Here is a 135,746-nt window from a genome sequence, read left to right on the forward strand (position 1 = left end):
TAGTAATTTAATTTAATACTTGTTTGATGTGTATGAAATGCATGAAGTATACTGGATGTCTGAAATGTATGAAATATTTGATGTTTGAGTATGCATGAACGAGCATGGTTGTACTGGATGTATATGAATGGTAATGTTTGAACTGCATGTTGAGGTTGAAACGTATGATTTGGAATATGATTGAATTTCTGTATGGTCTGGGATGATAATATGAATTTTGTAATGTATGAGATTTATGGTGGAGAGAAATTATGAGTTATGAATCGTATGAAAACTGTAAAGTTATTGAAAATGAAAAATCTGGAAAATATCATGTTCTCTGCTTGATAAGGTACGCTCGTCATCGAACGGTCTTATACCGTTCGGTTTCCCTGGAAAATAACTTAGAATAAGAATTCTTTCATTTGGAAAGGATCCTGATTTAGAACGAGCGTCTGTTGTGTAAATGGTTAGGTCTGAGCGTTCGGCTCAGCTTAGCGGGTCCAACGATTGAAAATAAATTGAAGTGTATTTAGAACGCTCGGTTTTGTTTACCAGCGTTCGTCATAGGTAGCGCTTAGTATTACACTGAGCGTTCGTCCAAATGAACTCTCGATCTTAGGTTGAGCGTTCGTCCTGATTAGCGTTCGGTTTGATACCGAACGTTCGTTCTAAATGAGCGTTCGTTCGATTTAGTGCTCGGTCATTTACCTAGCGTTCGTCCTAAGCAGTGTTCGGCTTTATAACTGAACGCTCGTCCGTATCATGGATTTCTGAGCGAACGTATATAGCGTTCGTCCAAATTATGAGTTAACGTTCGGTCATTGACTAGCGGTGTTGTCCTCTGAATTAATTATACTTTGGTTATTTATCTAAGTTATTTGGTAAGGTATTTATCCTTTGGATTCAACCTAAATTCATTGTACTCAAATTTTTCTAAGTATTATTCAGATCTTCTAAAATCAGTCCATTCAAATTATCTAAGTGTTGAACGTCCGTCAGTGGATAATGGTTCGTTTCTTTTGTTCAGAAACGAGTATGAGGTGTACTGTAATACGTTCGTCCCTATCTATCAAGTGATAAACGTTCGTTAATTTAAGAGAGTGGAACACAAAATGAGAATGTGAATAATAGAGCTGGTTAATGTATGTGAATGGGAGTTTGAATGAATTATTGAAAGTGGAATTTGAACGAGCGTTTCAAGGAGGAACGTCTCTATGATTTGAATATGAAAGATGTATAGTATGACCATGGTAAAATCGCTGATGGCTGTTCATCCTGATATTCCGTGAGTGCTCATCCTCATGTAGAGGGGAGTAGGTCATGAGTGGGAATGGCAGGAGACTCTAGTCCTATTGAGTACTTTGGACTGATAGGGTTAACCTCGGGTGGCAGCTGATGGATGGTTCCAGTTACTACACCACCCGGGTGCACGAACGCCTGCGATTACATGGATTCATACAGTCCGGACGGTCGTCAATTATGAGAGTGAACGGGTTATTATATGCTTGGAGATATATATATTATTGTATGAATTGTATGATTTATTGCATATGTTAAATGATGTTGATTGTATGAATTAAATTACCTAAGCTTACCCTTGCAATTCCTTGTGTTGTCTACTGTTATGTATGTCCGTCTTGTCAATGCAATGATCATCCGTTGTGGATGTGAGCAGATGGAGAGGCGCCACTTGAAGATATGCTGGAAGAAGAAAATTTGGAGGATGCCAATCTGGTTGAGGTCGAGGTCAAAGCTGAGCAGTAGAGCGCTCGCTCCTGAGTAGTAGTTAGTGTTTAAGATTATATTTTTGGGACGTTCGGTTGTGTAGTTTTGTAAAACCGTTCGTCCAGAACTTGATGTTATGTAGATAGAATTCTGAACCCTGCAAGCTGTTGTTGCGTTCGGTTTTTATTTGCTGTTGTACTTTAAGACTGCACTGCAATTTCTGTAAATGTGATTAGTTCTAATTAATGGTTATTACTATTTATTGGGATGTTACAAAAATAGGGACATGTTGAGACATTAAACCTTATTTTTATTACTTATTTTTTTGCTCGACCGAGAAGCGCAACCTAGAAGCCCAAAGAAATCGGGAGAGAAGATTGGGGGTCGAGAGCACGCTTCCAGGCTCCTTCTTCCCTTTTACTCTGTATTCTCTTCTCTTCTTCCTCCTTTGTTTTCTTTTTCTTTTTCTTATCCGAAACCCTAGGGCGAGAGGGGAAATAGCGGCGAGTGAGAGAGAGGACATTAAACGCCCAGAGAGAAACATAACTAGGGTTAAGGCTCGGTTTCAAGGTGAGTAATGGAAAAAGGGGAATCCAAGGTGGGTGTTAGGGTTCGAGTTGAGTGAGAGAAAGAGGTCGCGAGAAGAGGAGCGCGGGATTTTAAGCTCGGTAGAAGAAGTTGTGCAGTGCGGAAGATTAATTTTTCAGGTATGGAGAGCTAAATTGATTTTGATTTTGATTTTGTATAGTATTGTTCTGTGATTATGTTGGGGTTTTTGGATTCTCGTTTTTGTATTATGCTGTTGTACGATATGTTCATGAATACTTATGATTAAATTTGGATGAGACTGTAAATATTATGGGTGCAATGATGTGAGTACGATGCGGTGGGAGCTGGGGAAAAATAAATTCCAATAGTTGGGGTGAGTTAGAGGCTGTTTGTGCGTCCTATATATATATATTAGTTATTCGGGCTTTGTTGGTTGCTTGTATGTGATGAGATTGTGTGTTTGGGCAAGGAAATTAGGGTATGATTATTTGAGCTTGAATGATATAAAACTTGATATGCGTGGGGTTAATATTAATTTCTGGAAATTTAAATGTAGTTATATTAATGCTTGGATGAATGTGTACTGTTAGATGAGAAGTTTGTTAGGATATTTATCCTATTTTATCATCATTATAGTGTGTCAAGGGTTACCCTATTTATCATGATTATATTATGTCTAGGATTACCCTATTTATCATGATTATATTGTGTCTAGGGTTACCCTATTTATCATGTATTTGTGTATCAATTTATTCTTATAAATAGAAGATTGTGAGAGGGATCAATCAAGCCCTCTAGAATTATTTTACAGTTTCAATCTTAAGTTGGTATCAGAGCGGGTCGATCCCGCTCTGGTTTCTGTCTCGTAATATATATTTGTCCGGCGCCACAGTTCTTTGTCGCCCGCCGCTGCCCGCCGCCGGCCACTGTCAACCGTCGGCCACCGTCGGCCGTCGCCGGCCACCGTCCGGCCACCGTCTCCGGCCACCGTCACCGCCGGCCACCGCCCGCCATTGCCGGCCACCGTCGTCCATCACTGTCAAAGTTTCCTTCGTCTAAACCCTTAGGGTTTTCTTGTTCTTCGTTAGTACTATTCGTCTTCTTCAGAAATGGCGTCTGGCAGTACTCTTTCCTTCTCTGGAAGTCCATCAATTACCTCCGAGAAGCTAAATGGAAAAAATTATCTATCATGGTCTGCTGCCGTTGAAATGTGGTTCCTTGGCCAAGGGCATTATGACCACCTTGAGCGAGATGGAAGCCATGTGCCTACTGAAAAAGCTGATCAGTGGAAACAAGCAGATTTCCAGTTGTGTGCCCTGTTATGGCAATCAGTGGAACCCAAACTTTTTGTATCTTTGAGGGCTTTCAAAACTTGTCACTCCTTTTGGAAGAAAGCCCAAAGCATTTATGCCAACGATATTCAACGTCTCTATGACACTACGAATAAACTTGCATCTCTTAAAATGGCAGACCATGATATGGTGTCCTTCATGACTGAAGCCCAATCTGCTGTCGAAGAACTTAGGATGTTTTTGGAAGTAGATCCATTAGAGGATATAAAAAAGAAACTAGACAAATTCTACATGGTGTTGATCCTTCGTGCCCTACATCCCGATTTTGATCATCTCAGAGATCAACTTCTAACTAGTCATGAGGTCCCCTCTATGGAAACATTGACCACTCGCCTTCTGCGTGTCCCGGTATCTCAAACTCAAGAAGCGCATGAACTAGTGGAACCATCTGTCATGGTTGCCACACGAGGAAGAGGAGGACGTGGCACTAGAGGAGGAGGTCGGGGACGTACTCAATGCACATATTGTAAAAGGATGGGTCATACTCAAGAGAATTGCTACTCCTTACATGGTTTCCCTTCCAAAACCGCCAATATTTCGAAGACTGAAACTTCCACTTTGAAAACTGAAACCTCTACTTCTATGTTTTTTGAGGATGAATATCAAGAGTATTTAAGGTTAAAGTCTAACAGCTTGGCACAACCATCTCAATCTCCCAATACATCAACAGCCTGCGTTTCTCAATCTATGGAATGTCAAAATTCATGGGTAATTGACTCAGGTGCTTCTGATCACATTTCTGGTAATACCTCTTTGTTCTCATCTATTTCCTTTCGAGAAAAACCTCATTTCATAACCCTTGCAAATGGATCTAAAACTTCTTCCAAAGGAGTCGGTCATGTTTCTTTGTCTCCCTCCCTCAATCTCAACTCAGTCCTTTTTGTCCCTAATTGTCCTTTTAATTTAATTTCCTTAAGCCAGTTGACTAAAATGTTAAATTGTTCAATAACCTTTGATCATAAATCTTTTGTTATACAGGAGCGTGGTTCGGGGAGACAGATTGGAGAAGGATATGAAGCTGGCGGATTATACCATTTTGGATCTCGTCCAAGGGTGTCTTGTGTTGCTGCTCTTAATCCTAAAGTGCTACATGATCGACTTGGCCATCCTCATTTGTCCAAATTAAAAAAGATGTGTCCTGAACTTAGTGGTCTCCAAACCTTAGAATGTGAGTCATGTCAATTAAGAAAACATGTTAGGTCTTCCTTTCCTAAAAGGTCTCAATCAATATGTAATTCTAGTTTTTCCATCATCCATTCTGATATATGGGGACCTAGTCGTATCTCCTCCTTTGGTTATAGATATTTTGTTACCTTTATTGATGAATATTCAAGATGTACTTGGGTTTATCTTATGAAAAATCGTTCTGAATTGTTAGCTATCTTTACATCCTTTTTGAATGAAATCAAGAATCAATTTGGTCAAGTAATCAAAATATTAAGAAGTGATAATGCCAAAGAGTATTTTTCATCCTCCTTTTCTGCCATCTTGAGTTCCCATGGTATCTTACATCAGTCTACTTGTCCTCATACACCACAGCAAAATGGTATAGCAGAACGAAAAAATAGACACTTGGTTGAAACTGCTCGTACCCTTTTGCTTGGTGCCCATATTCCTGTCCATCACTGGGGGGATGCCATCTTAACTGCATGTTATCTTATTAATAGGATGCCCTCCTCCTCTCTTGATAATAAAGTCCCTTTCTCCATTTTGTTTCCTAATGATCCTCTCTTTCATACATCTCCCCGAGTGTTTGGCTGTGTATGTTTTGTTCATGACATGTCTCCAGGTCTAGACAAACTCTCCGCTCGCGCTCTCAAATGTGTCTTCTTAGGCTATTCTCGACTTCAAAAAGGATATCGGTGTTACTCTCCTGAAACTAAGAAGTATTACATGTCTGCCAATGTCACATTCTTTGAACAGACTCCTTACTTCTCTCCATCTGTTCAGGATGTTTCTATCCTCCAGCAGGTCCTTCCTATTCGAATGGTTGAGTCAAATAGCTCCACTGTCTCTGTCATTCCCAGTCATGATCACAATCCTTCTACACCTGTTTCTCCACATACTAAGATCATCCCACACAGGGCCCCAATGGATAGTCCACCTCCCCAAGACAATGGTGAATCTCCTACTTCAGATTCTTCTCCCTCGTCACCTCCTCCCACGCCTCCTGGTGCAAATGATTCAGCATGGCCTATTGCCCTCAGAAAAGGTACTCGTTCCACTCGGAACCCTCATCCCATTTATAATTTTCTAAGCTATCATCGATTGTCGCCCTCCTATTTTTCTCTTTTATCCTCAGTGTCCTCTGTTGTTATACCCAAGAATGTGAAAGAAGCACTTGATCATCCTGGATGGCGACAAGCTATGATTGCAGAAATGCAGGCTCTTGACCACAGTAATACTTGGGAGCTGGTGCCCCTTCCCCCAGGAAAAAAGGTGGTTGGTTGTCGATGGGTGTATGCAGTTAAAGTTGGCCCTGATGGTGAAATTGATCGGCTCAAAGCTCGGCTTGTTGCAAAAGGTTACACTCAGGTTTATGGTCTTGATTATTGTGACACTTTCTCTCCTGTAGCCAAGATGACTACTATTCGTCTCTTCTTTGCCATGGCAGCCATTCGTCACTGGCCACTTCATCAATTGGATATCAAGAATGCCTTCCTACATGGTGATCTTGAGGAAGAAGTTTATATGGAGCAACCTCCAGGGTTTGTTGCTCAGGGGGAGTCTGGTATGGTATGCAAATTGCATCGATCTCTATATGGCCTCAAGCAATCCCCACGTGCTTGGTTTGGAAAGTTTAGCTCCATTGTTCAAAAATTTGGGCTAAAACGCAGTGAAGCAGACCATTCAGTTTTTTATTGTCATTCTTCTCTCGGGAAATGTGTTTACTTAATAGTATATGTTGATGATATTGTCATTACAGGAAATGATGCTGTTGGAATATCTCAACTAAAAGAGTACTTGTGTAGACATTTTCAAACCAAGGATCTTGGAAGTCTCAAATATTTCTTAGGCATTGAAGTAGCGCAATCAAAAGATGGAGTTGTAATCTCCCAAAGGAAGTATGCTCTTGATATATTACAAGAAACAGGCATGATTGATTGTAGACCGGTAGACAGTCCCATGGACCCAAACCAGAAATTAAGGACAGAAGAAGGTGAATTATTCTCCGATCCAGAGAGGTATAGGAGGCTGGTTGGCAAACTGATTTATCTCACTATTACAAGGCCAGATCTATCCTTTGCAGTTGGAGTGGTTAGTCAGTTCATGAAGGCTCCATGTATTGACCATTGGAATGCTCTCATTCGCATTCTAAGGTATGTAAAGAAGGCTCCCGGGCAAGGATTGTTATATGAAGATAAAGGAAGCATTCATGTCTCTGGGTATTGTGATGCAGATTGGGCAGGTTCACCTATTGATAGACGGTCTACAACAGGATATTGTGTTTTTCTGGGAGGAAACATTATTTCATGGAAAAGTAAGAAACAGAATGTAGTAGCTCGATCAACCGCGGAAGCCGAGTATAGGGCAATGGCATCACTAACATGTGAACTTATATGGGTGAAACAATTCCTTCAAGAGGTTAAATTTTGTGACATCCATACTATGAAGATGTATTGCGACAATCAAGCTGCTCTCCACATTGCATCAAATCCAGTGTTTCACGAGAGGACTAAACATATAGAAATTGATTGTCATTTTGTTCGTGAAAAGTTGTTGACCAAAGAAATATGTACTGAGTTTATTGGGTCAAACGATCAACTCGCAGATGTATTGACCAAGTCATTAAGGGGTCCTCGGATTGAGTTTATTTGTTCCAAGCTTGGTACATACAATTTGTATGCTCCAGCTTGAGGGGGAGTGTTAGGATATTTATCCTATTTTATCATCATTATAGTGTGTCAAGGGTTACCCTATTTATCATGATTATATTATGTCTAGGATTACCCTATTTATCATGATTATATTGTGTCTAGGGTTATCCTATTTATCATGTATTTGTGTATCAATTTATTCTTATAAATAGAAGATTGTGAGAGGGATCAATCAAGCCCTCTAGAATTATTTTACAGTTTCAATCTTAAGTAAGTCTAACTTATTTAATATGTCATGGTGTGAATTAGTTTTGGAATGAAAACTGGTGATATAACTAGGTGTATAAAGGAGTTTAAAAGAAATCTAGATGTTTGATGATGTTTTTTATCTTGGCCGAGAAATTATGAATATTTGGGGTTTGTGTTTGGAGCTAAAACAACAAATATAAGTTTGGGTACGTTTTTAACACTTGTTAAAATCTGATAAAGGAAAATAGGAATATGGTTTAAATTCTGTTTTGAATATTTAAGAACAGTGAATGAATTCTAGTATGCTTAATATTTGATGAACGTTGATTTTCTTTGTATGTAATTTGATATAGTATGGTTGGGATTTCTGGTCTGGAGCGTGTGGGTTTGCTGACATTAAATGTGATAATTATGTTTTGATAAAAGTGAGTAGAATAAGGTATTCTTTTCGGTGGGATATTAGATTGTAAGAAGTAATTGAGCTGGAAAGTAAAGGTATGGTATGATAATTGTTGTGCATGTTGGTATTTGTTTGGAATCAAGACCTAAACTCAGAGGAGGGATAAAAAAATAAAAAAATTAAAGAAATTAAAGATATGTTATTCTGTGAGATTAATATATGAAATTGTAGTGAGTTACCTTCAATTATCGTGCAAATCGGAATTTGTTGAATTACTGAGTTTGGTATGTTACGAATGGTTACTTCAAAGAATATGCATGTGATCAAGTTAAACTAAATAATATGAACTGGTAGTGGAATGCTTGAACTCTGATAACTTGTTAAAGCTGAGAATGTAATAGTTCATGAGAGTGAGTTGGTTTTCTGCATAATAAGGGCTAAGAGCATTATAATGAACCTAATCTCTTGGAAATTGGAATGTTTCTATCTAAAAGAATGTTGTATTGAGTAAGCTGATATGCTTTACAATTTCCCAGAGGAGATTAATCAGGTGCACAACGAAAATATTTACCGAAACAGTGGGAGATTGAAGGTGACTGAGCAGTTCAGGCTAAAGAAAAGCAAGCGATTGGAGGAAGGCTAGCTGTTCAAACACGTCATGAGGTTAGTCTCTCGGTCCCAAAAATATTTACTCAAACAGGTTATTTTATTCAGACATTTATTTGTGTATCTAAAATTTGTAAGAGGATAAAAAAACTACAGAATTTTAAAAAGGTAATTTAAATAATTAAAATATTAGAATTTGAAATTTGTTAAGAAAATAAAGAATTTGAAAATCTCTTCTTTCTCTGGTGACAACCCTCGCTCACGCTCTCATACTAGCTCGCTCTCACACTAGCTCGCTCTCACTTCCCCCTCGCTCTCTCTCTATTACGCTGTCTAACCAAGTGGTTCATACCAGGTTCGTTCCTCATCTCTGCAGTCTAGGTTTAGTTTTTGATACGTTATTTTGTCTTTAGGTGTTTATTTCGTTATCTGATTTCATTGATTTCATGGATCTAGGGTTTCATTTTGTCATTTCATTTTCGTTTCAAGTTGCAATTTCGATTTATTTCTTGTTAACACTGTGCTGCCATGGGAGGCAATACTGTATTCTTTTCACTTTCTTAACTTTTTGCCCTTCATTCCTTCATTCGTTCTTCAGCCAGTCCCAACACAAACAGAGACAGAACCCACGCGATACAGAGAAGAACGCTTCTTCCCTCCCTCAGCGGCTTCTCCGGTGACACTCCTCGGAGGCGACTCCGGCGACTCTCCTCAGTGGCAAACACACCCACGGCGGCGTTTGCAACACAGGTTCGTCTTTTCTTCGATTAATCTTCGATTTCATTAGCAAAAATCTTCAAATTAGCTTATGCCCTAGTTGATGGTTACTAAGGTTCATTCCACTGCAACAGTCCACAACGAAAGGGAGTATATGGGTCCAGCTATGTATATGGGTTTAGAAATATCATTTCTTTCGCCTCTAACTTGCCAATTTATATTGTAACTTAATTTTTACATTTTTTGTATTTGAAGTTATGTTGCGGGGTATATAATAAAGGGAAGCTTCAAGACATAGTCAAACATAGATTAGGATAAAAGCAAAGCACCAATAATTGAATGTACTTTTTTCCTTTTGTCCGTTGGAAGAATTTGATCCATGTATGAGCTATAATATATGCTTTTAATAAGTTCTGCTACTAGCTACCATTAATGCGACTTGTTTGAGCATCTCTAAGTGTTTTTGTTCTCCGACTCATGATGAATAAAAACTTTGTTCAGTGTGCATGGCTATCATCCATCATGATAGCATATATTGGAAGAGAGACAGTGCTGAATAGAAAATGGAAAAGTAATGAAAAAAATTATAGTGTGTGATTGTAAATAGAAAAAACAGTTGTACACTAAAAGGATTATGTGTTGCCTTTATGAATGTTACAGATTCTAGATTGCATAACCTGTCAAGGACATATTATACTCAGATTATATTGCCTGTAGTTGAAGCAAAGATGAGGATTATGATAAAGGGCGGTGTTTGGAAAAACACCGAAGATGAAATCCTGAAAGCGGCTGTTATGAAATATGGTAAGAATCAGTGGGCTCGAATCTCTTCGCTCCTTGTTCGCAAATCTGCCAAGCAATGCAAAGCTCGCTGGTACGAGTGGCTTGATCCCTCCATAAAGAAGGTACCTCTCATCTCAATTTCCTACTTCTTTTTGTATATTATATCCAAAGATTAGGAGAAGTTTAATTGAAGTTTATCCTTTTTTGTTACTCTGTAAAAAATGGGTAGTGGTTGTAATATTTTGCTTAGTGGTATTACTCTCACACTTTTAAGCTTTCTTATATGATGTGAAACCTACATCCTTCTAATTTTCCATTATGTTAGTTACAAGCTATTTTTAATTGATTTTTTCCATCTACAGCTTTTGTCTTCCACTTTTTAGTTTTTACTATCCGGCTTTTCGCTAATAAGGAGTGATTTTTGCAATTTGATGCTTTGTGTGTAGACTGAGTGGACTAGAGAAGAGGATGAGAAGTTACTTCATCTTGCTAAGCTCATGCCCACTCAGTGGAGAACAATTGCTCCAATTGTAGGTCGTACACCTTCTCAGTGTCTTGAGCGGTATGAGAAGCTCCTTGATGCAGCCTGTATAAAAGATGAGAACTATGAGCCTGGTGATGATCCTCGAAAATTGCGTCCTGGGGAGATTGATCCAAACCCCGAGTCAAAACCTGCACGGCCTGATCCTGTTGATATGGATGAGGATGAAAAGGAGATGCTTTCTGAAGCACGAGCCCGATTAGCCAACACAAAGGGAAAGAAAGCAAAAAGGAAAGCTAGGGAGAAACAGCTTGAGGAAGCAAGGAGGCTTGCTTCCCTACAAAAGAAGAGGGAATTGAAGGCGGCTGGAATTGATATCCGGCAGCGAAAGAGAAAAAGGAAAGGAATAGACTACAATGCGGAAATTCCATTTGAGAAAAGGCCTCCTCCAGGATTTTTCAATGTTGCAGATGAAGATAGACCAGTGGAACAGCCCAAGTTCCCTACTACAATTGAAGAACTTGAGGGGAAAAGGAGGGTTGATATTGAGGCACAATTAAGAAAGCAAGACATTGCTAAAAATAAAATTGCACAAAGGCAAGATGCCCCATCTGCCATATTGCATGCCAACAAATTGAATGATCCAGAAACAGTAAGAAAGAGGTCAAAATTGATGCTTCCACCACCCCAGATATCTGATCAAGAATTGGATGAAATTGCTAAGTTGGGTTATGCTAGTGACCTTGCAGGGAGTCAGGAACTTACTGAAGGTAGTGGTGCTACACATGCTCTTCTGGCTAATTATGCACAGACACCCGGTCAAGGAGTGACTCCTTTGCGAACCCCTCAGAGAACACCATCTGGTAAAGGAGATGCTATTATGATGGAAGCGGAAAATCTTGCCAGGTTGAGGGAGTCTCAAACACCATTGTTGGGAGGAGAGAATCCGGAGTTGCATCCTTCAGATTTTTCTGGTGTCACTCCTAAGAAAAAAGACATTCAGACTCCAAATCCAATGCTGACCCCATCTGCAACTCCTGGAGGTGCAGGCCTCACTCCAAGAATTGGTATGACACCAACAAGAGATGGTTTTTCTTTTAGCACGACACCAAAGGGGACTCCTTTGAGGGATGAACTACGTATTAATGAGGACATGAATATGCATGAAAGCACTAAACGTGTGCTGCAGAGACAGGCTGATATGAGAAGAAGTCTGCGTTCTGGTTTAGGAAGCCTTCCTCAGCCCAAGAATGAGTACCAAATAGTGATGGAACCAGTCACAGAAGATACCGAAGAGCCTGAGGAGAAGATTGAAGAGGATATGTCTGACAGGATAGCTAGAGAAAAAGCAGAAGAAGAGGCAAGACAGCAGGCAGTACTTAGAAAACGATCAAAGGTCCTTCAACGGGAACTTCCTAGGCCCCCTGCTGCTTCATTGGAGCTTATAAGAAATTCCTTAATTAGATCTGATGGGGACAAGAGTTCCTTTGTTCCACCAACCTCTATTGAGCAGGCTGATGAGATGATTAGAAAGGAGCTTCTAACTTTACTGGAGCATGACAATGCTAAGTATCCGCTTGATGATAAAGTGAATAAGGAGAAAAAGAAAGGAGTCAAGCGATCTGCAGATTTGTCTGCGGTCCCTGTGATAGAAGATTTTGAGGAAGATGAAATGAAAGATGTATGTCCTGACTTGTTTCTTTTTCCTTTCCCTTTTTGATGACATCTCATTTTCTTCTGTTGATAGGAAGTAACTTGCTCAACTTACACTCTTTATTACGCACAAGATTTGACTTCTGTGTTGAAAATTACCTCTTTTTTTATTAAGATTCAGTCACTATAATGACTTTATATTTTTATTACTCAATTTTTTAATTATGTTTCCCCTTCCATCATAAACCTCCCAAAATATTACACTGACTAATGAAATAGAAATAATTTAGATCTGTCAATGTTCCATCACTTTTCTAATTTTCCATTTTGATCAATTCATATGTCTTAATTCTTCTTATTATGATAGTTATTACTGAGTTGATAATTATTTAGAGGAAGGTATAGTAATTGAAAACATAATACTATGAAATCCCAGTGAATATTTTGAAACAAACAATTCCACACGATTGTTGTATATATCATATTCACAAAACTGTGTAAATGTATTCTTTTTTTATTCTTTAATGTCATTGTATAAGAAAAGAGCTTGAGAATTGGATCTTAAATGTTCACATTTTTGTTACAATCCTTCCTTTAATTAAGTTGGATTTAGTGCGTTTTTATCTGAATTTTTGTTCATCTTTTCAGATATTGTCAGATCAGATTCATTGAGTCATATGTAATTGTCCAAGTTCTGCCCTTGCATTTTACCTCAATTGGCACTGCAATTAATTTATTATGTAATGCATATTGTGTTTTATTTTGATAAAGCATTGGCTATGTCTAATGAGCTGTGAATTTTTCTGCTCCTATATAATTATGATTATGATATCATTGGAGAAAGTATTTATTTGTCTTTCTGTTTATTTATGGTAGGCTGATAAGTTGATAAAGGAAGAAGTCCAATATCTTTGTGCCGCAATGGGACATGAAAATGAGCCCCTTGAAGAATTTATTGAAGCACATCAAACCTGCCTCAATGATCTTATGTACTTTCCTACCCGTAATGCATATGGTCTCTCCAGTGTTGCTGGGAACATGGAAAAACTAGCTGCTTTGCAAAATGAATTTGAGAATGTGAGAAAGAAATTGGATGATGATAAGGAGAAGATGGTACGGCTTGAGAAGAAGGTGACTGTTATCACACAAGGCTACGAGGTATGTGATGCTACATTTCTGTTTCTTGCTGAGCTGCTACATTAAAATATGCAGTCTCGTGTTTTGCTTTCAAAGCTTGTATTAATTGTATCACTAATTTTTTAGAATCTTATTGGTTTTATTACCTCTGGAAAGTTAGTTTTTAAATTTCTCATTTGTGTTTTGCCCATAAATAAGCCAAACTGAAAAGTGTTTCATAACGATAGTGGGAAATCAACTCGTTAGTGGAATACTCCTACGTTTCACAATGGTGGGAATTGAGAGAGAACACGAAGAAAGCAGGATTCTGTGCTTTGGTTTTTGCTATTGGACAAAATAAATGTTTTTTTATATGTAATTTTAGATACACGTTACCTGAGTGTTTGCATATTCAATCTTGTATATATTTTAATTTGGCTATTGCATTTTCAGATGAGAGCAAAGAAAAGTATCTGGCAGCAAATTGAGGCCACTTTCAAGCAGATGGATATAGCTGCAACCGAGTTAGAATGCTTTAAAGCTTTGCAAAATCAGGAGCAGTTAGCAGCATCCCACAGGATAAACAATTTGTGGAGTGAAGTACAGAAGCAAAAGGAACTTGAAAAAACTTTGCAAAACAGGTACGGGAGTCTAATTGAAGAGCTGGAGAAGATGCAAAATATCATGAACCAATCCAGATTAAAGGCAGAGCAGCAAAAAGAAATTGAAGCAAACAATGCTCATGCTGAGACCAAAGTCAATGAAACTGATGTGCAGGATACCGGGAGTATTGTACCTCACTCAGCAGAGGATGGAAATGCTCAAGCAATAACAGTCGAGTCATCACATGATGGAACTTCTGACCAGCAAGTTGAGATTATGCAAGACAAGTCGACTTCTAGCCCCAGCCATGACATGAATGTGGATTCTGATAACATGCATACAATACATGACAGTGATGGTAAATTAGCAAATGCTTCACCAGCTGATGAGAATGTTGTTGAAGAAGTGGAAGGTAGTAGCCCTACTGGTGGTTATACTGACAATGAGGAGAACGTGTCAGAAATGGGTGCTTCAATGGAAATAAATAGCCCCAATCAAGATGTAGTTGCGAATGCTGTAACCACAGGGGAGAGCAGCATGGAAGAAACCAATGCTGTTACGGAGGAGACAAATTAGGCTGGACACTTTGTAGCTGTTCTGAAAGTTTAAAGGGAGAGATATTAGGACGGGTAGTTTCTCAGTTCAGATTTCAGTGGATGTTTAACTGAATAGATTGCATGGAGAGTGAGTCTTGCTACTTTTTTTTGAAGGCATATGAAGATATCCATTCCTAGTTGAAGTTTGGAACATGTTATGATTCTGACATTAAGCTATGAGCATTGAGATATTTGCTCTCCCTTTTTTTTTGTTCTTTCAATAGTCGTCCCCTTTTTAGTGGATGTCGGCACTTTTATAAGAATGTTAAAGGATTTTATTTCAATGAATTAGACCTTAGAGCTAGTTACTATTGGAAGCTGTGTACTGTTAAATTATTCATATTCATGGGTATCTGTAGGCAATAATAATCATATATAATGTTTAAAATGTGAATTGAAATGTATATGGTATAAGCACTAAAATGATATTAGGAACCTATAGATCCTACATGCTCTTTTCCTTTCTGCCTATCAAAGGTAAATTTATCAGTTCCACTAGCCCTTTCCTTTCCCTGTATTTCCTCCCCTTTTTACTAACAACATTGATATCCTTTACCAAACACCATTTTCCATTGATACAACGTCTTCTTGATAGTACAATTCCTCCCAGATTGTTTTTTTCTTTGAATATAACATGAGTAGTATAGATTTACAGTTACCATAGTGTTTGCAACTTTTCCATGTAGCCATTATTTCTACAATGATGTGCAACCAAACACCACTATTTCTTCCAAGCATGTAACATATATTCCTTTCCACACCTTCTAATCTAGTTTCTTATATGCAAAAAATCAATATTCTCACCTCCCTCCTCTTGGTTCTCCTTTCTAACCCTATAATATTATAGTCTAGAGGTTAAAAGTAGTAAATTTTCAATTTTAAAAGATTAGAAAATTGCAAAATTAAAACAAAGCTAATTTATTTTATATATGATTCTTAAGATGATTATCACATTAAACACAACATATGTGATAAAAATATGGACATAGGCTTACATAATAATATAGTCCGTGTATTTGTTGTTTTTATTTAGTTAGTTTTTTTTAAATTAAGTTCTATTTTATGTTAAATTGATTTAATTGGGTCCTTTGCATGATATTTATATAAAAGACGTTAACAAAATCATTTCAAATGTCATTGTAGTTTTTTTTTAATCTTTTTTGTACTTTTTTTTAACAATAAGATTTTTTTCTTCATTCTTGAATTCTATTAGAGATGATTCTTGTAACATCTCAAAATACAGTAATTACCATAAATCAGAATTAATTACATTTAACAGTAGAACAATGCAGTCTTTACACTAATAACAGGGTTCAAAAGCCGAACGGCTTAAAGTACAGAGTTAAACGCAATTACAGCCGTATCGAAGGTCAGAACTACAAGAAACTAGGACGATCGACTTTACAAAATTAACTAGCCGAACGTCAGAACATAAAACTAACATCTAGCGATAAAGGAACGAGCGTCCTAAGGCTCGGATTTAACTTCCACTTTGATCAGGTTCTCTTCTTTAATCACAACCTCCAAGGTGGCCTCACCTTCTGCTCACATCAACACGGATGATCATTGCAAAGACAGGACGAACGTACATAGACAATAGACAACACAAGGAAAACGAAAGGGTAAACTTATATAATTTAATTCATACATCAACATATACATTTAACATTTCAATTCACACAACATGTAACTTAGCATATAACATCATAAGAAATATATATATATATATATATATATATATATATATATATATATATATATATATATAGTACTAGACAGACCGTCCGGACTGTATGAATCTATGTAGCTACAGGCGTCCTTGCACCCGAGTGATGTAGTAACTGGGATACACTCAACAGCTGCCACTCGAGGTTAGTCCCCAAAGTACCCCTAAGGACTAGGACCTCCTGTCGTTCCCACACATGACCTACCCCCTTGATGAGAGGGTCGCACCTCCCAACAAAAGTTGTGCATAAAAGAATGCAGTATAGACTAGGAAGTGACTCTTAGGTCGTCTCTCAAGGACCAAATTGTGGTTCAGTCTCAGATCAAACACGTAGTGGGGAGGGTTTTGAAAATGTTTTTGTGATTCGAAAATGATGTAAATTAAGACTGGAAATTAAATACAACCAAACATAATTGAAAACAGTGAAATGAATTAACAAAGCGTGAATACCGAACGGTTTCTAAAATAAGTGAGGAAATTGGAAATGCAAGAAGATAAAGAAACTGAACAGAACAAACAACATGATAACAGTAAATTAAACATTCCTAAAGCCAAAACTAATTTAAATGTATTAGAGAAATAAGAGAAAGGAATTCAAAACTATTAAAATGCAATGATGAGCTAAAAAAATTAAATGCACTTTGTAATCATCTAGATGAAGTACATCCATCATTGAAACGACATCAAAAACAATGCATGAACAGTAAAGGAATCAAACGTGGCAAATGAAATAAACTAAACAAGTAAACTACTCCAAGCTGGAATAAAAAATTGAAAACACCTAACGCAAAATGAATCAGCGTTTCTCTCAAATAACCGTGCAGCTGTGTGCTTCACTTCTTCCAACTCCATTCTGCAAAGTATTAACTCAAAAAAAAAAACCTTTCTCCATGTTTGCTTCCAGCCGTACCAAGCAATTCCATTTCACCTAACCTACTTCTTCATTATATGAAAGCAAAAGAAATGCGCACGCTCCTTCCAGTAGCCGTGACACCTACTCCAATCTAATTCCTATCTTCATTTTTTTTATCCACCACCGTATGTGCCATTCTTCTAGACATCCTTTTTCCTTACCTTTATCCACCTTCCCGTGCACCATTATCTACTCCCAGCCGTAGCCCTCCATGTGTACCATCATTCTCAATGCAGCACAAATGAAACAAAAGAGTAATAAATGAAATCAGCGTTCACTTCTTTGCTTCCAGCTGTAACCGTATGCACTGCTCCAACAAAATTAAAATGCACCTTTCATTCAATTAAAATTTAAACAAACATTCCTAATAAATCCAGCACTTGCAGAATGAAAGTAGCATAATGAGTGCCTATTTTATCTAAACTGAAAATCAAACTAAAAGGGTGCTCTAGAATTCTCCACCAAGACCGTGTGTCTTCAAGCTAGCCGTAATCCATCTCTCCCTGCTCTACGTGCTACCACCCTCCTTCAAAGCAAAGATAACCAAACTAATAGGTGGCGGCTGGACCTCCAAGTGTGCACTGGAAAAAAAAAACCTTTCTCCCCTCCAACCGAGAGCTCTCGCTTCTTCCTCTCCTCTTCCTGGACCGTGAATCATTTTTTTCTTCCAGCACCACATTTTCACTTCTCTGCTGGACCGTGAGTGCTGCAGGCCGTGTGCACCCCTCCAATAACAAGCCAAAATCAATTCTTCATTTTCTCACTTCGTGACGGCTGGAACAGCTCCCTCTCCATCCCATGAGTTTTTACTTACTCCGTGCAGCCCACCATTTCTCTGGACCGTGTGCTTATTTCTGCTTCCAGCCGTGGGCTCCTTCTTTGCTGGACGCTGGACCAGGCTCCTGCTGCCAATTTCTCTCCCAGCACCCCCTCAAATCCAAGTTGATGTTGTTGGACCTGGAACCAAGCTGCCGGATGCGTCTTAATGTGGTGCAGTGCTGGACGTGGACCTCCAAGCCGCTGCTGGATTTGCTGGACGGCCAAGTGGCAGCTGGACCGCTTCTACTTTCTCCAATGCTGGACATCATCCGTGTGAAAGCAGGTCGTGGGCCGCATGCGTGGAGTGTGAAGGCTGGATGTTGATGCTTCTCCACGTGTGCAGGCTGCTGGACAGCGCACCAAAGTTGTTTCCCGGACTCTCCACGCTAGGCCCAAAAACCCTTCAACTTAGTTGGCAGCTGCACCCCCTTCTACCAGCGTGCAGCCTCCTCCTTTTTTTTTTCTTTGGGCCGTGTGTGTTAAAATTGTTTAGCTAATTCCAAAATAATGTGCCGTGAGATGCACTTGTAAGGTGGTCCCCATTGGCCTTTTTGTTTAATTTGTTTCATCTAACAAGTCTTGGGACATGCAAAAGTGTGGGGTCCGCGTGTGCTATTTTCACTTCAACAAATTCAGCACACTTGCATTTGGGAGTTGGACGTGAATTGCTTCTTTCCAGCATGTATCTCTTTCAATTTTTCTTCAATTTGATACAAGCAAAAACTATGTGTCTGTATGCTTTAGTAGATTCACACTTCCAGGACGTAGCATCCTTCCTCTCATGACCACCAAATGCCAAAATGAAGGTCACTTGATTTATCTTTAAGTCCCAACACATTTCCAAAATTTTTCCTACAATCAATGATGAAAATAATTAGCTCAAATAATTCAAATTAATTAAAATAAGAATTTTTGGTCAAATTAAGCACAATTAGCAAAAACGGAAAAATATCGGACATTTAAGCACAATTTCCTGATTAATTCTAGCACACTAAACTAAGTGAAGTGAATAAAATATTGACTCATCAAAATAGACCACACTTAGTCTTTTGCACTCCTGGGCAAAATCAAGACGTAAATCAAGAAATAGTTCAAGGGACATCAAGGGTACGACACAAACTCAACACACAAAAAAGAAAGACTCACAAGGACCGAAACAAACAGAATTACATAGTCCTCAGTAAATCTGGACAAAGAAAAGAAGTAGACAATATCCAACACAAAATCGAAGAAAACAGATATTCATGAAATTATCCAAGCACTTCAAGACATGGCAAAATGATCAATCAGCTCAAGAGGTGAATCAAAAGCAACAAAACCTCACAGATGCACTATCACTGTATCTCTCAAGTGTCTCAGGTAAAGAATTTCAACTCAATGCACTCAAGAAAGCAAGCAACAATAGACTTGGCAAGCCTCTAATATCAACACTCAAAACATATGCATGTTCAAATCAAAAGGTCTTTTATGGGTGAAATGGGGCCAAGGACAAGGGAGGATAAATATGGATGAGAAGCTACAAACCAAAAGAAATAGAGGAGCAATGGGGAACAAGTGTAAACACAGTTAACTCATACCCAAAACCTCTAATTCAATCCTCTTCTTGACTTCATTATTCACAAAAAAAATTTTTCTCATTTTTCTCTACTTTTTTTTTCCATCCTGTCTCTTTTCTTTTCTCTCTGTTTAGGACACAACTATAAGAGACAAGATACACAACATATTTACACACATAAAACAAGAAGAGGAACCAACCAGCCAATTCATCAGAAACCCCAAGGAGACCACACTTGTTCCCAAAACACTTCCAAAGCTCCAAAATTCCCTAAGGTTAAGGTAATCATGGTTTTTCACTTAGGGCTAGCGTATGAGCTTCAAAACAAAGAAATGAGGAAAGTATAGGCTCAAAAAGGGTTTTCAAAGAATCAGAGCAAGGTAAGCTTATTTGGCTAGAGAGGCTCAAAAACAAAATTGCCTTTATCACTTCCAAACATGCATATCAATCAAGAATTATCAACAAGAGTCAAGCCAAGGCATATGTGCAAGCAATCAAGAGACATATCACACACAAGAAAGAACATCAAGTGGCTCAAATCTCACACAGGGTAATTTTGTCACAATCAATTCAACTCTCGCAAATCATAATCATCTTCCAAGCAGAGAAAAGCAAGGATTTCCAACCAATCAGAGTATCAATGAAGTGAAAGACATATTTACAACCTAAACAAAGTCCAGAAATCAAGAGAAACATGTAAAACTGTATACAAGACACGACAAAAATAACCTAGAAAAGAAAAAATTTAACCAAGAAAACAAAAACTAACAAAGAAAAATAAAAATCTCCCCCAATAGACAACACTTAAACTACACAGTGTCCTCAATGTATCATAAGCATAAGATCAGAAATCATAACAGTCAACAGATCATGGACAAGTGTAATAAAAGTAGGGAAAGGGGGAGAAGAGAGAAAGAAAACTCCCCTGATCATGGTGGCAGTTGCCAATTTTGGACTTTCAGGGAGATGTCTTCCACCACAGTATCCAGCAAGAAGGTTTTGAGGAAGAATTGCTTCATCCTCCAGATTTGATCTAGCAGGGAGATATCATCCACAGCTGGATCTAAGAAGAAGTGATTGTTGATGAGCAGGTTCAGCTGGTGCCTATTGATCTTGAAGCTTTTGTCAGTGTGAGCACCTTTGTTGTCCATTGTGGGTGTTTGTTGATCAAATTCATTTGTACCTCCTGCAATAGGGTTAGTGCAATGTGGCTCTACAGAAATTTCATGCAGGGGTATAACACCCAATCCCAGTGTAACAGGCTGAACCTCAGATACATCCTCAGAACATGAATCAATCCCCAAATTAAAAGTAATATCAATAACATACTCAGATTCATATGCAGTGCATTGAGAATAAATATTCGGATGTGATATCAAAAAGTGGTTCTCATCATGCACAGAGGGAGAATTAAAAACATGCTCAGCAACAATATGATCATCAACGTAACTCTCAACAGCATAATCATGAACAACATAATCAAGAACATAATCATCACAGACATAATCATACTGAGGTATGCTTACCTCCTCTTCCTTGAAGATTGGTAAAGTGTGGGAAGATGAAGGTGGTCTACCTGGTTCAGGATTACTGCTTATTTCTGCCTGCTCCTCAAAATAATCATCAGTCTCCTCAGGTGCAAGGGTAGGGACATAGGATGATGGGAAAGTAGATGGCACAGTAGTAAGCTCATGACTCTTCTCCCCATCTTCTATGTTGATGCCACTATCATCATCATCTGGAATCTGAACAGTCTGAAATGGTAACTCTGAATCTTGAGAATGTTCCTCAGTGAGTTGAGTGGCCATCTGCCCTATCTGATCAGTCATACTCTGAATGGCAGCTCCTATTTCTTGCTGGAACTGCATGTTCTCTTGCTGGAACTGAAAGTTCTGCATGGTCATCTGCTCCAACAACTCCTTCAATGTAGGCTCAGAAGTAAAAGGCTGAGGAGTTATTTCGGCAGGAGCACTATACTGCTGACTCTCGTATTGCTGAACTGGTGGAGGCATAAAAGTACTCTGGAATGGTGGTTCTTGATATTGATGCTGTGGAGCATCATACCATCCCAGGGTAGGGTCATTCCATCCAAGACCGTTGCTGTAAGCATATTGCACAGGGGAAAATTTGTTCAGAAACTGATGCTCAAGATATCCCCAATCGGTAACGGATCTCAGAGGAAGAGAGTCTTTCCAATCCTTAGCTGCTCCTTGTAATGAATGCGGAAATGCACTCAAGAAAATGTAATCAAGAGGGACATCTGGAGGCTTCATTGAAGAGCACATGATGTGGAGCTCCTCCAAATGTCTGTGTGGGCATTCTCCTGCAAAACCATGAAACTTAGGCAGCAAATGTATCAGTCCAGGGGTGAGATCGCAATGTAAATCATCCTCCTTAAGTGAAACCGGCTCACAAAGAGCACTCTCAGAAATTAGAGGATGAGTCATATTGTTCTCAACATAGAAATCAGCAGAATATGAATTACAATCAGAGTAACATGCAGAAGGAGAATCATAATCAGAGGCACTAGCAAAACAAGCAGTATTCATGAAATCAAAATAGGTAGACATGGAAAAAGAAGAATACTAAAAATCACGAAACAAATAAAACACAACACATTTATACATGCAACACGCACACACAAAACAGAACATTACATCACATCACATCACATCACATCACAAGACAAGACAAAACACAACACACACAAACACAACAAAAGACCTAAGACCGAACCGTTGGTCCCCGGCAACGGCGCCATTTTGATGAGAGGGTATTCTCATTTAGGCCCTGTTTGTTTAAGTAACTTACATCGTTTATGTTAATTTTAATATGTAGCGTTTAGCACTCTTTACATTTATCCTAGATGGTTTAATCTTTGTTAGATCTATTTAGATTAGACCCTTTGTTAGAGTTCCTTATAGCGTTTAGGATATTTAAGTTATAACGTTTAATGCTTTTTATCTTACACGATTCAAATTATTAGACGCTATTTCATTTAGAAATTGTGTTAATCTTTAAAACAAGGTTTACTTAGATGATCTTGTCTTAACTTTAGTCCTCGCTTTTATAGCAAAATCATAAATCAGTCCCTTCATTTTATTTTATTTTTTTGTCTTATTTTGGTCCCTAATGTAGAAAGTTTGATGCAATACGGCCCTTACCGTAAAATTAGCCAAATGGTGTTAAATAATCAATGACGAGGCATTCTGTCATGGATTTTTAAAATGACATGACTTAATAAAAGTTTATGATATGGAAGCACGGTCTACATAGTGGGGAGCTCGGTTTGAATGCTATGGAGCTCGATCTAGACACTATGGAGCTCGGTGTGCATGTTGTGGAGCTCGGTCTACACTTTGGGAAGCTCGATTTGGGCACTGCAGAGCTTAGTGGGCACATTACAAAGCTCAATCTACACTCTACAAAGCTCAGTCTGCATGCTGCGAAGCATGGTCTGCTTTTGCCTCTTAATCAAGTAAAAGTATTTATTTTTACATTGTAGCAAGTTAGCATAGTGTTAAATATACATAACAGATCAATCATATGAGTCTAAGGGTTTTTAATTTTAATTGAGAATTTACTTTGATTAAAGTTAGAAACTTTCATATGATTGGATGGGTTTTTGCCACTAATTGAGAATGCAATTTGATTAAAAGTGAAAACTTTAACAAGAATTAATCAAGAAGATACTTTAGTTAATTAGATTTCTACTGGATATAAGAGATAAAAGAATATACATGTTTAAGCACAGAAATATTTAAATGAAAATGTATTGTGGTTAAATTTGCTATGATTAATCTATAAAGTTATTGTTTTTAATTGAGAATGTGTTTTGGTTAATAGTGAGAACTCTAACAATAATTAAACAATAATCTTAAGCTAACCAATGATGAATCCTATTTTAAAAAAGTAATGGAATCAATATATTTTCTTTATTAATATTTTTATCTCTTTTATCTTTTTCTAATTTTATTTATTTCTTTATTTAAATTTTGTTATCTAATCTCTTATTTATTTTTTTTATATTTATCTTTTTTATTACATTTATTAAGTTGCAACAACCAATGGACCATTCTACAGGGAAACTATGTTATTAATGGATGGAATGAGAGAGACACTAGAAGTCATAGATGAAAGGTTGTAAGTTGATCAACGATGAAAAATTATTGAACATGAGCAGTATAAAAACAATAAAATATTATAAACATGATGGAGGATTCAAGTAACAACAACTTTGTAGAATTGAATTCTAATTATTAATTCCATCATCTGATTCCATGTGAGATTTCTTGAAACTACAGAGTTTAGAACACTTCATCATGACATAGAAGATATGCTTCTAAAGTTGGCTATTAAAGCAAAACAAATGTTTCATGATTTAAGTCAGCTAATGAATGATAAAGCTAGGGAGGCTTTAAGGCCAGTAGTCTTCTCATTCAGATGATTCGCCTCCACCTAAAGAGTCTCAATACTCGCCTCAGCCTTCTTCACTTTGGCTACAAGGTTCTCCTTCTCATTCTTCAACCACCCAAGCTCAGACCATCCTAACCTCACCTAAACAATGCAACACTCAGGCTCGCTAGCCAATTTGTGGTCAAGATCTTGAGGTCATTGACAAACAAATTTGAGAATATTATGTTCCAATCAAGATTCCAAAGACTTATCAACGCTCTTGGTTAAAGAGCTTGTTTGGTCCCTTGAAACACATGAGAATTGGAGAAGGAATAAATATGAGCCATTTGATCAAGCACTTCAAGCAAAGGCAAAAATAAAGAGAGAAGCTCATATCACTCAAGGTAGAGGTCTTGGTGGTTGAATTCGTGGACAGGAAGAAGAGAAAGAATTGTTCGGTCAACAAAGTTAGCATGGCCGAGGACAAGGTCAATGAAGTGGAGGTCGGTCAAGCAACTTAGATGAACAAGGTCAACGGAGTAGAGCTTGGTCAACCAACTCAAGTGTAGAGTACTCCAAGTGTAGCAAGTATGGTCATTATGCAAAAAGACTGTTAGGGAAGACATAATTTTGACATAGTCTGATGTGGCATTTCATAAATGAATTTAGGCTTAATACCTCTTTTGGTCCCTCGAAAAAGGAGGAATGTTCAAAATTGTCCTACCTTTTTCAAAATGTGCAAAACGGTCCCAAATTTTGAAAAACTGGTCAACTTAATCCTTTTTTGTTATGGCGTCAAATTTTTAACGGTGCAACTGCCACCCTAAACAAAAGTTAATGACGTGTATAATTTCTCTGACTGCGTGGCAACTGTAGGCCGCCGTAAGCTACCATGCCATCTTGCCGCAACCTCGCCTCACGTTTCAGGCTCCCTAAAGTCGTGATTTAGAAACCACAGTTGCGCGAACAGGATTACCATTTTGTTTATGGAATCTCTGTCTGGATTTCTTTTCTTGTAGGTGCTCGCGGTTTGCGAAGGTGGAGAAACCATGGTGTGCAGGTTGCGATCTGGAGGTGCGGCGTGATGGTTCTACCGTGCAAAGAAGATGATGAACATTGGCCATGGTGGGTTTCTATCGCAGTGGGAGATGGCGCGATTTAGGTCTGGTGGAGGCGCTGATGGATAGCTCAATGTTGGGCGAAACTCATGAGGAGATGAATTGAAGAGTTGTGGCGGTGATTTAGGTTTCGAAAGATTTTTGGAATTGGGGATTTCTCTGTTTGGGTTTCTACAGGTGTGTGCGAGAGAGTGCTCTTACAATGGTCATGGTGCATGGCGGTCCTTGCAGCTCTACGACGACCTGAAAAGTGTCTCATAGTGGAGATGGAAGTCGAGGAAGATGCTGAAGATGATGATGGAGGACTCGCGACTTTGGCGTTCGCGTTCTGTATTGGTAACGGTGGTGGCTACCGACGACGACGCTGGTGTTGGGTGATGGCGAGGTTGCGACAAGACGGCAGGGTGGCTGATGGCGGCCTACGGTTGCCCACGGTGCTGGTGACACAAGGAAGCTAGGGTTTGGGAATTAGGATTGCCGCGCAGTCAAATAAACTAGACACGTCATTAACTTTTGTCCAGGGTGGCAACTGTATCGTTAGAAATTTAACGCTGTAACAAAAAAGGATTAAGTTGACCAATTTTTTTAAAAGTTGGGATCGTTTTGAACATTTTAAAAAAGGTAGGATGATTATGAACATTCTCCCTCTTTCGAGGAACCAAAAGAGGTATTAAGCCATCAATTTATAACTTTTTTAAGTAGCTAACATTGAACAGATTTATCAATGTGGAACCAATAAATATGAAAAACAAAAATTGAAGAACTTGAATGTCGTGAGGTAGAGCTCGATGAAGCATGTGAAAAGCTCTGTGAAGATAGCTCAGTTGGAGTATAAGGTTAACTCGATGTAGCATGTGGAAAGCTAGGTGGAGCATGAGTTGCCTTCGATCTTCAATTTCAGGTATTCTTTGTCACCAGTGCTTGTTGGTCCCAACAGGATTCTTCATCATGAACATGAACATACACAACACACTCATTTTGGAACTTACTTGGGTTTAAGCAATGTGTGACACCAAACTATTTCCACAACTTCGAGAAAACACCATAATATGACAAGCAATGTGTAACACCAAGCTATCTCCACAACTTCGAGGAAGCATTCAAAATGTTCCACCGAGCTACTAACTTGGAATCTCCAAAACAAAAATTGAAGAAATTGAATGGCACGAGGCATTTGGAAAGCTTCGTGGAACATGAGGTTCATTTGGAAAGGCTGATTCGGAATTCTCTTTCATTCCAAGGCATCACCTGTATCCAGGCGATTCATATTCGACTGGAGTTCGCTCCCAGAAATATAACCCCCCCGCCCTTCGTGCAATCCCACGAGCCTCTTATCCATTCTCCATTATTATATTATTCGATCAATTCTTATTCGATCACAGCATCCAAATAGAAAAACTTATATTGGGTTTAAGGATAATCAGGCTCGAACTGATAACTTCCACCACGTCAAGGTGACACTCTACCGCTGAGTTATATCCCTTCCCTTGTCTCCATCGAGAAATAGAACTGACTAATCCTAAGGCAAAGGGTCAAGAAACTCAACGCCACTATTCTTAAACAATTTCTTGGAGTTAGGCTTTCTTTTCACACTATTACGGATACGAAAATTCAAGTGGAACATGAGGCTAGCTTGGTGAATTATGCCGAAAGCTCGGTGAAACTTGAGATTAACTCAATGAAACATGTGGAAAGTTCAGTTAACATGTGGAAAATTTGACAGAGCAAGAGATTAACTCAATGAAACATGTGGAAGACTTGAACATTTACCTATTCAAGGACCAATAAGCAATGGTGCAAAGGATACCTCAGAACACAAAAGGAAATTATTGCGCTGCCAAACTTTCCATGTTTCACCAAACTAACCTCATGCTCCACCGAACTTTTTACATACTTCACCAAGCTATCCACATGCTCCAGTGAGTTTTCCACTTGTTTCATTGAGTTAAACTCATGCTCCAATCAAGCTATTTCCTGAGCTTTTTACATGTTCTACCAACCTTTCTACATGTTCCATCTCGTCCAGTCAAGTTCTCCAATTTTCTTCTTTCAAATTTAGGATTCTACCGTGACTAAATGTGCTTAAAAAAATTATAAATTCATTTTTGAAATTCCACATGAGATTGTGTCAAAATAAGTGTTAAAATATTATTTCACATAAAACCAATTAATCGATTCATTCCTTCACTATTATTACGTCACTATTATTCAAAAATTATATTTAAATTAAATAATTTTCTACTATGCATTGTTTCCAATAATTCCATCTTTAAAAAAACTTGAAAAATCATGACTCTTATAAACGAGAAAGAATGAAGTCGTCATTTTGAAATAAATGGATTGCAAGAAAAAATCTTGAGGTACGAAAGCAGCAGTCAAGTATCTAAACATCTAACGCGGGTCAATTACTGCGAATATTTTATGTACGTAAGCTATACAGAGTCGCAACCAAAACAGATTGTGTCAATTGGAAAAAGTAGAAGACTGCCTGAAGGTTAATCTAGGTCGAATGATGTAATTAATCATGCAAATCACAACACAGCCATACTCTGGAGCCAAGTATTTGAAAGATAACCGCCATCTTCGGAGTAACAAATTAGAGGCACAAAATCCTTACCGAATGAACATCTTTCTAAATTCTTCATTGGATTTTGGCTTTTCGTCCCCGTCTTCCGCTATTGGTTTATTTGCAGTAAAACCAAGTGGTCTGACATTTCTAGGCACAGCAAAAGTATTCTTCCCTCTAAGCTGGATGTTATCGTTTTCTTGTTTTCTAGAAGAGAACTTTGCATCCTTTACATCTCCCTTGTAAGCATCATCAGTTTCTTTGGAAACGGCACTTTTTTTACCAGAATGATTAAAGGTGTCTGCTGAAAAATCAAGTTCAATTGATAGAGAAAGCGAGAAACAATGTTAAATGATACTGACATTAAAAAAGCCAACGGTAACTGCATCAGCAAGAAAAGAAAAGGAAAGGAAAGGAAACACGTGAAACAGTTTTGCTATAGTCATCTTTGAATTCAAGTTATACCCTAACTTGGTTAATTGGATTATGTAACAAAAAACAAGAACACCAAAAATGGACGAGGACAACACACACATATAGTCTCATTAAAAAATAATTCGAGTAACATAACATACAAAATATCTAATTAATAAATATTTACATTTTCTTGCAAACTCACCTTTTTGTGATGATAAGACTCACAAGAATATACTAAAATCTATTACTGTGATAACTTGGTTTCTTTACAAAAAAAAAATCCCTAAATAAGAAAATTTTATATCCCTTAAGAAAGGTATATTTACCTTCTTAAACTAACTACTTTTTTTCTGTCATATTAGTTTCAAGGGAAAAAGGTAAAAGATATTATGAGAAGTGTCTGACACGTGTTAGGTAGGTGTCAATGTTGGAACTGAGCCCAACCCTGTAATACAACAACAGGAGAGTTTCCATGCTCCACATGGAATTATTATCCATTAAATAAACAGCAACTTTCTATTTATAAAGTATACATCGATATCCAAGCCAGGGAGTATTGCATGAGCAAATATATTCATGCATGTACTTGCGTCAGTAAAAAACCATTCAAAATTCACTGTACATACCATGTTCTGTCAATGTTTTGGGATTAGAAGATTCCCGTCCACCTCGCCTTGGGTCAGACCGAGCAATACTTAACTTCTTTCCGATTAACTTTTGCTTGTTCTTAGCTAATGCAGCAGCAAGGTGTTCATCATCCAAAAAGTCCACATATGCTAATCCCTTCATCAATATCAAGATAAAAATTTGTAACTAGTGGTACAGTCAGTGAATAGGCATATATAGTACTCATTTGCGGTGATGCAACAAGACCTTCTCACCAGTTTGGTAAGCTGGTAAGAAAAAGAAGTACAAGATAACGGTTTCACCTAAACCAGTAATTAATGTTTGTATTACTTCCTACTGTTTTTTTCTCCCCCTGAACTATGTATTTTATTCCAAATAAATGATAACAAAAATGTAAGGCAAAGTACATAAAATACAGAAAAAAGAGCAACAATCCAGCCCATAAATCCAACTAGGGAAACTTTGCTATATTGAAATCCACTGCAAGTTTTATGGTCACCAGGCAGTTAAATTTCTAATGTGTTTGGCAGGGAAGAAAGGAAGTAAGTTGAGGGACTGAAAGTGGTGAGCAATTGATAGAAATAGAGGTAGCTTTTTGGAAAGAAATAGGAGAAATAAAATGAAAATGGAGATTTTACTATTGAAAAAAAAAAGTAAAGAAATAAAATAAAACTGCAAATAAAAGGATGCCATAATCGGTTATGGGGCTCTAATTTCAAACATAATATCTCTTTGCACCATAATCAAATATGTCGCATTTTCAGCAAAATAAACATGGTTTTCTCCTTTTTCATGTGGAAATATAATCCTATGGGCCCTAGCCTCCTGAAATAAAGAGACTGTCTTCTCCTTTCCATTCCTCCAAACCAATATATTCCATCTCTTGCACTCTCTTTCTTCCTCGCTCTCCCTCCTCTTTCCACAAAACTAAACTAACCATAAAAAAACTGGGAGAATCAAACCTTAGAAGTGACAGACTATCCAATGCACAGGAAAGAGGATTGAATCCTTGTTTGATCAAATGCTTATTTCCAGGCCAAAAGTTTTACCTAGTAATCAAGGCACACCTCTTTATACTTAAAAGCATAACAGTCCAAGTATCATGGTGACTTAACCTACTTGATTTCCTTCACGGGACGATTGATGCTATGCAAGAATCCAAACTCAGATACCACAACAGATTTGAGACTTTTAAGAGAAAATTCTTGATCTGTCTCATTGTCCTTCAAGAAAAAAAGGTAATTTTAAAGTGTGCTGACTCGTATATTTATAGAGTCATGCTAACTAAGCTCCCAAGCAGACATGTTAAGATCCTACTATAACTCAATTACACAAATAGAAAGGAAATTATGCAATACAACGCATGCATGTTGGGTGCTAATACAGCCAATTAAAATCTAATAAGAGCAAATAAAATAAATAAAAAAGATAAAGAAAAAGTAATTTGATACCCTTGACTTTCCAGTAAATTTGTCATGTAGGATGCGGATTGCAACAATTCCACCAACATCACTGAAGAAATTACGAATATGCTCATAATTTGCCTGCAATAACACAACATATCAGTCACAGTAACATGCACAGAGAAAAAGATAGAGACTAAAAGCACTATCTACCGTGGGATGAAGATTTGATATAAAAGCGGTGCACTTGTCAGAGTATGCCCTGTTCTTTTCGTGGTTGAACTGTTGCCCACTTGGGTTATTCCAATTGACCCCTTCCACTTTTGACACCTGAGAAGTATTCTGCTGCTGGTATTTGTTCTCTTCGGGTGCTTTCTTTGTATTTCCAATATCTTTAAGTCGCTTTGATGGAGTCGGTTCTTCAGTTATATCTGACCCCAGCTTTCTCTTTTCACGAGCATTTCTCTTAAGATTCTTTTCATTTTCCTCTGCAGACTTGGATTCCTGATGTATCCTAAATAACTGTAGTTCTTCCAGTCGAGGGGTTACCTAAGGAAAGGCAGTTTATGGAGTAAGGTTGACCATGTCATTAACAGTTAAATAACACATGCTGATACGACAATCTGTATATGAACATTTCGATCTTAATAAAACCAATGTGGCCAAGATGAGGGCACAATGGTAAATGTATTGCCTTGTGACAAGAGGGTAGGTACCTAGTTGTCCCTTTTAAAGGTGGGCAACAAGGAAATCTAATTGCCAGGGATTAAGTCAGCCGAATGCATACAGGGCATTCCTTGTACTCCAGATAACTGATACAAACCTTCAGACAAGCATACCCAAACGCTAGACACTAATGTTGGGTGTTAAATGTATGGAAATACGTAGTGTTTTAATTGCTAAAAGTCAGGTATTGATTTATTCTTCGTATCCTTAATTGCTTCCTATCTTCATTATAAATAAACATCATGTGTGTGGGTGTAACACATTCACGGTAGTTGAATAGGGATACAACTCATGAATCAAAAAGCCAATTTTTAGAATAATGAGCCAAATTGTATATTTAATAGTAAGATTAATGATCAATAAAAAAACATAGCATACATACGCACACGCACTCATGAGTGTAAGACAAAAGATTACAAACATAAGTATAGAGAACACAAAGAAACAGCTAACAAATGAGAACATACATACATAAATATATTATTTAGCTTAAAATATTATACATTTTGTTTAATTTAATTTTTTCTTATGCAATGATTTAAATAATTTTTTATATAAATTTTTTTAATGTTACTATTGTTATTGTTACTACTAATAACACTTGAAGAGTTGAGAGAAGATGAAAAGTCTTATATTTTTCACTTAGAGAGCCTAATACAACTTACTACTATATTTATAGGAGACAGTAGTTCTGAAAAGTAAACGGGGAAGCCCCTAACAAAACCCTAACATAAAATATTAATAATAATAAAGACATTATACTTCAACAACAAGTTTTTTCTTATGCAATAACTTAGCCTGCGCCTTACCTATTCACTTATTACAGGCTATTTTTTTAAGTCTTGGTCTAACCTGCTTAAAGTTTGTCCTGGCCAGCTCTATAAAAGGCATGCAGACATTCTTTATCACCTAAATTATTTCAATTTTTGTTAAGACTAATATTAACATAAAAATAAATGAACAACAAGTGGGAAGTGGTCCTCTACAAAAACTAAATAATTAAAATTTATTAAGAGATCATTGCCATCAAATATCTAAAGACTCACAAGCACTATTAATTAGAAATAGAAATATAAACAGACATTGCCCATCAAATGAGGTAACCAAACTATTCATAATAAGTCAATACTCATCCACAGAATACTAGAGAACACATCCATAAGGGACAGAAGTCCACAAAATAAATGGACTGGCCTAGTAGACTTTTCTATGGCCTCTTTAAATACGTTTTTCAAAAAGATTTAGCCTGACCTTAGTAAACAAGACAGGTCAGACCCTATGCCTCCCTTGCAATACAATAGTTGCACACAATCTCTTCTAAAAGCTTGGGCTGTTAGGTAGAGGTTACTCTTATATCTAATAGATATTTTAAGAGAACAAATCTAATGGAGAGTTCAGAAATAATGAAAACGAATTTAAAAAGAAATGTGTACCTTGAGAGATGCATGATCAAAATCTTCCAACGTGCCGAATTCCCTCTCAAAGCGTAACCATGAATGGCATATGTCCTGAATTATTCTGTTATTTAGGAACAGAAAGTATAATCTAATTCAAAAAGTATTGCGTGACAAGTAAATCACCCATACATGTTGCATAACACATTAAGAACACCCTTTTATATAATTGTCTCAATGAAAAAATATAAAATGGAAGCACTCTTGGAAGCTTGAGCACGACATGATCATTTCATCAATAGTTTTCTTCCTATTTTAATTGACTATACTACTGCATTTTCAATCAAACTATCTACCATTATTTGAGCATGAGCCTTGGTAATATGGCTGCTGCTTGTGACCATGTCATCATGGGTTTCAGTTGCAAAAACAACCTCCTTGTCTACGAGGGAAATATTATGTACATATTCCCTAGAAAGATTGACAAAATAGATTCAATGTAGGCTAAGAAGGGGCAATAGACATTCCACTGTGCCTCTCATGTGATGCAATGATGCGATAGTGGCTGTGACAAACACTATTGATAACTAAGGTAATAAAGAAAATAGCATCAAACAGGCAATAAAATAATAAGAAAATATATGCTAGGGAGCATTAGTTTAACATAATTTTGGATTCTCAATATTCATATTCCCCAGTATTGAATATAGGGAAGAAGATTAGGAGAAATTTCCCTAATGTGTTTAGCATACACATAGGGTAGTTTATTTATAATGTAGGATAAGGGTTAAACCCTAAATACAGAATGGACTAAGCCCAATTAACAGAAACACACAACTTAACATCTAACACCCAGAATATTATACCCAAGAATGATCTTCTCATAAACATTTTTGGTTAGTATTTAGTAATTTTATAGAAAATGTTAGAGAACTAATTGAGACATTTTATTCATTCATGTTTTCCTTACAAGGTTATGGTATTCTATATATATATAGAATACCATGACAGAATACAACCCACCTCTTATGTTGGGTACACACTCACAAAATAACATAAACTTAATACATTTCAACACTCCCCCTCAAGTCATATGCACCAAGCTTGGAACATATAAACTGAATCCTAGGCCCTCTTAAAGACTTGGTCAAAATATCTGCAAATTGTTCATTAGTGTGAGAAACAGAGAAAATTGGGAGAAAATATCCCCTTGTGCGTTTAGCATACACATAGGGTAATTTATTTAAATTGTAAGATATGGACCAATGCCCTCAATACAGAATAGGCTAAGCCCAAATAATAGAAACACACATCTTAACATCTAACACTCCCCCTCAAGCTAGAGCATATAAATCATATGTTCCAAGCTTGTTACAAAGATAATCAATTCTAGGTTCTCGTAAGGACTTAGTAAATATGTCTGCCAACTGGTTGCTTGAGTTAACAAAGTGACAATCAACTTCAATGTGCTTGGTTCTCTCATGGAAGACAGGGTTAAAGCTAATATGGAGAGTAGCTTGATTATCACATCTAAGTGTCATGTGAGTGACATCTCCAAATTTCAATTCACTAAGCAATTGTTTAAGCCACACAAGCTCGCAAGTAGCTGATGCCATAGTTCTATATTCTGCTTCTGCACTGGACCTTGGCACAACACTTTGCTTCTTACTTTTCCAAGATATCAGGTTGCCACCAATAGAGACACAATATCCAAAAGTAGACCTCCTATCAGAAGGGGAACCAGCCCAATCAGCATCTGAATAGCAAACGATTTTTGTATCGTTGTTAGGGCCATATAGCAAACATTTTCCAGGTGATCCTTTAATATACTTCAGTATGCGAACAACTGCATCCCAATGGTCTTCACATGGAGAGTTTAGAAATTGACTCACCACACTAACTGCGAAGGAAATGTCAGGACACGTAACAGTAAGATAGTTTAATTTACCAACTAATCTTCTGTACCGCTCAGGATCTGAGAAAGGCTCCCCCTGATTTGGTAGGAGTTTCATGTTAGGGTCCATAGGTGTCTCAACAGATTTACAGTTCATTAACCTTGTTTCCTTCAAGATGTCTAACGCATACTTCCTCTGAGATATGACAATACCATCATTGGATTGTGCTACTTCAATACCCAAAAAGTATCTGAGTTTGCCAAGATCTTTGGTTTGAAAATGATGACAAAGGTGTTGTTTCATCTGAGAGATGCCAAGATAGTCGCTTCCTGTGAGAACAATATCATCGACATATACTATTAAGTAGATACATTCAGCACTTGAGTGGCAATAGAACACTGAATGATCCGCTTCACTGCGAGACATACCAAATTGTTGAACAACACAGTTGAATTTACCAAACCAGGCCCGAGGAGACTATTTTAGGCCATATAAGGATTTGCGAAGACGACATACCAATCCAGATGACTCCCCCTGAGCAACAAAGCCAGGCGGTTGCTCCATATAAATTTCTTCATGCAAATCACCATTTAGGAAAGCATTTTTGACATCAAGTTGGTAAAGAGGCCATTGTCGAAGAGCGGCCATGGCAATGAATAGGCGAACAGAGGGGTGAATAAGACCAACAAAGGGTGTACCTATACGTGCAACAGATGCAGATGTAGTGGAACCAGAGTACTGATGATCCTCATACCATCTGAGAAATTCGTTGAAGAGTGCAGGTTTGTCTACGGTATTAGATGAAGTAGGATGGTCTGCAGACGGTGATCGGGAAGGTGGATCAGAATTTGCCATTGCTACAGGTCGAGGAGGACGTCCATGGAGAGCATAACATCTATCAATCTTGTGGCCTAACTTGCCACAATGGTCACATTTTGGACGTCCTTTACTTGGCTTGCGAGACCGACTGCGATCATCACGTTGAGCAGCCATAACAGAGGAATCATCAGTATGAGGGGATGTCTCAGTGACGAGTTTGCTCGGTATACGCAAAAGAGCAGAACAAGTAGAAGTAAAGTTGGGTATGACAGGAGAACCCAAAATCTGATCACGAACATGAGAAACATCATCAGAGAGTTCGTATAATGCCAACAACATGAAGAACTTTGATCGTTGTTCCAATTCTTCAGCAAGAGTGGAAGCAGGAGGTAATATATCATTAAAGTCATGAAGAAGGGCATGAATTTTACCCAAATAATCTGCCATGGGACCAGGATTGCGCGGACCAATAACAGTTAATAGGTCCTGACAAACACCATAAAAACGCTGAGTGTCATTGGTGTATAACAACTTCGCTTGTGCCCATACTTCTGAACATGTTTCATAGGATCGAAACATTTGTTTCAGTGAGGAGTGAATGGTGGACTTTATAACAATGCATAACTGAGCATCAATTTTCATCCAGCGGGAAGTGTCATCTATGGGAGCAGTAGTCACATTTTGAGTAAGATGATCTAAGTACCCCTGACTCTTCAACCAAAGTTTGATGTCGGACACCCATGTTGCATAATTTGTGCCATCTAACTTGTCAATGGACAAGTGTACATTCACATAATTGGTATATATTGAGGGATCAGAAGATGAGCCACCAATAGAGGTGTTTGTAGACGAGGAAGACGCCATAGAGAGGGAGAAACCCTAAAAATTCAAAGTGCTCCGATTGACGCAACGACCACAGATCCAGAAAGAGGGCGAGGAGGCGATCACAGCGGTGTTGATCGGCGGCGGAAAGCTCCGGCGACGCACCAGCACGCGCGGTGGCAGCGGCGACTCTTGCGGCGGCGCGTGGAGGCGCGTGGATGGTCCGTTCGCCGCGATCTTCGTACGACAGTGGTTGCCCGGCCGAGACGATTCCGATGGTGTGGTCGCCGGTCGATTCTGAAACTCCGGCGGCGGCGGTGGCAGCAGCGACGACTGCGACAACGGCGGCAGTGATAGGTGCCGGAGACTGTGGAGTTAACTGGAACTATTCCTGTGTTCTAGATACCATATGAGAAATAGAGAAGATTGGGAGAAAATATCCCTTGTGTGTTTAGCATACACATAGGGTAGTTTATTTATATTGTAAGATATGGGCCAATGCCCTTAATACAGAATAGACTAAGCCCAAATAACAAAAACACACATCTTAACATCTAACAATGATAAATAGGGTAACCCTTGACACACTGTAATGATGATAAAATAGGATAAATATCCTAACAATTATTAATACTCTAACAAGACTGTTGACTATGGCATTTAGTAACTTCTTTTAAAGTGGCAGCACCAGACCAAACATAGAATTGGAACTTCAACGGCTCAGTGAGATAGCCAACATAAGTAAATGCCGTGGAAAAAATCAACTGTAAAGAGGTGCAAGTCGGGTTTTCCTTTATCTCTACCTTATTTCATTATAAGATAGTCCTTCCCACCCAACAAAACTTTTAAGCAAGGCAACTACCTAATCAAATCTAACTACAAGAACTAAAATAGTTTCAAAATTTTCATCAAATAACATAAAGCTTATTGTACCTCTGAACCAGTCCCAGAAAGTCTTTTACTGTAGCATCGCTTGTAAATGGACCTTGCTTCATTTATGTGACCTAATTCCACTTCCATTGCTATATAACCAGTCCATGACTGCAACATTGAACCACTACCAAAGACAAAAGTAGTTTATATTTAATTTAATGAAAAAGATCAAAACAAGTATTTGATTTAAAATGAATCAAATAAAAGTCATCAAACCATATCTTAAGACAATTCTCCCACACTCCCCGAGCTGCAGTTACATCTTTCCCAAGTTTTGTTTCTAAACGAGCCCAATACATGTATAAATGTAGTAAACCCTCGGTGTTCTTCAAGTGTGGTGACAGATAATCTGACGCACGCTAAAATAGTAAAGCGTTAGGATATAACACAGCAGTGGTGAGTTGATTAGTTGGTGCAAACTGGTCTAGCAACACATTACACACTTAATTTTATGCTGGAGAAAAGACAAAGGGGCATTTCATAGGAGATAATTTTTTCATATTTGGGAATCATGAATCCTAGAATTATGACTATATCCTGGAATTAGTCAAAATAATCCTGGAAATATTAATATAAGTTTTCTGGAAAGGAAAGAAAGGTAATATATTACTTTTATGAAAAATTTTAATTTATTGTTATATTAAATGCTTTAATAAGAGCAAGATAGCGCTTTGTCATTACAATTTTGAATTTCAAGTTAGGAAAACTAGATTCCACAATCCCTCATGGGAATATTTTCGTGAGAAACTTGTCAAAAAATAATTTGTTTCCTGGAAATGTTTTATTTTCAAAGGTAAACCAAACAAGGCAAATCCCTGTCTATCAAACGCAACTCCAACATAGCTTTACTGGAAATAAATGTAACCAACCTCAAAGGTCTCCCTAATTATTTTATATTCCAAATCCTCTTTACTGCTGGATGTCATTCTTCGCCTTAAGCCATCTACTCGGGTAAGAAACAAATCAAGATACTGAAATAAAAATATAAAAAAGAAAAGTTTGTAAATATGCAATATGTTTAAAGTTAAGGGAAGTGGGAGATGGAATTAGAAAACAATAACATTACAAGCACTGTAGAAAAAGATGAAAAAAATCTAAATTGAGTATTAGAAATACCTCTTCAACAGTAGAAAAGGTACATTGCAGGGACTTCTCAAAGATCTGAAAGCATTGGCAAAATTTCCTAAATGACTCAAGCAAATATAAAAAACACTCTACCATACTTTTTCTATAATCAAAGAATTTATTGAGGAAAGTACAAATGCAAAAGGAAAAGATATTCAGAAGAAATAAAAAATAAGATCAGGAATAAAAGGGGAAAAAAAACAACAAGCAAAGCACTACAAAGCATGGCAACCTTTGATAATCAATCCAAAAGTACCACCCCCTCCAAGATAGCAGAACACCACAGAATATAGGTAAATTCCTTGATCTCAAGTGAATTAGAGAACCAAACCAACAACAGACTCTGGCATTCGTGACCAACCAATACACCAAAGAACCATAAGCTGCAACAGTGTTATATCCTTTTATTTAGCATCTCTACCAGTACCTTATCTAACATGAAGACACACTTAAACAACTGAAGACTGTGGAAACGAACTCAATGTTCACCCAGAACTCCAAACAAGCCTTTTCAAAGAAAGGGAATTGTTGAGCAATTCAAGAACAACAAAAATTTTACTTGCAAGAATTAATACGAAAGCAGTCTCAGTGCCATCCACCAAGTCGGTCTTGGGCCATTTCCCAGATTGACCATATGGCAATAGCTATACTAATGAAGGCTCACAATCAATATTATGCTTAAAAATAAAGGAATATCAACCTCCACCTTTGAAAAAAGTTTAAAGTAAACAGTTTAACGTTCAAAAAGAAATCTAAAGAAGCAGATTATGCACAAGTTAACTCCACAACCTTGTAATTAGACAACACAAGATGCCCAGGTGGGTTATATCGCACACTGCTCCGCCTTTTCTTGATAAAAAAATTGACATTTTGAGATATAACTAAGACACTGAAAGAATATACATATATATGAGAACAAAAACCAAAGGTCATATATGTCAGTTTGGTAATCATTATCATGTATGTCAACACTATTAACTATTGGGATAGAATAACACTCAAATGAATAAGGAAGTATTAGCAAGACAAGAGCATATTTTTTTATCAAGAACTAGCCTTAGTCCTTAATAAACCAGAAACAATATTATTTACTCATTAATAAACCATTCAACCTATTGGGGATCAAAGAAACATGAATTCGATTTCAAATATTTAATTTTCATCCAGAACATACTTCAGACAAGTCTTTCTCCGAAGTATGACCACGCTCCAAGGAAAGCATATATCGAATCCAAAGTTCTCCAACCCAAGGGCAGTTCTTAGTTGCCCTAGAATAAACATTGCTGACAATATTACCAACCTAGAAAAGAAGCAAGCAGGAGAAAACTCCAAATTAGAAAACTGGACATAGGAAAGGGATGATGTGAAGTGAAAAGGATAATAGAACAACAAAATCCATATCCCACTAGGTGGGGTTGTCTCATATCACATGATGCAATTTGCTGAAGACATTCAGGGGTATTATTTACCATAAAATGTGACAAAGATAGTATGAAGAAGGGAAATTTTAAAACCTTCAAAGTGTTGTCCAAATAGCGAGTATAATCAAGCCAGAGATCAAGTGATATAGGAAAGTCAGTAATAGCTCGTTCATATAGAACTTGAATTCTGGCTGGCATTCCATATGATTGCTCAAATTTCAAATAGTTCTGCAATACAAATATCTTACTATAAGAGGTTAGGCATGCTAAAGAACAATGAATACATTCTAGGATTCTACCTCTTACAAGTAAATAGTCATGTTTTCACTTGGAAACATACCATGTAGTGTTGCAGTTTCTCTGAATCAGAAACATTCAGGCTCAAAATCTGCTCTTCAAGATGAAAACGAGCATTGTACATCTCCAAGGCCTTTTGGTATGAAGATGCAACATGAGGATAAATATCAACCAAGTCGATGGTTTCAACATCTTGAAGATTTCTCTGTTCCGCCTCCCAAGCCTTATAGGCAGTAAGTGTTGAACTCATGTCAGCAAGGGGAACAGACAACTGGCGGTGAAATAAACTACGAATACGTTGAACTTGCTTTTCTTTGGCCTGTAAAAGCAGAAGAAAACTTAATGTACCACTGAAACAACAACCTATGATGCCTGCCACCAAAAGCTTCAATAAAGCCAAATTCTTTTTTAAATGCTAAATTTAATCTCCAAATCAGGTTTCTCTCCATGACTTCAAAGACCAAAACTAAATTACTCTCTCAATTGAATCTTCAGAGTTAGCTCAGAGCATTTTGTGCATTCAAGGCACCACCTCAGCAATACCACTCTTTCCCCCACACTTCATTCTTTACTATTCTGTACTCAACTGTATCTGCCAAGTTAACAAGTTCCACCAAAAATTTTGGTAAATAGCAAAAGCTAATCTCAAATCAAATTTTTATTTGACAGCAGAATCTCCTTTGTCCTTTAAATCACTTCAAATCCTTTAAATCACTTCAACAAACCAAAATTAAAATATGCAATCAATTGAATTTTCACAATTACCTCAGGACATATTTGTGCATTCAAGGCTCTAACTCTAGAACAAAACTAATTTTAGCTGCACCTATGTTGCTATGCCCTAAATATTATCATCGAAGTAAAACCTCCGGGATAAAAAAAAATTTAAAACTTTCTTCTGACAAATAATTGTGTACAAAAATGCTTAACTAATACAATGCTTTGGGCACAAAATAAAACATTGCATTAACATAAAACATTTACATATAGCTGAACTAAAACTAGCATGTTGTCTAGTACCATCAACATAGATCTATGGTAAAATTAAAAATTTTCAGACCTGTGCATCAGTATCATCGGTGGTTAAAAGTATAGCCTGCTCATATTGCCTGTATGCTTCCCATATTTTACTACCTTCAGCAACATGCAAACCAGCTGCAGTCAGGGCACTCTCAAACAGATCCCTCGCCTTGGAAATACCAGTAGGTGTACATTGGCGTACCATTGGATCAAACTCTTGGACAAAATTAATGTAGTCACACCAAAGAGAGATAGACTGAAACAGAGGATAACCCAACAGTTGAGCAAAACCTTTAAAGTAATATAATTTAATTATAAATGTTGAAAAAAAATGTGTTTCTCGTTCTCCGACAATATCTATATCCTTAAGTATCCTAAAAAGGAGCTACAGCTTTGAAGAGGTACTCCTCTTAACTACGAAAAGACAAACAAATGAATTGCTCAAGCAGAGATTAATTATCTAAAGCGGGCAGCATATTGAAACATAATAACCAACCAGATAATCAAACACCCCTCGTTCGTAAAGCTTCAGAATTCTAGAGAAAGCCTCGGGCCTGTATGATAAAGGGAGAGTGTAACGAGAAGTAGGTCAATAAACCCTAATAGGAGGGAGGAAAGAAAAACAATATAAATGGAGTCGAAGGAAGAGAAAAGCACCGAGAAGCAGTGCTGAGAGAAAGCTCATCTTTGATCCATTGGTGCCACATTTCAGGGCTCAACGGAAAAAGTTCACTCATAGCTTCCCTGGCTCTTATCAGTTTATCAACATCACCGGTTCTCCTCAGAAGCTTTATATACTGAAAAAGAAAAACAATAGTTTGAAATAAACTTTAAAAAAAGGAAAATAATAGAATAGAGTTGAGTTGAGTGGAAGAAGAAAGAAATTACTTGCAAATGACCATCATAATTAGAGGGGTTAGCAGCAAGCTCAGTCTGGAGAGATTCAAGTAAGAGATTCTGCTGAGCTTCGTCTTCTGAATCAGAATCATCGGAATCAGACATGGCTTTGTCTTTGTGGTTCTCATCATCTGCGGTCAGGGGATGGTTTTCCTCCATTTTCTCGTCGGAATCAGGCATAGCTTGGTCTTTAGTGAGCTCTGCTTCAGCGGTCAGGGTTAGGGATTCGTTTTGGTCCATCCCGACCACGAAAACTGATACAGGGAGAGGGGATGGATGTTTTATGTCAGTCTACTGACCAGGCCGCTTCACTCCATGTATATATGGATCGGGTCGGGTCGGGTATTGGTTAGCAAAAGTAGACAGACATTTATATGAAAAGCTTCTTCACTATTTGTATTTAGTAGTGTACACGACTTACTTGGTCACAAGCAGACCTGTTATTATCAAGCCACAAGTCGTTGTTATCCAGCTACAAACTCACTTTTTTCTTATTTGATCACAAATTGATTTATTATTATTTGGTCACAAGTATACATGTTTTACTTGGATTACATGTTAACATGTTGTTACCTTACTATAAGTTAATTTATTGGTTACCTAACTATAAGACAACATGTTTCTACCCAACCATAAGTCGATATGTTGTTACTTGGTTGACTTATTCTTATCTGATCACAAGTCGATCTATTTCTACTTAACCATAAATCGTTATATCATAAGCTAATAACATGTTATTCTTTAATTTAGCATAATTTGGATCAAAGATAAATGGGTCACTGGGCTCACCCTAACTCATATAGATGAAGACCCATTAACGTCATAAATACCTTATAAATAATATAGTCATAACAGAGGGTTTTTTTGTATTACACAAGCTTGTCAAACAAAACTAAGTATCCCCTTAACTAATATAGTATAAAGGTTAATCTAGGTATCAATCCATAGAACAAAAGCTCGTCCTCGTTTGATGATTATTTATGTAGAATCGTCTTTCTTTTTAGATTAAGGGGAACACCAATTGATGTAGAAGTTCTTGCTTCTTCTTTTTTGTTTATTATTATGGGTAAGTTCTTCCTCTTAGTAGTTTATACATGAACTTCAGCTTGTTCTTAAATTGTTGCCTTAACCGCGGTTGCAATAATCATTTTAGTTATATCCTTAATTTTCCTTGGTACTTTACCCGAGTTAGTTCAATAACTTCATAAACAAATATAATAAAACTTAGTCTCTTCCTTTTATCCTTCTAGAGGCCTTTGGCTAACACCTCTTTTCCTTTTCATCCATTTGACCAACTCAAAACTTTCATATTTTTTTTTCTACATGAGAGAGCTCCAAAATCAAAATGAAATTAAATTTGTGTTAAAAATTAAATACCTATTGAAATATTTAAAAGTAAATCAACTTAAATCACTTTTATAAACTTTATTGAACATTCTAAAATTTAGGTTTGAATTTATGCATTTGAAATATTTATTTTCTTATATTTAATTACTTCAAGTTTAAAAGTAGTGTAAATAATTTTAAGATGATTAATATATCTAATTTTATAAATAGAACATTAATTAGCTAATTGAAATATTTAAAAATAAATCAACTTAATTGTTTCACTTTTAAAACTTTATTGAAAATTCTGAAATTAAGGTTTGAATTTAAGGAAATATGAAAAATTATCCTATAATCAATAAAATAATATATACAATCAAGTTCTTTTTATTACTATATTTTCTTATATTTAATCACTATAATTTTGTTTCGGTTATGAGATTGAGGTTATATGTTCTTCAAGTTTCGTGTGTCCTAACGTTTGTCTTTATTACCTTTCAACCTTTAAAACTATTTGATCCAACTTGTAGAAGGTACTCTAAAACCAAAGTGAGTAAATATTCGACTAGTCCATGATGATGTCGGCGAACCTAGAAGTGATCGTAGATAACTGCGCCTTTTCCTTTCTACTTGTCAGCTTTGACAATATGCCAACCCGAGCGTTCTCCTTGCATAGGATATGCTTAATGTCCACGACCTTGAAGCTCTTCATCAGTTGTTGAAGTATTGAAGGAGTTAATTCTCCTTTATCTGAAACTTCTTATTCATGTGCTTGACGACAACTTGTGAGTTTGTCTGCACTCCACTCGTTAGGCTCTTAGGTCCTTTGCTAAAGCCAGGTCGACCCCTTCATACTCAGCTTAATTATTTGAAATCTTGAACTTGAACAATAAGGAGTGTTCAATCGTAGCACCATTCGGTCCTTCGATCACGATTACAGTTCCTCCCCCCTTCTTATCCAATGACTTATCAACATACAACAACCACACGTGGGGTTATCTTTTGGTAGGGGAAGTTCAACAGTAAACTCAGCTAGGTGTATTCCGTGAACTTAACCACGAGATTCATACCGATGGCCAAACTTGGATAGCTCCACCGACCAACTCATCATCCTCCTGACAAGGTTCAATCACTTGGTGACTCTAGAAGTAAGGTCTCAGGCGGTGAGCTACTATGAACAATGCCAAGGCCACCTTCTCTATCTGTTGATAGTGCGTCTTTAGATCCTACAAAACTCGACTAATGAAATGGACTAGTTTTAGCTCTAGAGCCACTTGCACGAGAGTTGCGCTAATAACTTCATCAAAGACGACCAAGTAGAGTTGCCATGATGACGAGCTGGTGAAGATTGTCTTCGTCTTTGTGAAAGCGGATTTACACTACTTGTCCAACTTGACTATAAAGGTCTTTTTCATCATATTAAGGATTGGCTGGATCCTCTCAGCCAATTTGGGGATGAATCGAAATAGGAAGATCAGTCAGCCTACAAGGCGCAACACCTCCTTAAGGTTTTTGTGGGCTTCACATCTCCAAGATGGTTGTGGACTTGTTAAGGTTGACTTCAATGTTGTGAGCAAGGAGCATGGAACTTAGGATATTTCCCGCTCCAATGTCGAATGTGTACTTGGAGGGGTTGAGACGCATCCCGTAGTGTCGAATCTGGCTAAAGACTTCCTCCATATCTTTGGTGTGCTCTTTAGTCAACCAACTTCACACCACCATATCATCTAGATATAACTCCACACATTTGTTTATATGGTGGTGGAAGACTTTGTCCATCAGGCATTGATAGGTGGCTCTAACATTCTTCAAGTTGAATGACATTTCGTCGGAACAATAGTTGGCTCGTTTAGTAATGAAGGGAGTCTTCTCCGAATCAGGGTGATACATTGGTATCTAGTTGTAGTCAAAATACACACCCAAAGAGCTCAAAATTTGGTGGCCTGAAGCACCATCACCAACTCATTGATGCTCGAGATAGGGTATGCGTCCTTTAGACAAGCCTTATTGAGGCAATGAAATTTGTGCACATCCTTCACCAACTATTCGCCTTCTTAACCATGACCAGGGATGGCAAACAAACTCACGCTCGCGGGTATCAGTGGATAAAATCCGTGACGAATAATTGGTACCTATAGGTATTTATTACCAACGGGTTGCGTGTATTTTAATACCCGCTTATAAATGGGTCAGATGCGGGTATTATATTATTTGTACATGCGTTACTCCTAAAAAATAAAAAAAAAATTTAATATATATTTTATTAAGTTAAATTTAATTAAAATTAAAATTAATTTATATTTTATTAGGTTAAATTCAATTAAAATTAAATTTTAATTTATATTTAATTTAATTTAATTTATATTTTATATGTTTTGTAATTTAGTTAAGTTTTATTTTAAAAAGTTATAAAATATTTTTTTTTAAATATTTGCGGGTATCTACGGATAGTGGCGAGTAACACATGTTGACCTCCTTATGAAAAACTTTAGACTTAGGTCCCTAATTAATTGACCCTTCGTCCCCACCCAATTCTAAAACAAGAGTTTTATACTTTTTGGTTACTTGTTGATGAAGTTGGTTAAAAATGTGGTTATCATTGGGCGAAAATGAGTTGATTGTGCAGTAATTTGTCAAGTAATGTTATTTCCATTTCAAAATTAATGTCATGAATTGTGTTAACCTCATTGTGCAAAACTTTAGGCTTAGGTCCCCAGTTATTTAACCCTTTGTCCCCACCTAATTTTGTAGCAAGAGTTTTACACTTTTTTGTTCCTTGGTGATGGAGATGGTTAAACATGTGATCATCATTGACTGAAGATGAGTTGGTTGTACATTAATTTGTGGGTTAAATATGTTTTTAGTTTCTAAACTATCAAACAAATTTGTTTTTAGTTCCTCTTTCAAACTAAGGTACGTTTTGGTTCTTCTCCTTCAGGAAAACATAATTTTTCATCCTAAAAAACTAACGGCGTTAGAAAGAAGCTGAGCTGGCTAACGATGGGGTGTCACGACACTTTTTTTTTACACTGAGTCAATTTGTCCCTCACCGTACAATAATGACCGAACGATATTGGTAATGGCCGAACGGTTATGATGACCAAATGGTGATGGTGACCGAACGATGATGGTGACTGAATGAGGATGGTGACCGAACGATGAGGGACAAATTGACTCAGTGTAAAAAAAAAATGACGTGGCACTCAATTCGTTAGCCAACTTAGCTTCCTTTTAACGTCGTTGGTTTTTGAAGACGAAAAATTATGGTTTCCTTAAGGAGAAGGACCAAAAAGTATCTTAGTTTGAAAGAGAAACTAAAAACAAAATCGCTTGATAGTTTAGGGACTAAAAACATACTTAACCATTAATTTGTCTAACAATATTATTTCCACTTAAAAATTCATGACATGAAATGTGTTGTTCTTTCTGTGTAAAACTTCAGTCTCAGGTCCTCAGTTATTTGACCCTTGGTCCCAACACAATCCTATATCAAGATTTTTCACTTTGTTCACCAATTTCGTCCATTACAACAATACCTACGATACACCAAATAAGGTCTTCAAAATCAAAATAACACCCAAAAAATAGAACAACCCCAAAATGATAAAAAAATTTCAAAAATTTAAAACAAGTCAAAATAATCGAACAAGAACAAAGGATAAGCTAAACGAACAACGGGAAGCTACCAAACACATGTCAACGGTGATTTCGATCTTCAACGATGCTTCCAAACGACAATTGCAACGAAACAAATGACGAACGAGAAACGACGACAAAAAGTTGGAGGTTTGGTGAATAGGGATTTCTCGTTTTGGTGAAAGACATCCCAAAATGCCGTCTCGCATAGTCTTTTGAATTCAATAATATGAAACGCGTGAACAACAAAACCGCTTAAATCCCCAATTCATCTCTTTCCATATCATTCTTTTTAAATTGATCATCTGAACCAATTACATACTGACACGTGGATGGACAAAGTTAAAATATTGTAAAAAATAGAGTAAGAATATCATTATCTTAAAAGAAAAAAAGTCCTCATGTTTGTGTCTGACATTTCCCTCCCATTTAGGCCTTTTGGATTGCCATAAACCAATTAAGTGTGGAACTACAAAATTTCTGAAAATTAATCTATATAGTTAGGTTATTTGATTTCTTCTTGCACTGTTAGATTTTCGAAATGTTTTTTCCAGACATGCACTGGCTTACATGAAGTTTGGACGGAAGAACTGCCTTGTACATGAACAATCAAATATCTCTGCCATTTGCATATTCTTCTTGAGTAATGAAGATTTTCATGACAGACTCAAATCTCTACATTTCGTTCATGTTTAATTATGCCGGCAGCTAAAAGATTTTCATATATTTTTCATTTATATATCTAAAAATTAAAGTAAAAAACATTTTAAAGATTTATGTATCTAAATTTAAAGTAAAAAAATCCAAATTCCAAAGTCCAAACTCCAAGTTCAAAATTCGAAACTCCAAGTTCAAAATTCGAAACTCCAAATTCAAAATTTTAAACCCTAAGTCTAAATCGAAATATAAACTTTAAATCCAAAACTCTAAAACCAAGTCAATTTTCGTATCTCGGCGCGACTCGACTGCAACAGGCAAATGAAGTTTGTGGTAAAGAAGGCATATTGCAGTGGGGGGCGGATAGGAGCACTAGAGTTGGGAAGCTGCCCAAAACCCATAGAGACCCCCGCTCTTCTCCTATCCACTCGCAAAGGACTTCCACATTTTATCGCCCCTGACCTACTCACTTCTCTCCCTTTTCCGGATTCCCATCTCCTTCAAATTTCCCCACTCCACTTGTAAGTATTGACGCGTCCAATTTTCATAATCTAGTTCATATTCTTCTGATTTTCTTCTCGTCCAATTTTCTAGTTTGGAAGGTCTTGCTTCAACCACAATATCAAAAATAGGAGGCCTTCACCAGATGCTTAGCTTGCACCAATATGGAATTGCGGCAGTAGCCAGGGATTCCATCCAATGCCTTCCCGAGTCTAAGGGAGCTACCAAACTCGGACCATCTTTTGAGACTCCTTGTGGTCGTCTATCGGTAAAAATAGTGTCCATTGCTGTCTGCCTTACCTTAAAAGGCTTTATACACTCTGCTGTAGTTTTACATTTTAAATTAGGATGAATCTAATGTATCTTCTAATCGTACATTGGCATGACCAGATTAACTCCAAAGATTATGTTGAAATGATTTCATGCATGAGGCCAAATATATGGGCCACTTTGGCTGATGAGGTACCTGCTTGGGTGTCTGAAAAAAGGAACAAAACCTCAGTAGATAGAACCGTGCGATGGCTCGACGATTGCCTTGCATTAAATCCGGTAAAGGAAAGTTTTTGTTTTCTTCTTTTACTCTTCCAGTGATATGAATTGCGTCCTGAAGTTCATGAGTCTCAGAAATTCAATAACGGTAATGAATGTGGGTTAAATAATGTTTTGTCGTAATTTGAGTCTATTAGTTGGGAACACTAAAATGAGTTCCAAATTAAGTAATAACGAATGATGAATGTGAAAACATTGTCATCCAGGCGTCACGGGTTTCTTTTTACTTGTCATTAACATCATATAATGGTATCTAGAAAGACCCTGGAACTTTGACCATGAAATGATCTTTGCTTCCACTTTGGCTGATGCAGTTTTTCTAAGGAAATGTGGACTTTTGGTTTCTTTTGATTTGTCTTTACTTTTTATTCAAACACTACAAAAAGAATTTTTTTGACTTCTCACTTCACTATTATGCTGCTGACCCTGTAAAAGTTCTGATCTCCAACTTTGAATACTTTGAATACTTTGTTTCACTTTTTTTTTTAATCAAAAGCTCATGGTAGACATTACTATGCACTTTAATATCTCATCTATGCTGACATCCCAAAACACATCTATCATTTGCCCTCACATAAGAAAATATTATTAAAAGGAAAAAAAAGAATAATGAATCATGCGGGGGACTAGACCAAACCCATGAGCAAAAAATATAAGACAAGCTTCAAAAGAAGCTAAACACCCCTATACTTAGAAAGTTGGTATTTATTATAAAGAAAATCCAAACCAATGCTATGAGGCATAGAAGAATACCATTTAAATTTATCCCTATTTACCAAGTTCAAATTGGTCAATTTATCAACATAATGGCTCACTTTACCTTAATTTTTCAGTAATATTCTTCAGCCTTCAGAATTTGACTTATTCTGGCTATTGACATTGTATGCGAAGAGTGTTACTTAGGCATGTGTGAAAAGAATTTCAATATTATAATTATGCCGAAATATGTGAAAACCCGAGGCATGTACAGAGTATTTGTAACTACAAAATATAAGAAAAATAAAAGTTATTGACAAATCATAAATCTAGTTCTAGCTCTTATTTTTATTAGATATGAAATCTTATATTGGAACAATAATCTTAAAGAATGGACTTTAAATCTATATCAACCTTACAAAATTGACTTGTAAGGTGAGGTTTGCATCTAATCAAGATCTTTTCTTCCCACATGGTTAACTATTTTGAAGTCTATGAATCATCATCTCATTTTGTAATCAATAAAATTAACTAGTTTATTATATTTGTCTGAAAATTAGGCAGCTGGGTCAGTCTTTGGTGCGGTTGTTGGAGGCCCAAATTTTGATGAAAGGATGCGGTGTGCAATGGAGGTAGCCAAGCGAAATGTATCAGGTTTTTTTTTTTCTTTTTTTTTTTCTATAGTTGCTTTATGTGTTAATGTGTTTACACTTCTTTTGGTGTTAGAATCTCTAAAAATATGCTGAATATTGAATATAGAGAAGAAGATTAGGAGAAATCTCCCTAATGTGTTTTAACATACACATAGGGTAGTTTATTTATAATGTAGAATAAGGGTTAAACCCTAAATATAGAATGGGCTAAGCCCAATTAACAGAAACACACAACTTAACATCTAACACTCCTCCTCAAGCTGGAGCATATAAATCATATGTTCCAAGCTTGTTACAAAGATAGTCAATTCTAGGTCCTAGGTAAGGACTTAGTGAATATGTCTGCCAACTGGTTGCTTGAGTTAACGAACTCAGTTTTGATATCTCCGGATATGATTTTTTCTCTAATAAAATGACAATCAACTTCAATGTGCTTGGTTCTCTCATGGAAGACAGGATTAGAGCTAATATGAAGAGCAGCTTGATTATCACATATAAGTGTCATGTGAGTGACATCTCCAAATTTCAATTCATTAAGTAATTGTTTAAGCCACACAAGCTCGCAAGTAGCAGATGCCATAGCTCTATATTCTGCTTCTGCGCTGGACCTTGCCACAACACTTTGCTTCTTACTTTTCCAAGAAATCAGGTTGCCACCAATAGAGACACAATATCCAGAAGTAGACCTCCTATCAGAAGGGGAACCAGCCCAATCAGCATCTGAATAGCAAACGATTTTTGTATCGTTGTTAGGGCCATATAGCAAACCTTTTCCAGGTGATCCTTTAATATACTTCAGTATGCGAACAACTGCATCCCAATGGTCTTCACATGGGGAGTTTAGAAATTGACTCACCACACTAATTGCGAAGGAAATGTCAGGACGCGTAACAGTAAGGTAGTTTAATTTACCAAGTAATCTTCTGTACCGTTCAGGATCCGAGAAAGGCTCCCCCTGATTTGGTAAGAGTTTGATGTTGGGGTCCATAGGTGTCTCAACAGATTTACAATTCATTAACCCTGTTTCCTCCAAGATATCTAACGCATACTTCCTCTGAGATATGACAATACCATCATTGGATTGTGCTACTTCAATACCCAAAAAGTACCGGAGTTTGCCAAGATCTTTGGTTTGAAAATTATGACAAAGGTGTTGTTTCAGCTGAGAGATGCCAAGATAGTCACTTCCTGTGAGAACAATATCATCAACATACACTATTAAGTAAATACATCCAACACTTGAATGGCGATAGAACACTGAATGATCTGCTTCACTGCGAGACATACCAAATTGTTGAACAACACAACTGAATTTACCAAACCAGGCCCGAGGAGATTGTTTTAGGCCATATAAGGATTTGCGAAGACGACATACCAATCCAGATGACTCCCCCTGAGCAACAAAGCCAGGCGGTTGCTCCATATAAATTTCTTCATGCAAATCATCATTTAGGAAGGCATTTTTGACATCAAGTTGGTAAAGAGGCCATTGTCGAAGAGCGACCATGGCAATGAATAGGCGAACAGAGGTCATTTTTGCCACTGGAGAAAAAGTATCACCATAATCCAAACCAAAAATCTGTGTGTAGCCTTTGGCAACCAGTCGAGCTTTCAGACGATCAATTGTGCCATCAGGGCCAACCTTGATAGCATACACCCACCTGCAACCAACAACAGACTTTCCAGATGGTAATTGGACAAGCTCCCAAGTTCCACTTTTCTGTAAAGCACTTAATTCATCCAGCATAGCTTGACGCCAGCCAGGATGAGTTAAGGCATCACCCACAGATTTAGGAATTGACACAGAAGAAATGGATGAGAGACAAGTGTAAAAAGATGGAGATAATCTGTGGTAACTAAGAACAGTATAATGGGGGGAAGGGTTACGGGTAGAGCGTATACCTTTACGGAGGGCAATAGGCAAGTCAAACTCGTTTGCTGGAGTCGGAGGAGACACAGGAGGTGGCACTGGAAGTGAGTCATGAGGGAGACAATTGCGGCGACTATAAACCTGAAGGGGTGGTGGTGAAGGACAATCCTGTGGTGAATGAGAGTCTAAAGAAGGAGAAGACAAAAGGGGTGGAGTATCACCAGGAGGATCACAGATAAGAGGAATATCAACAGTAACAGGGAGAGGTACAGAACTAGAAGATAGATGTGAAAAGTAAAAAGAAGACTCATTAAAAGTGACATCAGCAGAGATAAAATGACGATTGAGAGAAGGGGAAAAACACTTATAGCCCTTTTGTGACCGTGGAAATCCTAAGAAGACACATTTGTGAGACCTAGGAGATAACTTATCAAGGCCAGGACTAAAATCATGAACAAAACATGTAGACCCAAAAACTTTAAGAGGTAATGGATGTAGAGGGTCTTGAGGAAATAATATAGAATGAGGGATTTTGTTCGCTAGGACGGAAGATGGCATGCGGTTGATAAGATAACATGCCGTGAGAACAGCATCACCCCAAAAACGTGAGGGTACTTGACCATGAATGAGAAGGGTACAAGTTGTTTCAATAAGGTGTCTATTCTTGCGCTCAACCACCCCATTTTGTTGAGGGGTATAAGCACATGAGGTTTGGTGAAGAATGCCATGAGAAGCCATAAAATGTTTAAACTCTTGAGAAAGGTATTCACGGCCATTATCACTACGTAAAGTGCGAATAGAAACCCCAAACTGAGTTTTTATTTCATTGAAAAAAGTTTGAAAAATAGAAAACAACTCAGAACGATTCTTCATGAGAAACAACCAAGTACATCTAGAATAGTCATCAATAAAGGTAACAAAATACTGAAATCCTAAAGTTAACTTAACACGACTAGGTCCCCAAATATCAGAATGTACCAATGAAAAGGGGGATGACGCTCGTTGGGAAACACTACGAGGAAAGGAACTACGAGTATGTTTACCTAACTGACAAGACTCACACGACAAACTTGATAATTTGGACAGACTCGGAACAAGTTGCTGCAATTTGGCAAGACTGGGATGACCTAACTGAGCGTGAAGAAGGGATGGTGACTCCATGATTACGCCAGCATGTGGAGAAGGGCTGAGATGATATAGGCCATGAGACTCACATCCTGTGCCAATCATGTGTTTCGAACTCCGGTCCTGCAACCAAACAGAATCTTTGGTAAATGAAATAACACAATTAAGGGAACGAGTTAGACGACTTACGGACAATAAGTTAAAAGGAGACCCAGGGACATAAAGTACATTATCAATGGATATGGGCGGAAAAATATGAACAGTACCAATACCATGAGATGAGACTCGAGACCCATCAGCCATCGTTACCGAGGGTAAATTAACCGGACATGACAAGGAAGAAAACAAGGACTTGTTACCAGTGATATGATCGGTGGCACCTGAGTCAAGGATCCAAGATCCGAGAGAGTGAGTCAGACCGACAAAAGGAGGACCTGTGCGTATAACAGAAGCAAATGTAGTGGAACTAGAGTGCTGACGGTCCTCATACCATCTGAGAAATTACTGAAAGAGTAAAGGGTTATTTATGGGATTTGATGAAGTAGGATGGTCTGCAGACGGTGATCGGGGAGGTGGATCAGAATTAGCCATTGCTATAGGTCGAGAAGGACGTCCATGAAGTGCATAACATCTATCAATTTTGTGGCCTAGCTTGCCACAGTGGTCACATTTTGGACGTCTTTTACCTGGTTGGCGAGACCGACTCCGATCATCAAGTTGGGCAGCCATGGAGAGGGAGAAACCCTAAAAATTCAAAGTACTCCGATTGATGCAACAACCACAGATCCAGAAAGAGGGCGAAGAGGCGATCACGGCGGTGCTGATCGGCGGCGGAAAGCTCCGGCGACGCGCCGGCACGCGCAGCGGCAGCGGCAGCGGCGGCGGCGGCGACTCTTGCGGCGGCGCGTGGAGGCGCGTGAGAGGTCCGTTCGCCGCGATCTTTGTACGACGGTGGTCGCCTGGCCGAGACGATTCGATGGTGTGGTCGCCGGTCGATTCTGGAACTCTGGCGGCGACGGTGACGGCAGCGGCGGAGGCGGCGGCGACGGCGACAACAGCGGCAGTGATAGGTGCCGGAGACCGTGGAGTTGACTGGAACTATTCCTGTGCTCTAGATACCATATTGAATATAGAGAAGAAGATTAGGAGAAATCTCCCTAATGTGTTTTAACATACACATAGGGTAGTTTATTTATAATGTAGAATAAGGGTTAAACCCTAAATATAGAATGGGCTAAGCCCAATTAACAGAAACACACAACTTAACATCTAACACTGAAGATAATATTCCCCCGAGGATACTTGTACAAATTTTATTGCATAATTAGGAGATTTTGTATTTATAGTACAGAATCAATGATTCTGAATTATAGGATATTTTTGTGTCTATTATATTCCAGTAAATTAGGATTTTCCATAATTAGATTCTTTGTATTCTATTTACGAGCAATTGCTCTTCTATGAAAATCATCAAAACCAAATTTTCTCACATGATATCATATCTCCCAAAGAAAAATCCTTGGGAGCTTGTCTAATCATCTGCATAGCCTACATTTCTGCAAATCCCTTTTCTTCCGCTGCATTCTCTCTAGGGCTGCATTGCCATACTTCAAACCTCCAATATGTCTGATGCAAAGGAATCCCTTAACCAATAAGACTGTTAGATGTTAAGATGTGTGTTTCTGTTATTTGGGCTTAGTCTATTCTGTATTTAGGGCATTGGCCCATATCTTACAATATAAATAAACTACCCTATGTGTATGCTAAACACACAAGGGATATTTTCTCCCAATCTTCTCTATTTCTCATAAAGACAATTTTGGTAATGTAAAACTGTAAAACATCTAACCTAGCCTGTCATTCAATGGGAAAAATTACCTATAATGGTCTCGTTTTGTCACAACCTTTCTAAAAGGGAAGGGCAAATAAAATCATCTTCATTGACCATGCTCCTAATTTTTCAAATCCAAAATTTGCAACATGGGAGGTGAGGTTGTAATGTCATTGTTGTGGAATGCCATAAAACCAAAAGTTAGTTGTGCTTACCTCTTTATGAAAGATAGCTAAGGAGATATGGAAAGGCTATAAAGCAATCTATTCTAAGGTTGGAGATGCTATGATAGTTGTGTTAGGAATCCGAGAATAGGATCCTAACCGTAACTCTCGGTCACTATAACGCACACTCACTCAACAGAAAGAATCAAATAATGGGTATTTTATTCTATGAAATGAAAAAAAGAGAAACACGTGTAAGACGAGGGCCTAACCCCTCTCACCAGGTGTTGCCACCGGTCTATACAAAGTATATGATTTTTCTCTCTGTCTAATCACAGTATAAGGTGTTATTCCTTATATACCCATACTACCCGCCCTATTTCTCATCCCTTCACCGCTAAGGTAGTTAGGCCTTCTTTTTCTCCCTTCTTTCATAAACTATCCAACCCCTAACATATGGGAAGGCTATAAAGCAATCTATTCTAAGGTTGGAGATGCTATGATAGAGGACAAATATGCTGTTACGTGACCGAGTAAGAGACGTAACGAAATCAACCTCTCACACACTCAAAACAAGCAAAATAGTAATGAAAGAATGAAATTGAACGAATGAATATCTTTTATTGATGGTAATATCTGAATAAACAAGGATAAACAATAATTGGGAGCATAACCTCCGTCAATTATTTCTAATAACTGGGAGCAGGATCTCCGTCAGTTACCTGAGAGCATAAGCTCTCTTACACAACTCACAAATCAAAAGCATACCCTTAACCCTAGACTCTAACTTTAATTATACTAATTATTTCCTGTTCATCTCTTACTAAATATTTTCCTAGAATATATTTGCATTTAATATAAATATCCCTATATATAAATATCTCTCCATATATTATCCTAGCATATATCCTTAATTATAAATATCTTATATTGAATATTTCCCTGGAATATATATTTATTTACTCTAATTAACTTATATTATATTTATTTACTCTAATTAACTTATAATGAATATCCTCCCACCTTATACCCTAACATATGCATTGGAAGCTTTCATAAATTTCAATTTCCTTGCAAGATTGCAACCTTGGAAATGAATCTCATATTTGATTAAAACATTAAATAAATCATGGATGAGCTTTGATTCATAGATTCAAACAAGACAAGAACATAACATGAAACTAAGAACAATATAAGAATAAGATTGGAAACAATGACGTGAATAGAACATATTAAGAACATGTAATGTGCGAGAATATGGCCAAACTAAGAAATAGAAAAGATGCAGATGACAAATGGAGAAAACGCCATTTGAGACTAGCTCAAGATAAGTGATGTGTAGAATTACCACTTGAAGTCCAAAAAATTTAAAGATAAAACTTAAAAGAAAGAGGATCACTATTTCAAGAGACAATGCTCTAGAAAATATTTGTCAAAATTGAAACGAAATGAGAGGAAAATATTTTAAATTGATGGTCTAGTAAGATCTATCTTAGATGTTGAGAATGAGCTTGCATGTGCCTTGCTTGTTCATGCTTCTTGTGTAACTTGCTCTCCAAGGCACCAAATGAGCACATGCCTTCCTTGTCTTCTATCAATTGCCGAGAATGCAAAGCTAAATTGGGCTTTAATTGAATCTTCAATGGAAACCCAATATACAGTTACAAATTTAAAGAAATTCAGTTAAAAGAAATTAAATAAGATCCTAAACTTGAGTCTGGGGAATATAAATGTTACAACAATTACAATGTTGTAAAATTTCCCTTTCAATTTATTGTTTGATTTTAATAATTACTTGTCATTTTACTTTTTGTCACTTGAATTTGAATGACATAAATTAATGAATTTTTGTACTTAGCTTATGTGTGTGTATGTATATGGCTTGAACTATAAAGACTTATTTTATCGATAACAATCACACCAGTTACATTGTCATAATCTCTATTTGTAATAATAATAAAAAAATTTAAAAAGAAAAAAAATGCTGAATTGAATAGAAATTTTCTTAAGATATTTTTTCCTAATTACTAGAGATACTAAGAATACTTTTCATCCTAATAATTTTCTATTTACAACACTCTCCCTCAAGTTGGTAAATTAATATTAATCTTTCCAAACTTACCTACAAGATCCTGAAATCTACCCTGAGGAAACTCTTTAGTGAAAATGTCTACTATGTGAAATCCTGTAGGTATATGGGTTGTAACTGGGCCGTATGAAGATTATCTTTGATGTCCCCTATTTTGAGAATCAGCCTTATTACCTCAAAGCTGGCATTGATGGGGAGAAGACCTATCCAATTGTAGTAGTAGAATCCCAACCTTTTGGTTTTGAGCTAGCCGAATCTGCCCAAAATGCAGAGCCAGCAGACACTGCACCTGCAGTAGGAAACTAAAATAGCAAATGAAGAGCCAGCTGAGACTGCACTTGCTATAGAGGAAACTACATTAGCAAATTCGTATATGGTTCAATTGTGTTCAGGGACATTAAAACTATAAATTTGATGTTTGAAAACTATTTAAATCATTACATTCACCCACGTTAGGCCACACAGTTACCCCATGATAAGCGTTGCACGGTTAATTGCTCTAATACAAGCAAATAAAATTAACTTACACCATCAAATAATGGAACACAAACGATAAAAAAGCAATGAACTTTTCATTACAGAACTAGTCAAATTGATAACGCTAAACTTTGACAAATTAAACAAAGCAATACTACCTTCTTTTTTTTAAATAAAGCATTACAAGAAATTCTAAAACATACAAAACATTAACAAAACATAACACTAAACATTCTGAGCAATGGATCACCAATTTGTGACTTCTCCATTGTTTCTGAATGATGCTCTGCAATCAAATTCAAGTGGCTCCACTCTCATCAAATTTACATGCAGAGAAAAAGTCCTGTTGGGTGCGATTTATGAATGTCCCCAAATGATGTTGTTTTGAATCCTCACCACTTACTAGAAAAAATATTCAGAACTTCCTACCAAACTCAAAAGCGGCATATGGTAAAACACATGACTCACTTTCTAGCCCCTAGTGGACACTACATGACTACTAATTATTTGCCTCATATGACATAAACTTATGCCATCAGGGAAGTTGCAATATGCAAACATATCTTCTTCATAATTGATGGCGGCATTGAAAGAATTAAAGCATTCATCTTTTGACAGAACACCATTTTCACTTGTATACCTTACAAATGCCACCCCATATCAATCAACCAATACCACTCTTTTATACTTGAACAATATAATAATTCCATGTCACAATGGTCACAATTTGCATAACCAGTGCTGCAATATAAAATATTTAACTTCTGTATATTTTTCTTTCATACTATATAATTCATTTGAGTTCTTCAAATGCGTCTTTTGTTTTGATACATATGATTAGTGAACTCTAATTACTGATGTAGGTTATTGGATTGGAGGATTTGGTCTAGGAGAGAGGATTGAAGAGCGACCTGCTCTTCTAAGTGCCATTATAGTAAGTGCGACTGCAGTAGTAGTTTAGTTACTTCAGTAAGTTGTCATTGTACTTGGATTTATTCAGGAAACTTAAATACTATTCTATAAGTACTATTTATGCTGTTCTCTAATTGTAATTAGGGTTTCACCTTGTAATATGTGAAATAAAGGTTTGCCTTATAGGATTTTGCATTTTACTATATGAAACTTCCATTATAATTGAAGAATAACACAAACAACAGTTACAGATTTGTCCTTTTATTTAATAAGTAAAAGTACTTTAATTAATCTTGACAAGTATGTGTATTACAATGTATACTATTGTAACGTGATTTTCATATTACTATTCGTATCTGTTTGTGGATATTCCATAAATATTACTATTTATGTGTCTAAGGAAAATACGTGGGCATTTTTCTCCCTTTTTTATCCTAATAAAAGACAATATATCAGTATTGTAGTGTACGAGTGAAGTGGATAACTCATGCCTCTCTGTTATTACGAAGTCTGATCACAGAAAAGAGTAACGTGCATGAAGTCTGAGAGGTGTTTAATGATCATTATTTATTCATAATTTCATTCAAAATACACCTTTTGTTAATGATAAAGTACTCCTCTATTTGAAACGTGTCTTACCTTAATTGCGATACTATATCCCACCTTAGTTGCTGCCATAAGTTCTTAAGAGTTCTGTTTAGAAATTGTAGTTGTTAGCTGTACATTTCCATTTCATTTTTACTACACACTCTTGGATCTTTCTACTGTTAATATTATACAACTTTCCTTTGGTTGAGAAATCTCCTAGATGAGGAAATTAAGAAATAGAGAAATAATAATAGATGAATATGAGTCACATAATCAACAGATACAAATTCATTCATGTCATTAAATAGCTTAAGCTTTTGGGAGAGTTGGTTCTTGGTGAAAGTTATATATAGTTTGATATCATAAGCTGACCTTGTTCCCAGGATGTCTTGCCAGATGAAAAGCCACGCATGATCAGTGGGCTTGGGCTCCCAGGTACACCTGGTTTAATATTTGTGTTCATTAGCCTCCTGTGTTGCTCAATGCATGTGTTTTTACTTCTGTTTCTTGTTATTTGGTTATCTTTTCATTTTCTCTTCTACCTTCTTTTCTCTTATTTTAATCAATAGAGTTCGTTGACCTCAATCATTTTACTTAATTGGGAGATGATTAATTGATTATGTAGAGAACTGCTACATAATCTTGAACACATAGTCATTAAGATGGTGAAATTGTATATGTTGATCCTTTTGACTAGGGCTGGAGTTAATAAAAACTCATCATGGTTGTTCTATTTACACTTGTGCTCAGCTACTCTATAGAACTCGTGCATCTTAAAATGGACTATTTCTTTATTGAGTTGGAATACAAATTTATTGTGCTTAAAACTGATTTCAACTTTACAGAGGAAATCTTGGAAGGAATTGATGCTGGGATTGATCTTTTTGATTCAACGTTAGTAGCTAATTCCAATTTTCATTTGCTCTGGATCCCTAGTCCCTAATTTCATGATCTATTGTGTTATGGAATTTGGATGGTTTCTGTTATGTTTCATAGGTACGTATATTGCCTTACACTTGGAGGATTTGCACTCACGTTTTCGCTAGACAACGGTGGAAATCAATATGATTTTCAGAGATGCCAGGTTGAAAGGGACTTGACTAAAATCAATTTGAGAGCAAAAGTTTATAGGTTTGGGATCACTTTAACTGCTTTCTGATTTTGTTACTATTAGTTAGCCTGACTTTATGAAATTTGATTTAGTTATAGTTTTTAATTAATCTAGTTTTCATGTCCTGTTTTAGTTGAGAGGAAAGAAATAGATGTGCTAGAAATAAGTTGTTAAAGTGGAAATAGATGAGCATTGGAGGTGTTTAGTTGAAGAGATATAGAAGAAATAGTATAGTGGGTACCTACACTTTTAAAAATATTTTCTCTTTTCCCTTGAGATTGAAATTGTAAAATATTTCTAGAGGGCTTAGAAGATCCCTCTCACTGTCATTCTATATATAATGAAAATACAAGAGTACATGGAATGGTAAGGGATTGCATTAGACCCCTAGGTGCAGAACTAGGTACAACTAATAAATGATATAGTAGACTATACACCCTGCCTAGATTTAATGATTATACATAAATATAATTATTCTAATACCTTCCTATCAGACACACCAAATCGAATGCTCTCCTTCCCCATCCTTTCCCCTTCAATTAACCAAACGGGGGGTATTGGAAAGATTACTGACAAAACAAGTCAGGTTAGGATGATACCATTCTGGTACCGTTTTGAGAATAGAGAAACCAAAAAGAAATATAATGAATTACACAAGTATTCTTATTTAATAATGAAAAGTGTTAGGTTCCTGAGTATGAAACCTAACGATGACAACTCACTCACACAATCACAGCAAGAAAAACAATTGGAAAAGAATGAATTATCTGTATTCTCATCAACAAAAGTAGCGTACAATCAATATCTGGGAGCAAACCTCCCTCCATCTAACAGGAGCCTAACACCCCTCACAAGGTCCAAGACCTGTCTATATGAAAGAATACGACTAACTCCCCTCTAACACTCAATAGAACTCTATTTATACAAGACCTCCATCCCACCTTTCCCAATTGCTCTCACCTCCATCCCGCCTTTCCTAACTATTCTCTCATTTCCTCTTCTATCCTCTTACCTTAGATCCTATCATTACACCCTGCTGCAAAACAACCTTGTCCTCAAGGTTGGAATAATGAAGTTTGAGCCCATGGCATTGTGATATGGTCTTATCACAGTAAGGGAACTCGCTGGCTACTACTTGCAACTTCCGGTCTGGAGGCTTAGGTGGTGGTCGAATTGAGAGATAAAGTTGATGGGACCATTTTCCTGTTTGCCTTATTTCCTTGAAGACGAGGAGCTTCTTATCCTTCCCTGTAAAATAACTTCTTCTACCGTTCGGCTCTCTTCTCATTATCTTTATACCGTTTGGCTCTCTTCTCCCTATCTTTATACCGTTCGACTCCTCCCCCTGCCTTCAACCGTTTGGCTCGCATTAACAACCTTGAACAGAGTTGCTGCAAGATCTTCCCAGCAAAAATTCTTGGATTGTTGATGCCAGGTCTTGAACCCTTAGACTGCATTTTCTTCCATATTATTGACTGTTGGGTGAACCTTTGTTGATCCTTTGATGTTCCGAACTTCAAGAACATCTTCTGCCCTTGTTGTTTGACCTTAGGTGCCATTCCCCTCAATTGTGGACAACTCTGTCTGCTTCAAGTCTAATTCTGTCTCAGCTCCTTCAGTCTCCTCTTCATCCTCTGCCAAAATAACCATCCGTAGACTCCTTTTTGGGCAATACTGGCCTGGACCGAACGATTCCTCACACCTGAAACACCTTGCCTCCTCTCTCCGTTTTAGGAATTCTGAGTAAGGTAGATTTTGGGTGCTTACTACTGACCCCACGCTTTCGAAGGCTCCCGATCAGCCTGGTTGATTGGCCTCGAACCGCTTGGCAACACTCGATCGGCCTGGGTTATAACGATTGGCCTCAGACCGTGTCACCTTACCGCTCGTTCGTCCCCAAGACGACTGGTCTTCTATGGCCTCAGATCGCTCGACTACTCCCGATCGGCCTGGGCTATAGCGATTGGCCTCGGACCGCTCAACAACACTCGATCGGCCTGGGTTATAGTGATTGGCCTCGTACCTCCATGTCGTACCTCCATCCCCCGCATCTCCACCACCAGTTATAATGCTAGCTCCAAGATTGACAGAGACCAAAAGTGAGGAGTGATCTGGTTTTCCAGATGCTTGCGGCACCAAAATTTCAAACCCCTGGATGTCCTCGTCGACGCTCCCCTCCTGTCGCTCCGCTGCCAGCTCCTCACAAACAGTGCCCCGATTTAGGCCCCCAAATCTCAGCGTCAGAGCGTCGGTGAACATCTTCCAAGTTGAATGCCTGGTTTTCTTCCGCCAGAAGCGGAACCAATATCTCGCCAAACCTCCCTCCATGCATCTAGAGACGAGCTTCATCTTCTCCTTCTCCGTCATGCTCTGGAGATCGAAAAATTCCTCTGCCTGTGCGATCCAGCTAGTGGGATCCGCACCTTCAAATGTAGGTAGTTCAACGTGCTTCCTCCAACTGCGTCGAACTTCTCCTGTGTCTTCTTCCGATTCCTCCTTCGAGTTTTTCGGTGGTTGTAGTTCGTGTCTAGCCTTGACAGAATCACGACTTCCTTCAGAGCTCCTAGGCTGGTTCCTGGTGCACATCCTGAAGCTCGTTGGAACGCGAGAGTCATCGCTCACACCTCTGCCTTCAATTCCTCCATTGACGATTCCATTGCCGCCATTCGTCCTTCCATTCTTCTTCGCTACCGTTCCCCCTCGCTCGCTCCTCATCCCTCCGAAACAGATCTGGCAGGTCGGACCAATTTGTTAGGTTCTTGAGTATGAAACCTAACGATGACCACTTACTCACACAATCACAGCAAGAAAAACAATTGGAAAGGAATGAATTATCTGTATTCTCATAAACAAAAGTAGCCTACAATCAGTATCTGGGAGCATAACCTCCCTCCATCTAACGGGAGCCTAACCCCCCTCACAAGGTCCAAGACCTGTCTATACGAAAGAATATGACTAACTCCCCTCTAACACTGAATAGAACTCTATTTATACAAGACCTCCATCCCGCCTTTCCTAACTGCTCTGTCATTTCCTCTTCCTTCTATCCTCTTACCTTAGATCCTATCAAAAAGGGATACAATAATAAGGAACAAAATCAACATCTAATATTGTGAAATACTTGATAAGATATTTCTCTATCAAATCATATCATATTGCCCTATTTTAGGTATGCATAGTGTATTTTGTCTAAATTAATTCTGTTCACTGTTTTCACTCGATGTGGTTGAATTATAATATTAGTGAATTGCTTGAGTTAAAAAGAACTCAACCGTGCATATGTTTATGTTAGCCTATGGGTTAATACATTTATGAATAGTAAAGGGCAATAAGTATAATTTCGTAACATTTACATGAATTTGAACATTCATGTAACCTAAACTTTAAATGCTAGTTGTTATACCTATACCTATTCCCAATTCTCAAACCGGAACATATTAGTTAAATGCTCCAAGCTTGGAATTATAGGGTTTTTGGTAAAGCAAAAGTATTGATAATTTGTAATAAAATAGCCTCTTACTATAAAATAATATCTGAAACTCGTAAATCCTTGTATCCTCGAATAATAATTTTTTAGGAACTTGATTGAATTCTGGTCTATTTAGAGACTTTGTAAAGATGTCTACAAGTTAGTCATTAGAACTTAGATTTTGTGACAACAAGTTCTTTAGAAAGAACCTTTTCTCAAACAAAAATGACATTCAATTTCAATATGCTTAGTTCTTTCACAAAACATTCAATTAGAAGCAATATGAAAAGTTGCCTAATTATCACATGATACTTTCATCTTTTGGAAGTCTCCAAAAATCGATTCTTCAAGGAGAAGCTTAATCTAGATGAATTCACTAGTAGTTGTTGCCTTGAACTATGCTTCTACACCATATTGCCCAACAACTTTTGTTTTTTACTTTTCCATGACAGTATTTTCTCTAACGGAAATACAATATCCATCTTGCAGCAGAATGTCCAACAATAGGTTAGTTTGTTCACTTTTGCATCATGATATCTGTTAGATATATTAGATATATATCTTTTATCTTTTGTTTATCTATTATTAATACTTTTCTATCATTATTTGTAATTTAGGCTAGCCTATATTTTCTTTACTATAAATACAATACTCTATGTGTATTTTCTACGAAACGGAGATTACTCCTATATATATTTTCACTCTATATTCAACATGGTATTAAAGCCATGGTTAAAGTATATCCTAGCGAAATTTTCTCTAATGGAAATACAATATCCATCTTGCAGTAGAATGTCCAACAATAGGTTAGTTTGCTCACTTTTGCATCATGATATCTATTAGATATTGTTGGAAGTCCCACATCAACTAGAGATAAGGTCAATTTAGAATATATAAGTAGGTGCAAACCTTACCTTACAAGCCGGTTTGGTGGGGTTGAGTTAGGCTTAAAGTTCACTTCTTAACATTACATCAAAGTCAGGTTAGAGCCTATCCTAGCGATATTTGTTGTTTGTTGGACATATTGTTTCACCCACTATTAGGTCGTTATCGGACCGTCCATTAGTGTCTAGTCTCACGCTCGAGATGTATATACCTCAATGTGAGGGAGGTGTGTTGGAAGTCCCACATCGACTAGAGATAAGGCTAATTTAGAATACTTGAGAATTAAACTATAAAATAATTCTAGAGGGCTTGATTAATCCCTCTCACAATCTTCTATTTATAAGAATAAATTAATACAAGAGTACATGATAATTAGGGTAACTCTAGACACAATATAATCATGATAAATAGGGTAACTCTAGATACAATATAATCATGATAAATAGGATAATCCTTGACACAATATAATGATGATAAATAGGGTAAATATCCTAACAAGAATATATAAGTAGGTGCAAACCTCAATTTACAAACCGGTTTTGTGGGGGGTTAAGTTAGGCTTAAAGTTCACTTCTTAACATATATATTAGATATCTATCTTTTATCTTTTGTTTATCTATTATTATTTCTTTTCTATCATTATTTGTAATTTGGGCTTAGCCTATATTTTCTTTACTATAAATACAATACTCTGTATTTTCTACACAACAGAGATTACTCATATATCTATTTTTCACTATATTCAATATAATATTAGAGTTATGATTAAAGTCTATCCTAGCGAAATTTGATGTTCATTGAGTCTATTGTTCCACCCGCTATCGGACCACCCATTAATGTTTAGTCTTACGCTTGAGATGTTTATACCTCAGAGTGAAGGCGGTGTGTTGGAAGTTCTAGATTGACTAGAGATAAGGCCAATTTAGATTATATAAGTGGGTATAAACCTTGTTGCCTTGTTTGTATTGTATCCTACCAAACCAAGTTCTAGGAGACCCTTTAAGACCATAAAGAAAATTGTTAAGCTAGCAAACTATGTTTTCACTGCAAATCATACTGAACAGCTTTGATCAATGGAATTATGGTTTTAAAGTGTAGAGAGAGAGAGAGGAAAAGAGAGAATAAAGACAGAATAGAATTGATATTGAATCCTAAGAGATGCTCTAGAAGATAGTCTAAAATGTTCCAACGTATAGCATCGATATTATGACATATTCTAACAGAAAATATTGATTAAAAAAGAAATAAACTTAAAATCACCTTTTTTACTCATCTTTCTGCTTGTGTTTTCATGCAGCAAAGATATGTCCCCCATTTTAGGAAACTGCACCTGCTATACATGCCGGAATCATACTAAAGCATACATCAATCACTTATTTAATGTTCATGAAATGCTGGCACAGACTCTGCTAGAAATGTATGAGTTCCTTTACTTCAAACTATAGTATCAAACAATAATTAATACTTTAAACATGCAAACATTAATTTATGCTGAATTTTGCAGCCATAATACACACCACTACCTGATGTTCTTCCGTGTAATAAGGGAAGCAATAAAGGATGGAAGATTTAAGAAATTTCGAATGACATTCATTGAGAGCAGGCGTGTGCATCAGGAAACGAAAGCTGATTGTGCTTGAGGTCCAATAAGTTTAGGTATATCTGACTGGGTTTTAGCTTAGATTTGATATACCTTTGAAACATGAACTAAATATTATATACATAAGGACATCAGTTTTTGTAGTGTAAACTGGTTTTTTTGGCTGTCATTAGATACAATTTATTTGATTGCAGAATGTGTCTTTGATTATTACTTTTGTAATTAATGATGCTAACATTACCTCTTTTGTTGTTTTGAAAGGTGCATTTAATGCTCTTTAATGCATGTTCACAACAACTATAAACTTTTCAATTTTTTTATCATTCAAACAATATTTGAGTGTTTAAGCATTTTTGTACAGATATCAAACAATTCTTAAGGATTTCATCGTTGGATGAAAATAATGTTTGGTATAAGGTATTGTTTGACCTATATAGGGTGTTTACTAACAACACTTTGTTTAGAGATCTTAGTTTGGCTTAAGAGTGCATTTAGCAAGATGTTATTCAACACATGTTTTCGGAGCAATGTTTATATCTTTTAGTGTGTTTACTAACAACACTTTGTTTAGAGATCTTAGTTTGGCTCAAGAGTGCATTTAGCAAGATGTTATTCAACACATGTTTTCGGAGCAATGTTTATATCTTTTAGTGTGTTTACCAAAAACATCATTTTGCTTATTATTTTGCAAGATACAATGAAAGCTCGTTTAACATTGTTTAACAAAGAATAGCAAAAACGCGTTTAGAAAGACTCTCTTATGACATATTGGCATGTTTACTGAAATCTCAGTGAGATATCAACATGTTTACTAAAGCTTTTCTTTTAGAAATTCGGATTTCATAAGGATTTTTCACAAAACGCTTATCTTCCAACAATATTAATTCCCACAAAGATAACACTTTGTCATATGCTCATTCGTTTATTGCTGTTTGTTCAACTTCAAAACATATGAGGACATTATATGGTCTAGTCTTATAGACGATATTGTCTTAACAAGTTTGACTCAAATGAAACTCAGAATACTCAAAGCTGAGGTTCTAGAGGCAAAGGACGAGGGGGCCTAGGACGGGGTGAACATGACTGAGGTAATTTTTAGGATGATAGTGAAGATCAAATCGATCAGCAAAATTAGCGTGGTCGAGGACAAGGGAAAGGCTGAGGAGATCGTTAAGGATTGTAGTGTTTTAAGTGTGGCAAGCACGACCACTATGCAAACGAGTGCAGATCGAGGAAGTGCTACAACTGTGGTAAGCCTGATCACATTGCTAAATTTCATCAAGCTGAGAAGAAAAGTGAGAGAAACCTTCTTATAGAAGAAGATGAAGAAGAGATAGGGGTTCTATTGTCATCAAAGATCTTAGAGTTGAAGGTGGAGAACTCGGATGTTGGACCATGCTTGAAATCAAAGGTTGAGGAGATTTCTACCAACTCGGTATGATATCTAGATATTGGAGCTAGCAACCATATGTGTGGAAATGACAATTTCTTTGATGAACTCACCAACGTGGAAGGCCGGTTTGTGTCTTTTGGAGATTGAGCAAGTGATATCGTCTTCATTTATAAAATAATTTATATGAATAAGATTGTTTAGGAGTCATTGTCGAAATTTATGTTTGAGTAAATGTTCCAAGATCTGAAGCAACAAGATGAGGTAGGAAAGATTGGCCAACATAGAATGTATTTGTAGCATGTGACTTTATCATGAAATTCACATATTTACTAGCTGGGTAAGAGGGAACAAATTCCGATTCAAGAATTTTGAAGGATGCTTTAATTATAGAGGATCCTTTGGTCATCCCAACATGTTTGCGATATATGTTTCTTAATATACCTTGAAAGTTCAAGGGTTTTGATTCAGTTGTAATAATGGCTTTTGCAATTAATTATACGAAAGTATTATCTTGGAGATGCAAGTTTTATGTTGAAAAGAAACATAATTATGCCATACAGAGGTGTAAGAAACCATCTGAAGGAGTACAACATGAGAGGTCCACATAAAAAAAAAGAGAATAATAATTAATGGTGGGTAAAAAGGATAAAATAATGACTATAATACCATATATAATATTTTTGAAATGTTAGTTTAATATGGTAATAATTTGAATCAATATTATGCCAATAATTTTAAGCAGTAATTAAAATAGTATATTAATATAATTGGCTGCGTTAGTTGCTTTTAATGAGGAAAATATGATTTTAAAAGTGAACAAATTTTCTGACAATAATTATAATCAATGTCTTGAATATTATTTGATCTCTTTTTTTGGGAACCAAAGACATTTTCTTTCCCTATTTTGTTCATTTTCAATTAATTCTCAACTAAGGCAAGATTGTCTTAATATTATAATGTGTGTATAAAAATACGCACTCTACGAAAGAAACGTGGGACGAAAAAAAAGGAGAGAAGGAGAAACAGGCAGAAATAATAAAAGGAGAGAAAGATTATAACATCCCAAAATACAGTAATAACCATAAATCAGAATTTAATTACATTTAACAGTAAAACAATGCAGTCTTTACACTAAGATAACGAGGTTCAAAAGCCGAACGGCTTAAAGTACATAACTAAATGCAATTACAGCAGTATCGAAAGTCAGAACTACAAGAAGTTAGGACGAACGATTTTACAAAATTAAATAACCGAACGTCAGAATATAAAACTAACATCTAAGTGCTAAAGTGAACGAGCGTTCTAAGGCTCGGCTTTAACTTCCACTTCAACCAGGTTTTCTTCTTCAATCACGTCCTCCAAAGTGGCCTCGCCTTCTGCCCACACGGATGATCATTGCAAAGACAGGACGAACGTATATATACAATAGACAACACAAGGAAAAACGAAGGGTAAGCTTATGTAATTTAATTCATACATCAACATATACATTTAACATTTCAATTCACACATCATGTAACTTAACATATAACATCATAAGAAATATATAGTACTAGACAGACCGTCCGGACTGTATGAATCTGTGTAGCTACAGGCGTCCTTGCATCCGAGTGATGTAGTAATTGAGATACACTCAACAGCTGCCACTCGAGGTTAGCCCTATCCAAAGTACCCCTAAGGACTAGGACCTCCTGCCGTTCCCACACATGACCTACTCCCTCTACGTGAGGATGAGTACTCACGGAACATCAGGATGGACTACCAGCATTAGCATAACCACAGTCATACTTTACCAAATCCAATATTCAATATATATATGAGTCGTTCCTCCTTGGAACGCTCGTCCAAAATCCATCATCATATAATCACTCAAAATAAGGTTCACACTTTAAAATCTTACACTTTATCATCATTTTCATCTTTAGTTTTAAGGGCATAAAATAACGAACGTTCAGCCCTCTGAAGAACGAGGACGAACGTTAAGAAAACGGACTAGAAGAACCAAGAAATCTGTTACGGACGTTACTTTCTATGCGGTCAGTTAAATGAACTAACTCGTTTAGATGTACACTGGTACTTAAAGAAAATTTCATTATGAAGACCTTAGAATGGATCCAATGTAAAGATAAGAACCAAGAATATTTAGAACTATCTTTGGATTAATTCACATACGAAAGTCCGTTGCTAGTAAATGAACGAACGTGAGTAAAAGAAAATATTATTATAATTGAACAAACGCTATTTTATCAAATGGGTTATACAATAATACGAGCGCTTGGTATAAGACCGAGCACTACTTAGGACGAACGCTAGGTAGAATACCGAGCACTAATTAGGACGAACGCTTAGTATAAGACTAAGCGCTACTTATGACGAACGCTTGGTATAAGACCGAGCGTTACTAATTTTAAAGTATAAGGGTATAATATATATATAACTTTACTTAATTTAAGATATACGGGTACCACTAGGCTGAGCCGAACGCTCAAACATAGCATTTCACAGGAGGACGCTCGTTCTCAATCAGAACTCTTTCCAAATGAAAGAATTCCTTTTTAAGCATTTTACTAGAAAACCGAACGGTATAAAACCGTACGATGACGAACGTATTTTATCATAGTAAGAATTTCATATTTTAGATTTTCGTCTATTTCAAATATCAAGTTTCAACATATCAGCTCATACTTTATAACTTCATATCAATTTACAAACTTTATATGATTCACATTAATCATTCATACTTCAAAGTGATAACTCATTTCATATTCATACGTATCAACCATCAACATACATTTCAACCAACATATACCATATTCATTCAGTACAACAGTGATCATTCATACAGTAAAACAACATACAAATATAAATTAAATTATATAAGCTTCCCTTACCCGGATTTGAGACTGAATCGTTCTATATGTAAGAAGTGTGGCTCGACCAGCTAACGTTTTCCCCTTTAACAGTCACTAATCTCTTTCAATCAAATCTATCCACAAGAAAGTTGAGGTACTTAGACTACACACTTGCATGCAGTCAAAACTTAGTTTTTCAGGAAACCTAAGAACGAACTACTAAGGGAGAACTTACCAGTTTCAACTTTTGAAACTGTTCGGTCCAACTTGTAGCTCACAGCTCAGCGAACGCTCCTACGGTTTCTGAAAGTTGATCGGAGAAGAGGGTGGTGAGTTACAGTAGAGAGAAGATGGAGGTTTTCTAGAGAGAAGGTGGAGAAAATGAAAAGTCTGATTCTTAGGAAGAAGAAGGGTGCATGCAGAGAGTGGGAAGAAGGTTTTTCAGAAAAATCAGTTTTCTTCCCAAGGTCAAACGGACGCACTCTCACATACGGACACCTGTCTTCCACTACTAATTTCAGAACGTTCCAATTTGACACTTGACAGACGTGCGTCAGAGTTCGTGAGTGGATTTTAATGGCACTGTGCAAATGATGTGGTGCATTAATTATGATTTGACAGAGGTTTTGCAGAGTTAAGTTTCCAAGGTCTTACAAAAATAGTATAGAGAAAAATAGGTTCTCACCCATAAGGGTTCTGTAACGCTAATCACCAAAAAAGAAATAGAAAGCTAAGAAGGTATTTCACCTCCACAACATTCTTTTTCCTTTTTTTATTGTACTTTGAAGTTTTTCCTAAAAGGTATTATTTTTCCTACACACAAATAATGTTTTTTTTAAATTATTTTTTTAATATAAGTACGTGTCGCCCTATGGCTTGGTTTCTTTCCTTTTTCCCACCTTTCTGGAAATAAAAAATACAAAATATTTAAAACCAAAAATGTCATATTTTGTTAAGCTAAAAACCCTTTTTTTTTTTTTACCAGAACTACGTGATCCCTGATTTCCATTATAAATGGATATACGTAGGAGTAAGGTCAATCCTTGTCGGGTTCACTCTTTAAAAATCTAAATCAATCCATAGTAATTTTAAAACAAACTCAAACCTTTTTCTAGATAAAGAACTACATGATCCCTGATTTTTCATTAAATGGATATACTTAGAAGAAAGGTCAATCCTTGTCGGGTTCATAAAACAAAAAAAAATATTTTTTTTTCTTAATAATTTCTTTATATTTTTATTTTTGGGGAAAATTAAATATTTGGAAAAATCACGTCAACTTTATACATTTAATTAAAGGTACTGCCTTTGGGTAGGCACAATAGAGTATTAACACCTTCCTTACGCGTAACCGATTCCCGAACCTAAAATCTAGTGTTTGCAGACCATGTCTTATTTTATGGGTTTTCATAGTTTTTCCATAATAAATTATGGTGGCGACTCCCAAAATCTTTTCTTAAATCCGTTTGTTTTTCGGCTCGCCGTTCCGTCGCGATCCCGATTGCGACAGTTGGCATGTTGTATTATTCAAAACTTCTTACGAGGGCTAGACAACGATGAGGGCTAGACAACGATGAGGTCTTCCTTGAAGAAGTCGACCTTGAAGAAGTCGACCGTGAATTGATAGACCAAGTCAAAGATGTTTCAAATACTCAAGATGGAAACGTGACTGTAACATTAGAGATGAAATAACAAATTGAATGTGGAGAGATTATCAAAAGAATTAAAGTGTTGGAAATAATTATTTATTTTATTGGAATTGTGTGGGATTTTTTATTTTGTGCTTTATCACTTTGTTTGGTCTCATATCATAACATGATTTGTATTTTGTTCTTTAAAAATTTGTTTGATTTCATATTATAACATGTTTTTTGTTTTTTTGATAGGTAATCACGAACAGAGGAAAATGTATTGCCTCAGACTCATCTACCGGCCTTCGCGAGTTCACAAAATGGACAAAGGATATGAACTTTCGACTGTTGGCTGTTATAGTAGATGAAGCTCAGGGTAATAGGGTCAAAGTCAATTAGACATCCCAAGCATACAACAACATTATTGAAGATCTCCAGTGGTATGGTTTGGTGCATTTAAATAAGAATAAAATAAAAAATAGACAAAAGGTGCTTAAGGATAAGTCATGCGAGGTTAATGACTTATTTGTTGGGTTAAGTGGGTTTTCTTGGAATGAATCAACGAAGTGCTTTGAATTTGAAGACGAAGTTTGGAGTGACTTGATCAAGATAATCATTGAATATTAATTTATCGATTCTATCAATGAATACAAAGTGTTTCTAACTACTTTATTTTGATTAATGAATTTTAGGAAAAGCCAAATGTTGCGAAATGGAGAGTGAATTCGATCAAACATTATGAGTTAAGAGAGGAGTTATGAAGCTTTGATCACGCTACGGGCAACAGGCGTCAAACAACCCGTAAAGCAAGGGAATAGGTTCAGACATAAGCATTCACCTCCGATTTGAATGACTAGATGGATTGCATCCCTAACTTCCCTGAACTTAATCAAGTGCAAACACCAACACAATCATCACCTCCTCACGTGGATTCGTATAGCCCTGCATCTACACCATCGGTGCCATTTGAACCTTTTGTACCTTTTGGTGGGACCTCGTCATTTGGTAAGTCAAAAAGAAAATTTCTCATGGTTGATGTCGTTGACTCCCAATTTGAAGCCCTCACAACATGACTGGATGGTTTCATGGAACACATTGGTGGAATAAATGTTCACTGAGAAACTTATTACATGTGCTGAAATAAAAGGAATAAAATTCTCTGTCATACTTCCATATTTCAATATGAGGAGAGCGATATCTAGGACATGTTAACAACAATCAGATGATCAGGTGGTGGAATAGTGCTACACTTCCTGTACGTAAATCCACTCCTTGTGAAATGACTAATGGAATATCTCCCTCGCGTCGCTAGGACAAGTTGCAAAAGATGATATTGTATGGTTTACTTTCGTTCACTAACATTTAAGTTATGTTTGATACGAATGAGGACAATTTTTATTTACTATGATACTATAATCGATTTCACAGTCTCAAAACATGCGCCAAAATGGATGATGTTTGGGAGAAAATCGTGTATTTCATTAAATGAACATTAAATCTGACCTTGTCGAGCTCTACCTAGCTTGTCTACCTTTATGGCCGACTTTGCCAACCTAAGCTTCCCACCTTTATTGCTGACCTTGCCCACCTTCATTGCAGACTTTGCCGATCTAAACCGAGCTTCCCCACCTTCATTGCCGACTTTGCCCTCCTTAACTAGCCTTGCTCACCCTCACTACAAACTTTGTTACCCAAACCGAGCTTCCCCACCTTCATTGTCGACTTTTCCCACCTTAACCAACCTTGGCCACCTTGATGGCAAATCCCCGTCCCATGGTCAAGCACTTTCAAGAGAGTGGAAGTCATCCATGAAGATGGTATTAACTCTACCTTATGGGCCACCTTTGGAGCCATCATGGAGCATGGATTCAAGAGTAATGTAGGATATCTAGGCCATTGTATTTGGCCATGTAGTGTAGGTTTGTTTAAGGCTTGTATTAAGGCCTAAGTATAATAGGATTTTCCTTAAGTTAGACATTGAAGCCAAGTGGAAAGTGTGTGCCATGTGTCATGCTTCCATTGGAGAAGATTTGTTTTTTAGAAGTGGCCACATGACACCCTAGGAGTGGAGATGATTTTTTTTGTAGTGGTCACATGTCCCTACACCATTGGAGACGATTTGCTTTTAGTAGTGACCACATGACACTCTAGGAATGAAGAAGATTGTGTTCTGTGAGTGGCCACATGTCCTTCCATCATTGGAGAGGATTTGTGCATACTTGTTCATTCCTTAGAAGGCCTCATTTGTTTACAATGAGAGTAAAGGTGGGAGATCATGCTTTTAGGGTTAGAAGAAGACATCTTTGGCATATAAATAGAAGTATCTCCACCCTTGTATTTCATCTTTGATGTTGAGTAATGTTATGCTGCCCATTTTTGGCCTTACTACTCATCTTAGATCAAGACTACAGCAACCCATGAGACCCCTCTAGTCACATTCCTCCTTGAGTTGGCCTAACTTCTCTTGGAGCCACCAAACACTACACCACCACCACCATATCTCCTAGAGGTCATGAGCTTCTACCCCATCCACACCTTAGCTCATCATCCTTGGACCATTTACCACCACATTTTCGTACCATTCATCCAAGAAAACACCCCTTTATGCACATCTCCTAGCTTTAACCCAACCTAGCCAAGGAGGTTGTCATCACACCTTCATTACAGACTTTGCCTACCTAAATTGAGCTTCCCCATCTTTATTGCCGACTTTGTCAACCTAAATTGAGCTTGCCCACCTTCACTCCTAACCTAAATCGACCTTCCTTGCTGACCTAGCCGAGCTAAATGAACCTCGCAGTGCTTGCTTGCCAAGCTATAAGACCTTCTCCTTTATTGTTGATGTTGACCACCTTGTCCTCTATTGCCTACCTTGAGCACTGAAACCTAGCTTTGCTAGCTCAAACAAAGGTTCTTTTGTTAGACCACTTCCTTTTCTTTTCATAATTTTAATTGTTTTTAATCATTAACAATTTAAATTTCATTTTAATATAATTTTCAATATTTAAATTTATATTTATATCAAAAATCAACATAAGGGCAAATTGATAATAATTTATTTTTATAAAATAAAACATTTTTTAATCTATCACACTCATCACATCATTCATAAACTCTCACAAACTTGCCCTTCAAATCTCTTAATTCAAACAACACCATAATCCTCCCTCTATCTCCTCATATTCATCAACTCATTCTTCCTCAAATCCAATTCCTAATCTAGAAATATCCAGCTTTTATTCAAATAAAGCAATGGTGTTTTGGCCTTTTCCTAGAAGAACAATTCACCCTCGAAGCATCTTCGTATTTTGCACGGATGCCTCAAGATGAGTCTCAAGCAAATTCGCACTTCAAAATCTCCTTACATTCATCAAAACATAGAAATATATTTGAAATTCAACTTCGTATATTCGCATGAACAGTCCACCCATGAGAACAAACACAATATTAATCGTAAAGTCTTTATTTTTGTTGTCATAATGTTTTACTGTTTTTAAAAAAATTTGTCTTAATGGTGAGCATTTTCAATATTTTTGAATAATATCCACTTGTTAACCTCTTTGAGCTAATGAACTCTTTTATTATTTTTATAAGCTCATTACAAGTTTTAAAAGATAAAAATAATCATACATATATATATATATATATATATATATATATATATATATATATATATGAAAATATATAGATGAAAAGAGAAGGTTTAGTCATTCGTTGGGTCTCTATTTTTGGTGGGAATCTCAAATACGTCTTTTAGTTTTTTTTTTCGTCTTAGTTGGGTTTTTATTTTAGCAAAATTGCTCCAATTAGACTTGTGTCGTTAAATCGGGCTAGCGACGTTAAAATCACGTTGACGTGGCATGCTAATGTTGGTTATTTAATGAGGTGGCATGCTGACATTGGTTTTTTTAATGACGTGACCCACTTATTTTTGTGTGTTCTCCAGTTTGTAGAGGATGACTGGTTTCCATGGAGGTTGGGTTTGCGGATTAAGGTTTTTGCAGTGGCTTTGTAGTGGCCGGTGGAGAAGATGAGTAGAAGAGATGATGCTGACATCGCGATTTGGTGAAGAAGACGAAGCTTGTGAGGAGGTGTTGTTCTGGGTCGCAATTTCTCTAGAGGCTCGCGAATTAGGGTTCCTTGTGCACAAATATTTGGGGTTCGTCTTCGCAATGAAAGGGAATTTTCTGGGTTTGTGATTTTTGCAGGTTCGTGAAGTAGATTATTGCGATTGAGGGTTTGGGTTTCTTTGGTTTCTCGTTTTGATTTCTACAAGTGCTGATTTTGCGATGGAGGAAAAGATTGGAGATGATGGTTCGCGATTGGGAACTAGGGTTTGTGATGCAAATTGGTTTCTTCTCTTTGTGATTTGTGTTGGTGATTTGGGGTTTTTTGAAACTTGGTTTTCCTGCAGGTTTCTCGTTCAAACGAGGTTGGTGGTGCTACCATGGTGGTTGTTGTGGTTTTCGCGACAACGTTGATAGTGGTAGGCTGAGAGGTGAAGAAGATGGTTATAGTGGAACGAACCTGGTGGCACTCATTAAGAAGAGGAACTCGCGATGAAGGTTTCTGTAGGTTGGTGGCTCTTTGCGATTTTTGGCACGATGGATTGTGGTGGCGCATGGTGGAGAAAGGAATTAGGAATTATGGTGGAAGAAACGAATCTGGCGTGGTAGGATCTGATGACGTGGCTGCCTTCCATTGGTTGATTAGGTGCATAACGTCATTTAGAAAACCAACATTAGTATGCCACGTGAACGTAACAAGGATCTGATGATGTGCTTGCCTCAAATAGGTCTCCTTCTTTTTTGGCATCTTAATTCGATCCTTATTTTTGTAAAATTGAATCAAAAAAAGGCTTTTCGTCAAATTGATCAAACGCTGTTAAGGAGGGTGTTACGTGGCATGCTGACAGTGTAGTTTTTTTTATTACGTGGCATTAAAAATGTGATTGAATTGTATTTTTTTAATTTTTGAATTAAAAAATAAAGTGTACATAATGGAAACACGTTTTTAAGTAAGGGAAAAATTGTAAATGAAATAAAATTAAGTGCTGAAAGCCTCATTCTCCTCTGCAATTGTGAAATCGAAATGAAATTGGGAGAAGTTGAGGTTTAGGGTTCATGGGAGAAAAGAAAATCGTTGTTGTTCGATTTGAAGTGCGAGTGTTGGTGGGTGAAGAACATCGGCTTGAAATAACGGTGCATGTGCAACTGGAACAAGTTGAAGCACGAGGTGATCTGTGGGACCTTGTATTGTTGGAAGCGCGAGGCTAAAGCACGTGGTGAGTGAAGGTTAATCTGAACGAAGGTCAGTGTTTGTGCTTTATCATCTTGCTTTTTATAGTTGGGAAAGTACAATATTCGGTGGTGGTCCCCCATTGATGTATGGTTTGGTCTGCGTTCGGTTGAGATTGTTTTGGTGGTCCCCCATGTATGTTTAAAGTTATTTGAGTTTGTGTGAGTGTGTTTTGTTATTGTTTTAATATTTGTTTTTGTCGTCATATGTTTGTATAATAGGTGTGTGTAGATATATTTATATCGTGTTGTACGTAATGGACGACGCTATTGACTGTTGTTTCCACCATGGAGGGAAGTTCATTAATGATGGTAGCTTGAAGTAAGAAGGGGAGACAACAACTTTATTCTTTGACCCTGATATGTGGAGTTATTTTGTGCTTGTTAGTTAGTGAAAAGTTTTGGATATGATAATTTTAAACATTTATGGTACTGTGTAGGAGGGGGTTTAGTGTTGGAAAATAGGTTAGAAGAATTGAATGATGACACTAGTGCCATGCATATGGCTAACTTAGCTAGGCTTAATGGTGAGGTTTATTTATACATTGAACATGTTGTTTCTAAGGCTGAAGTGATACATATGCTTGAATATGTTACTAATGATGAAGGAGAAGTTGAAGGTCATGGTAAAGTACAAGAAGAGGGTGAAGAAGATGGTGAAAAAGATGGTGATGATGTTGAAGTAGATGGTGAAGTTTATGGTGACTTAGAAGAGGTGCATGAGGGTGAAGAACATGGTGATGGTGTTGAAGTAGATGGTGAAGATGGTGACTTACAAGAGGTGCATGTGGGTGAAGAACACGGTGATGGTGTTCAAGTAGAGCTTGAAGGTCATGGTGATGTACAAGAGTTGCATCAGGTTGAAGAAGATGTTCATGGCGTTGAAGTTGAAGGTCATGGTGATGGTGACGAAGAGCAAGAGTTGAATGTGTGTGAAGGAGTTGTGGAGGATGAAGTTGATCTTTGTAATTGGAGTACATCTACTGATGAAGGTGATGTACATGGAAATAATGAGTGCTTAGGGGGGCTAGTAGATGTGAGTGTTGAATGTGATATAGATGGTGATATAGATGGTAATGTGGAAGTAGAAGTAGAAAATCTTTCTGACAATGATGATATGAGTTTTGAATGTGATGATCATGATGATAGAGGTTTGTCAGATGAGGAGTGGAAATATGAGGAATTACTAAGTGCAACAGATAGTGATAAAGAGGTTAATGACAATAAAGGTTATGGGAGGTTTAATACTTTTTTTTATGCCAAAAAATATGGTAGCTTTATCTTAATAGGAAGATTTGAACACGAGCCGTTCGGTTGAGTGCTTTATTTTAATAGGAAGATTTGAACACTAGCCGTTCGGTTGAGTGATTTATTTTAATAGGAAGATTTGAACACGAGCCGTTCGATTGAGTGCTTTATTTTAATAGGAAGATTTCAACAGGAGTCGTTCGGTAGAGTGCTTTATTTTAATAGGAAGATTTGAACACGAACCGTTCGGTTGAATGCTTTATTTTAATAGGAAGATTTCAACAGGCGCCATTCGGTTGAGTGCTTTATTTTAATAGGAAGATTTTCACACGAGCCTTTCGCACTGATATAATGAATATAAAAGACTTATACTTTACGCATTACTATAATAAATAAATCATACCTAGTGATTGTGTGAGGATTATGCAATTTTTAATGTTCTTTTCTTTAGCACAATGTTGAAAAGCTTAATTTAAAGTGATTACATCTACAAAACATCATCACACCAATGGCACTTAATCATCACAACTAGAAAACATCATCGCATTAATTGAAGATAGTCAAATACATTGCTATTCCAGTTTTCATTCACAATCTAACTTCAACATCAGCTACTGCATCCTATCAAAACGAAAAACCATGGTACATTATGGATTTGTCATCCATATTGAAATTACAATAATATTAAGCACATAAATAAAACAAACCACCCCTATCAACAACTTTATCCATTTTTCCACAACCTCAAATGATTTTTGCAAATCAATCATGATATTCGTTACACCTCCGATTTCTTCTGTCTTTGACAAACACTCATGCTTTTTTCCCCCTTCAGATTCGTATAGCTTTTTCCAATACCATCATCACAGCACCATTTAAAGAAATTGCAACCACTGTTTCCATGTCCGTTTTGTAAAAAAAACAAAACCTAATTACATCCATGTTCTAGTACACAAACAACTACTCATCCACGTTCTTTTACCTTGTACTTAGGGCACCCCCAAAATTGTTTCCCTTTGTTCTTAGCCGTTCGAGTTGTTCTGATGATTGTTTTCTCTCCACACAAGCAAAGGGGTGACACACCATGGAAAACGACATTAGGGTTTCTATTCTGCCAGCCATTGCACGTCGAAGAAGAACAAGAATGTGAATTCTACATTTCATTATCCATTGTGCTTCCAATCGAAGAAGATCGTACTTTTGTTTTCTCCCACGAATCTTAAACCTCAACTTCCCCCAATTTCATTTCGATTTTGTAGTTGCAAGGAGAATGGGGCTTTCAGCACTTAATTTTATTTTATTTCCCAACTTTGCCCATACTTAAAAACGTGTTTCCACTCTGTATATTTCATTTTTTAATTCAAAAATTAAAAAAATACAATTCAGTCATGTTTTTAATGCCACGTAATAAAAAACTACATTGACAGCATATCCTCCTTAACTACGTGTGATCAATTTGACAAAAAACCTTCATTTAATTTAATTTTACAGTAATAAAAACCCAATTGAAACGCTTAAAAAGAAGAAAACTAATATAAAATTCTGAACTAAAATAATGACACATTAAAACTAATTTAGATTCCACAAAAAACAACAGGATCCGCGAATTATTAAACCAAGAGAAATAAAAGAATAAATAGTTGTTTAGGGAAGTAAATAAATGGAAGGTACAAACATTTTTCTGTTTTAATTATTTTTTATTGGCGATATCCACCTTGATAGCTGTAATGATAACTTGTTATCGTTTGGATAGATATTTGAAAGAAGTGGTGGCAGAGAAGAATAAAGAAGGATTGATTTGGTTAGTGTGAATGTGATGTAGAAGAGAAATAATAAAGAAATATTGATGGCGAGCTTAAGCTCCCTGTGTGTTCAGTGGAGAATTCATGGGCATGGGCATGGGCATGGCCCCCGAGGTTCAGAACTCCGCAAAGCCATCTCCACGCTTGACCTGACGCTACAGCCGGAGGAGGTTGGTAGCCGTCAGAAACTTATAAACTCGTCCCTTCTCCTCAAAGCCTGCATCAGGTCTGGTAACTTGGAGCTTGGTAAACTCCTTCACCACAAGTTGATTCACTCTCGACTCCCCCTCGACTCTCTTCTTCTCAACTCTCTAATTAGCCTCTACTCTAAATGCGGGGACTGGCAAAGCGCGCTTTCAATATTCCAAGGCATGGGCGATAACAGAGACTTGGTCTCCTGGAGTTCTCTCATCTCCTGTTTTTCAAATAACTCCATGCACTCCCAAGCCCTTCTTACCTTTCTTCACATGCTCCAATTCGGGATTTTTCCCAACGAATATTGCTTTACCGCCTCAATTCGATCTTCTTCCAATGCTCGATATTTTTCTATTGGCCTTGTAATCTTTGGCTTTTTATTCAAGACCGGATACTTTGATTCTCATGTCTGTGTTGGTTGTGCCTTAATAGATATGTTTGCCAAAGGCAGTGCTGATATCCACTCAGCACGCATGGTGTTTGACAAAATGCGGGACAAAAACCTTGTCACTTGGACTTTGATGATTACTAGATATGCTCAACATGGTTTTCTGAGCGATGCAATTGATTTATTCTGCAGTCTGTTGGTAAGTGAGCACACACCTGATAGGTTTACTCTAACCAGTCTCTTATCGGCCTGCGTGGAGATGGGATTCTTCTCACTTGGTAAGCAATTGCATTCTTGGGTTATCCGGTCTGAACTGGCTTCAGATGTCTGTGTGGGTTGTACTCTGGTGGACATGTATGCAAAATGTGCAGCAGATGGATCAGTAGAAAATTCTAGGAAAGTATTTGATAGCATGCCTCTTCATAATGTTATGTCTTGGACTGCTCTCATCTCTGGCTATGTACAGGGCAGAAAAGAGCAGGAAGCCATGGAGCTGTTTTGTAACATGCTTCATGGTCATGTTGCACCAAATTGCTTCACATTCTCCAGCGTCCTCAAAGCTTGTGCAAATCTTCCTGATTTTAGCTTCGGCAAACAACTGCATGGTCAGACAATTAAACTGGGCCTTTCCGCAATTAATTGTGTGGGGAATTCTCTTGTTAACATGTATGCAAGGTCTGGAAGTACGGATTGTGCTCGAAAAGCTTTCAATATCTTATTTGAAAAGAATTTATTTTCGTGCAGTACAGCTATTGATGCACATGCAAAAGCATTGGATTCTGATGAGTCTTTTAACCATGATATTGAGAACGTTGCTGTTGGAGCTGGTTCTTTTACATATGCATGCCTCTTAAGTGGCGCAGCCTGTTTAGGTACAATCGGTAGGGGTGAACAAATTCATGCCCTCATAGTGAAGTCAGGGTTCGGAACCGATTTATGCATTAATAATGCTTTAATCTCTATGTATTCCAAGTGCGGAATCAAAGAAGCTGCTTTGCAGGTCTTTGATGACATGGGGCATCGCAATGTAATAACTTGGACCTCTATTATAAGTGCTTTGGCAAAACATGGATTTGCTACAAAAGCTTTAGAATTGTTCTATGAAATGCTTGAAATAGGTGTAAAGCCTAATGAGGTCACTTATATTGCGGTTTTATCAGCCTGTAGTCACGTTGGTTTGATTGATGAGGCTTGGAAACACTTCAATTCTATGCATTATAATTATGGTATCAGTCCAAGGATGGAACATTATGCATGTATGGTTGATTTGCTTGGTCGATCTGGATTGCTTGTAGAAGCTATTGAATTTATTACTTCAATGCCTTTTGATGCTGATGCATTGGTATGGCGTACGTTTCTTGGTTCTTGTCGGGTTCATCGTAATACCAAACTTGGAGAGCATGCTGCAAAAATTATTCTTGAGCGGGAACCTCATGATCCAGCTACCTATATATTATTGTCAAACTTGTATGCGTCAGAAGGGAGGTGGGATGATGTAGCAGCAATAAGAAAATGCATGAAACAGAAAAAATTGATAAAAGAAACAGGTTATAGCTGGATTGAAATCGACAACCAGATACACAAATTCCACGTAGGGGATACTTCACACCCCCAGGCTAAAATGATATATGATGAACTTGATGAATTGGCTTTAAAAATAAAGAACTTGGGTTATATCCCAAATACAGATTTTGTTCTTCACGATGTGGAGGATGAACAGAAGGATCACTATCTGTTTCAACACAGTGAAAAAATTGCTGTGGCATTTGCTCTTATAAGTACCCCGAAACCAAAACCTATTAGAATATTTAAAAATCTTCGAGTTTGTGGGGACTGCCATACGGCAATGAAGTATATATCAATAGTTACTGGAAGAGAGATAGTAGTCAGAGATGCATACCGGTTTCATCATGTCAAGAATGGGATATGCTCTTGCAATGACTATTGGTAAATGATTCTATATGCATTCGATATTGGTTAAACTTGGAAATTTGAAGTACAAGGAAACTTGAACCCACAAGCCAATTGCTATTTTTAGAGGCATCTGTTTATCCATCTTTATTCTTTTCATGATAAGGCTAGATGCAGCGTGTACGATATACCATTTTCTTGTTTACCGTGGAGGTTATTCCCTCCACATATTATTCTAAAGTAGCCATATCCTCTTCTCTTTTTTTCTTTTCTTTACTTCTCAAAATGCCATGTCATCATCCCCCCTCACACATTATTGATCTAAAGGCCATCATGGATATGATTCAAAGTTGTAGGTTGAGAAATCGAGCTACTTGACTAATCTAATTGCAAGGCAAAACCGTAAACGCATGTTGATGACTACTTATGCTACTATTGTGTACTAACAACTTTGAACATCTTCCTTCCTTTTTAGCAGAGTTTTTTTTAATGAAAATGATATAATTTTATACCAATTTTATCAAAATAGGTAGATTATAACAAAATTACCACTTTTTGGTAAGTAGTATTTGGCAGGTATGACTTTTTGTACATAAGTGGTATTCGATGCTCATGATTTCTTACTAAATACAAAGAAGTCGCGCACACAAGACAAATTTGAATTTCAAAATATGATACTATCAAGTTGTCTTCGTAGAAGATGACATTCAATTTTTCTAGAAATAAGTAATTCAAGAGATGGTGAGTTTAACTCAAAACCAGAACATTGAAGTTGTATGTCCAGAGGACGAGTTTCATTTTTCTTTTTTTCAAATTCGAAGTGATAGTGTGCATGACTATAGCTCAAAACCGTTCCATATTGAAATCGTGTGCAGAAAACGAGTTTCAATTTCTTTTAAATTAGAATTTGTGCCTTGTTTGCATGCCTTTTGCTCACTGTAAGTGAGTGTTGCAATTCTCTCTCCCCCTAATCTCACTATAGATGTTTCTTCATTCTCATTCCCCTTTTCAATTTTTCCTTACCTCATTTTCCTACTTCAAATTCGATTTTCAATTCATCATTACCGCATTCCCTTTTTCACTCCATCATATTCAGTAATGGGACGCAAAGGCCACATGTCGCCGCTCGTTCTAGACGAGGGAGGTATTGTCGAAGTTGTCGGATTTGATGGCCAGACGTCGCTCAGGGTCCACGCAGAAAACAACGTAGGGCTTCAGATCATTGTTCTTCCAGCTGCAGACAGACATTCCTTTGCAGTTTAAAAATCCAAAGGCAAAGAATCGCAGAAAGAGATGTCGTTAGATACTAGTCACTGGTTTCGCATGGTTTAATATAGTCAATGCTGCAATTGCACTTGGAGTGTAGTCCACATAAGATCTCGAAGTTTGTTGTGGAAGGTTGTGCTTTGTTCTCTCTGAAGGCAATAGAAGCTTGACAAACTTTTGTGCTGCAATTATTTGTTCTTCTCGACAACCACTATCATGTATTAAACCACTGTAATATGTAACAAAAAAACATGTCAACTATTCCAACAAAAAAACATCCCTCAGATAATAAATTCTCAACTTGAAACATTTAAACTCTTATTTATTTTTTCCTAATTGAAAGTAATTGACATTCATTCTTACTTGAGCAACAAGGCTAAGTTTGCCGGTTTGCAAGATTGAAAGAGTGCTTCAGGAATAATGGCCTTGTCCAAAAAAATATTGGGAAGTGACATGTACTGTATCTTAGCATTGTACCGAACGTACCATTCTGTCAATATATGGGCACGATATGCAACAACACAGGGTAATCGTGCAAGCTGCAGCTCCACAGCAACGGTTCCAGATGTGCATAAAGCAACTCTACTTGCCTACGACGTAGTTTATTTAAATTAGCTATGAAATACATAGGGGACTAGGAAACAAAACGAAATGGCCAAGCTCAAGCAATTTGGACATAATCACTGGCGAACATTTTGGAAAATCAACAGTTATAATGTCATTGCAAGTTTATATTCAGAACTCAAGCAAGAATCTCTAAGCATTCTATAATGGAGGACTTGTGGGACAAGGGGGCTTACACTAAAAGCATCATATCTTAGTTGTGTTGTTCCACCTGAAATCAATATAACTGGCACAGGCCATCCATGAATAGCACCAGCTATAAAATTTTCCACATGCTCATTAGGTGCTACATGAATGACTGTCATCAAGTGTGGAACTGTGTCTTTCATCAGTTCCACAGTATCTGAAAAGATGGGAAGCATCCGACTGACTTCTTGTACTCTGCTTCCAGGAAGTAAGCTAATCACAGTGGCTCCTTTTGAAGTTAAAATTAATGTGAGAATAAAGCAAATATGACTTCAAAGTTAGACAAAATAGCACAAAAAATATCCAAAAGATGGTGTTCATATGACTTTTCTTTTTAAGCTATAACTTCTGCTCCAATGTCAAGAATTTGGGGCATTATGCTAAAGGAAATATCCACAGAGCAAGAAAGAAAAATCATTAAACTAACGGAATGTTAAACATCTGCTCATACAAAAGTACCAAAAAGTCAGAAACTATAATTTAGCAAACTTTAGTTAAATATGTGAAGTTCTTGAATTTCATTTTGTTAGAAGTACCTGCTGGCACTGCATACTTATTTCGGAAATCTTCAGCATTGCCTTTTGCCCTCCATTCATGAATCGTGGACTTGTTTCTCTGGAAATATAAGCTATGCAAAATTAAGGGAAAGCAAATCGAGAAATTTGGATTACGTCATATATAATAAGGATGAAGAAGGACAACTTTTGTTACACATCAAGATATCAAAGAGAGATGAGAGAACTACTTTAATAAGTTTTTCATGGGTAAGGATCAGGATGAGATATGGAAGAATAGAAATCCAAAGGTCAAACAAAATTTTGCCTCTTATTGTATAAGAGGTAAGAATAAAAAATAACATAATAATCCATAAAATCTCTAATGCATACAAGCATCACAACAACGCTAAGAATTGTCAAATATCCCAAGCTCATACCAAATTCAATTCCAGAACATCTTCCAAGACCGGATGCCCAACAGCTGTTGCGTGCAATCCATTCAATCTACATATTCTGTCTTCATTTGGAAGTATGCACAATAGATGATCCACAAATTCTGCTAGTCCTCTAAGTCTTGCTTCACCTCCTTTCCATGCCCAGAATGATGGTGCTACATAGTGAAAGTGTGATGGAAAATCCATATTTTTCTGAATGTATCTAGCTGCAAAAGACATTCCCCATTTTCATACAACATAATTCTAAAACCAAAAAGATGCAGAAGATATTCCAGCAAGGAGAGTGCATCAGTAGTACCTCTAAGTTGTTTCAAGAACCGAAAAGAAAAGCCCTTAGAATCAACCGTTAATACAACATGAGGTTCAAATAGAACAGCTGCTTCAACTGTTTCCTTCAGTTTTAGCTGAAAATTAACAACACCACATGGATTTCACATGTGTAACAGGTAAAATTTCATATACAGATGCTTCAAATGTAATTCAGAAATGTGGCAAAAGTTATCAGATAGATATCCCTAGAATAATAAAAGTTGAAAATGAATCAAGGAATAACAAACATTTCCATCATAGCTATAAGTTGTTTAGCACCCATGTTGAAAATGATATAAGAAAGACACTTAATGAACACTTTGAATGCTCCTATCTGTGTTTAACACTACTTTGGTTTTCTAAACTTTTATTAATATATAAATATAAATGGAAATGTCTCATCAAGTTAATTGCCGTTGCATTTCACTATTTCCACAAATGATTCATACTTGGTTAAAATAAACCAATTATCTTTTCTGATTTAACATATGTGACCATGTTGATTTGAAGCTGATTTTATATGTTACAATAGTATTGTAGCAGTGTTGTGTCCTATTTGCAATCCGCGCGAGTAACCTCTTTTTCAGGTAGCAACCAGGTACCCTGTTCTTCATCCAAAGACTTTAGCTGTAACATATTGCACAAATTCTAAAAATTTTGGTGGAAAACAAAAGGAAAACCCAGCTTCTGTTCCAGTCTAGAAATCACACTAATTACTAACATCTTATAAACAAAGCACTTACTCTGATTCTATACAGATGAGGCAAAAGCTCCCAAAGCCCCATTACCGAAATATCTTCCATAGAAAATAGAGACTTCAACCCTTCACTTGCCATCTTAGCCCTGAAATTGATAAAACATTAAATTTATACCTAGGAAGCAAATTTCCTCAGAGATGTGTTCTTTACTAAAATAAACTTATAGTCTCTCATCTCTTCTATTTTATCACTTTGGTATCCTATTTTAACTTTTTTTTAACCAGAGTGTCACGAACCCAAAAATTCTTGGTCGAAAATCAATTACTAATCTCTCAAAGGACCATAAGATCATTTAAAAATACAAACCTCTCTAAATAGATATTTTTCAATACATACATTTTTGAAAATTGAACCTCTCATCACACACTTAAAAGCACAAGATTATAGAACAATCATATCACATAATGTTGGTTTACTATCGGGTCTCCAAACTAATCATTTTTCTAGGGTACATTTGTAACATTAATATTAATCTTGACTGGCACAACAAGCATTGGTGCAAATGGTGTGACGTCACATGTCACCAAATTTACCATTATAAAATGATGAAATAATTATCTTGCGACCACAACATCAATGTAAAATTTTTCAAACTTAACAAAGCATATCCAAACCCACAAAATAAACCGAGACTTCGAGTGTATTTCAGCGTATACTTGTGATAGAATGAAAAAAGAAGTTGACATGCCCACCAACACCAGCAAAGCGAAGAGGGAAAGGGGAGAAAAGTCGAAGCGAAGCCATTAGGCGAGAAGCGATGGAATCTCCAGAAACTTCACCGGCAACAAGAAAAACCCTCAGTTCTCCATCTCTGGCAGCCATGTCTATTGGAGCTTTGGAAGAAGAAAATGAGAACCACTGCACACTCACGATCATTGGATTAGGGTTTCGATTCCATTTCCTTCTGATCAAAGCTTTTGCTCCCAACGAAATCGCAGGAATCCAATTAGAGAGCATGATGCGCTGCGCAGGTTAGCTTGCCTTGAAGCGCCAGTCAAACTGTCGTTAGATGACGGCACCGCAGCGTGTACGGATACGGGTATTGGTGGAGTTCTTACATTTATAATCGATACATAAAAATTTTAATAAATTATTTTTAAGGATAGTTATTTATTGGATTAAATATATTTTTGGTGTTAAATGTAAAATTGGAATTTTATTTGACACCTAACCTTATAAACTTATAAAGCAACAAGTTCCTTAACATGTACTGTATACATGACAAAATAAATTAAATTAAAATTTTCAAAAAATGTGCACCGGTTGTTATCATATATTTTCATTTTATTTTTCTTTCACTTTCCTCTCTATTTCTCATAGCAACCACCATTTTCATCTTCTTCGCATATCAACCTCCTTTGCTTCATCGTCCTCGTCATTCTCCAATTCCACTTTCTCTGTAGAAAGAAAGATTGAACATAGAGCTATTTTATTTCTTTGACATATCTTCGTTAGGTGTTTATCGAACTATTACAGTGGTGTGGGCTTTGACAGTTGGGGCTCATAAAGCTTTCTTTAATTCAGCTAATTAAGTTATCGTTGTTAACTTTACGGGATCATGATTGAAATAAATAAATAAAAATTAATGTTTATTTAATAAAGACTTATATCATTTTTATTGAGTGATTTCAATTTTTAAAATTTGAGATTATAACAACATTTTTAATAAAAGCTCTTAATATAGAATAAACAATTTTAGGGATAAAGACGTGATTATGATCTCATCATATTAATCATTGTATGATCTATAATATATGTTGTCCATATCGATCCAAATATTCTACTTATTAAATTCATTAAATAGATATATCTTTTAATAATATGTCTCTAATTAATATATTTTTTATTTAAATCATATAATACACTAAAATTGATCTGTCTTCTAAAAATATGTGTCTAATTAATATATTTTTTATTTAAACAATATAACACACTGAAATTGATACTTATTTTTTTATACATAAATATCATATTTCCTTACTTGTTTGAGTGTTAAATTTTCTTTATAAGTGGATCTTTTCTAACTTTTCAATGGTTAGAAATATACGTATGGATTCTTCTATCCAATCATCTCTTGCCACGTATCTAAAGGTTACATTCCAAATTTCGATAAGAACACATGTGAATAGTAAAAGTCAAAATAAACTTTATAAAAGATATTAATTATTACATATCACAATCAAATATTAAAACAAATTTATCAAAAATATGAATGAAGTCGATTCTTAGTAGTGGTTATTGTTGTGTGCGGGACAATGTTTCGTTGGGCTGAATTGATGCAGCAATTCTTACGTTAATTCAGTTGCAACTTCATGTGGAGGAGTTGTTTCTTTTGTTTAGCGGGATGGTCCGGGTGTAGATGTGTTGGTGTTATTGGTTGGAGATGTGTTGCGGTGTGTAGGTTTTGGTAGAGTCTAGGTTTAGCGGTGCTGGATAAACATTGTTGGTTTGAAGAACATGTCTTCTTACTAATAAAAAAAATCATAATTTTAACTCGCATATTACACTTCGGTTCCAGCAAAACCGAAGCGTATCAAAATACGGTGACAGTTTCGTAATATTTAGAACACTATATGCCTCGGTTGTCAAGTAACCAAGGTCTAAAAGAAATACTGTCTCGGTTATCAGGGTGAATCGAAGCATAAACCTCAAAAATATTATATTAATTAAGTCTTTTTTCTGGTGGTGGCAGAGATACTGCCTCGGTTGTCAGGAAGACCGAGGCATACAAGCCTTTACAGCCTCGGGGCAAGAGGGACACCGAGGTATAAAAGCCTTTCTTATATGCGAAGGAGGTAACTTTCCCCCAAATGTTCATATAAGAAAACCTAGTGAGACTGCCTTCTTTCTCGCGTCCGTTCTGACTTCACATAATCAATGGAAATAGTTCCACTCTTTAACAACTGCTTCACCAAATTGTGTCTCAATTGTTGTATATGTATATTCTTTCCATTGTAATTCTTGTTTTTTTAGCTATAGTTATTTCCGATTGGCAATCACAATGTATTGATACTGATGAGGTTGGTTTCATTCCTAGTGGAATGTTCACTAAGGTGTTTTTCAACCACTCAGCCTCCTTATCAGCTATCTCAAGAGCAACAAACTCAGATTCCATTGTTGATCTTGCAATAATTTTTTGTTTGTCTGATCTCCATGTAATTGCACCACCCCCAAGTGTGAATACATAACCACTAGTGAATTTTGTCTCATATGAATCAGAGATTCAGTTAGCATCATTGTACCCTTCTAGTACAACGGAAAATCCACTATAGTCAATGGCATAATCCATTAAACCTCTTAAGTATCTCATAATCCTAGCAAGTGCATCACAATGTTTCTGATTTGGACATTGAGTGTACCTACTCAGTCTACCTACTGCATAATCAATATCAGGTCTAGAAAAGCTCATCAAGTGTAATAAGCTCCCGATTATTGTGGCATATTGAGGCTGAGAAATGGATTCTCCTTTGTTTTACATTAATTTAGAATTAACATCATAAGGGGTACTCATTGGTTTAAACTCATGAAACCCAAACTTCTTAAGAAGTTTCTCAATGTATTGTTCTTGGGATGCTAATACATTATCTCCCTTCCTTATGATTCTAATACCTAAAATCACATTGGCTACATCCATTTATTTCATTTCAAAATTTGATCCTAGAAACAATTTAGTTCTAGCGACAATCTCTACTTTCAAATTTAGAATACTATAAATATCATTAGGTGAAAAGCCAAATTTATTTCTTTGAGTAATTAAGTAACATTACCTACACTCATATTGTTTTTAAATGAGAACTGTCATTCAATAATCAACCTGAAGATTCATACCACATCAATTCACAACCCACATGTACCCATCCAAATCTAATATGTCTGAGAACCTTAAAACACTTTATATCCACGAAAAATCATATAACAACAATTAACGAAATTTTTGAAATTAGTTTGAATAGCATTGAACAGCTTTAATAAAAATCTGCTCGCCAAAAGTTAAATCCCTCAAAGCTTGTAATATCATAAGTAAGGTCAAACAGTGTTAGGCTCAGTTCCCATGTCAAGAAAATCACATAATTAATAGCAATTACTAACTCAGAGAACTCTAATTAGCTCATCTAGAATACAAATCAATCTCAATTATGTCAACACGTGATTTTGTCACAATGATAAGATCAATAATCTAATTACAAAGTAACTCACGTTCATACCAGCCAATTTAACGAAGATTTTGCAATCTAAACAGAACAGGACAACAAATTACAAATTCTATCATCTAACAACCATCACATACTGCTTACATAAAGTATTTTAACTCATTCAACTAGTCAAAACCAAGTTCATTCAGCTTTGAATCCCATAACTCAACATTCCCTAAATTTATACCTATTTCAACTACATTAAACATTGATGAACATTTTAAAACTAATTTATGCAAACTGAGTAACAATAACAATCGTGTATGTTCTCATTTTATGCATTTCTAGTTACTTCTAGTGTTACAAACTCATAATTTCTATTACGACTTTTATAGGTCAAACTACCCAACCATTAGCACTTTTAGGGTGTTAGATACCTGGTTCATTCAAGCTATACTAATTATGGTAAACTTATTCAAGTGAGTTATTAATGCAAAACCATATTACCCAACATGAACTTTCTTTCTCAACATGCATTTCCCGAAAAAATTCAGCTAGTTTAATGTTTATTCCAAAAACTAACATATAGAATTACTTAAGTTGTCAAACATGAATTAATCACCCAAAATTGCTCTTATAAGTTATCCCTTGCTTACTGAAATTCCTTGTTAAGCATTGCAACAAAACATAACCCCACATTTCAATTTAAATCAAACTTTCATCCTCAACCCTAGTGTAGCAACCTAATACCATCATATTTAATCTTGGATCACCGAGTAATATAACTTAATTTCACATAGTCGGCGTACAATCTTATATTCAGATACACTTTATTAACTCAAACGTTTAAAGTAATTCAGTTTATACCCATCATTCTAGCATTAACTCAAACATTCAGCCACACATTTCATGATCGGGATTCGTACTCAAAAGGAAAAACAGTATTTTTAGATATTTAAACAAGCAAACATAAGTTTAACTCCCCATACCTTTTTAGTTTTGGACACTAACGAGATCGGAAACCATAGGACTAAGATTTCAATCTCTTGTGTCTATATATTGATGTATAAGTCCTAAAGGATTTATCCGCAGTGTATTGCGCAAGTCTTCCAAGATACAATCGAAATTTCTTGAAAGTATTCGAGGATTTCAGAACTAGCAAAAAAACTCTATATGAGTTTATACCCATAATATAGGATTTAGAAATAACAAAGATAGAAGAAGAAATTTTGTTCAAAATAGAAGAGAAAGCTTAATTTTTTGTGTGTATTTTGGAACAGAGGAAAAGCTCTATTTATAGAGCTAGGTGCAAAAATAACCGTTGTCAAAACGTTACCAAGAATTAAAACGTTGTACTCATGAATGCACTTAATGAACATTGGGTAATCGTTCTTTTACAATAGTAAAATAATATTATTACAACAAAGTAAAAAAAAAAGTGATATGTTTGTAAACTTTAAATATAAATCTTAATAAACTTAACATATATTTAAACGAAGTAAGATTTGACATGCTTATCACAAGATCCAATTTCATTTTATTAAATATATAAATTCATTTCATTTATACAATTTATTATAAACATAAAAAAGTTACTTAATAAGTGATTAAATAGTTAAATCTTTTTCATTAAAAATATTAATACAATCATAATTATCATTTTTTAAATATTTATACAATTTATTATAAACATAAAAAAGTTACTTAATAAGTGATTAAATAGTTAAATCTTTTTCATTAAAAATATTAATACAATCATAATTATCATTTTTTAAATATTTATCATTTTCATATATCTAAAGAAACATACAATGACTATGTTTAACATATATTATATATTGAGCTATGAATAACCTACTTCAAAGCATTAATTTAAATTAAGTATTCACTGAGTGATTACTTTCATGTAGTATACTAAACTATAAACTATGACTTCTTAAGCATAAACTCTCATACATTAATATATGTCAACTCATTAAAAGGCAACCTATGACTCTTTTCCAATCCCACTTACATGTTCAAGAATCATGAAATTTGATAACCACTAAGTTACATCGTGTTTTATCTTAACTAATTAATAAATTACATACACAATCCAAACAAATATAAAAATACTTAAAAAATATAAAATAATAATAGAGCATATATATCTTTCTATTATCCAAGTTTATTGAATTAGAAATGAATTATTTACTTTTACTTCTTTGTTTATTATTATTATTATTATTATTATTATTATTATTATTATTATTATTATTATCATTATTCCATATACATCTTTTTGAATCATAAAAATTATAAATTTCAAAACAATACAAATTAAAAAGAAAATTAAGAATTAAAGTAAGAACTTTAAATAAATAATTAGGCATGTGTCAATATATTACAAAGAATGATTTTGAAAATAATAAATTAAAGAATTGAACTAGCATATCATTGGAAATAAATAAAATAATAAAAATATAAATAAAATGAAAAGAAAAAATAATATATTATTAATAAAATAATTAAATAAATATAAATTAAAACATAAGATCAGTACATAACTAAAAGACAAGTACATGGATGTAAATTAAATTATATAAACATAAATTAACAAAAGAGACTCATCCATAAATTACAATAAATTTCAACTAATTCATGAGTGCCACCGAAAAATGTGTAACAAACAATTTTCAAGGATTAACAAATCAAAACAACCAAGGACAGTGAGAGCAATTTTATTGTCAATGCAAAACTTCGAAAGCCTGAAATTCTATAAAAAAATAAGTAAAAAGCAGAATATACAGCATATACGAATGTATATCGACAAAAATGATTTAAAAAGGCAGACTCAACCATTGTTGTATTTGCCGCGATCTCATAACAGCAATAAGGATGACAATTAATATCAATTGCCCCATTGCTTCATAAGTCTGTGTTTTTCCAAATATGATTTAGCTCTGTACAACAAAATAATTCATAATATTAAGCCAATCTGGCAGGTTAAACAGTTTCAAATAGAACTCGGCGCTCCAAGAGTTCTGATAAAACACCCCTCATTTTGTCAACAGAAATAGGTTTTAATATAAGGCCATCCATTCCAACCCTCATACAGGTCTCTTTTGTTACCCTTTTGGTGTTTCCAGTTAGAGCAACTATCAGTGGTCTATCTTGATGTTTCGTAAGCTTCTCATGTATACGTACTGCTAGTTCATAACCATCTAACCCTGTACAAACATCCATGAAGACCACTTCATGTTCCAGAGAAACAACACGAAGACATTCTTCACTCGAGCTTGCAGTGGTAACATCGCATCCTAAATGCATAAGAAGTCCCTTTGTTACTGTCCTGCTAACCCTGTACACAAGTTTCACCATCAGTTATAAGAATTAAAAACAAAACAATAAACTTCAATGGCTTGCTTTGCTTCCATTTTCACACACACGGCAATTCCACCAACCACCACTAAGCAATTTTAACTTTATTGAAAGTAGAAGGCGAATAACAAGAATAAGACTGCACATGATAAAATCATATTATATCTAGTCGAAAATGACACATTTTTTGCTTAGAATTTAATAGTTTTAGTAAACTCAGATTTTGGAATGTACCATAGTGGCAACAATTGAAATTCAAAGCATGAAACCAAAGAAGCCATAGGTAATCAGAAAACCATGCACAATGAAAAAGAAAGAAAACAGCAACTTAAATTGTTAGAGACATATTATTCTGGTCTATTCACCTAATGCTTAACCTTTTAGGAAGGTAAGTTTGTGATATATCAAACCTCTTCAATGCTTGCCCCCACAACCCCTTTATTCTAGATTAAGTTGAATATCAGTTCAAGGAAGTGAGTCTATGCATTGCACATGCTCAAAGTCCAAGTGGCTTCGGCAAAGAGATGTTTTAGAATTAGAAATATAACACCATTCATGTGAGTTTGTTTTGGCAGCAATGTTCAAAAAAATCTTGTAAACTACATCAATATATATATATATATATATATATATATATATATATATATATATATATATATATATATGTTGGAAGTCCCACATCGACTAGAGATAAGGCCAAATTATAATATATAAATGGGTGCAAGTTTTGTGGGGATGAGTTAGGTTTAAAGCCCACTTCCTAATATGGTTTCAGAGTCATGGTTGGAGCCTATCCTAGTGAGATCCATGCAGGGGGTATGTTGGAAGTCCCACATCGACTAAAGATAAGGCCAAATTATAATATATAATGTGGGGTTGAGTTAGGCTTAAAACCACTTTCTAATAATATATATACAAATTTTGAATGAAATGTTCAAATATGAAAGGTATATAAAAATATGGAAAATATGGAAGTAGGCATGTCATAGAGCGATTGCTACGGAGTGTCAGATTTAGCTATTGTAAAGAAGGACAAAATACTTTGAAGACCAGCACTAAGGTGGGTTTTAGAAATTTGAGTAAGCTTCACATTTTCCCCAAGAAATCATGATTCATGATTAATATTAACTCCATGCCCTAACAAACTAAGCCCGATTACAAAATTACTTTTAAAAGTTTACAAAAATATGTTACCAGAATTGAATATATGTAACCTCTAAATTGAACTTTTCTATCACTGATATGATGCTCTAAAGTCCTGAAGACTTTTAGAGCTTGTCAATTATAAATTTTAATAACATGAACTTTCATGAAAGACCAATGTACTTTGGATTAGAAACTGGCAATGCCATCATTCCTCAGCATCATGTTTTCAAAAACATAATTGGGTCCCGAGAAATTGGAGCCTGAGCTTAACGTGAATAATCAACTTAAGTTTACTATTCTATGATATTCCAAAAAAAATTTCAAACTTTTTGGAGCATCATATATCAGGATGTATGCATACAACCTATGCTGCAATTTTAATTCAGCTCATTAATCCTCGTTTCCAAAAATAAAAATGCTGAAATAATAGATACTTCAGGCCTATGGCTTTATCAAATAATAGATACTTTAGGCCTATTGCTTTATCAAATCCTACTCAGGTTTTATGCAAGGTAGAAACACATTCGACTGTATAGGTGTTGTTTCTAAAGGTATTGATTGGTTCAGTGGAATGGTTATACTAGGAGAAATAAATAAAGGAGGCAGTTATAACCTCCTGTTGTTGTATAACAGACTATATATATATATAGTCTGTGAGAGGCTGTTGTTAGTAGTTTTTTAGGAGTTTTGGAGGAAGATGGATTTGGGAAGAGTTAAGGTCCTCTCGAAACACCTTTGAGTTGGAGGAACATTGTTGTAATCCTGTCACATTGACAGAACAGTTTGGTTCTAAATAAAAGTCATTCAAGAACCTATCTTGAATGTCTTTGTAAATTCTGGTTGACCTATCAACTGGTAGCTGTCTTGAACGCATATGGTTAACACTAGAATGGACTCCAAATTTGAAAGTCTGGAAACCATGATTCAAGAACATAGAAGCGATAGACTTAAAGCAGAAAATGAGTAACTTGAACGTCTTCAAAGAATGGAGAATTTGATCCGTGGATTATCGGTAGTGGTGGAAAAGATCACCTGCAATTCAACACCTGGGTCTAATAATATTGACTTTTCGGCCCAAAAGACTATTGAAAAAGATCAAGCTGCAAAGTAAATGGAGGTTCACGGTGGTGCAAACTGGATATACCAATCTTTGCAGGGGAAGATGCTTTTGGTTGCACTTATAGATTGGACAGATATTTCCGTTTGCAAGAAGTCTCTGAAGTTGAAGCAGTGATGGTGGCTTTGGAAGAAAAAGCTTTAAATTGGTTTCAATGGTTGGAATCTTGCAACCCATATCCCACTTGGGAATCTTTCAAGAAAGCAATTTACCAACCATGGCTGTTCCAGATTTTTCAAAACATTTTGTGATTGAGACTGATGCCTCTAGTAAGGGATTGGGTGTTGTTTTACTCCAAGAAAACAGGCCTTTAGCCTTTTGGAGTCAAGCACTGTCACAGAGGGCCCAAAACAAATCAGTATATGAAAGAGAATTGATGGTTGTGGTTCAAGCAGTACAAAAATGGAAGCATTATTTGCTGGGATCAAAAGAGTTTAAAGTTTTTGACTAAGCAGAAACTTTTGACAGCAGAAAACAGTTCAAATGGGCTTCAAAATTAATTGGCTTTGACTTTGAAATTCGATATAGGCCTGGGAGAGAGAATGCAGTGGCTGACGCGCTTTCCAGATATTCTTATTTTGGCACTATCTCTGAACTGCAACCACAAGATTGGGAAAACTGGGACATGAGATGCAAAAGGATACTAAGTTGAGTGCTGTCATTCATGGTTTAATGATAAATCCTCATGCTCATGCAAACTAAAAGTTGAAAAAGGGGCGGCTCTATTATCAGGGTAAACTAGTATTGCCTAAGCACTACTCTACAATTCCAATTATTCTTCAGGAGCTACATGAGTCACCTCTAGGAGGTCACAGTGGTTATTTTCGCACTCTCAAAAGGGTAGCGGGAGTCCTAAATTGGGAGGGCATGAGAAAGGACATAAAAACTTATGTGATGCAATGTGAAACATGCCAGCGAAACAAAACTGAAACCTTGGCTCCTGCTAGCTTATTGCAACCATTACCGGTACTCAAGTATGGTCTGACATCTCCATGGATTTTATTGGGGAACTGCACACCAAAGCAAAAGGAAAAGATACCACTTTTGTGGTAGTATACAGACTTACTAAATATGCTCACTTCTTTGCTTTATTTCATCCCTATCAGAATTTGTTAATGAAGTGGTCAAATTACATGAGTTTCCTTCCTCCATAGTTTCAGTCCGAGACCAATTATTCCTCAGTCAGTTTTGGAAGTAGACTTTTAAACAGGCTGGGACTAAATTAAAGTATAGCGTTGTCTATCACCCCAATTGGATGGCCAAACTGAAGTTGTAAATCGCTGTCTAGAAATGTATTTAAGGGGCATGACAAGTACTCAACCCAAACATTGGCCCACGTGGCTACTTTGGGCTGAATTTTGGTTCAACACCAACTAAGTGCCTCTTCTCACATGACACCATTTAAGGCTCTAAATGGACGTGATCCCCCTCTAGTTTTGAAGGGCACAACCATTCCACCCAAGGTAGAAAGCGTAAATCAGATGCAAGAAGCAAAGATGTGACTTTAAAAGCATTAAAAGATAACTTGTGCAAAGCACAAACCAGAATTGGCTTCAAGCCAACAAGCATAGGAGGGATGTGGTTTAGAATGAAGGAGATTGGGTTTTTCTAAAGATCCAACCATATAAATTCAAATCCTTGGCAACAAAACCTAATGAAAAGCTAAACTCTTGCTATTATGATCCTTATCAGGTGGTGGAACACATTGGCCAAGTCGCTTACAAGTTGCACACAGTCACATTCATCCAGTCTTTCATGTTTCCTTGCTCAAGCCAGCAGTTAAAGATGTGCCTTCCTCTCAGCCCTTACCCCCAATGCTATCTGAAGAATATATGCTGGAAGTCATTCCAGAAAAGTTGCTAGATACACACATTAATTCTACAAGTGAATTAGAAGTGTGGCTCAAATGGAAAAAGCTTCCGGAGATTGAGAACAGTTGGGAGTCTTCTGCTGCTATCATCAAAGTTACCAATTGGAAGTGTTGAAATGTAATGTTTTTGTTTTATTATTATTCGTGTATGGGAACCCAACTTTAGGGTTAGGTTTAGGGCAGTGCATTGACCCTTTGTATTCTGCCCCTAAGTACTCTATATATAAACAGTAGTAAAACTGTAACAGTGTAAGAATTTATTCACTGTTTTACTTCTCTAAATTTCTTCAAGTAATTCCCTGGCAAATTAGACGTAGATGGCTTAATTGTAAGGAGAACAATAGACATGATTTTACATTTAACTTATATAGGAAGTGTAATCCGTATAGGCCCTCATGGTGGGATAATGTTCCAGAATTTCTTAATCCAAAGTTTTCTAGAGATAAATTTGCTCTACCTTGTTTTGTTTCATAAGGGGTTTTGACTTTGCCCTCACTTTTTTCGTATAGTTTCTCTTTAATGATATTCAGGGGTGGCTGCAAATAATTGATGTTTCTGACGCCAATAAGTTGCGATAGTAAACAACATAGTGATGCAATAGCACCAACCTTTTTATTTAAAAAATTGAAAAAAAAGAAACTCAGTAGTAAGTTAATGACATAGAAACAAATTTCAGAACTAAAGGTACGAAAATAAAGTTGTCACTGACCCATTGTCATCCATGACAAGAACCTTGAGCCCAGCAAAGTTTGTACGTCCATGAACATGATTTCCCGGAACTTTAGGTACAAAAGGTAGCTTAAGTTCATTTGATCGGTCTGGGATTCCAAGTTTTACAATAAACGTGGCTGTACATCCTTTACCAATACCTTCACTTTCAATCCAAATATGCCCTTCCATAAGATTTACAAACCTGTTCATAATCAACGGAAAAAACTCAGGAATTCTAAAAAGAACCTAATTCCAATTGGACAATATTCTAAGGAATAGTAAATACAGCAAGTGCTTCACATCCAAGTTTAAGGTGGTAAACTGACAAGAATATAGTACCTCCTACAAATTGCCAGGCCAAGTCCACTTCCAGCAGGATTTCTTGTTGCTAAAGATTGGTTTTGTGCAAACTTGCTGAATAACTTTGGGATGTCCTGTGGATTGATTCCTGATCCTGAATCTTTTACCTATAATTTATGTAACACTTATACTCCATATTTGAGTCGGATAACAGAAGACACAATACCCCAAGGTAAAATATTAATAACTAAGCTTGAAGAAACCAACCTGTACTCGCAAATAAAAGTGGCTATCACTTGGCACTGGAAGAAAGTCAGGAATTCTAGGATCCCTAAAGGATTCAGGCTTTGCAATGAAAGCAGTTACGGAAATGCAGCCCTCTTTTGAGAACTTAACAGCATTACCAACAACATTCAGAATAGTTTGCATGAGACGTTTTTCATCACCAATGGCATACGTTGGCAAATCTGAAGCTAAATGTGAAGTGAGTGATAACTTTTTAACAGATGCAACAGGCTTAATCAAGTTAAGGACCTGCAAGCAGAATAAAAGCTCCGACAACATTAGCTTTTAACATGAAGTCAGACAAATTAAATGGAATTTCAGAATTTAGCATGAAGAATTCACCTCTCTGAACAAAGAATGAAGGTTAAATGTTGCTTCTTCAAGTTGAAGACTGCCATCTTCAAGCCGTGAAAGATCCAAAACATCATTGATGAGGGTAGCCAGCAAATTACTGCTTTTCAATATTGTCTCCACCATTAGACGTTGCTCTGCTGTCAAATCTGTTTCCTGTAGTAATGAAGAGAGTGCAATAACTGCATGCATGGGAGTTCTCATCTCGTGGTTCATAACAGCTAAAAAGTCATTCCGAGCACGAATTGCAGTTTCTGCTTCTCTTCTTGCCAGATCCAGTGCAACATTCTGCTCCATGAGTTGATCCCTTGCCCTCATTGACTCTTCCAGGATTGCAGCATGTGAAAGAGCGACAGCTACCTAATGTAGTAGACAATTGTCAAAAGCAATTGAAGGCATAATCAAACGAAAGACTAATTCAGAAAAAGAAACTGATGGTTCCCACATCATATATTTTTATGCAAATGATTCATTAAACCGTAGTACATCATTTAATCTTCTGATGGTTTCTTTACCATAACTAGCTTTTGTGCAAAGCAGGCACACATTCATATAAATTTATCCAAAATTGTTTGAAAGAAAGAAAGAGTTTTATCATTTATAGAAATACAGAAACATAACAAATTGAACTTAAGAGAATTGATACATGAAACAAATAACTTAAGCTCATTTATTAGAAATAATAACATACAGATATAAAAAAATAACTTTTTCACAATTCCAAAATTTAGTAATTTAGCTACAAAGTAATGAATGAAAAATATATAGATGTAAAATAATTGGTTTCAATTAAAATGAAAGGCATGTAAGATGGAAATAAACTGTGAGAGAAACGTAACTGAATAAAATGGAAAATTGCTAACCTGGTCAGCAACTACCTCAACCAATTCTAACTCATGCACATGCCATTGTCTAGCGCTATCTGATGGAAGCATCAAAACCATCAAAGCATAATTTCTAGTTGAAACCTCAGGCCAATCATATATTTGGAAATTAGAAAGATGTAGGAGAGGAACTCGAACAGCTACAACTGCCCCAGGCATGTATTTTCCTGCATAAGGTCGTAATCTAGCAACTGGACAATTATGCGAAATTTTTACTGCCCTGTTGCTACTAAATACTTGATTAATCACAGGAAGATGAATGGGTACCGTGAATCCAACTGGGTTCTGCTGTCGCAGTGTGTAAGAGAGCTGAAGCTCTAACCCAGTTCGTGTTGGCATCCATAAGGCACATTCCTCTAGTGCCAAAGTTCTACCCAGCTCAATAAGAGTCGTTTTCAGTATTGTGTGTCTATCAAGAGTGCTTCTAATCTCATGAGTCAGCATCCTAACATGTCGACCAGTTTCTTCTTGTGTGCGAATCAGGCCCATTTCTCTATCAAGCTCGGCAGCCTTGTTCTTCAAAAATAATTCCCTTGTTTTAACACTTAATAAATCAGGAATAATATGTACAAGCATGAGGGCAGTTGCACACGATACCACAGCAGTTAAAACCTTAGCAGTGGTCATTACAATGGCCACAGTTCTTGAATGAATTCTAAAGGTCCATAAATTAATTAGATGTGTTGCTCCACATAAAACTATGAAAGCACCAAACTGAACAAGGACCCATCTATATGGAAATACTGCTGATTTCTTAACAAAGTAGATAAGCTCCAAAGGGATTGAGAAATAAGCAAGGGCAATGAAGAAATCAGACATATATTGGTATTTCACCAATAAGTCATCAGCTGCCATTTGTGGGTCAATACAATTGCAGGATTCCATAGTGAATGAATCACCTCAGACAATTCTTCCCTTTCACATAACTACATTTAAAAGATGGAAAAAGTTAAGCATAAGATAGAATGGAACAGATCAAATCAACAATAACACTAGAGTGAGAAAAAAAAAACTACCATCAACTGAAAATTAATATCAGAATATTAAGTGCTGAAAACGAGTGAAATCAGACCTAACCAAACTTGACTTAGTTCGATACAAATGGAATAAGCTTGAAGTTTAACTCTAGTTCAATATGAACCTTTAGATTCAACTTGAACTCAACTCAAGTCAATCTAAACTTGTAATAATTTATACAAAATAAAATTAATATGAAACTATTTAAAAAATTGTTAGATAAATTTTATAATATAAAATGTATTATTTAATATACACACACATATATAAGACAAGTTGGTTCATAAACATTAAAGTCAAATGTACAAAAACTCAAGTTCAGCTTGTTTATTTGAAGAACTCAATGTTTAACTCACGTTGAACTCATTGGACTCATTCGTCAAATATGTAGTGCAGAACTCATCAAATGCAACAAGCGGGGCCCTTTTATTTCACAAAGCTCAGAGCTAGTCAGCTTACAAGAACATTTAGCATAAATGCACCAGTGAACCAGGTATTTGTATATACAAAACGTATTGCAAACATTCCCAAGTGGATGAAAAACGGAAGAGAGATGTGTAATCCTATGCATAGCAACTATGAGTAATATAAACTCCATTGAAACAATCATGATTAGAGAACTAGAAAGCAAGACGAAGCACTCTGAAGAAACCTACATAGGGCATCCTTGGAAGGAAGTTATTAACATGATTTAAGCTTAATTTGGATCTTATGGTGTTAGTCATAAGTGCTTAAGTACATATAGATGATATATTTTTTTTGTATTTTATTCTAGTAAAAGGGTTAAAGCACCCCCAAGTGCTCTATATATTAATTTATCTTTCTGATAAAAAAAATCCTATTCCGCAATGTGAATGTAAAGGCAGAGATAGAGCGTTCGAAATATGGTGTTACTGTGCAACCAATTACTGCAGAGAAGGGCCATAAAACCATGCCCTCTTTATTCCAACTGAAACCTTAAAATTATGAAGGGAGAGTGATACAGGGTGGAAAGACACACCTAGGGTCAATTAAAAGCAAGAAAAAGGTTGGTTATTCCAGAACATAAGAACCCCAGAGCCCAATTAGCAGTTATTTAGATTCAATTGAAGAAAATTAGAGGTAATTTGCAAAAACTAAGGCATGGGAATGAATGGATTGAAGGGAAATCGGGAGGAAGAGAGCATGAATTTAGGCATACAAAAAGAGTAGTGGGGTGGTGCGAATGATCGGTGTATGAACGCATTCAAGAGCAGGAACAGAGATGAAAATGAAACTTACATGAAATGGAATGCAACAGATGAGATGATGGATGGATGCAGACACAGAAGCAGAAGAGAGAAGAGCAGCAAATTGCTTAAATTAAATTGATAAAATATAAAATTATTATTTATTTTAATTTTAATGTTCGTTATTCCTATGGCGGTCAAGTTCAATGAATTGCATTCTGTAGAATAGCAGCTTACCAAATATGATGGAGACATCTCCCTGCAAGTCTCGGACAGTCAAGCCTCTGCACCATTTTTACCTTTCATTTTGACACAAATTATTACACTCTCTTAATTCTTATTTTATCATATTTGTAATCATCTATCTATAATATATAATGAAATTTATATCTTATTATTCACAATTCTTTTCTTAAAAAATTACTTATAATTATATAAAAATATAACTGTTAATTTCCTGTTACTGTTTTGTTTCTTAAAATTTTATATCTTATAGGTAAATTTTTCTACGACAACTTCGAAAAACTTTTATTATTCAATATTTTATTCATTACATAATAAATAATAATTAAAATAATTATTTTTTAATTATAGTATTTAATAATGACTTAATTTATTAATCTCTTAAAAACTAAAAAAAATATCGGTATTTTTGTCGGTAATAATAATAATAATATTTTAAAAAAATTACTTGAAAAGTGGTAAACAACTTTTAACATTGAAGATGATTCGTCTTGATGTCTATTTTGCAGACTAAAATATTTTATTATTATAATTAGGATTAAGAAAATATGGTGAGATAAATAGATAAGATAGGTATATATTTGTTTCAAAATATCATCTAAATCATATTACTCATTGTAATTTTCCAAAAATACAATTTAAAATTATATAATAGAATAATCATATTGAATAATATTACAGATCAGTCTTACATTAAAAGAGAAGTACGCTTGTGGCCGAACGACCTTACAGAAAGAACTAGAAACTTAAATTGTACAAGATAAACAATTCTGACCGAACGGTTTACAAAAGCCAACACCGAACGGTCATACAAAAGCAAAGTGAAAAGGTGATCGAACGATCACCTTACTATCAAACCGAACGATTCTACTATTCGGTCTTAACTTCTACCTCGACTAAGTTTTCTTTTTCCAGTGCTTCTTCCAGCAGCTCGTCTCCTTCTACTCACATCCACATGGATGATCATTGCAACACAAAGACAACCGAACGTACAAAACAGACAAGACAGAACGACATAGGGTAAGCTTATGTAAATTAATTCATGTATCAACATATATTTCACACAATTCAACCAAACAAGATAATTCATTAACTCATTCATGCAAAGCCTAATACTAGACTGACTGTCCGGACTGTATGAATTCTGTGTAGCTACGACGTTCTTGCACCCGGGTGATGTGGTAACTGGGATACCCTCAACAGCTGTCACCCGAGGTTAGTCCTATCTGTCCAAATTAACCATAAGAATTAGGACCTCCTACCATTCCCACACAGGACTTACCCTTCTCTACGTGAGAATGAGTAATCACGAAACATCAGGATGAATCGCCAGCTTAGCATGCCCACATTCATACTTTACCAAATTCCAATATTCATTCATGAGATATTCCTCTCTGAAATACTCGTTCATACTCATTTCATATACATCATATTCCATCATCTTCCAGTTTCAAACTTCAATTTTAACTAAGATCACTTAAGATACCAATTACCGAACGTAAAACTTCAACCCTTAACGAGACCGAACACTAGGACTGAGACCGAGAGGTTTCCATTTCCAGAACAGATCAAAACTGAGAGAGAATTACCATCGGGATTGGGAAGAAACCGAGTTCAATAATATTTCTCAAGATTAAAAAGAATCGAACGTTATTTACAAAGTGAGTCAATTTGATGAACTGACTCGTGAGCGTTTAGCCTGAACACTTTAAAGCCTAGACCGAGTACTAAGACTCTAGGCTGAAACCAATGGAGACAGACACTACCAGACATTCAAATAATAGTACATAGAAGAATCATATGAAGAAACCGAACGCTTATAAATACTTGGCTTATTTATAAATTTATCCTCAAGAAAACCGAATGCCACTCAAAGACCGAGCACGGTAGAGAATGAACACCATTGAATTTAGACGAACGCTATTTTTATCAATATAGATTACGGAAAGTAGAATGAACGCTTGGTGTAAGACCTAGCACTTACTTAGTACAAGTACTTGGTGTAAGACCGAGCACAACTTAATTTATAGAATAAGGCGATAAATATACTATATCAATTACCTAATGTTCAAGAACGAACGGACATACTACTATATATAGATATATTTAAATTTATATCAGAATGCCAAGGAACGAATATCCTTGGTTGAACACCTATATACAAATTTTACTAGACAAAGACGCTCGGTCCTCAATGGAATTCCCTCCAAATGAAAGAATTCAGTTCTAACCGAGTCCCAGAGAAAAATCGAACGGTCAAAGACCATTCAGTAACGAACATACATTATCATAGGGAATTTCATACTTAGAATTATTTATCTCAATTCATTTCTCAACATCCATCATCATAATTTCATACATCCATATCATAGTAAATTTTCATACAGCCAAAACATAGCAACAATCATATTTCATATTAATTCAACAACTCAATGAACGTACATGCAATACAAGCAAACATACAAATTAAATTATATAAGCTTCCCTTACCTCTGAGCGTGACCGAACGTTCACAAATAAAACCACTGATTCACCTCTAAGAATCCTTCTACCCTCAACGCTCAACAATTCTCCAAAACTAAACCAAGTCAAATCAAAACACTATCAGAACTACAAATCTTAGAAGAGTAAACAACACATGAAACCAGAACTTGGTTTGCATGTCCAGAAACCGCACGGCTGAGTGAAGAGAAGAACTTACCAGCTCAGCTTCACAAACCGATCGGTTCAATCGAAAGCTTTTGACACCGGGAGAGTAGAAATAGTGTCTGAGTGATGATCAGAGGAAGTAACGGTGAGGCTTTCTTATAGAGAAGATGAAGGAGATGTAGAGAGAAGGAGGAGAAAATGGAATTTTTCAGAATCTGGGGAAGAAGGGTGCATGCAGAAAGTGGCGTGAATTTCTAAAAAATCAAAGTTTTCCTTCCCATGTCGAAACAGACGTCCACTCAGCTGCTAACACCTGCCTTTCACCATCTGAGTGTCGAACTCCCCTCTTAACACATGGAATCCACTAAGACGGTACATGCGTTTTAGTGATTCTGACACTCATCAAACACAAAACTAAATTATATTCAAACACAAAACTAAATTATACGATTACGCAATGTCAGACAAATAATTATATTACAGAGAAAGAATAAATATATTTTATATTTATTACTTTTATTACTTAATTAAAGTTATGAATGTTAAATATTTTTATAATATACAAAAATATAATCTTAAAGTTTTTAATATAAATTTAATTAAGAAATGGCTATGTAATTTAGCTTATAAAATTTAATTAATCTTAGTATGTGCAGCTGAAACACGGTTGCCTCAAAATGGCTTTTGCTCATTATTTATTTTAAATTGTTTCAAAATATCCAAATTAAAAAAAAAAATCATTACTGTTAAGAAATGATCACGACGACTGAAAAATAATGGTCAAACTATTTTCTAAACTTAACTGTTGTCTAGACTAAAAAATGGCGATATTATTGTTATTATTATGAAAAGTATATTGATGTTCAGTTTTTAAAATTTAAGTTATAAATTGAACTGAACCCCTTGGTTTTTAGGAAAAGATCCAATAAAATCCAAAAGTTCTTTTGACTTTTGTATGTTTTCAGTTATTTGATTGCTTTTTAGTTTGGAAAATGTTATTTTAATAACCAAATTTTAACAATAATTTGACAATGTCACAAGTGTTATAGTTCGATTTGATTTTTTTTTAAAAATAAAAATAATTAACATATGTATTTTTGTGTAATTTTTTGTCCTAATAGTCCATAAGGGATCGATGATGCTATGTTGTGAAGATTTTCAAATTAGAATTCTGTGTTTGATAGAAGGATTGACAATGTAAGTCTTATTATTTATTGTTATTTTATAATTTAAGTTTGTATTTGAAATTTAAAAAAAAAATTATTATGTGTGCAGGCTCAAAATTTTCAAATATTTTTTGGTACGTTGTTGAACATGAATGAAGATAGTATGTCATCATTCACAATTTAGTATGTGAATAATCCAATTCAACAAAACACGTAAATATTTACCATTAGTATATTAGGTTTAAATATATGTATGATTCATGAATGTGGGTGGTGAAAATTAATATATTTGTGGTTGTCATTTTTGGAGACATGATTGTGGTTTTAATCTTTTGAAAATGATTGAATTGTGGGATGATGTTTCGAAATATAATGACAAGAGCATGCTTGATTACACCAATGTAAGTAAGACAAGACTTAGTTAATGTGAATCTTTGTTAAAAGAATTGATAATTTTCGTATTGTGTTGTTATAGTAAAATGGGTTGTGCTGGTTTTAGGAAGAGCTACAATAGTTGAGGAAAAAATATGTTTATGATTGGATTTTTGACAACTTACTAAGGCAAGAAGTGTTGCAACAATTAGGATTATTGTAGTTACACAAAATGTAATAGGCTTGAACAAGAATATTGTCATTGACATTTATGTTGTACATAAGGTATTCATTAGGTTTAATGTACAAAATTTTAGTATAAGAGATGTTGGATAAAATGTAATTATTGAATTTGATGTTAATAAATCTGCAAGTTTGGTTCTCAGTCAATTTTTTTTAATGTTGAAAAAGTCAAATAACATGTTTGTCAAATTGTTTATCCAAAACTTTGAACGTGGCTCCCCAATTATATGAACATAGCTCTCCAAGGTTTTCACCAATTTGTTTTTGGTTGATTTGTGCAATTGTTGATTGGGGAGGGTGTAAGACCCTTGAAAATATTTGCAATTCAGATACTAGATTAAATAAAAATAAATAAAAAGTGAATAGTAAATTGTGAATAGTAAAAGAAATACTTTTAGAAGGGATAAGTATTCCATGTTGCCTTGAGTCATAAGAGATCAAAATTCATCAAATTGTGAATAAAAAATTATTTTTGTAATAGTAAAATGAATAGAAAAATGAATAGAAAAATGAATAGTAAAAATGAATAGTAAGTTTTTTTTGCTATAAATAGCCAAGGGGGGAAGGCTGAAAATTTACACCAAAAAACATAGAAAAAATTTTGAGAGAAGAGAGTTGGAAGAATTTCTAGTTGCAAAGGGGACATTCTAGAAGTTTTCGGAGAACGAGGAGATTAAGTCCGTAATAGAGGTAAGGGGAGTTACTCTTAAGATTTTGTTTTGTATTATCCTAAGTCTTGAATATGTAATATTTTGCTTTTATTTGATCTTAAATCTTGAATATGAAGCATTTTGTTTCTGTGTGATCTGAATTTTGAATAAGAACATGCTTCTGTGAGGAGATCCAAGTTTGATAGTTGTAAAATGTGATATTGATTATGTTATGCTATTTGTATGTTATTAGTTGCTCCTTTTGTATTGTTGGAAAGATGAGAAGTTGTCTAACCGGCTCTGCCAGATTCAACTTCTTGTTTCCCCAAAACTTTTATTGTTTATTATCTCTTTATATTGTATTTTTGGAAGGACGAGAACTTGTCTAACCGGCTCTGCCAGATTCAACTTCTTGTTTCCCCATAATTTTTATTGTTTCTTATCTCTTTATATTATATTTTTGGAAGGACGAGAAGTTGTCTAACCGGCTCTGCCAGATTCAACTTCTTCTTTCCCCAGACCTTTTATTTCTTATTTATTTATATTCTATTTTTGGAAGGATGAGAAGTTGTCTAACCGGCTCTGTCAGATTCAACTTCTTGTTTCCCCAGAAATTTTATTGTTTTATCTATTTTTATTGCATCTTTCTGGAAGGATGAGAAATTGTCTAACCTGTTAGCAAAATAATGAAGAAGAAATTTTGATGATGCACAAATCAAGTCAAGAACAACCATGACTCATGAAGAATGATCTTTGAAGACTTGTAACCTTTTGTAATAATTGTATAAACATAGGAAAATTAGTAGCTTCATGTATGCATTCAAAAGTGATGTAAAAAAATAAACCAGAAGCAAAATCTGTGCAGTGCTAATCGATTAACAGAGGGTGTTAATCGATTAGCGTTAATCGATTAACAGAGGGTGTTAATCGATTGTTCCAGTGCGCCATGGAGAAGCCCAGCAGTGCAATGCTAATCGATTAACAGAGGGTGTTAATCGATTAGCGTTAATCGATTAACAGAGGATGTTAATCGATTAACAAAGTGAACGTTTGAAAAACTAGCCGTTTTTAGAGCCGTTGAAGTATCCGTTGGGTTGTTAATCGATTAACCACTGTAGCTAATCGATTAACACTGTCAGAAAGGCTGAAAACGAAAAATGGAAGAGTCTTTGGATGAGTCTATAAATAGACTCTCATTTCCTCTCAAGAACAACCAACCAACTAGAGAAACTCTTCCCTTGTGCTCAAATACTCAGAAACTCTTGAGAATTGTGTGCTCTTGCTCAGCTAAGGAAACTCTGTCTGTAGAGTTGGTGAAATACTGCTACGGTGATAGAGGAATAGCTTATTCATCCTTGGTGTGTCTAAGGAGGTGTTCGGAAGAGGAAGTTCATCCTTCGTGAAGCATTCGAAGGAGGTGTTCATCCTTTGTGAAGACTCAAAGGAGGTGGTTGTCTCATCTCTTGTGGCATCAAGAGAGGTGTTTTCTAAACTTTTACAAATTGTATCTTTGTGATTGTAGTTTGTAATTGTTTTGTGATTAGTGAATTGTTTATCTTGTTTTGAGATAAGCGACTGGACGTAGGATTGGTAAGATCCGAACCAGGATAAAATCATCTGTGCAAATTTCTCTCAATCTTACTCTATTTAATTGTTATCATTAATTGCTAAGTAAGTTTAATTGAGTAGAAATTGAAAGGCACACGTTTGTATTAAAAACCCTCTTGGTTTGTTATCCCACGCTAACCATTTCGTTGTAGCCGCTCTGACAATTGGTATCAGAGGGTGTTAATCGATTAACAGAGGGTGTTAATCGATTAACGTTCATCGATTAACAAGGGCTGTTAATCGATTAACACAGGGACCGTTACAGGCAGTAAATACTGCAAAAACTAGTCGTTGTAACGGCTATAAACGGCTATTTTAAGATTTTTGGACGTTGGAGGATGGTTTTTCAGCCTATTTATACCCTTCTCATCTCTCATTTTTACCCACTCACTCTACCAATCCTTCTACAACTCAAAATTACTTCAATTCTTCTCTCAATTCCATTATTTTGCTGTCCAAAATTTCTTTCACACTCTCATGGCTGAACCATCAAGAAGAAGAAGAAGAAGAAGCTATGGATCGGAAAGCACACCTCTTGCACGTGGTCCAAATATTCATGGGTGGATTTCCGATGATGGAAAGCATGAAGAATATCTACAACTGTGGAAAGAACGAAAGATTCTTCGTCAAAAATTTGTAGATCTCAATTGGTTCACCACACATCAATTTCAATTTTCTCAGCAATTGATTGAGCAAGACGTCCAGCATCTAATGCAACTTCAAGGGCGTTATTATCCAGATTTGGTAAGAGTATTCTACTACAATCTAAAATCCCAAAATGGTATTGTTTACACTCGTGTAAAAGGGATAGATATCATTCTGGATAATGACATTTGGACAAATGTTGCTCATCTTCCCATTTTAGAAAATACCATGCATGTGCCAAATGACTTTGGTGATTTTAACAAAATTTTGGCATATCGCTCTTTCATGCGCAACCCTCAACAACCTCTACCAAATAGGCGATATCTTCTTGTAGGAAATCTTAGAATGGAGGAAAGGGTTCTTCATTATCTTATTGTATGGTTGCTTTGTCCAAGAGGCTCAAACCTAGCCCAATGCTTTGAAATTGATCTCATGATCATGTCTGCCATTACTCAAAATATCAAAATCAATTGGGCAGATCTCATCTCCGACACTATTGTCCGGGCAAAGAGGTATGATAGAGGTCATCTTCCATATCCCCTCCTTATTTCCTTAATCTGTGTGTATAAAGGAGTTGATGTTACGGGAGAGAAACATCTCACCGTCTTAAGAAATCATGAAATTGAGGAATCAGCATTGCATCAAATGGGGTTTATACGACAAGGAAATATGTTTGTCCGTGCTGCAGATGATATTGCACAAGAAGAAAACGCATCAGCTGAAGAAGATGAAGATATTCCTATGCCTCATCCAACAAATGTTGCTGGCCCATCCCATCCTCCACAAGAATATAGTCTAGAAAGTATATCTAGACAAATTGAAGAGATGGCCTCTATGCAACAAACAAGAATGGATGATATGATGGCTTATCACACTCTTCGCTATGATGAAATTAATAATCATCTTAAGGAGATTGATGACAAACTAGCAAAACTCTATGTTCCCGATAGTGATGATGAGTCTTAGGCACTTTATATTTCTATGTTTTTATTAGTGTGTGCTCTTTATATTTCAACTTCCTTGTATGCTTGCCTCTTTGATTTCAATAAAAAGTATGTTGTTTTTCTTATTATTTCTATGCATATATGCTTTTATTAAGGGGGAGTATAATTTCTAATACATTTAGGGGGAGAAAATATTCATCACTTTTTAATAATGATCAAAAAGGGGGAGAAATATTTAAAGCCTTAAATTTATTACAAATATTTCTAAGTTCACTAACAATTGTTTCTTCCTTAAGTTATGTTTTAAAATACAGATTATTACCAAAAGCTTTAAATCAAGAAGGTTTTGATCATCATCAAAAAGGGGGAGATTGTTAGCAAAATAATGAAGAAGAAATTTTGATGATGCACAAATCAAGTCAAGAACAACCATGACTCATGAAGAATGATCTTTGAAGACTTGTAACCTTTTGTAATAATTGTATAAACATAGGAAAATTAGTAGCTTCATGTATGCATTCAAAAGTGATGTAAAAAAATAAACCAGAAGCAAAATCTGTGCAGTGCTAATCGATTAACAGAGGGTGTTAATCGATTAGCGTTAATCGATTAACAGAGGGTGTTAATCGATTGTTCCAGTGCGCCATGGAGAAGCCCAGCAGTGCAATGCTAATCGATTAACAGAGGGTGTTAATCGATTAGCGTTAATCGATTAACAGAGGATGTTAATCGATTAACAAAGTGAACGTTTGAAAAACTAGCCGTTTTTAGAGCCGTTGAAGTATCCGTTGGGTTGTTAATCGATTAACCACTGTAGCTAATCGATTAACACTGTCAGAAAGGCTGAAAACGAAAAATGGAAGAGTCTTTGGATGAGTCTATAAATAGACTCTCATTTCCTCTCAAGAACAACCAACCAACTAGAGAAACTCTTCCCTTGTGCTCAAATACTCAGAAACTCTTGAGAATTGTGTGCTCTTGCTCAGCTAAGGAAACTCTGTCTGTAGAGTTGGTGAAATACTGCTACGGTGATAGAGGAATAGCTTATTCATCCTTGGTGTGTCTAAGGAGGTGTTCGGAAGAGGAAGTTCATCCTTCGTGAAGCATTCGAAGGAGGTGTTCATCCTTTGTGAAGACTCAAAGGAGGTGGTTGTCTCATCTCTTGTGGCATCAAGAGAGGTGTTTTCTAAACTTTTACAAATTGTATCTTTGTGATTGTAGTTTGTAATTGTTTTGTGATTAGTGAATTGTTTATCTTGTTTTGAGATAAGCGACTGGACGTAGGATTGGTAAGATCCGAACCAGGATAAAATCATCTGTGCAAATTTCTCTCAATCTTACTCTATTTAATTGTTATCATTAATTGCTAAGTAAGTTTAATTGAGTAGAAATTGAAAGGCACACGTTTGTATTAAAAACCCTCTTGGTTTGTTATCCCACGCTAACCATTCCGATGTAGCCGCTCTGACATAACCGGCTCTGTCATATTCAACTTCTCGTTTCCCCTGAATTTTTATATTAAGATATGTTGATGTATTTTGGCTTATATATGACCTTTGATTTGTGAAAATATGTTGAGTTATACTTGTTATGGGAAAAATGAGTTTATAATATGAAGTATGATATCTGACAATATGTTTAATTTGTTGACACCAAAACCAGTTATTGTCAATTTATGAGTAAAGAATGAATATGATTGAGTTAGGTAGGTAAGAGGGTATGATTTGTTGATTTTATGAAATGTTGGAGTGGATATAAGAAATCATTACTTATGAAATGATGTTTACTACTTGGAGTAGTATGTTCGGTTTATACCATGATAGCTGGATAAGAGCAAAGTAACACTGAGGTTTATGAAAGCAGGCAGAAAGTGGTCTGACCATAAGGCTTTGACATAAACATTTGATTCGTAAGTTTTATAGAAGCAGGCAGAGAGAGGTCTGACCATAAGGCTTCAGAAAGTAAGACATAGTATACAGGTAAGGCTTAAGGAAGCAGGTAGAGAGCGGTCTGACCATAAGGCTTCGTGAGTAAGCATGGTATACTTGTAAGGTTTATGAAAATGAGATAGGTGATTTTGAAAAAAAATATGAATTAATAACATTGGGATAATGGTATTTATCAATTGCAGAAATACATGATTGAAACATTTATATTATAAGTAAGTTTAATGATTGTATGATATGGTTGGCTTACCCTTATTTGTTTGTGTTATGATCATATAACTCATGTTATATGTGAATAGATAATGTTACAGATGCGGTTGAAAAAGCTTAGAGATGATGAGAGAGATGCGGGGAAAAACTTTCAGGGATTTTTGTAAAAAGAATAAATTTGTATTGGAAAAATATGTTGTGTAAGACTTATAAGTTTAATTTCAAATTTATGTTAAGTGTTGAATACTATATTGTTTAAAGTTTGTAAGTTTGGTATTGTACTTTGGAGGAATTGAAATAAAGTTTGATTGTTTATATCAGATACCAAATTAATTTAGTCTTTACTACCAGTAATACCCTTTAAATTATTTCGGTGTTACAGTGGGTAATGATTCTCACCATTGTTGGACGTTAGGTGTTGAAGAACATCCAATTGATTCATATTCTTTTATTCTTTTAAGAGTTTTGGAAGAATTAAAATAAATAAAAAATACATAAACTTAACATTCTTTTATTCCTATTTTTGTTAATTTTGTCTAAGGTGTGACTCGTTTTTTTTCATATATTCAATTTGGTTCTAATTTTGATGATTTATGTTCAATTTGGTCCTTTTTCATAAAGTCGTTTAAATTGTTAATTGCAGACTATACAGGTTGACTGTGTTTGAATGACCACTTCGATTTTTTCTCATGTGGCTCATCATGCACTGTGTAACTTGGAATTAGTTGATTTTATTGTATTTTGAAATCGAAATTGGACATAAAAAGGGAATAGGTTTATTAACTTCATCTAAGTTTTTTCGTGGATGCAAAGTAGTTTTGCAAAGGCTTAATAGCTTACTTCGTCCCCAAGTTAAAAGCTGAATTTCCGTTTAGTATCCAGTTTTAAAAATGTATCTATTGAGTGTCAAAGTTGTAAAAATTGTATAAATGAAGTCCCCTCCGTTAAATTGGCTTAAACAGAGTTAACTCCGTGCTGACGTGGTTGTATTTTTTTTCTCTCTCCTATGCTTTTCCTGCCATATTTTTCTCTCTCTTCCTGCCGCTGTTGCCTTTTTTTTGTCTCTCTTCCTCCCTGAGTATATTAAAGCGGTGGAGATCAAGAAATGTGCCAAGACTAGTAATGATGAGCACCTTCAGAACTGGAATTAGTGCAGCTGTGAAGAACTTCCAGAACTCCATTGTGTCTTCTTTCTTTACACTATCCCATTATGGTGCAAATAATATGTTTTATGATCTTCACAATATATAGTTCTATATGAATCAGCAACCATCATGCTTCTATAAATAGGATTTTGTGTGGCACATGTAACCATGTAGCAAACACTATCATTGAAAAAATATTTCATCGCACTGGCAGCAGAAGAATAGTGATTCCAACATGTTTTTAATAAATTGGGAAGAACAGAGAACCCCACAAACTAAAAGTACACGCACTTCCGACACCAACGGTGAATAAATTCCTTAGAGAAAATGTATGTATGGGTATAATTGAAAACTATTGGAGTGTGAGTGAGTACAAGTTCGTATGCTTTTGTTTTCTTAGTTTAAGTTTCTTTAAGAACTATATGTACATGAACACACACTTTCCACCATAAAGGTGTAAGAAAACAAACGAATGAGAGTGGTGAATTTATGATTCATATTGCTTGCATTGTGACCCTCTGGACTTAGAGATTTTTATTCTCAAACAATCGAACGTGGAAAATAAAAGCATCGTTTTGTGTTATAAAAGCACCTGCACTTGAACCTAGTCAACCCCACATGCTACCGACACGCGGCGCACCGGTTCGGTTGCGCTGAACCCGAGGATGTAGAGCTCGTCACCACCACGACCTGAACCGGAACCGCGATCGCAGCTTCTGTCGGGAGCGAAGGCGGGGGCGATGCTTCGAGAAGGACATCAATCGCCGCCGGTGGCGCCGTGGACAGCGGCGTCTTCACAGAGGAAGAAAGCGCGGTTTCAATCGTGGATTTGGTCGACACGTCGTCCTACTCCTTCAAACGGATCGCACCGTAGCATTTGGAGCAGAGGTTCATGGTAGCGTAGCTATAGATTTATATCAAATGATGGAATCAGCTATAGATTTGATCCCCTATTCCCCCTCATCAAATGTGGTTTCAACTTATTTGTTATATGAATGTTGGAAGGGGTGGTGGCGGGGTGTCGATGGTTGCATTGCCACTGTATGCAGAGCACGTGGGAGGTGATGGTGGGAGAGATGAAGGCGGTTGTTGGCGTGAATAAGAGAGGGTTGGAGATGGGTTTGTGAGTGTAGAGGAGTACAGAAAAAGTGAGGAAGAAGAGAGAGAGAAAAAGCTGGAATATTGCAGGAAATCCAGAGGAAAGAGAAGAAAAAGAAGAAAAAGTGTTGATTCGTCACGTGGAGTTAACTCCGTTTATGTGAATTTAACGGAAGGGATCTAATTGATACAATTTATACTACTTTGGGATGAAATATAAGCATTTTTAAAAATGGATACTACATGGAAATTCAATTCTTAACTTAGGGACGAAATAACCTATTAAGCCTTTTGCAAACTCCTCCCCTTAAAGAAATCTTGTTGCAATAGTTGGGGCAGCCAATTTTTCTAATCCCTCAGGAACTCACTTCCTCAACAATAAAAGTTGTCTCCTCAAAATACTCGAAATCAAAATAGTACCTGAAATTCTTCGCTTCCTCATCCTTGTTATTGGGATTATAACGGGAAGCCAAACAAATACTCTTATCCATAGCAAAAGTCTTATCCAAGTACATAGCTTCTTTTAATGGACTTGAACTCGTGGAGGTTAAACCTTTGAACAACAATAAGGATGCAAGGATTAGAGCAATTTAGGGTTAAGTCACGATCGACGATAGAGGGAAGCAGTGGGGTTGTGGAGTTGGCAGTAGAAATTAGGATTCGCTGTTCGATTTTCTCAATGACAGTTTCGGTTACAACGACGGTGGAAGGGAGTGGTGAGGGTAAAAAAGTTCATATGGAAAGGGGGTGAGGTCCTCGCCAATTTTGATGACGAAGGAGATGATTTGGAAGGTGGTATTTTGAGATTGGGTGAAGAGGTTGATTATGAGTTTTATGATGTTTTGTGCAATGGGTTTGGTGTTTCCACTATTGATACTAGTGGTGAAATTGGAGTCCTTCATTTTTAGGGTTTGAGATATGGATCTAAGAATGAGAAGAAGGTAGGGTTAGAGAAAGAGCTTAGTAGTGACGATGGTGATGATGGAAACGGTGGATTTGAATCTAATGACCCATCATTCAGTGGTGTGAGTGTAGTGTGCTAATTTCTTCACTGCGAAAAACATCAACACACTAGACAAAAACTAACATAGTGTGACAAAAACCCTAAACTCCACAAAAAAAGACAATCACATTATGCATTTACGAACACAGATTAAGAAGTCAAACTCACCTAATTGATTATCAATCCCTTGCAATTTCAACGAGCAATGTCCAAAATCTATCACACCATGCTCATTTCCACACGATGTTGATGAAAATTCGAATAACCCTTGAATTAATTCAATTAATTCTAACTCACACAATGCACTCTAACTCACATAATGCACGATGGACCACGTAAGCAAAAACCTCACAACTCATTCAAACATTGTCATCATGTACACTCTGTCGTTAACAATTTAGAAAGCGTCATGAAAAAAAACCAAATTGAACATAATTTATTAAAATAGGGACTACATGAACATGCAAATATATGTTGTAAGGGTGTGGTGATAATCACATGTAGCATAATTGGGTTTTATTGTGGTATAACATGTCAATGATTGGATTTGGATGATTCAAGTGATGTATTATATATGTTTGAGTGTGTTTACATGGGTATGTGATGCTTGAATGCATGTATGATGTGTTAAGTATGTTTCCACGTGATTTAGGGTTGATGTATGTATATTTGAATGCTTGAATCATGTCCAAAATGTGTTTCAATTCGACAATAGTCGATTATCATTAGTTATAATTGATTATCTGCGCGTCGATGTTGAGTACGGTTGCGGGAATAATCGATTATCTGGGATGATAATCGATTATCCCTTTCTGCGTGATGTTTCTGGGTAAATTTCACTGAGATAATCAATTATCTTATGTGATAATCGATTATCTAGATAATCGATTATCATAGTGCATTTTTTGTTAAAAATGATGAATTTGATGAAGAATGGTTGTGGACCAAGCCTAGGGAGTTGTGGAATGTGATGATAATCAAATATTGAGGTCAATAGTTATGTTTAGGGTCAGGTTTGATTTATTGTTGAGAGTGGGGCATGAGTGAGTGTTGGGATGTAACTGAGTAAGTGATTGATGAGCATGAAAGTGAAGGATAAGTTTACTTATTATACCTCGTAAATCTTGGTTCTATTTGCAGATAGGTTCTTCCTTTTGCCTTATAAGCATTGGAAGGCTTGTTCGAGTATTGAGCCTTCCTTGTATAGGGGTGAAGGTGTCTTCCTTGTCCTTGTGTGACAAGACTACATGCTCCTTAGCTGGATTGCGGGACTACTTGAGCAGATTTGTAAGGGAGGCCACAGATGATATGTATGGGAGGCTACATGTGGGTTGTAGGAGCGACTATAATCGATGAGGTAGGGTACAGGAGTGAGACGAACTCTTTCCACTATGGTGTTATGGTATGGTGATGTTCATGATGTTGTTCATGACTGGGATAGTTATGATGGTGGTGTATCTAAGATGATGATCATGGTACTTGAGATACTCGAGTGTTGCTATGTTGATAGCAATGTTACTATAATGGTTATAGTAGGTAGTTAACATAGGTGTTAATGGGTAGATAGACCAAGGGTCTAAATGTGAGATGCTGGAGATGACATCAATGGTTAAAGATCGAGGATTGAGGATCAATTAATTCATTATGTTTGAATTGTTTATGTTAGAAGATCAGGAATCCTATTGTTATTATTACTATGTATGAGGTGGTTGTTTATGGGTGATATAATCAGTATGTTTATATCTTGTTATTACGATTGCTTTATCGATAGTTTACCTCATATGTGTTTGTGTTTGTGTGTTTGTGTGTTTGTGAATGATATTTTCGACGATGATTGTATAATGTGTTATACTTAAGCAGATGATATTGCATATGTTCTAGAGGTATGCTAAATTCACAAGATGATGGTGGAAAGATTTGAGTTTCTTTAAAAAGTTCTTTTGGTATAGAATTTTGAAACAATATAATTGTCGTTGGTTTATTTCCTTAATCAATTTAATTACTTTTAAAATAATGTAATTGGACAAGGCTTTTGGAACTATTATGTTTTAAATAAGTTATCCATGTTTAAAGGATAAGGTTTTTGAAAAATATGTTTTCGCGCTGTAAGAAAGTTTGAAATTTATCGTTTCTTGTAAACCCGTGACATTCCATAATTTGGGGTGTTACATAGCGCCATGAAAATAGAAGGGAAGCTTGGTCCATGAAAACAGTAGAGGAAGCTTGGTCCATGCACAACTCAGGTAATCGATTCCAAGGCATTGGAATCACTAAGAAATTGTGGAATTGGATATAGTGTGAGCGTAATCGGTTATACGCTCCTTCAAAGGCTTGTGGAATCGATTCCACCTCCTTCAACTTACACCATCGAATATGTTCCAAGGAGTTCCTAGTTTGTTTTCAACCTCAAGGTCTTATCCATTTCCATAGGTTCTTAGTTCGTCTTCAACCTCAAGTTCATGGATTCTTGGTTCATCTTCAACCTCAAGCTCATCTTCAACTTTTATTATTATCACACTGATTCACAAAACCAAAAAACACAATTGGAATTGATTCTCTCTTTTCTTGGTTCAAAAGACTAAGGACGACAAAGTGAAATGATCTTCTTCTAATTTGGCAGAACAGGTTGGTGTTTTTAGCCTGCCTCACCCCTGACCTGTCGATCCTCTAGTCTGCTATCTTCATGTTGCGGCAGCTAGAAGATCCAAATTGATGACCAAGTATAAATGGGAATTTTTGTAGACTATGATGTAAGGTCTAAAGGCTATAGATTCTACAATCTCAAGCAAAAAAAAATATTGTTATTAACATGGATATTCAATTTGGCAAAAATGTGTACAAAGATCAGAAAAGTAATCAAACTCAGAAATGTCAAGTAAACCTATCTTTATGGTATTATCAGAATAAGTTTCAATTTCAATGGAAAATTCTTGTATTAACTTGATAGAGGTATGAATAATATTTTTTTTTAATTTGGGATGAAAATGATACACATATTTATTTGTCGATGTTTCCATTCTGAGTTGTATTCTCGTCCCCTTCCATAATCAATTTTTTTAAAATATGAAAAATTCATAATTTTTTTGGAAAACCCTTATGTATTCATAATATCCAATGTTCTCTTTTGTCTGTACTTAATTTTATTTTATTTGAAAAACCCTTATGTTTTTCTTTTATTATATTACTTTTCATTCTCTCACTCAATTCATTGTAGGACAATATTTGCAAAGTGCACTCATATTCCTCAATATGTTTGGATTGAATTGAAGGTTAGGACTACTTTATATTATTATTATTTTAGTCTCTTGAATTTTAAGTAGAAAAAACACATGTTTTTGGATGACAAAATTATATGAGAATATTTAAATATTAAATTAGAGTACTTTTTGTGTGAAAATTATTGTCTCTCTTTATATATTCTCTTTGAAAGTCTAGGCATTATACAACAATTTTCTTCATTCAAGTTATGACATGAGATTTGAAGAAAGATATAAAAAAATATTTTTTTAGAAATTTCATCTATTAAGTGATTACTAAAACAATCATATTCCACTTAAGCGTTTCAAAATATTAATATACTTAACTAGTACAAGTGGTTTCTCAAATTATAATTTAACAATTTAAATGAAAATTTTTCATGTTTAGTGGATATATGTTAGTGATATATATTTGATCAATAATAACTTAAATTTTAAATTTATACATTGATATAATAAGATGAAAGTAGTAAAAGAAAATTCTTCAATTTTTAAAGAATTTATAACTCAATCACCTAACTTAATCACTTAAATGGACGAGCTTGTGGTATTAATATTATGGAATCTTCACTCTATGAGCCTACTTTCATCCTAAAAATTTATGATCAACGAATTTTCATCATTAGAACTAAAAAAAGAAAAAAAAATACATAGAAACAATGCACAACTACGCATAAATTGGGGTTTATTTATAAAAAAATAGTGCAAATTTATGGAGAATTTACATGGACAAGTTTTGTAAAAAATACGAATATGACTGAGTTATGCTTAGACTTTAAAAATGAAGAAGTCATCTTCAAGAATTCAACTTTAATTTCAGAAATGTATTTTGTTTATTTATTTATTTATTTTTCAAATCTTTCTTATAATTTTTTTGGTGTAAAGTCATGTTTATTTTAAATGTTCAAATTTATGGCATGTTTTCAGTTTGTTTATGTTTTTTTTTTTATATAAAATGGTGCCAGAGGATGATACATTTATTGAAAGGTTTAGACACTCTTATCCAAAATAAAGGTGGATCAATTTGAATTTAAGGTGTAAAATGAATCGATGCAGTTTTTTAATTCTTTCCTTTGTTTATATTTCTGCTTTCTTTTTTTTCTTTCTGAGTTTTTGAAATGATTATAAAAAAATTGAAAGTTCTGCTTTCTTTCTGAGAGTTTTGAAATGATTATAAAAATTTGAAAACATGAACACGGTTTTTCACCAAAAATAAAATTGAAAACATTCTCCAAGTCACGATTTTTTTTTTAAATCTGTCACAATGAAAAAAATTAAATTTCCAAAATCAAAATCAAACTCCAACTATTCATTTTGAAGTCGCAAATCGGATTACAAATTGTATTAACATGCTTTCTTAGCTGTTAGTTTTTTTAAAATATAAATGAAATAACTGTTGAAATTTGTAGAAAAAGTAAGACCCACAAAATTGTGATTTTAGTAAATTTTATTTAAAAATAAAAAATGTGTTTGGTGCATTTTTCAATCTACGATGATAACAACTATAGTGTTAGCAAGTTTTTTCCAATTTTGTTGCAGGTTAACGAATATATTGTTTTCCACTCCCAAATTAAAACGAAAATAATAAGCACATTAAAACCAAAACACTTAATTTACAACTCGCTTTTACTTGGTGGGAAAAATGGATCTTGCAGTTATCCTAGAACTGCCATGCGTCTCAGTACCTATAGAAATACACTAAACAGGAAAGTTGAAGAGAGAAAAATAGTGAAAGAAGGAAGCTAGTGAAAAAAAATGGATTTTCATCTCCCAACATGTCTCAAGGTGTTGCTTCAATATTTGTTACAACCTGCAACGACTAAGAAGTGCCCAAGGATGATTGATATTTAAGGTTAGGTGGAAATAAATTCTAAAGCACTTAATGAGCAGAGCATGATTGATATTTAAGGTTATGTGGGAATAAATTCTAAAGTACTTAATGAGCAGAAGGGCCACAGGGTTTAGTCTTTGAAGGAGATCGGGACATGTGACATAATGTCATCCTAGTAGAGATCAAACACAACTACAATATTCGATACAATTTCTGCCCACAACACATGTACAAAAAAAAACATGAAGCATGAGAACAGCCACAAACTATACATCTAATTCATCAAACTACCATAATGGCATTCGAAAACCAATCTCAAGGTTTTTTAGAGTACAATTCTTTTCATGGTAACTCAATATACAATATTATAAAACAAATCAATAGAATCAAAAGCTGTCTAAATGATTTCTTTGGCAAGAAAATCTTTCTTGTGTTCAATTACTTTTTAACAAAGACATTTTAACAATAATATAATGGAAATGACATTTTAACAAAGAAAACTCAAACAGCTTACACATCCTCCACACTAGCAATTCAAATATAAACCTTTCTAATCATGAAGAACATTATACGCAAATCACAGGATGTAAAGTTCATTAAATACCGAAGAAATTAGAACATATAATTGTATTTAGAGAATCAAAATCAAAATTAAAATTGTTTACCAGTAGCCTTAGAACGAGTAATCTAAAACTAAAAAACAACTTGGCAAACCAACCAACAAACAGTACAAAAAACTAATATCCTCCTTTAAGATCATTAACCACGTCATAGGGAATGGGAGTTACAGTTTCAATTAGAGCTCCTTCCACCATAAGGAAACCTGGTTTGGGACCCTCAGGTTGTCTCTTGGTGCTAATTTTCTCACCCTTTGCCTTAGCATCCGCCTTGAGTTGATCATTCTTGATCTTCCTCAAACGGAACTCCTCAGTGCACCTTGAAGGCATAACATGCTCAACACGCACATGAATCCTCTTTCTAATAATTCTGTTCCCCACCTGCATAATACAAACTTTTTATTTAACACGAAATCCCCTATTTCAAAAGGCATACACACGAGTTTATAACAAAACCTTATGAACTAAAATTAATTTCCTAGGAAGAAATCAAACAAATAAAACAGCATCAGAACACACCAATAGACTAAAGGTAACTCGCTGAAGGCACAAAATACGAATTAGAAAGCACAGCTCTAAACCTTGAAACTAAAATCAACAATGCATGGAGTATATGGAATTGACAACGGAAAAGAAAATAGGACGAAAAATATTAAATAGACAATATGACGAATCGAGAACAAAAGCAATAACGGGTTTCCGGGAGAGTGAATACCTGTTTGTTAACCTCGACACCAATGGCGCGTTTGGTGACGTTCCAAACACGACCGGTGCGGCCATGGTAGAACTTGTGAGGCATACCCTTGTGGACGGCGCCGTTAACCTTGATGTCGACGTAATCGCCGATGTGGTAAGTTCTGAGATAAGTAGTGAGGGCGATGGTTCCCTTCTTCCTGAAGGGACGAGAGAATGAATCTCTCGTGCGAGATCTCAAACCGTGACCAGCCGGCATTGTTCCTTACCTAGGGTTTCTCTCTCGCTCTCTGAGCTCAGCTTGGAGTAGAAGGAGCTATCAGTCTATAAAGTTTCTTTAGAGTTTTTTTTATAGTGGAGCAGCTAGGGTTTTGGAACGGGCTTTTCCTTGGGCTTTTATTAATCGACCGATTGGTACATCTCACAATTTAAGTTAGGGGTGCTTCCTGCACCTGCTAACCTTTCTCCTTGCACCTCCAATTTTATTGAAAATGGTAAATTTGTCCTATGGTGAAAGCTTTTTACCTTAGGTAAAAAGTTTGAAAATTTGAAGAGAATCTCTTTGACCCCTCTCTTTGCATTCACTCATTTTCACTTTGCACTCGTTCTTTGTTCTTCAAAGTTGCAGTCCTTCACCTCTTTCCCATTATATCTTTTTCTTTGTTCTATTTCCTCCTACATCGTATCTCCTTGTTCTTCCTCTCAATCTACATATGTTTGAATTCGTTCTGCTAGCATTAGTTTTAAATATAAAATAAATATTATAGCATTTTCAGTTCCTACTTTTAAGGAACATAAAGTGGTCCATTAAGCCATTATTTGTATCCCTTTAACTGCATACAGGTTATGGAGCAGTTATTAATTTTGTTTAAACGTAAATCCCATTTATTTTAAACCTGTGATGGCCAGACTTTATATAAGGGAATGGGTTACTCTCAGTTTTGATCACTAAGTCTACTCCTCTATTCAGAAAACACATCATCGAGTTTGAGTGAGTTAAGGTTTAGAAAAACAAAGTTGTTTGTGTTTGGATTACAAAATTGCAATGGCAGGAGGTAGGCACATTATTCTTTCATTTTTGCTTCCACTGTTTTTGATTTGAATGTGTTACTGTGATGTTAATATAATATGGAGCGATTCTCCCTACACCTCACTGACTTCATCCTACACCTCCCTTTTTTTCTATTTCCAAATGTATCCCTCTAAGAGAATATTTTGGTTTTAGAAAAAGTTGGACCATTGAAAAATAAAAATTAAGCACATTTCAGATTTAAAACCCTACACCCCTTTCTTCTCCCTTCGTCTTCTTTGTCGCAATTCACCCATTGTTTCTATTGTCTTCAGGCGCTACCCGTCCTCCTTCTCCCTCATATCTTCTCTCGGTGAGTGCTACTTTTTTCTCCCTGGTTTGCTGACTAGTTTACTGGCTGTGTTTAAGGCTCTGTCACCTGCATGAGGGGTGCCGCAGTCGAAGATCGCCTGATGAGAGTCGCACTTGGAAGTGCTGATGGTGGTAGCCGCAGTTGGAACTACGCTTTGCGTTCGCCGCACTTGGAGCTCCGCTTTATGTTAGCCGCAGTTGGATCTGTGTTTAGGGGCGGCTGTAGTTGGATCTACGTTTAGGGGCAGCCGTAGTTGGATCTGTGTTACGGGTTTTTATTGCTTTCCTTTTTCATTTTCTTTTTTCACCTTTGTTTTTTCGAGTTTCATAGTCTTTCTTTTATCTGTTCTTCCTTCTTTTTCCATGATTTTTACTGAACAATCAGACGAATTTATTATGGAAAACGAGCACGGTTAACAGAAACATGCTTTCTGAAGTTAGCTCTACAGCTTATTATCTTTTACTATTAAGTGTTAAAACTTACGGTAAGGAGTTAAGAACGAAATATTCAACAACAGATCATCTGAGTTCAAGAAAACTTTGTTTGCCGCGTTTGAATGGTATGTGCAATTTCTAGCAGCTTCTATCTTCTAGCTTCATTAAAGGTTAGTAACGAAAGTCAGAGAGAACTGAATACTTATGAAGCAAAAAGTGAGCCAATAAGGACAACTGTCAATAGCAAACTATATACAATAAATTTAAAAACACTTAAACTTGACATAAAGATTTAGAAACGGATCATTTGTTACCAAGACCTAATCTGAATAATGGTAGTATAGTTTACCTAGAATATAAGACATTTTCCATAATATATAATCGCTCAATTGTTTCATTGTGTATTTTTTTTTCTTGGGGGATTGGATTACAGGAGTTACCTTGTATTAGAAATATAAAAAATTGAAGAAACTTCTTCTTATTTAATCTAAGCATTAATAACTTGTAATCATTAAACCATCATTGATTTTTTCAAATTTTATTACATGAAGGGTAAAACTGTAAATTGGGAGGTGCAGTGTGAAACATGTGAGGTGTAGGGAGGAACACTCATATAACATGTTTAGGTCAATTTTATACTCTGCTATTTTATCATATTTTCGTTTATTTTCATATTTATGGGTTTTATTATTTTGATTCATTTAATTCAAACAAAAAAAATTACCAAATTAACGTAAAAAAACCTTATTACAATTTTCTTGTAATCTTAAACACAACTTTTACCTTTTAAAAGCGAATAATATTAGCGAGATCGTCATTAGGATTCTCGGATTGACAATGAACCCTTTCGCTAACCTGTTGGTGAGCGACTTCTTTTTGCTTGTGTTTCTTCATCAGAGTTTCTGCAGCGTTTTGTCATGTTCGAAATCCTTTCGGCTTACGGCCATTTTTGCTCTGTTGCTTGATGAAGGGAATAAAGAAAGAGTTTTTCTGGAATTGTCGTGGAAGAGAATTGGGTTCTTTAAACTTGCATCTTTAATAAATGGTTTAATCCTTTCGAACATCCTTGTTTTTGTAGGATCGTCTCAATTAGGTCCTCGTATTGTAAATGTTCTCGATTAGGTCCCTTATTATGAAAAATTGAATCAATTTAGGCCTTACCGTTAGTTTCATACTAACACCGTTAAAGGGGAAGACACGTGTCAGTTCGTGGTTTTTTTGAATTTTTTAATTATATTTTTATTATTTTTATTTTATTTTTTATTTTTTTAAAAGTAAAATTTTAAAATGCCACGTGTCACTAATAGTGTGTCACGTGGCAATGACAGTGTGACATGGCACTGACAGTGCCACATGTCATTGTCAGGCCACGTGTCATTGCATTAGTCTCAATTTGGTCCCTGTATTTTTATTATGTTCCAATTTGATCCCTGTATTTTTATTTTGTCTCAATTTAGTCTTAATTTTAAAAATTAAACAATTTTAATTATATTTTTAACAAGATTAAAATTAATATTTTTAATAAAAAATTTTAACAAGATTAAGTCTTAATTTAACCATTTCAATTTAGTCTTAATAAAAATTTAACAATTTCAATTTAGTCTTAATTTTATTAAAATTAATATTTTTAATAAATATTTTTAACAAAACTAAGTTTAATTATATTTATATTTACTTAATCATAGAAATGTTAATTGTGTTATTTAAATATATCTATAAGAGTTTAAAAAAAGAGTGACATAACATGATGGTGTTATGTTATGTTAATTAAATATATACAATTTAAACTTTGTTTGAATTTGAGGAGGAAAAAATTGTTTAATTTTTAAAATTAAGACTAAATTGAGACAAAATAAAAATACAGGGATCAAATTTGAACATAATAGAAATACAGGGATCAAATTTGAACATAATAAAAATACAGGGACCAAATTGAGACTAATGCAATGTCACGTGGCCTGACAATGACATGTGGCATTGTTAGTGCCATGTCACACTACCATTGCCACGTGGCACACTATCAGTTTGACATGTGGCATTTTTAAATTTTACTTTTAAAAAAATAAAAAATAAAATAAAAAAATAAAAATAAAAATAATAAAAATATAATTAAAAAATTCAAAAAAATCACGAACTGACACGTGTCATCCCCTTTAACGGTGTTAGTGTGGAACTAACGGTAAGGTCTAAATTGATTCAATTTTTCATAATAAGAGACCTAATTGAGAACATTTACAATACGAGGACCTACTTGAGACAATCCTACATAAACAACAAGGATGTTCGAAAGGATTAAACCTTAATAAAATAATAAAGATATAAAAGGGGTTTCTGCCATTCAACCCTATTCTTTTTTCTTGGTTTGTGCGCGTTGCAGCTTCCGTTGCTTTTCCAAGCACGCAAACATTAACTGGTTGTGCTCTTATGTTTAAATAAGGTTTAATGTCTCGGTAGGTCCCTATTTTTGGCGTGAATCTCAAATAGGTCCCTTTTCTTTTCGGCGTCTCAATTGGGTCCCCATTTTTGTAAAATTGTAATAATTAAAGACCTACCGTCAAATTGGACAAACGACCGTTAATTATTTATTACGTGGCATGGGCAGTGTTTTCAGCAATCACAGGTGGCATTAAAAAAGAGTTTCAATTAAAAAGTATGAGGTTAAATCAGAGGGCACAGTGGGAAAATTTGATTATGATTCTCATCTCACACTGACTTTCTATCAAACACCTTGTCTTCAACCTTCTCTTCAACCTCGTCATGTTTATCATCCCAAACCCCACATAACAAATCTCACCCCTTTCTATTTTTTAGCACAGATGTATCCACCCCTCATCACACAAACCTCGTCTTCTCTCTTCATTCTTTCCACTCTACACAATCTCAATTTTCCAAAACCATGGCACTTTCTTCTGCAACTGCTTCCTCCAGATTCATACTTTCCCCACCTGCATCATCTACAGTTTCTTCCATTCCCTCACCCAATTCAATGCTGGACTGAGAAATAAAATTACCACTACTTTCTTCAGCCATCATTAACAAAATCGAGCCCAAGCCAAATCAAGATTTCGAACCTCTAAAGGAGCCACGCGTCAGTGACGATGGTTGGGAACTGCAGCTGCACCGGCGCGAGCGGAATTGAACCACGGAGGCACTAGAGGCGGCCGGATTTGAAGCAGCGGCGGCGTGGCGACTGGATCCGAAGCAGCGCTGGTGGCGGTTGCTGGCGTTGGTCGCGTGTAGCACTGGCAAATCTGAGCCGCGTGCGGAGAAAGAAGAAGCGTCGCGACCGTCTTCATCCTGGTGACGAGCGGCGGCATGGGCAACGTCCTGGGTGGCCGGCGTCAGCCTCGCGCTCGAAGAATAGAAGACAGCGGCGCCGCGGTCGGTCGTGGTTCCGATGGCGCCTGAGGTCACCGTCGACGCCGAGACCGGTAGAGGTCGTCCCTTTTTTGCGGTGGCTATGTGGGCAGAGGTAAGTATCTCTGGATTTCTCTCGTTCAGAAGAGAAGATGGAGAGGGGAAGATGATTTTTCCCACTGTGCCCTTTCCGAGAAGATGGAGAGGGGAAGATGATTTTTCCCACTGTGCCCTTTCCTAAGGCTGATGTTTTTAATACAAAAAGTTTTTTTAATTCCACCTCTGATTCCTGAAAGCACTGCCCATGCCACGTAATAAATAATTAAACGGCCGTTTGTCCAATTTGACGGTAGGCCTTTAATTGTTACAATTTTACAAAAATGGGGACCCAATTGAGACGCCGAAAAGAAAAGGGACCTATTTGAGATTCACGTAAAAAATAGGGACTTACCGAGACATTAAACCTTTAAATAATAATAATAATATTATTATTATTATTATTTTTATTTAACATATAATATAAAAACGTTTTATTATGATAAGCAAATATATCATGTTATATATATATATATATATATATATATATATATATATATATATTTAAATTTTTTTGGATTAATAATTATGTATATTTTATGGATATTATTTGTATGTATATATTTGTTGTTATACGTGCAAATAAAATATGCATTATTATTACTATATTTGCATATTAAGAATTTTATGTAAATATTTATATATTGTTAATGTTTTAGTAGTAATATAGTTTTAATAAATTAAAGAGTAGCCACAGCATCTTTAATCAATTAAAATTGTTTAAGTTTTGCTACATGAGAAACATTAGTGTTAAATAATTATATTTAGTATGATAAAATCTACCCACAGGAATTTTTTCATATTTATATGATTAATTAGGATACGATATTAAATTATATTTCTTAATTTACCCATAGGAATTAAGAAAAAGGAATATAATTTGATAGTTTTATCATTAAGATAATGAGTCTAATTGAGTAAGACTTTAGCCCACAGACAAGTTTTATGTTAATAAACTCATTGGAAAAGACATGTTTGCATTGGTAAACATGACATTTATTTTAGTCTCAAATTATATAATAAGCATGTAATTTTGAATTTGCGGTTTCTCAATCTGTGAATTTTTCTGATATCAAGTGTGGTATTCCTGAGTTGAAAGGAGATAATTATAAGGTTTGGAAGGAAAGAGTTCTTCTTCATTTAGGCTGGATGGACATTGACTATGCTATTTGAAAACCAGAACCACCGGTATAGATGACTACTCACGTTATATGTATCTCTACTTACTTCGTTCTAAGGATGAAGCTTTGGATGCCTTTAAAATTTTTAAGGCTGAAGTTGAGCTACAACACGGAAAGCAAATCAAGATTGTGAGATCAGATAGAGGTGCAGAGTATTATGGTAGATACACGGAGAATGGACAAGCACCTAGTTCGGTTGCGAAGTTTCTTCAAGAACATGGAATTGTTGCCCAATACACTATCCTTGGTTCTCCAGATCAGAATGGTGTGGCAGAAAGAAGGAACAAAACTTTAATGGACACGGTCAGAAGTATGATGAGTAATTCAAAACTTCCTCAATTCTTGTGGACTGAAGCACTGAAGACGACTGTGTATATATTAAACCGAGTCCCAACCAAGGTCGTCTTAAAGACACCGTTTGAGTTATTCAAAGGTTGGAAACCAAGTTTGTGACATATACGCGTTTGGGGATGTCCATCTGAAGTGAGAATTTATAATCCACAAGAGAAGAAACTAGACCCATGGACTATTAGTGGATATTTCATTGGATATGCTGAAATATAAATTCTATTGTCCATCGCATAACACTAGGATTGTGGAGTCAAGAAATGCAAAATTTCTTGAGAATGACTTAGTTAGTGGGAGTGATCGATTTCCAAACATTGGGAATGAAAGGGATCACTATGAAGCTCAACCCTCTAACTCAAGTGATAGATTGGTTGTCATTCACACCCCTCAAACACAAATGGGTGTTAGACAAACAATAATTGAAGCTTCACAACATGCTGAAAATGACCTTGCAGGTCAAGTTGCTAATGAGGAACAAGATGATGTTGAACAACCTACTGAACAGTTGCTTGAGCAACAATTCCCTCAAGAAAGTGATGAGGCAACATTAAGAAGATCTACTAGAGTTAAAAGGCCAACAATTCCTAGTGATTATGTAGTGTATTTGCAAGAAGTTGACTACAATATTGGAGCTGCAAATGATCCTGAAACGTTTTCACAAGCCATGAGTTCTAAAGAATCAGACCTATGGTATGACGCCATGAAAGATGAGATGGATTCTATGGCATCCAACAAAGTCTGGGATCTAGTTCAGTTGCCTAATGGTGTAAAATCCATTGGATGTAGATGGATCTTTAAAACCAAGAAAGACTCAAAAGGCAACATTGAGAGACATAAGGCAAGACTTGTTGCCAAAGGGTTCACTCAGGGAGAAGGAATTGACTACACAGAGACCTTTTCTCCTGTATCTAAGAAAGATTCTTTCCGAGTAATTATGGCATTAGTAGCGCATTTTGATTTTGAGTTACATCAAATGGATGTGAAAACAACATTTCTTAATGGTCATATGGAAGAAGAGGTTTACATGAAACAACCTGAAGGATTCTCTTCTAAAGACAACGAACACTTAGTTTGCAAGCTTAATAAATCCATCTATGGATTAAAACAAGCCTCCCGTCAATGGTATCCAAAATTTCATGATATTATCACTTCATTCGGTTTTGAAGAAAACGTCATGGATCAATGTATATACCAAAAGGTCAGTGGAAGTAGGATTTATTTCCTTGTATTATATGTGGATGATATTTTGCTTGCAACCAACGATAAGTGTTTGCTATATGAAGTGAAACAATTTCTCTCAAAGAACTTTGACATGAAGGATATGGGAGAGGCATCTTATGTCATTGGCATTAAGATCCATAGGGAAAGATCTCGAGGCATTTTGGGTTTGTCTCAAGAGATCTATATCAACAAAGTTTTAGAGAGGTTTAACATGAAGAATTGTTCACCAAGTGTAGCTCTCATCGTGAAGGGTGATAAACTCAATTTGAATCAATGTCCGAAAAATGATTTTGATCGGGAACACATGAAGAATAATCCATATGCTTCAGCTATTGGAAGCCTTAGGTATGCTCAGGTTTGCACTATACCTGACATTGCATATGTTGTTGGAGTTTTGGGAAGATATCAGAGTAATCCAGGTGTTGACCACTGGAAAGCTGCAAAGAAGGTAATGAGATATCTTCAAGGGACAAAAGATTACATGCTTATATATAGACGAACTGAATGTTTGGAAGTGATTGGCTACTCCGATTCAGACTATGTTGGCTGCGTTGATTCAAGAAAATCAACATCTAGTTATATTTTTATGTTAGTTGGTGGAGCTGTATCTTGAAGAAGTGCCAAGCAGACATTAACTGCTACTTTTACTATGGAAGCTGAGTTCGTTTCCTGTTTTCAGGCTACCTCGCATGGTGTATGGTTAAAGAGTTTCATTTTTGGGCTCAGAGTTGTGGACTCTATTTCTAGGTCTTTAAAGTTGTACTGTGACAATTCTGTTGCGGTGTTTATGGATAAGAACAATAAAAGTGGATGTCGAAGTAAACACATTGACATTAAATACTTAGCCATCAGAGAACGTGTTAAGGAAAAGAAAGTGATCATTGAACACATAATCATTGAGTTGATGATTGTTGATCCTTTAAATAAAGGCATGCCACCAAAGAATTTTAAGGATCATGTAATGCAAATGGGACTTGGTTCCACAATGTAATTTCATTATCAGTACATTTATTATTTTCAAAGAAACTCTTATTCAGTTTGATGTTTTTTCTCATATGTTTTTGTGCACATTTAGTTTGAGAAGATATCATTTAGTTTTGATCTAGCATAAACATATGGTTTATGCATTAAGTTGAGAGCTAATGTTGAGAGAAATATATATTGTGGTACATGGAAGATAACACTCACTATTAGAGGACCTATCGCTATGACTCATATATATTTTGTCACTTGTTGTGGTTAATAATTGGATAAATAGACCAAGTGGGAGAATGCTAGCATTATTTTTAAATATAAAATAAATATTATAGCATTTTCAGTTCCTATTTTTAAGGAACATAAAGTGGTCAATTAAGCCATTATTTTTATCCTTTTAACTCCATAGAGGTTATGGGGCAGTTATTAATTTTGTTTAAACGTAAAGCTCATTTATTTTTAACCTGTGATGGCCAGACTTTATATAAGGGAATGTGTTACTCTCAGTTTTGATCACTAAGCTTATTCCTCTATTCATAAAACACACCATCAAGTTTGAGTGAGTTAAGGTTTAGAAAAATAAAGTTGTCTGTGTTTGGATTACAAAATTGCAATGGCAGGAGGTATGCACATTATTCTTTCATTTTGTTTTCGCTGTTTTTTATTTGAATGTGTTACTGTGATGTTAATATAACATGTTTAGATTAATTTTATACTATGTTATTTTATCACATTCGGCTCGGGTTTTTCGTATAAAAAGTTGTTCCTCGTTAACTTTTCACTTTGATTAAATGAGTTTCAAATACAACATTTTTACACATTGAAATTGAAATCCTACTTTGATGATTGGAAAACGTTCTTAAAGCTTTCATCTATAAAATCTCTCAAAAGGTAAAAAATCAGAGTCTCATTCTTGTGGGAAAATCACCTACTTTTGTTTCTAGAAGTAGTTAATTTTTATATTTCACTATCCAAGTGATTTTTTTTAAAATTATTTTATTTTATTGTTGGTTATTCCTGACTAGGATTTTCTTGTAACCGAGGTTGTAAAAGATTTTGTATAATTCAAAATCTTGCATTGTACTTTTTTGTTTTTATTGTAAGATGCTTATAAAAGCTTAAATTAATGGATTGACTTAATTAGGATTATTGAACAATTGCATGCAATTATCTTGTTTGATAAACCAGTATAATTATTGATATTATTGTCTTTTCCTTTGAGACTCATATATGAATTACATTCATATGTTTTATTGAATATTAAAACAAATGTTATATCAAACATTTATCATAAGTCAAAGATTATAATAATTAATTAGAGTGCAATGATCCATATTTAAGAACATAACAAATCAATAATCACAAACAATTGAATTTATTAATTTATTGAATAATAAAAAAGAGAGGTTATTTTAAAAAAATGTTTTAGAAAGTAGTATATTTATTAGAATGATCTTAAACTATGGAAGACATTTTGTATAAATGAGGATTACTTATTTTTATGACATTATTAATTTACACTAAAGCTCTAACTTGGTAAGACAAAATCTTAGATATATAGATGAAAAATAACTATCTTATTCTTTTGTGGATTCCAAAAGAAAATTTCAAAGAATTATGTTTTGTCTCATGTTAGAGGGATCCACCAACCAAAAGGAGCAATGTGTTCCTATGCCACCATTCAAGACAAGCTTTTCTTCATTGCCATATGACACTTGCTCCCTCAATTCCCTCCTTGTCTAGGGATTGAATCATTCCTTCAATCACCTCAATATTCATAAAATCACTTTTGGTCTCAATGTTACCATCATAGTAAGTGGTGTTTAAAGTGCTATTCTTCTTCCACTTTCGCATTTTCTTTTATCTTGTCAATAATCTTATATTGTTTAAAAATCAAAAATTAAATAAGTTTAAATATTTTTTTTCTATAAAACACAAGTTTTAAAAGAGTCAATATTTGGGATCAAGAAATATTAATCCTAACACCTTCAATTGAGAAAACAGATACAACTGTTTGGATCTATCGATGATGAGGTTCACTAAGAACTATCGATGATGAGGTTCACTAAGAACTATCGAGGAGGTTCACTAAGAGTATATAATAAAAAAATGAGATATAAGTCAAATCGGGATTGATACCACTTTCTTCACAAAATCTTAAGATAATAGGTTAATGAATCTTTCAACTTTATATAATATTTTACTTTCTTATTTTTATCTAACGTGACACTTAAACTCACACTTATATTCCTTATAAGATGGTGGTGTTTTTGTTGAACAAAAATATACGAAGGAAATATGGGATACCTTGGAATCAACGTACGATGCTCTCTGATGATGGAACAGACTGAGGATTGTGAGAACTTGTCAGCTGCTGGAGTGGCAAGTCCTTCTTTTTGTGCTTCAGATGGTTCCTGTAATCGCTCCATGAAGGTGGAAATTTTTCCAACATAACATTAGCAAGAAATTAAGGTTATGTTTATATTGTTGATTCTGTTAACTTGCATCGCAGGTTAGGACATGGAAATTTTGGTTCAATCAAAAGACTGAAAAATATGCATCTTATTAATACGTTAATGAAAATGAATGTTATAAATGTACTTTTTGTGTTGAAGCAAAATTTTGCAAAGAAACCTTTTAAGCATGTCACTTCCAGATACATTCTGACTTGGCTGCTTTAAAAAAAAAAAACATGAGTAAAGGTGGCAAAAAATATTTTATAACTATATCTTATCCAATCTATTTTTCAACCAGAGTTTTAGTTTGACTATCAATATAAGGATTGTCTTGCCCAATTTGAAAAATAAAAGTTAAAACAATAATTCTGGATAAAAGAATTAAAAATAAATACAAGCATTTTTTAATTTAGATAATGTGAAATTAATTTAAATTTTTAAATGTAAATATTTTATACATAAATTCTATCACTTAGGTGTATTTTAACAAAATAATGTTATGCGAAAAACAAGGTTGAAAATTGTCTTATTACATTAGAACTTTCAATAATAACAAATTAAATTATTGAATGAAAAATTAGTAAAAGTGAGGTAGAATAATGGTACAATTTTACAAGTTGTTAAGGTGTTGTTATTTTTCATGTTTTTCGGCCAATGAAATTTGTTTGCCCTTCCCAAGACTGTGATTACAAAGACTTCATTCGTAATATTAATCAAGCTTTTCTTAAATACTTCACAAATATTTGCTTTTATATTGATTGCGTTGTTTGTGGAATTGGCTATGGCCTCCAATGATTTTAATTTGTGCCGAATAAAATGAGTTTTAGAGATTATCAGATATAGAAAATGCATTCAAGTTTTTAAAATTGTAAAGAGAATAAAAATAACATTTTCCAAATCGTAAGAAAAAAAAATAATAGCAAACTATAATTAGGAATAGTTTTAATTTTGTTTGTATTACTTGCCTTTATTTTTATACACTTTTAGGTTTTACTAGGATATTTTTGTCACTATTTAAAAACATTTGTCTTACTAGTTTCTCCATAGGAAATTGATAAGAAATAAAATGAAGAATGTATTAGACTGGAAAAACGAATAATTCGAATAAAGTTGATAGTTTTGGTA

At 35.7% G+C, this 135,746-nt stretch overlaps 7 protein-coding genes across 27 annotated transcripts; 3 read left to right on the forward strand and 4 right to left on the reverse strand.

The window, feature by feature from the left end:
* The first annotated feature begins 2,127 nt into the window (after positions 1 to 2,127).
* LOC108340398 (cell division cycle 5-like protein) lies at positions 2,128 to 14,943 on the forward strand. Of its 2 annotated transcripts, XM_017577758.2 has the most exons (8): positions 2,128 to 2,414; positions 8,612 to 8,738; positions 8,958 to 9,036; positions 9,280 to 9,431; positions 10,116 to 10,303; positions 10,628 to 12,343; positions 13,192 to 13,473; positions 13,885 to 14,943. In XM_017577758.2, exons 5-8 carry the CDS (start codon positions 10,127 to 10,129, stop codon positions 14,608 to 14,610), a joined length of 2,901 nt encoding a protein of 966 aa, XP_017433247.1. In that variant the 5' UTR covers positions 2,128 to 2,414; positions 8,612 to 8,738; positions 8,958 to 9,036; positions 9,280 to 9,431; positions 10,116 to 10,126; the 3' UTR covers positions 14,611 to 14,943. The 2 variants fall into 2 exon arrangements, with proteins under 2 accessions (XP_017433247.1, XP_017433248.1); XM_017577759.2 differs by lacking the exons at positions 2,128 to 2,414; positions 8,612 to 8,738 and having other exon boundaries at positions 8,879 to 9,036; positions 10,059 to 10,303.
* Positions 14,944 to 27,540: 12,597 nt separating this feature from the next.
* LOC108340282 (uncharacterized) lies at positions 27,541 to 41,879 on the reverse strand. Of its 8 annotated transcripts, none has more exons than XM_017577549.2 (16): positions 41,510 to 41,876; positions 41,279 to 41,418; positions 41,118 to 41,175; positions 40,662 to 40,877; positions 39,645 to 39,920; positions 39,398 to 39,547; positions 39,058 to 39,183; positions 37,875 to 37,919; positions 37,628 to 37,729; positions 36,975 to 37,117; positions 36,759 to 36,882; positions 32,329 to 32,403; positions 30,383 to 30,718; positions 30,218 to 30,310; positions 28,766 to 28,922; positions 27,541 to 28,023 (listed from the first exon to the last, which is right to left on the reverse strand). In XM_017577549.2, the coding sequence occupies exons 1-16, from the start codon at positions 41,756 to 41,758 to the stop codon at positions 27,770 to 27,772; spliced, it is 2,544 nt and encodes an 847-aa protein (XP_017433038.1). In that variant the 5' UTR covers positions 41,759 to 41,876; the 3' UTR covers positions 27,541 to 27,769. The 8 variants fall into 8 exon arrangements, with proteins under 8 accessions (XP_017433038.1, XP_017433037.1, XP_052733393.1 ...); XM_017577548.2 differs by having other exon boundaries at positions 27,541 to 28,026; XM_052877433.1 differs by having other exon boundaries at positions 39,398 to 39,532; positions 41,510 to 41,875.
* Positions 41,880 to 47,315: 5,436 nt separating this feature from the next.
* Positions 47,316 to 65,867, forward strand: LOC108340675 (uncharacterized). Of its 2 annotated transcripts, none has more exons than XM_052877839.1 (10): positions 47,316 to 47,658; positions 47,732 to 47,906; positions 48,029 to 48,187; positions 49,444 to 49,537; positions 57,956 to 58,026; positions 58,976 to 59,027; positions 59,438 to 59,486; positions 59,589 to 59,723; positions 63,625 to 63,679; positions 65,355 to 65,474. In XM_052877839.1, the coding sequence occupies exons 1-9, from the start codon at positions 47,459 to 47,461 to the stop codon at positions 63,677 to 63,679; spliced, it is 990 nt and encodes a 329-aa protein (XP_052733799.1). In that variant the 5' UTR covers positions 47,316 to 47,458; the 3' UTR covers positions 65,355 to 65,474. The 2 variants fall into 2 exon arrangements, with proteins under 2 accessions (XP_052733799.1, XP_017433682.1); XM_017578193.2 differs by lacking the exon at positions 63,625 to 63,679 and adding an exon at positions 65,562 to 65,867 and having other exon boundaries at positions 47,323 to 47,658.
* Positions 65,868 to 79,897: 14,030 nt separating this feature from the next.
* LOC108338977 (pentatricopeptide repeat-containing protein At3g49170, chloroplastic) lies at positions 79,898 to 82,614 on the forward strand. 2 transcript variants are annotated; one of them, XM_052878291.1, is made up of 2 exons: positions 79,898 to 81,129; positions 81,208 to 82,614. In XM_052878291.1, exons 1-2 carry the CDS (start codon positions 79,925 to 79,927, stop codon positions 82,412 to 82,414), a joined length of 2,412 nt encoding a protein of 803 aa, XP_052734251.1. In that variant the 5' UTR covers positions 79,898 to 79,924; the 3' UTR covers positions 82,415 to 82,614. The 2 variants fall into 2 exon arrangements, with proteins under 2 accessions (XP_052734251.1, XP_017431561.1); XM_017576072.2 differs by having other exon boundaries at positions 79,898 to 82,614.
* An 821-nt stretch (positions 82,615 to 83,435) lies between these two features.
* LOC108340228 (probable lipid-A-disaccharide synthase, mitochondrial) lies at positions 83,436 to 87,717 on the reverse strand. 6 transcript variants are annotated; one of them, XM_052878297.1, is made up of 9 exons: positions 87,088 to 87,717; positions 86,455 to 86,554; positions 86,288 to 86,338; positions 85,701 to 85,806; positions 85,385 to 85,608; positions 84,987 to 85,065; positions 84,441 to 84,679; positions 84,004 to 84,230; positions 83,436 to 83,869 (listed from the first exon to the last, which is right to left on the reverse strand). In XM_052878297.1, the coding sequence occupies exons 1-9, from the start codon at positions 87,153 to 87,155 to the stop codon at positions 83,674 to 83,676; spliced, it is 1,290 nt and encodes a 429-aa protein (XP_052734257.1). In that variant the 5' UTR covers positions 87,156 to 87,717; the 3' UTR covers positions 83,436 to 83,673. The 6 variants fall into 6 exon arrangements, with proteins under 6 accessions (XP_052734257.1, XP_052734256.1, XP_052734255.1 ...); XM_052878296.1 differs by having other exon boundaries at positions 84,127 to 84,230; positions 87,158 to 87,540; XM_052878295.1 differs by having other exon boundaries at positions 87,158 to 87,538.
* Positions 87,718 to 93,420: 5,703 nt separating this feature from the next.
* On the reverse strand, positions 93,421 to 103,182 carry LOC108340226 (ethylene receptor). 6 transcript variants are annotated; one of them, XM_052878294.1, is made up of 8 exons: positions 103,089 to 103,175; positions 101,461 to 101,552; positions 100,582 to 101,142; positions 99,734 to 100,102; positions 99,374 to 99,640; positions 99,146 to 99,273; positions 98,805 to 99,008; positions 93,421 to 93,942 (listed from the first exon to the last, which is right to left on the reverse strand). In XM_052878294.1, the coding sequence occupies exons 2-8, from the start codon at positions 101,509 to 101,511 to the stop codon at positions 93,588 to 93,590; spliced, it is 1,935 nt and encodes a 644-aa protein (XP_052734254.1). In that variant the 5' UTR covers positions 101,512 to 101,552; positions 103,089 to 103,175; the 3' UTR covers positions 93,421 to 93,587. The 6 variants fall into 6 exon arrangements, with proteins under 6 accessions (XP_052734254.1, XP_052734253.1, XP_017432934.1 ...); XM_052878293.1 differs by lacking the exon at positions 103,089 to 103,175 and adding an exon at positions 102,904 to 103,056; XM_017577445.2 differs by lacking the exon at positions 103,089 to 103,175 and adding exons at positions 102,000 to 102,066; positions 102,904 to 103,015 and having other exon boundaries at positions 100,582 to 101,552.
* A 19,288-nt stretch (positions 103,183 to 122,470) lies between these two features.
* LOC108339681 (60S ribosomal protein L21-2) lies at positions 122,471 to 123,501 on the reverse strand. Its single transcript, XM_017576867.2, has 2 exons — positions 123,194 to 123,501; positions 122,471 to 122,859 (listed from the first exon to the last, which is right to left on the reverse strand). The coding sequence occupies exons 1-2, from the start codon at positions 123,428 to 123,430 to the stop codon at positions 122,599 to 122,601; spliced, it is 498 nt and encodes a 165-aa protein (XP_017432356.1). The 5' UTR covers positions 123,431 to 123,501; the 3' UTR covers positions 122,471 to 122,598.
* Between the last annotated feature and the right edge of the window lie 12,245 nt (positions 123,502 to 135,746).

Source organism: Vigna angularis, chromosome 5 (genome assembly GCF_016808095.1).
Source record: "Vigna angularis cultivar LongXiaoDou No.4 chromosome 5, ASM1680809v1, whole genome shotgun sequence".
Lineage (NCBI taxonomy): Eukaryota > Viridiplantae > Streptophyta > Magnoliopsida > Fabales > Fabaceae > Vigna > Vigna angularis.

Coding starts and splice junctions, on each gene's coding strand:
- LOC108340282 (XM_017577548.2), bottom strand. CDS start 41,758: ATGGACCAAAACGAATCCCTAACCCTGACCGCTGAAGCAGAGCTCACT. Junction 39,921..40,661: donor CCGATGATACTGATGCACAG/GTCTGAAAATTT, acceptor CTGCTTTTACAG/GCCAAAGAAAAGCAAGTTCA. Junction 28,923..30,217: donor AATTTACTGGAAAGTCAAGG/GTATCAAATTAC, acceptor ATATTGATGAAG/GGATTAGCATATGTGGACTT.
- LOC108340228 (XM_052878295.1), bottom strand. CDS start 87,426: ATGCTCTCTAATTGGATTCCTGCGATTTCGTTGGGAGCAAAAGCTTTG. Junction 85,609..85,700: donor GTTCTTGAAACAACTTAGAG/GTACTACTGATG, acceptor TGTCTTTTGCAG/CTAGATACATTCAGAAAAAT. Junction 85,066..85,384: donor ATGTTCTGGAATTGAATTTG/GTATGAGCTTGG, acceptor TTATATTTCCAG/AGAAACAAGTCCACGATTCA.
- LOC108338977 (XM_017576072.2), top strand. CDS start 79,925: ATGGCGAGCTTAAGCTCCCTGTGTGTTCAGTGGAGAATTCATGGGCAT.
- LOC108339681 (XM_017576867.2), bottom strand. CDS start 123,430: ATGCCGGCTGGTCACGGTTTGAGATCTCGCACGAGAGATTCATTCTCT. Junction 122,860..123,193: donor GTGTCGAGGTTAACAAACAG/GTATTCACTCTC, acceptor TGTATTATGCAG/GTGGGGAACAGAATTATTAG.
- LOC108340226 (XM_017577446.2), bottom strand. CDS start 101,511: ATGGAATCCTGCAATTGTATTGACCCACAAATGGCAGCTGATGACTTA. Junction 100,103..100,581: donor GCAATTTTCCATTTTATTCA/GTTACGTTTCTC, acceptor CTACTACATTAG/GTAGCTGTCGCTCTTTCACA. Junction 99,009..99,145: donor GGCCTGGCAATTTGTAGGAG/GTACTATATTCT, acceptor GATTATGAACAG/GTTTGTAAATCTTATGGAAG.
- LOC108340398 (XM_017577758.2), top strand. CDS start 10,127: ATGAGGATTATGATAAAGGGCGGTGTTTGGAAAAACACCGAAGATGAA. Junction 10,304..10,627: donor TTGATCCCTCCATAAAGAAG/GTACCTCTCATC, acceptor CTTTGTGTGTAG/ACTGAGTGGACTAGAGAAGA. Junction 13,474..13,884: donor TTATCACACAAGGCTACGAG/GTATGTGATGCT, acceptor TTGCATTTTCAG/ATGAGAGCAAAGAAAAGTAT.
- LOC108340675 (XM_017578193.2), top strand. CDS start 47,459: ATGAAGTTTGTGGTAAAGAAGGCATATTGCAGTGGGGGGCGGATAGGA. Junction 47,659..47,731: donor CAAATTTCCCCACTCCACTT/GTAAGTATTGAC, acceptor CCAATTTTCTAG/TTTGGAAGGTCTTGCTTCAA. Junction 59,028..59,437: donor CAGTGGGCTTGGGCTCCCAG/GTACACCTGGTT, acceptor TCAACTTTACAG/AGGAAATCTTGGAAGGAATT.